The 140,184-nt window shown below is 55.5% G+C and overlaps 2 protein-coding genes and 1 pseudogene across 5 annotated transcripts; 2 read left to right on the top strand and 1 right to left on the bottom strand.

Annotated features, from left to right (window-relative positions):
- Positions 1–15,906: 15,906 nt before the first annotated feature.
- Positions 15,907–16,446, bottom strand: LOC129152049 (60S ribosomal protein L36a-like; annotated as a pseudogene).
- A 29,588-nt stretch (positions 16,447–46,034) lies between these two features.
- OPN4 (opsin 4) lies at positions 46,035–56,210 on the top strand. Its single transcript, XM_028156936.2, has 10 exons — positions 46,035–46,157; positions 47,232–47,377; positions 48,562–48,695; positions 49,005–49,205; positions 49,696–49,867; positions 50,270–50,434; positions 51,241–51,348; positions 52,254–52,434; positions 53,861–54,016; positions 55,677–56,210. Exons 1-10 carry the CDS (start codon positions 46,035–46,037, stop codon positions 55,713–55,715), a joined length of 1,425 nt encoding a protein of 474 aa, XP_028012737.2. The 3' UTR covers positions 55,716–56,210.
- A 2,327-nt stretch (positions 56,211–58,537) lies between these two features.
- On the top strand, positions 58,538–119,931 carry LDB3 (LIM domain binding 3). Of its 4 annotated transcripts, XM_054729015.1 has the most exons (15): positions 58,538–58,605; positions 58,694–58,809; positions 67,222–67,373; positions 67,784–67,859; positions 69,056–69,384; positions 73,723–73,926; positions 75,977–75,991; positions 78,399–78,568; positions 79,003–79,039; positions 93,187–93,329; positions 101,349–101,814; positions 106,102–106,282; positions 106,774–106,894; positions 114,064–114,179; positions 119,842–119,931. In XM_054729015.1, exons 2-15 carry the CDS (start codon positions 58,717–58,719, stop codon positions 119,929–119,931), a joined length of 2,193 nt encoding a protein of 730 aa, XP_054584990.1. In that variant the 5' UTR covers positions 58,538–58,605; positions 58,694–58,716. The 4 variants fall into 4 exon arrangements, with proteins under 4 accessions (XP_054584990.1, XP_028012623.1, XP_054584989.1 ...); XM_054729014.1 differs by lacking the exons at positions 58,538–58,605; positions 69,056–69,384 and adding an exon at positions 72,750–72,772 and having other exon boundaries at positions 58,623–58,809; XM_054729013.1 differs by lacking the exons at positions 58,538–58,605; positions 73,723–73,926; positions 75,977–75,991 and adding an exon at positions 89,714–89,896 and having other exon boundaries at positions 58,623–58,809.
- The last annotated feature ends 20,253 nt before the right edge of the window (positions 119,932–140,184 follow it).

Here is a 140,184-nt window from a genome sequence, read left to right on the forward strand (position 1 = left end):
CAAGTTAGTATTCCTTTGGAAGAGGAAAAAGTATGCTTAGCACCATTCCCCAGATATAATTCACCTATGCACAAAAACATTTACCAGTGCAAATGTTTGCTTTTTTTTTTTTTTTAAAGAATGATGCAGACTAGTGATCAAGACAGATTTCATGGTTTTAGGCTCTGAATCAGACTATTTTTATTAAAACTCTTATTTCTATTAAAGTTCTTTATTCATAGCTTATATGCTTTCAGGTCCAGATCTTAGGGACAAGTCAACAAATAATCTTTAAAATATAGCCCATTTGTTTCTTGAGAAAACATTCTTAAAATTGTTACAGAGAAACAGAATAAATCAAGCAATGCTCAGAGAGTTTGGGGTCACACTTTATTCACCAGTGGGCTCAGAGAAAATTAATTCAAATTCCAAGCAGAGCTACAAGCAGAACTCCCCTTTTTATTAAAGAGCCAGCCCAGTGTGTGCTTAGTGGTTATCTCGCTGCTGGCCTTGAAAACAACACAGTTCTATCCAATTAAAAAATACACCTGAGCCCTAACTGGTCTGGCTCAGTGGATAGAGCGTCAGCCTTCGGACTGAAGGGTCCCAGGTTCGATTCTGGTCGGGGGGCATGTATCTCGGTTCCAGGCACATCCCCATTTGGGGGTGTGTAGGAGGCAGCTGATCGATGTTTCTCTCTCATTGATGTTTCTGGCTCTCTATCCCTCTCTGTAAAAAATCAATAAAATATATTTTAAAAAAAGAAAAAAGAAAAAAAATACACCTGGCATGGCATTGAGATTTTGGGTGTATCTAGTCTCTGGCCTACAAGGTCAGACAGCTAAGTTTATCTTCCTCATTATTCAAGCAGGCTGGAAAGCAAAGTTATTTATTTTTTTTTAAATAAGAGGCTATCTAAAAAATAGCAGAGAATTCCAAAGAGTAGTTTTACAAAATAGGGGTTAGCCTTCTCAAAATGTCATCCACTGACAAAAAAAGGTGAATAACTACAGATAATAGCATGCAATACTATTTTGATAAGGGAAAATTCCAAAAATATACCTTTTAAAAAATATATATTTTATTGATTTTTTTACAGAGAGGAAGGGGAAGGGATAGAGAGCCAGAAACATCGATGAGAGAGAAACATCGACCAGCTGCCTCCTGCACACACCGCCTACTGGGGATGTGCCCAAAACCAGGGTATATGCCCTTGACCTGAATCAAACCCGGAAGACGCTCTATCCACTGAGCCAAACCGGTTAGGGCAATATACCTTTTTAAAAAAAAAACTGATTTCAGAGAGGAAAGGAGGGAGAGAGAGATAGATACATCAATGATGAGAGAGAATCACACATCGGCTGCCTCCTGCATGCCCCACACTGGGGACCAAGCCCACAACCCAGGCATCTGCCCTGACCAGGAATCGAACCTTGACCTCCTGGTTCATAAGTTTATGCTTAACCACTGAGCCATGCCTGCTGGGCCCAAATATAATTTTGCTTAAAAGTAGACAGTCATGGAACTCTATGGGCAAATTGAAGACTTCTACAAAGGCTTGAGTGTGTCAAGATGAGAACATAAGTCAGATGTTTTTCCATTTATTCCCAACAGCTGGGAGACTGGGTGCTGCAGGAAGGCACCTGGTCCATTCAGAGTCCCCTCAGACACTGCCGCTAATTGCCAATGCTCAGATACACTGTGCTGAGCCCTGCGGTGGCCACTGAACACACGTGGCTGCTGAGCAGCCGGGATGTGCTGGTCAGAACTGAGATGTGCTGTCCTGTAAACGGCACCAGTCCTCATTGAGGCACACCGGACCGCAATGATTTAGTACAAAAAAGGTAAAATATCACATGAATAAATGTTTCGTATTGATTACGTGGTGAAATGACAGTATTTCTGATAATAATAAAAGCTATTATTTTAAAAATATCACCTGTGGACGAAAGGGGCCACATGCTGACCTGACAAGCTCAGGGGAGGCCTGCATGGCGGTCTTGCAAACTCAGAGACCTAAAGTCACCACAAAGGATGGTCTGAAATTAAACTTTAACTAAACGCAGTTATGGGGGCAGTTACATCCTAGGCCGGTATCTTCACCGACAAGGTCAACCTTTACCTTAACTGAGCCTATCTGTCTTTTTGCATCTATGATAACATACCCTTGAAGTGTCTGGGTAACTTGTAACTTCCCTTTTTCTGTACCCCCTGGGGCACAACCAAATGTGCTGGACGCCAGGACAGAGACCACAAATTCCTTCATTATCATGTTAATTGTTCCTGCACCCACCTAAGTATGTGCCCATCATTTTACTTTTTATCCAATCTCAGGGGTTCCCTCCTCCCCCCCGCCCACTTTGCTTTCTCCCCCCTCTCTAGTCTATCACCAATGGATTTCATGTAACCCACCTAGGTTCCTCCTTTGATTGCAATGTATAAACACGGATGTAACCTGCCATTCTCCGGAGCATTATCTCAATTCATTGAGGTTCTGCTTCTGGTATATGTTGACAGTTTGGCTCAAATTCACAAAATTCTTTACAGGTTTCAATGTTTTTGTTGTTGTTTTTACGTTAACACACCCTTTTAAGTGTATTTACTAGAAAATTTAAAATTATGTGTCTGGCTCACATCACATTCCTATGGGAAGTGCTGCTCTCTACAAACTATGCAAAATATGACCCAGTCTTGCTTCAATGACTCATGATGATGGACACCAAATATACAATAAAGGAAAAAAATCTTATTCATATCTTGGGTATGTAGTTTAAGATAGTGTCAAGTAAGAATCACATGTTATTAAAACTTATATTACACTTACAATCAACCCAACTGTGTTAATAGAGGAAAGACTCAATTATAAATAGTATTTTTAGGGGTTATTAATGTAAAAACATTCAAACCTATAAAGGATTTTTGTGAGTTTATTTAAGCCAAACTGTGGACAATTGCCAGGAAGCAGAATCTCAATGGATTAGGATAGTGCTCTGGAAAATGGTGGTTTTTCACCTATTTTTATACACAGCAATCAAAGGAGGAGATGTAGGTGGGTTAGATGAAATCCATTGGTGATAGATTGGAGAGGCGGGAGGAAGCAAAGCGGGGAGGACCTCTGGGACTGAATGTAAAATGATAGACACATACCTGGGTGGGTGCAGGATAGTTAACAGTCAACAGTTAACATGACAACAATAACAATGAAGGAATTTATGGTCTCCTGGAGCCCAGAGCATTTGGTTGTGGCCTGAGGGGTCTGGAAAAAAAGGGAAGTTATGAGTTACCCAGACATTTCAAGGATATGTTATCATAAATGCAAAAAGACAGATAGGCTCAGTTAAGGTAAAGGTTGACCTTGTCAGGGAAGATACCAGCCTAGGAGGTGACTACTCACCATAACTGCTTTTTTAAAAAAATATATTTTATTGATTTTTTACAGAGAGGAAGAGAGAGGGATAGAGAGTTAGAAACATCGACTAGAGAGAAACATCGATCAGCTGCCTCCTGCACACCTCCTACTGGGGATGTGCCCGCAACCAAGGTACATGCCCTTGACTGGAATTGAACCTGGGACCCTTGAGTCTGCAGGCCGACGCTCTATCCACTGAGCCAAACCGGTTAGGGCCATAACTGCTTTTTAAAAAAATATATATAATTCTTTATTGATTTCAGAGAGGAAGGGAAAAGGAGAGATAGTGTTGCAGAAGACCAAGAAGACCAAGGACGCTCTGAGGAAGCTGGGGGGACACTGTTTAATACGCCGGCGGACTCAGGGAACAGCCTTCCAATCTGAGTGAAGGAACACGCATGGGGCCCTCCCTAATATCTCCCTCCCTGTGCTCTTTGTCCCACAAGCATGGCTTATGCTTCTGGTCCTTTTCTCAGGCCTTGCAAGAAGGCCCCCAGGTGTTGGGGGTCTCCAGGCCATATCTGGTGGTCTGGCCCGGCGTCAGAGTTAGGAGCCCTCCCTCTGGGCAGTGCACTGTCCACAGTCCAATGGCCTCTGTAACCGGTTCTGCAAGACCAGTGTCTGGGAAAGAGGTAGTGACTTAATTATAGGTTATCAGGAATGTACACTGAGCTTACTGGCCTGGATTCAGATCACTAGCCCCAAATATCAGGGCTACATTGGAATTAGCCCTTTTTGCCTCTTCAATAGAAACATCAATGATGAGAGAGAATCATTGATCAGCTGCCTCCTGCATGCCGCCTACAGGGGATAGAGCCTGAAACCCAGGCATGTGCCCTTGGCTGGAATCGAACCTGGAACCCTTCAGTCCGCAGGCTGACGCTTTATCCACTGAGCCAAGCTGGCTAGGGTTCATAACTGTGTTTAGTTAAAGTTTAATTTCAGACCATCCTTTGTAGTTACTTTAGGTCTCTGAGTTTGCAAGACCGCCATGCAGGCCTTCCCTGAGCCTGGCAGGTTAGCAAGTGGCCCCTTTTGTCTACAGGATCAAGAAGGAAATACAAAGTTAAAGGCCACAAAGAGGGACTAAGAGAAATACCACCTGCTTCTAGAAGGCATTTTAAAACAAAAGCAGGGTGTTTTAAATAGTTAATAGACCAATCTGTTTTTCAAAAGCAGTATTTGATTATTTTGAGTATCATGAAGATATTTCCCAAATGCTAGTTAAGCAAACTTCTTAAAAAAAAAAAAAGGAAAGAAATACATTTTTATTGATTTCAGAGAGGAGAGGGTGAGAGAGATCAATGATGAGACAGAATCATTGATCGGCTGCCTCCTACATGTCCCACATGGGATCAAGCCCGCAACCTAGGCATGTGCCCTGACTGGGAATCCAACCGTGATCTCCTGGTTCATAGGTCAAAGCTCCACCACTGAGCCACACCGGTTGGGATCTAAGCAAACTTTATTAAAAAGGAAACCTGGTAAGGCAGACGAGAAACCAACCATGTGGAATACAGGTAAAATGTCTGAATGTATCATGTGAAAAGTATAAACAAAGGTTTTTTAAATTTTTTATTTTTATTTATTTATTATTATTTTAAATTATATTTTACTAGAGGCCCGGTGCACGAAATTCGTGCACAGAGGGGGGTTGTCCCTCAGCCCAGCCTGTACCCTCTCCAATCTGGGACCCCTCAAGGGATGTCCGACTGCCCGTTTAGGCCCGATCCCACCAACAGGCAGTCTCAAAACCCAGGACTGCTGGCTCCCAACTGCTTGCCTGCCTGCCTTCCTGATTGCCCCTAACCACTTCTGCCTGCCAGCCTGATCACCCCCTCACCACTCTGCTGCCAGCCTGTTTGCCCCCAACTTCCCTCCTCTGATGGCCTGGTCACCCCTAACTGCCCTCTCCTGCAGGGTTGATCACCTCCAACTGCCCTCCCTTGCAGGCTTGGTCCCTCTCAACTGCCCTCCCTTGCAGGCCGGGTTCCTCCCAACTGCCCTTTCCTGCTGTCCATCTTGTGGTGGCCATCTTGTGTCCACATGGGGGCAGGATCTTTGACCACATGGGGGCAGCTATATTGTGTGTTGCAGTGAAGGTCAATCTGCATATTACTCTTTTATTAGATAGGATAGAGGCCTGGTACAGGGGTGGGGGCCAGTTGGTTTGCCCTGAAGGGCGTCCTGGATCAGGGTGGAGGTTCCCTTGGAGTGTGGGGCGGCCTGAGCGAGGGGCCTGTGGTGGTTTTCAGGCCGGTCACGCCCCCTGGCAACGCAAGCGAGGCCCTGGTATCTGGAATTTATTTTCCTTCTACAATTGAAACTTTGTAGCCTGGAGCAGAGCCAAGCCTGGGGCTCCCTCCGAGGAGGCCAGCAGCCATTTGTGTTGGGGTTATAATTGAAACTTTGTTGCCTTAAGGGCCCAGCCAGGGTGTGCGGAAAGCTTTGCTTCCCCTGTTGCCGGGAGCAACCCTGGCCTGCCCTCTCAAGCTCCATTCTGCTGCCATTTGTTTGAATTTGTTTACCTTCTATAATTGAAACTTTGTAGCTTGAGTGGAGGCTTAGGCCTGGCCAGGGCAGGCGGAAAGCTTGGCTTCCTCTGTTACCTAGGAAACCTTGCTCTCTGTGGCTGTAGCCATCTTGGTTTGGGTTAATTTGCATACTTTCTCTGATTGGCTGGTGGGCGTGGCTGGTGGGCGTGGCTTGTGGGTGTGTCGGAGGTATGGTCAATTTGCATATTTGTCTATTATTAGATAGGATTGATTTTTCACAGAGAGGAAGAGAGAGGGACAGAGAGCCAGAAACATCGATCAGCTGCCTCCTGCACATCCCCCACTGGGGATGTCCCCACAACCAAGGTGCATGCCCTTGACCGGAATCGAACCTGGGACCTTTCAGTCCGAAGGCCGACACTCTATCCACTGAGCCAAACCGGTTTCAGCTAAACAAAGGTTTTTTTAAACAGGGTATTTAGAATTAAGCATTATGCAGTGATAAAATCAGTCAAAATTTGTAGAAATTCTTCAATATTACTATAGTATAATACTTCAGTCCACTCTTACAGGTTTAACTAAAACTGCTTTCAAAATTTCAAAACACCATAATGCCTGTCCAAATCCATCCAGTGAGAGTGAGGGAGGAAACCGTTTCTAAGTACCTTATCTTGCAGGGGGTAAAATTAGAAGCCGGCACTTCAGAGCACCTTAACGATAGTAAATATCTGCACGGCATCTGTCTGACAGGCACTTTGGACACATCATTCTGTCCGACTGCAGGGACGGCCCACGGACACGTCCCCACTAAATTCCGGGGGCGGGTGGGGGGAGGCCTTCACTTGTTCAAGGTCACAACGCTAAAAAGTAGCAGAATCAGTACTGGACTCGGAATCCTCTGATGCTCATCCAATTCTCCTTCCCTTAAAGACAAGTCATCCACTGAGGACCGAATGGTTAGAAACAACACGCCAGAGGAGGACCTAAGGGCCAACCAGGTCAAACCTTAAGACGCTGCAAACAGCATGTATAGGAATCTGTTCAAAAATCGGGGAAGAGATTGTCTAAAGAGGAAAGGACTTGGAAGATGGTGTGTGTGTGTGTGTAATCTAAATGTCCTTGGGCACAGCACCACAGAAAACTGGTGTTCGAGTAGAAAATACTCGTGGTTTTCAATGTAGAGGCTGTAGATTAAGAGAATGATTTTGCTGTTATTTTACTATATATGTGTTTGAGCATTTTACTCAATAAACAGGCACTCAGAAAACCAATCCCTCTGGGTACCCCCAGTCCCACATTATTTTCCTACTAGAGGCCCAGTGCACGAAATTTGTGCACTGGCGGGGGCGGGGGGTCCTTCAGCCAAGCCTGCCCCCTCTGACAGACTGGGAGCCCTCAGGAGATGTCCTACTGATGGGGAGCGGGCCTAAGCCGCAGTCTGGCCTTCCCCTGTGGGAGGTGACTGGGCTGATCAGGGGAAGGCACCAGCCCCATCACCCCGCTGCTGCTGCCACTGTCACAGCCGCCAAGGTGTTTTCACCAACACGACTCCAGTCCCTTCACCATGAAAAAATGACAGCTTTCTTTAGGCACTTTTAAGATGTGTCTTTCATAGGATATGACATTTCTTTTCTTTCTTTTTTTTTATCCTCACCTAAGGATATGTTTCCATTGATTTTTACAGAGCTTGGAAGAGAGAGGGAAAGACAGAGAGAAACATCAATGTGAGAGGGACACTTCAATTGGTTGCCTTCTGCATGAGCCCTGACCTGGGCCCTGGCCCCCCGGCCCAGTCAGTGTCTGTCCGCTTGGCATGTCCCAAGTTGCGCTGCGGCGGCTCAGAGCTCACCCCCGGCCCACCGCCCACTTTCTGTCAGCTGGGCTTCTGTCTGCTGGGCCGGGGGCGTGTCCCAAGCTGCGCAGTGGCGGCTCTGAGCAGCCCTGGCTCTGAGTAACCCCCGGCCCAGCGTCTGTCTGTTTGGCGTGTCCCAAGTAAAGCAGCACCAGCTCTGAGCATGCCCCCAGCCCAGCAGCCCAGCGTTCTGTCTGCAGCTCTTCCTCCCTCTGCGGCCTTTGAGTGGGACGCTAGCGTCGTCACCATGGTGCTATGTGGGCCGCCAAGCAGCCCTGGCTCTGAGCAGCCCCTGGCCCAATGGCCCGGTTCTGTCAGCTGGGCTTCCATCTACTGGGTCGGAGGCATGTCCCAAGCCGCGCAGCGCTGGCTCTGAGCAGCCCCCGGCCCAGCAGCCCGGTTCTGTAGCTGGGCTTCTGTCTACTGGGCCGGGGGCGTGTCCCAAGCCGCGCAGCGCCGGGTCTGAGCAGCCCCCGGCCCAGCGTCTGTCCACTTGGCGTGTCCCAAGTCACACTGCGGCGGCTCAGAGCTCACCCCCGGCCCACCGCCCGCTTTCTGTCAGCTGGGCTTCTGTCTGCTGGGCCGGGGGCGTGTCCCAAGCTGCGCAGTGGCGACACTGAGCAGCCCTGGCTCTGAGCAGCCCCCAGCCCAGCGTCTGTCTGTTTGGCGTGTCCCAAGTCGCGCGGTGGCTCAGAGCTCACCCCCGGCCCACTGTCAGCTGGGCTTCTGTCTGCTGGGCCGGGGGCGTGTTCCAAGCTGCGAGGGCGGCGGCTCTGAGCATGCCCCCGGCCCAGCAGCCCAGCGTTCTGTCTGCAGCTCTTCCTCCCTCTGCGGCCTGTGAGTGGGGCGCTAGCGTCGTCACCATGGTGACGACGCTAGCATCCCACCCTGGTGCTATGTGGGCCGCCATCTTTGTAGCGGAGGTACGGTCAATTTGCATATTACTCCTTTATTAGATAGGATGTCAAGACGTTTGCTTCACAAAAAGCTGAGTGGAGCATTGTAACTCAGCACCCATGGCTGTTTACGGAAGGGAAGGGGAGACGTCCGATGGCGGAGGTGGGACGCAGGGTCAGTGCTCCCGCCCAGCAGGATGCTCCGGGGCGGCAGGACCAAGGCGACGCCACCAGGGCGGGGCCTGCTCCGCCTCCACGGGTGTGACAAGGGCCTGGAGCGCACAGCGCAGAGGGCGGTAGACCGGACGGGGTCTCAGGAGGGTGGGTGCAGTTTATTTCTTTTTTTTTTAAATTTCTTTATTGATTAAGGTGTCACATATTTGTCCTCATCCCCCCATTCCCATCCCACACCCCTCCCCACTGATGCCCCAACCCCCTGTTGAACTTAACCATTGGTTAGGCTCATATGCATGCACCTTTGGTTGATCTCTCCCCACTCCCCCCGCCTTCCCCTATCCTCCCTCTGAGGCCCGATAGTCCGATCGATGCCTCCTTGTTTCTGGTTCTGTTCTTGTTCATCAGTCTATGTTGTTCATCATTTCCCTTAGATGAGCGAGATCATGTGTCACTAGAGATATACTTATAAGAACTGAATGTGAGACGAGCAATAATAGTTATGCTGACAGGCAAATGAATCAGTCTGTAGTGAGTTTCTTTCTGGAACAACAGTTCTTTTGAGACCCAATTTCAATGTCCACCAGTTCCTTATGTGTACATGTCGGCACTGACCCCTCAGCTCTGGATGGTGGACAAATGGTGGTAATGCAGGTCCAACTCCCTCTGGTTTGGTCTCGGCCGGACCCAGGGGCACGGCTTCACCCGGACTCAGGGGCACGTGGCCTCACCGGGACCCAGGTGCGCGCGGCCTCACCCGGGCCCGGGACCCAGCCTCACCCGGATCCAGGGGCACACGGCCTCACCCGGACCCGGGATCCAGCTTCACCTGGACCCAGGGGTGCGTGGCCTCACCCGGGTGCAGTTTATTTCACAGGTGTGTTAACTTAGATGCACAGAAACAATGGATAGGGCTTAATTAAGGCACAGATAAGCTTTTTACTGAAAAAAAAAAGCAGCTTTACAGGCCTGGGGCAGGACTGCCCGGCGGAACGGATGGCCCTGAGCGGTGACTTCCCATAGAACCCTTTTCTGTCCACACCTCCGTAACGCAGAAGGTGAGTGCTGGGGAGACGGGAGAGCCGGCTTCTGTATTTTCGGGAAGACAATGTTATGCTTGCTTAGGTGAGAGCACACATCTGAGACCTGGCTTCCCGCGAAGGGACAGCGAGGCCACGGCCCAGCCAGGCCTAGGCGAGAACGGCAGGACGGGGCTGCCCGGCTGCCTTCAGCTGCTGAGCTGGGTGTGGGTTCCCAGACTGAGGGACTAGTGAGTACCTGTAACACATCCCAGATGCTAAGTCTGCAGGCAAGGAGGGAAATCACCTCGCTCTCTTTCTATATTACATACACATGTTTTTATTGAGTTGAGAGGGAGAAACATAGATGAGAGAAACATGGCTGCCTCCCGCACGCCCCTACTGGGGATGGAGCCATGTGCTCTGACCTGGAATTGAACCAGCAACCTCTTGGTGCACGGGACGATGATGCCCAACCACAGAGCCAGACTGGTCAGAGCGGGAGGTCATTTCTGATGAAAGGTGCCAAGATCTTGGGGAAATGGGGGCCACAAAAAAATAATATTAAATAAAACTGTGATTTGTAATACCTTACAGAAAGTAAAGCTAAAAAGGATTTTCTGAGCTGGTGGAGTTATGTACAAGCCAGAATGAGAAAGCCTTGGAGGAGGTGGCCGGAGGCAGGTGGGGCTGGATCAGTCAGTGTCCCACTGAAATGCGTGATTTAGAGGAAACCGACAAGGATGGTGCAGGGTCCGAGGGTGGCAACAGCCAGGCCTGAAAGGGCGAGGCGGTGGAGCCTGGGGAGCCTGTGTCACAGGGCCTCCTCCGGAGAGGGCGCACACCGGCCAGCCTGCCGGCGGGTAGGGGCCTCGGCCTCACCCTCCTCTGGCCCCTGCTCTTGCCCAGGCCTGTAACCGGAAGCAAAGGAACGTGTTGCTATAGTCCCGGGGTCAACAAAACTGTCCTGGGCTCCAGATCCATCCTGCGCCTGCTTGTGTGGAGCCTGTGAGCTGAGAACGGTTTTGACATTCTTTAATTGTTGAAAAAAACAAAAAGAATAATTTTATGACACATGAAAATTATAGGAAATTTAAGTTTCAGTGTTCATAAAGTTTTATTGGAACACAGACACAGCCATTGGTTTACATGTTGTCTGTGACTGCTTTTGTACCACAGTAACAGAGTTGAGTAGTTGCTAAGGAAACCATAAAGCCTGAAAGTTTCTAGCTGGCTTCTTACAGAAAAAGTGGGCTGCAGCTCATCTGCCTCCTAGAGCAGAGTGAACCTAGACGGGCTGGAGCCACTGGTCACAAGGCAAGGCCTCTCTCGGGCAGGGTGGTGCTCTTGCCACATCCTTGCTTTTAGTGCTGTTCTTTCCAAGTCACCAGAATCCCATTTATATGCTGAGGTTTCTCTCTGCTTTTTTACCTCAGAGCTTCCAGTCAGTGGAGAGTCCTCTGGTGAGCTGGTTCTACCAGCTCATGACCTCACACTTGGATAGCTTGTTTTGTCTTCATTGTCTCTCTTCCTTCTCTTCTGCTTCCTGGTGTCATCTCTCCGGTACTTTCTCAGATCCTGATCTACAGGAACCTAAAATAGGGAGGAGTGTTGTTCTATTTGGTTTAAACAACCAGTTGGTTAATTATTTAGATGTGTATTTTTTAACTTCCAACACATGTGGATTTTCTATTTACATATTTGTTATTGAACATTCAATTGTTTTCTGATTAAAGAACTTAGTCTGTGTTATTTCAATCTTTCAAAATCTGTCAAGACTTGTTTTATGGCCCAGCATGTGGTCAAATTTTTAAAATTGATTTCAGAGAGGAAGGGAGAGGGAGAGAGAGATAGAAACTTCAATGATGAGAGAGAATCATTGATCTGATGCTTCCTGCATGCCCCCACTGGGGATCAAGCCTGCAACCCAGGCATGTGCCCTTGACCAGGAATCGAACCAGGACCTCCCAGTTCATCAGAGGTAGATGTTCAACTGCTTAGCCACACTGGCCAGGCATCAATTTTTTTTGTTTGTTTTATTTTCTGGGGTAATTTTTTTTTAACATTTAAAATTTTATTTTATGGTTTAAAGTATTACAAATAGTAGTACATATGTCTCCTTTTTTCCCCCATTGACCTTCCCCGGGCATCAATTTTATAGAAGTTCTTTGTGTCCTTGAATAGAATTTTGCAACTATTGAGTATAATGTCTTATTTATACATTTTTGTGTTATTCAAATCTGTCGTTACTAATTTTTTTGATTATCTATCAATTAGAGAGATATATATATTAAAACCTACCACTGAGTTTGTGAATTTATGTGTGTTTTTCTTTCAGTTCTCTTAATTTTACTTTATACATTTTAAGGCTCTCTTTATTAGGTAAATTTATCTTTTCTGTTTGGGGTATCTATTGTTATATAATAAGGTGACCAGATGTCCCGCTTTTGATGGGACAGTCCCAATTTTTAACAATTTGTCCCACGTCCCGCGGCGTTTTAAAAAAGTCCCGATTTTTGGAAAGAATGCAGGACAAGCTAGGGAGCGGCGGGAGAACGGGAAGGCGGCCATGTGGCTATTTAGCCAGGATATGAGGTTTATATTATTTTTGTTAATTTTATAATGTTAAACTTTAATAATAACAAATAATTGTTGAGAACTGATTATCGAGAACTGCTTATCAAAGTTCGCATTGTTGATCAGTTGTTAGAATTCGACCACCATTGTTTGTACTTAATGAACAATGGCATTTTTGGGGATTGGCAACGACGAAAACATTTTATAACTGTCTCTCAGACAATACACATCGTACTGCGTGCTAGTAAGCTAGTTAAACAAGTGATGTCATTACAAATCAGCTATTCAGATAATTTAGGTAAGTAATTTATTTATTTATTTCATAAATACATAAATGTTCTTGAATTTAGCAGACAGTACTCTTATTATTTATATTTTATAGGGGCGGCAAAAAGTCTAGCACCGGCCTTGAAAGGGACACTTACGACTTAATTACGGCAAATTCATGACCTTTTAAACAATGACAGCAATCTACTAAAAAAAATTCACTCAAATGAGAAATATGCCAAAGAATAAAATAATACTATACATAATTTTTTATTTATTATATTTGTAAATTGTACTTATGTTGAAATTTAAAAAAATATATTACAATACTATTTTTGCGTTCTATGAAAAAAATTTTTGTTGCTCCATATAGACCAAATTTTTAATCAAGAATTCCCGCCCCCCCCCCCCCCCTCCCCGGTCAATGGTGTCCCGCTTTACCAATGTTAAAATCTGGTCACCTTATTATATAAAAAATCACCCCCAATGTTAGTGGTTTATAATAATACTAGAGGCCCGGTGCACGAAATTCGTGCATGGCGGGGAGGGGGGGGGTGGGAGGGTGTTGTCCCTCAGCCCAGCCTGCAGTCTCTCCAATCTGGGACCCCTCAAGGGACCTTCATTTTTTCCTTCAAGAGTGTGGTGGAAAAACCCTAGATTACCTTCTTGGATTCTTATAACCCAAATTACCAAGAACACTGCAATTGGTGGCCTACAGGGAGCTTAGCCAATGAGTTGTCAGAAAAGGTATTTACTCTCAAAATGGTTTGGCTCAGTGGATAGACCGTGGGCCTGCAGACTGAAGGGTCCCAGGTTTGATTCCTGTTAAGGGCATGTACCTTGGTTGGAGGCATAGCCCCAGTGGGGAGTGTGCAGGAGGCAGCTAATGGATGTTTCTCTCTCATTGATATTTCTGACTGTCTATCCCTCTCCCCTCTTCTCTGTAAAAAAAAAAAAAATCAATAAAATTTTTTTAAAAAAAGGTGTATCCTCTGCAGCTCATGCAGCCCCTGGGTTGTGTCCACTGGGCTAGGGGCGTGTCCCTGCCCCCTGGTGGTGGCTGCCAGGGTCTCCGCACACCCCAGAGGCCAGCAGCTATCCCCCTGTGGAGGGCGCTAGGCTGGGGGCGTGGACACAATCTGCCACTTGGTGCTGGAGCTTGGAAAGCCTCTGGGGCGGGGCGGGAACATCCCCGTCTCCAAACGCCCCAAGGCCAGCAGCCAGCCCCACTATGGGCCCCAGGCTCGAGGCTTGCAGGGACCCTGGGCAGCACGCAGCGGTGGCTGCCAGGGTCTCAGCAAACCCAGGAGGCCAGCAGCAGCCCCTGGTACCTGGGCACCTGGCTGGGGGCGTGGCCCCAAACCGCCGCTTTGTGCAGGAGCCTTTGCAAGCGGCTTGGGGAGGCCAGCAGCCAGCCTGACCATGGGCCCCAGGCTCGGGGCTTGCAGGGACCCTGGGCAGCACACAGCAGTGGCCGCCAGGGTCTCGGCACACCCCGGAGGCCAGCAGCAGCCCTCGGTCCTGGGTGCCTGGCTGGGGACGTGGCCCCAAACCGCTTGCAAAGGCTCCTGCACAAAGCGGCGGTTTGGGGCCACGCCCCCAGCCAGGCACTCAGGCTCGGGGATTGCAGGGACCCTGGGCAGCATACAGCAGTGGCCACCAGGGTCTCGGCACACCCCAGAGGCCAGCGGCAGGCCCTGGTCCTGGGTGCCTGGCTGGGGGCGTGGCCCCAAACCGCCGCTTTGTGCAGGAGCCTTTGCAAGCCGCTAGGGGCGTGATGTTCCGCTCGCCAGGTTGCTTGGCGCCTACACCCATAGGCTCTGAGTGGCCAGGGGGCGTTCTGGGACCCCTGCCGCTCAGGACCTAAGCACGGGCCTACAGGCTAGGAGCGGCCTGGGTCCAGAGGATGTTTCCTGGACCCAGGCCGCTCAGCGCCCGCATATGCAAATTAACCGCCATCTTGTTCACTCTGATTGGCTGTGGGCGTAGCGGAGGTGCGGTCAATTTGCATGTTTCTCTATTATAAGGTAGGATGATATGTATTTTGCTCAGAAAACTACAATATGGGCAGGACTCAGTGGGGACAGTTGATCTCAGCTGGGTGACTGAAAGACTGAGGTCTGGAATCATCTGAAAGGTCATTTACTTCAATACTGCGGCGATTCTTCTTGGCATTGACTCCACAAAATGTTGAAAGGTGATGCGAGGAATCTGACACCATGCCTGATGGATAGCACTGTCCAGTTCTGTGAGATTTGATGGTTGTGGAACCAGCTGCCTGATGGCTCTTTTAACTTCGTCCCACAAATGCTCAATTGGATTGAGATCTGGTGATTGTGGGGGCCACCTAAGCAAGGTAAAGTCTCCCTCATGTTCTTGAAACCACTCCTGCACAATACGAGCACTGTGGCATGGCGCATTGTCTTGTTGGAAGAAGCCATCTCCATTGGGATACGCCATCAACATGATAGGATGAACTTGATCAGCAACGATACTTAGGTATGCTGTGCTATTCAGACGTTGTTCCACACGAATTAAAGGGCCCAAATCATGCCAGGAAAACATGCCCAAACCATAACACTGCCCCCACCAGCTTGAAGGGTTGTACTCATGCATGTGGAGTGCGTGCTTTCATGCTGTTTCCGCGAAATTCTCACTCTGCCATCTGCATGATGCAACTGGAAACGTGATTCATCGGACCACATGGCTTTTTTCCAATGCTCGACTGTCCAATCCTTGTGTTCCTGTGTGAATTGGAGACGTTTTATCTTGGTAACTGCAGACAGCAAAGGTGTTCGAACAGGCCTTCGGCTTCCATATCCCATACGATGCAGTGTACGGCTAATTTGCCTACAAACGTCAGGTGGTCATAATAATCTGGCCACTCAGTGTATTTGGGTTTAGCTCTATCATCTAACCACATGATTTCTATTTGTCCTGTCTTCTTAGTATTCCTTTTTAATCTTTTCTTTCCTTCTTTTCGGTTGAGTTCTTTTGCTAAGACATTTAAATTTATCTTAGACATTATAGTATGCATCTTTGACTTACCAGTTTCTAATATTAATTGGAATTTTACTCTTCTCCCAGGAATACAAGGACATCACACCATTTTAACTCCATTCACCACCCACACATATATTTTTGTGCTATTATTATTATGTATTTTAGATCTACATTTTTTTGGGAACATATATATCCTCAAGACTTTATTGTCATATAATAAAACAAAATAGGAAGCTTAGAACTGGATCACTTGACCCTTTCTCTTCTTATCTCCTCCCAGTTCAAAATGCTCGAATTTCTTTTTTTATTTTATTGATTTTTTACAGAGAGGAAGGGAGAGAGATAGAGAGTCAGAAACTTCGATGAGAGAGAAACACCGATCAGCTGCCTCCTGCACACCTCCTACTGGGATTGTGCCCGCAACCAAGGTACATGCCCTTGACCGGAATCGAACCTGGGACCTTTCAGTCCGCAGGCTGACACTCTATCCACTGAGCCAAACCGGTTTCAGCATAATGCTTGCATCTCTTAATAGCCAGCATTCTCTTAGATCTGCAGTTGGGCTCAACACATTCAAGCCTCGGCACAATCTTCTTTGTAGTTTTAGCTTTTTTGCAGAAAATCGGTTTAGTTTGCCCATCATACCGACTCTGCTTCCTGTCATAACGCCGCTTTCCTGCGCACACAGAGAATCCTGGCCCTTCTTGTACTGTGTTACTTTGTGGGGTTGTTGCTTCTTACAGAAAGTCCTGCGGGTTTTAGGAACATTCACCATGTTTGCGAGAGCATGCACTATCGGCAGGGAAAAGCTAGATCTACATATTTTTTTAACTCCACAATATATTATTATTATTGTTGTCTTACACAGTCAATGTTCATTAGAATTATACTGTTAACATAAAAACCATTGAAACCTGTAAAGAATTTTGTGAGTTTATTTGAGCCAAACTGTCGACATATGCTGGGAAGCAGAACCTCAACCAATTGAGATAATGCTCCGGAGAATGGCAGGTTACATCTGTATTTATACATTGCCATCAAAGGAGGGACATAGGTGGGTTACATAAAATTTATTGGTGATAGATTAAGGAGGTGGGATAAAGCAAAGTGGGGAAACCCCTGGGATTGGATAAAAAGTAAAATGATGGACACATACTTAGGTGGGTGCAGGAACAATTAACAAGGAATTTGTGGTCTCTGTCCTGGCGTCCAGCACATTAGGTTGTGTCCCAAGGGGTCTGGAAAAAGGGAAGTTACAAGTTACCTAGACATTTCAAAGGGTATGTTATTATAGATGCAAAAAGACAGATAACAGATAGGCTCAGTTAAGGTAAAGGCTGACCTTGTCGGTGAAGATACCGGCCTAGGAGGTGACCACCCACCATCACTGCGTTTAGTTCAAGTTTAATTTCAGACCATCCTTTGTGGTGACTTTAGGTCTCTGAGTCTTCAAGACCGCCATGCAGGCCGCCCCTGAGCTTGGCAGGTCAGCATGTGGCCCCTTTTGTCCACAATACAAATATTTACCATTTCATTGCTTTTAATCCCTCCCTCATCTCCAGTCTCTTCTGGAATCATTTTTCTTCTATCTGAAGAACTCTGCTTAGCTTTTCCTTTAGTGTGGTCTTCCAAAAGCACGCCTAAATGGGGACTGCTCCGTCAGGCCACTCCTGGAATGAGAAGATACAGGAGTGGGGCCTCCACCACTGAGATGCAATGCAAATGAGAAGTGCATATTATTGTAAAGCACTGAGGTAAGGCACTGTTTGTTACCACAGAAAAGTTGACTAACACGCTATTTCCTCAAAAATGCAATAGCAGCTCTTTTAACTGACTTTCCAGATCGACACTTGTTCTCCTTCCTTCTTTGAGACATTGACGATGAACACTCAAAGCAGGTAGGCCATTTTCCAGCATGACTCACTTCTGCCAGATTAGCTGATTCAAACCAAGAGGGCTGTGACATAAACTAGCTTGAGGTTCTGAGATGGCGGGCTGTAACGCAGAGTCCCATGCTTATTCAGGGAGAAAGCTCTGGAGTGAAGCTGCTGATGACCAAATCCCAACTCGACTGTTTAGTAAGTATGTGACCTCAGTTCAGCTACTGACACAGGCGCAATATTTTATTTATTTTTTTAAATCCTCACCCGAGGATATTTTTTCCATTGATTTTTAGAGAAAGTGGAAGAGAGAGGGAAAGACAGAGAGAAATATCGATGTGAGAAAAACACATTAATTGGTTGCCTCCTGCACGAGCCTGGACCAGGGCCAGGGCCAGGGAGGAGCCTACGTGCCCTTGACCTGAATCCCTTGGCCTGGGACCCTTTGGTCTGCAGGCTGACACTATCCACTGAGCCAGACCAGCTAGGGCACAGACAACCAATATTGAGAGTTATCATTTTCAAAGACTCTTTCAGAAAAGAGGGAATAATAATATAGTCCTTAAAAGTGTCAATTTTATTAACCAACGTCACCCCAATAAAATTCATTTAAAAAGTTTTAAAAGTCTCATATAATAGGATATTAATGTAAATTATCTGAGTTTAAAAAATAAAGTTTTGCAAATACTTTTAAATTAATGTGACATGACACATTTCTTTCAATCTATCAAATCTTTTTTTCTAACCTAAGTAGCACTTTTAGATTCTTTGTCTGTAACTAATCTGTCTTACTTTATTTATTCATTTTTAAATATGTTTTTAGTGATTTGAGAGAGACAGGAAGGGGGAGGGAGAAAGAAAGAGAAACATTGCCCTAACTGGTTTGGCTCAGTAGATAGAGCGTCGGCTTGTGGACTGAAAGGTCCCAGGTTCGATTCTGGTCAAGGGCATGTACCTTGGTTGCGGGCACATCCCCAGTAGGTGTGCAAGAGGCAGCTGATCGATGTTTCTCTCTCATTGATGTTTCTAGCTCTCTATCCCTCTCCCTTTCTCTCTGTAAAAAATCAATAAAATATATTAAAAAAAGAAAAGAAAAGAAAGAGAAACATTGATGTGAGAAACATAGATTGGCTGCCTTCTCCTGCATGACTCCTACTGGGGATTGAGCCCATAACTCAGGCATGTACCCTGACAGCGAATCAAACCAGTGACCTCTTTGTGTATGGAATGGCACTCAACCAAACGAGCCACGCCGGCCAGGGCTGTTTTATTATTTACTCACTAGAGGCCCGGTGCACGAAATTTATGCAAGGGGCTCGGCCTCGGGCCCCACCACCAGGGCTTGGTCCGGAAGGACGCACGTCTAGTCTAATTAGCATATTACGCTTTTATTATGATAGATTTATTTAAATCCTCTTCTCTCTTTTTTTTTTCTTTTCTTCTTCTTCTTCTTCTTCTTTTTTTTTTTGTGTTAATCGTCACCTGAGGATATTTTTTCCATTGACCTTTTGACAGAGTGGAAGAGAGGGGAAGAAACAGAGAGAAACATCCATGTGAGAGAGAGACATCAATTGGTTGCTTCCCACACTCGCCCCAACCAGAGAGCCAGGGATCGAGCCTGCAACCGAGGTACGTGCCCTTGACCAGAATTGAATCTGGGACCCTTCAGTCCATGGGCCAATGCTCTAACCACTGAGCAACAACTAGGGCTGTTTTATTTTTAATATGGAGGAAGTCATACTTAAAAGTAGAGCCCTAGACGGGTTGGCTCAGTGGATAGAGCGTTGGCCTGTGGACTAAAGGGTCCCAGGTTCGATTCCGGCCAAGGGCACATGCCCAGGTTGCAGGCTCAACCCCCAGTAGGGGGCATGCAGAAGGCAGCCAATCAATGATTCTCTCTCATCATTGATGTTTCTATCTGTCTCTCCCTTTCTCTTCTTCTCTGAAATTAATAAATTTAAAAAATAAAAATAAATATAAAAAAGTAGAAAGAATAATATAATCATCTCCCAAGTACACGTCACTCCGCTCGACCAATGGTCACTTTGGCCAGTCTAGTTTCCTCTTTATTTTCCCCTCCAACACACACACTGTCTTCTCCCCAACCCAGTAGGCTGCTGGGTATTTTAAGTAAATTCTAAACACTATGTATCTGTTAGAAAAGGACTCTTTTAACATAAACATCATACCATTATTTTATTTTATTATTTTTTTCAATTAGCCTCGGATAAACCTCATTGGCTACAAAACTACACTCTGCAAAACTACCATGATCTCATTTGAAAAATAAACAATTGTTTTCCCCCTCATGGTTTTGAATCTTTATTTTTGAAAGTATTATGAAATCCCCTCTTTCCCCTACCCCTCTCCCCCATCGACCACCTCCAGGCCACCCCGTCCCCCACCCCAGGCCCTCACCACCCCACTGTCTGTGTCCATGGGCCATGCATATATGCAGACAAGTTCTTTGGTTGATTACCTCCCACCCACCCACCCTCCCCGCCTTCCCTCCGAGATTCTGAACTCTGTTCCATGCTGCCAGGTCTCTGGATCCTCTCTGTTCATCAGTGTATTTTGTTCATTAGATTCCACGTATGAGTGAGACCATGTGGTACTTGTCTTTCTCTGACTGGCTTATTTCACCTAGCATGATACTCCCCTGGTCCCTCCATGCTGTCTCAAAGGGTAAGAGATCCTTCTATTTACTGCTGCATGGTGTTCCATGGTACAAATGTAGATACCTTTTTAATCTACTAATCTACTTGATGGGCACTTGGGCTGTTTCCAGATCTTAGCTATTGTAAATTGTGTTGATATGAACGTAGGGGTGCATACGTTCTTTCTGATTGGTGTTTCACATTTCTTAGGACATATTTCTAGAAGTGGGATCACTGGGTCAAATGGCAATTCCATATTTTTAAAAATATCTTTATTGATTTTAGAGAGGAAGAAAGAGGGAGAGAGAGATAGAAATATCAATGATGAGAGAGAATCATCAAATGGCTGCCTCTTGCACACCCCCCACTGAGGATCGAGCCCGCAACCCGGGCATGTGCCCTTGATTAGAATTGAACCCGGACCCTTCAGTCTGCAGGCTGACGTTCTATCCACTGAGCCCTCAACCCAGTTCCCACCCTTCCCTCTACCCTTACCTCCCCCCCCCCGCTGTCCTCATCCATAGGTGTATGATTTTTGTCTAGTCTCTTCCAGTACCCCCCACACAGACACCCCTTTCTCCTGAGAATTACCAATCCACTTTCATTCTATGCCCCTGATTCTATTATATTCACCAGTTTATTCTGTTCCTCAGATTTTTAATTCACTTGAGTTTTAGATTCACTTGTTGATAGATATGTATTTGTTGTTCATAATTTTTATCTTTACCTTTTTCTTCTTCTTCCTCTTCTTAAAGAATACCTTTCAGCTTTTCATAAAATACTGGTTTGGTGGTGATGAACTCCTTTAGCTTTTTCTTATCTGTGAAGCTCTTCATCTGCCCTTCAATTCTGAACGATAACTTTGCTGGGTAGAGTACTCTTGGTTGTAGATTCTTGCTATTCATCACTTTGAATATTTCTTGCCACTCCCGTCTGGCCTGCATAGTTTCTGTTGAGAAATCAGCTGATAATCGTATGGGTGCTCCCTTGTAGGTAACTAACTGTTTTTCTCTTGCTGCTTGTAAGATTCTCTCTTTGTCTTTGTCCTTGGCATTTTAATTATGATGTGTCTTGGTGTGGTCCTCTTTGGATTCCTTTTGTTTGGGGTTCTGTGTGCTTCCTGGACTTGTAAGTCTATTTCTTTCACCAGGTGGGGGAAGTTTTCGGTCATTATTTCTTCAAATAGGTTTTCAGTGTCTTGCTCTCTCTCTTCTTCTGGCACCCCCATAATTCTGATGTTGGTTCGCTTGAAGTTGTCCCAGAGGCTTCTTACACTGTCTTCAACTTTCTGGATTCTCTTCTCTTCTTGCTTCTCCGGAGGAGTGTCCTTTGCCTCTTTGTATTCCAAATCTTTGACTTGATTCTTGAGTTCCTCTAGTCTGCTGTTGGGTCTCTGTATAATATTTTTCATTTCAGTCAGTGTATGTTTAATTTCTAGTTGGTCCTTTTTCATATCTTCGAGGGTCTCGTTAAATTTATTGGCCTTTTCTAGGAAATTCTTGAAAAACCTTATAACCGTGGTTTTGAACTCTATGTCCAGTCGTTTGTTCTCCATTTCTTTTGTTTGTGATCTGTTTCCTTGTTTCCTCATTTTCGCTGCTTCCCTGAGTTGGTAGGGTAGCTTTGTATGCTAGGTGTCCTATATGGTTCAACGGGTCAGCCTCCCAGTTACCTGAGGTGGACACTCTTGGTGCACCCCTTTGTGGACTGTGTGTACAGCCTTGTTGTAGTTAAGTCTTGATTGTTGTTGGTGTTACTGGGAGGAATTGACCTCCAGGCCAATTGGCTGTGAGGACCCGCTGTGTCTATAACGGAAGAATTGCTGTGCTGGAGACACGTTTATGGGGCAGGACTTGTTCCAGTAGGGCTTTGGTGCTCACTGAGTCTGCCTCTTGAATGTGTCCCTTATGAGAGTAGTTGAAATCTGGTGTCATCTCACACCGACCACTAGATACACTAGTTCTGGATCTCCAATGGAGTGCAGGTCAGCTACTGTCTGAGGCCATCCAGCAGGAGCTACAGCAAGAACTACAGTTTTCTCCTCTTTGCTTGGGATTTGGCGGTTTTGGAGCAGTCTGACTGGAGCTGCAGTTTATTTGGTTAAGCTGCCACAGGGCAGGCCATTTGCATGCAAAAGCCGCTGTGTGGTGCCTGGGTGGGTTTGTAGAATGGGCGGGGCGGGGTCTCAGGGCGGGGCGGGATCTCAGGGCGTCACTAGGCTAGGGCGTGGCAAACAGCGATGGCTGCCAGCCAGCCTTCTCTGCCTTTCCGCGTTTCCAAGTCCCTGTGTTCCGTGCTCCAGCGCAGTAAACACTGATTGCTGGGCACACCTCTGCAAAAAAGTCACCCTCACTTTCCGACCCGATGGCCGAAAGTCCAGCTTCTCCCCATAGGCGTCTGGGACCCCCGCGTGTCCCCAGAAACTGGATTTCAGAGTGATTGGGAGCTTGTCTCCCTTAGGGTTGAAAAAAAGCCGCGCGCCCAGTTGCCCGCCACCAGCCCGATTCACATGCCTCCGTACCTCAGCTTTTCAGCGTTTGTGCTCCTTTCTCTTTCCTTCTAGTTGTAAAAATTCCACTCAGCCAGCTTTCCTGTGGTTCTGGATGGTAGACATTTTGTCTTTTAGTTGTAGTTTTGAAATTGTTGTGCGAGGCGGCAGTTTAGTTGTTTACCTTTGCCGCCATCTTGGTTTCTCAATATTAACCCTTTAACAGATGTATCATTGCTAAATATGTTCTCCCACACAGTGGGCTTTCTTGTTGTTTTGTTGATGGTTATTTTTGCTGGGCAGGAGCTTTTTATTTTGATGTACTCCCATTTGTTTATTTTCTCTGTAGTTTCCTTTGTCCTAGAAGATGTATCCATAAACATACTGCTACAAGAGATGTCTGAGATTTTGCTGCCTATGGTTTCTTCTAGTACATTTATGGTTTCCCAACTTACATTTAGGTCTTTTATTCATTTTGAGTTTATTTGTGTGTATGGTGTCAGTTGGTGGTCTAGTTTCATTTTTTTGCATGTATCTATACTATTTTCCCAACACCATTTATTGAAGAGACTGTCTTGACTTCACTGTATGCTCTTGCCTCCTTTGTCAAATATTAATAAAGCATAATGGCTTGGGTCAATTTCTGGGGTCTCTGTTCTGCCCCATTGATCTATATGTCTGTTCTTGTGCTAGTACCAGGCTGGTTTTTTTTTTTTTTTTTTTTTTATTATGGTGGTTTTGTAGTATAAATTTATCTCTGGTATTGTGATTCCTCCAACTTTGTTCTTCTTTCTCAAGATTGCTGCAGCTATTCTGGGTCTTTTTGGTTCCATATAAATTTTTGGAGTATTTGTTCTAGATCTGTGAAATATGCCGTTGGTATTTTAATAGGGATTGCATTGAATCTGTAGATTGCCTTGGGTAGTATGGACATTTTAATTATGTTAATTCTACCAATCCATGAACACGGCATATTCTTCCCCTTATTTTTATCTTCCTCTATCTCTTTTCTCAACATCCTGTAGTTTTCTGAGAACAAGTCTTTTACCTCCTTTGTTAAGTTTATTCCTAAGGATCTTAATTTTTTTGTTGCAATGGTAAATGGGATTGTTTATTTAGTTTCTCTTTCTGAGAGTTCATTATTGGTGTATAAAAAAAGACATCAATTTTTGGGTGTTAATTTTATATCCTGCTGCATTGCCAAATTCATTTATTAAATCTACTTTTTGGTGGAGTCTTTAGGGTTTTCTATGTACAATATCATATCATCTGTGAATAATGAGAGTTTTACTTCCTCCTTTCCAGTTGATGCCTTTTATTTCTTCTACTTGTCTGATTGCTGTGGTTAAGACTTCCAGTGCTATGTTGAACAGGAGTGGTGAAAGTGGACATCCCTGTCTTGTTCCTGTTCTTAGGGGAAATGGTTTTAGTTTTTGCCTATGATGTTGGCTGTAGGTTTGTCAATTATGACCTTTATCATGTTGAGATATGCTCCCCCTATTCCCAGTTGGTTGAGAGTTTTTATAAAAAATGGGTGTTGGATTTTTGTCGAATGCTTTTTCTGTGTCTATTGATATGTGATCATGTGGTTTTTGTCTTTCAATTTGTTCATATGATGTATCACATTTATTGATTTGTGAATATTGTACCAGCCTTGTATCCCTGGAATAAATCCCACTTGGTCATGGTGTATGATCTTTTCAATGTATTGCTAGATCTGATTTGCTAGTATTTTGTTGAGGATTTTAGCATCTATGTTCATCATGGATATTGGCCTGTAATTCTCTTTGTGGTGTCTTTATCTGATTTTGGAATTAGGGTGATGCTGGCCGAATAAAAAGAGCTTGGAGCGTTCCTTCCTCTTGGATGTTTTGGAACAGTCTGAGGATAGGTGTCAGTTCTTCTTTGAAGGTTTGGTAAAACTCCCTGTGAAGCCATCCGGACCAGGGCTTTTGTTCGCTGGGAGTTTTTTTATTATTGCTTCTATTTCCTCAGTTGTTGTTGGCCTATTCAGGTTGTCTGCTTCTTTTTGATTCAGTTTTGGGAGATTGCATTTATCTAGGAATTTGTCCATTTCATCCACATTGTCCATCTTGTTGGCATATAGTTGTTCATAGTTATTTTCTTACAATCCTTTATATTTCTGTGTTGTCAGTGGTTGCTTCTCCACTTTCGTTTTTTATTTTATTAATTTGGGCCCTCTCTCTTTGTTTCTTGATAAGTCTGGTTAATGGTTCATCAATCTTATTTATCATTTCAAAGAACAATCTTTTTTAAAAAACACAAAACACCTAATATCCAGTCAGGGATAATATTTCCTTGATTGTCTCCAAATGTTGGTTTGAGTCACACATTGCATTCTGTTGACATTTCTTTTAATTTATCAAATCCTTTTCTTTAACCTAAGGAGCGCTTTTAGATTCTTTGTCTGTAACCTAATCTGTTGTGACAATGTCACAAGTCGGTCACCAGTCATTTGCTTTTCCCACCCTTTGGTGGAGTGTACTTTGGGTATTCCCTGGGTGTTACACCAGCCTCACACCTCCACAGAGTGGTCAAGTGGGTCCCATTTCCACCTCCGATAAGTGTACCATCTGAAAACTTATTTCCTTGCGACCTTTTTAATGGTAAGCAGGGAACTGAAATTCTCAAGGCTTTTTAGTTTTTTTTTTGTTCTAAAAAAATGAGTTAAAAAAAACTGTTGGATGACTCAACAGGAAGCTTCAGGGTGATGAAGACACTGGGGTTGTTTCAGAAAATGTGGAATGAAAAAAGAAACATTTGTAGATTGAAATATTGCTTTATAAAATACGCCATTTAACTAAGTAAAGTAGAGGAACCCAGACATAACTATTTCTTTTACATTTCAAAAGTTTTATATGTTCACAATGAACACAAGCTGGAAAAAATGAGACAGTTTGATAAGGCATTGTCATCTGTCGGATTAAATAAAGTGCTTTCCTAGTTCCAGGAGGACAGACTCATTTCCCGAGAAGACTCTGCCTCCCCTGTCCTTCTAGTTTATTTTTAATCAAGTGAGGCTTTTTATTGTTGTTTTTCTTCTTTTTCTTTCTTTCTTTTTTAATTAAGAGCCCCTTCCTGGTCCTGCTTCCCTGAGTGGCCGTGACCAGGTGGGAAGGGGCGGGGAACCAGGCAGCGTGGGGAGGGGTCATCTTCACAGCATTCCATTTCTACACAGAACTAAACAGACACGCACAGGGCCACTATCACGGTTAGAAGTCCAGCACGGGAAAGGGGAGGAACAGGTTGCAAGTAGGGGTGTCATTAAAAAAAATACAGGCCCTCTCCAAAACTGGGGTGCCTGGGGTGGGGGGACTTGGTCTGTTTCAACCCAAGAGGAATCAGAAGATCAGAAGCTGTTTGGGAAGGCCAGAAGGTCAGGGGTGGAGGGAGAAGGAAGCTTCAGGGGGTGGGGGGCTCTTTGGCAACTGGTGAAGGGATTGCCCTCCGCCCACTGGGATCTCCGCAGCCCTCGGGTCTGGCAGAAGGCGGGCAGCCTGCACCCCCCACCCCCACAGGCAGGTGTGGGCTGCCAGATGCCCCAGGCAGGGGGCTGGAGGGGCTCAGGAAGGGAGGACAGCACTGCCCCCAGCTCGGCACAGCTGTTTGCTCTTAAGCGGCGCAGACTCGGCCCGGAGACAAACACAGGTCCCCGCTCTCCTCGGCCTCCGGGCGCGGGCGGTCTGTGCGGAGCGTCCGGGGGCGGCGGGCGGGTGTCCTGTCGGCCCACAGCACCCGTCTCCTCGCCCCTCCCAGAGGATGTCCTGTCTTCTCTGGGCGCTTCCTCACCCCTGGGCCGAGGACTTGCGCACCTTCGTGTCATTGAACACTGGGGGCCGTCAGCAGCCACGCCGGAGGCCCGGATTCGGGGAGCAAGCAGAGCTGGACTGGGGCGCGCGGCCCGCCCGGACCCACCGCTAGATTTTATTATTTTATTTTATTTTTTTTTACTTTGTGCAGTCACTCCTACTTGCCCTTGACCAGGTCGCACTTCCTCCACACAGAGGTGTGCGTGCTCTGGACGTGGTGCCTGCGATCGGCCACCCCGTACCACCAGCTCTGCCCCTTCATCCGGGTCTTGCGCTGGCTGCTCGCCGGCTCGCCTCCTGGCGCGGTGCACCCCTTCGTGCGGGGCGGGAGCATCGCTCCAGTGCAGGCCGGGCCGGCGAGCGGTCCTCCCGGCCTCCAGCCTGGGGCCGGGGCGCGCTTCCTTTCCCCGCTCCCGCGGCCAGGAGGGGCGCCGGGGCTCCCGCGGGCGTTTCCTATTGCGTTCCCACAGCTGAAGCCCTCAGCGGGGCAGTCCCGGGCATGTCGGCCCCGCTCCACCTCTGCACCGAGGCTGGAGACCGCCCCGACGACCGGCTTCCTGGGCATGCTGTTTACGGGGTTAAAGCGTCAGTCATCACCCGATGCTCCCCCCCACCCCATGCTCTTAAGGCCCTGCTTGGTGGACCAAGGTGGGGGTCTGAGTATTAAGAGATTGGTTTTATCTCAGAGCCAGGGCCCATTGTAACAGTGTGGGAGTTCCCTCTTTACCTGGCAGTTCCTGGGCACAGTCGCCGCAGGGACCTGGGTGGAGGCCAGGAGAGATGTGCGGTGCGGGCTTGTGCTGGTCCCGGCCTCTTGCGTCTGGAAAGGGGCTTACAAGGGGCTGCAACTCTAGTCAAGTTGGAGCTCTATCAACCAGACCTAGAATGTATGTGGTTATCTGATTACCTAGTTCGCACGCAGTTGGCTTCTGCTCTGGACCGAGTACTTCCTGCTGCCCACCTGCAGGGCACTGCCTGTTTCCCGACCCCTTGCGGTTAGGTAGACAAGTTCACGACTAGTTCTGGCCAATTAGTCTTGATGTGTGTCACCTCAGGGCCAGGACATCTAATTGCCAATATGTCACTCGCCACAACGCCACCTGTCTTCAGCCACTGAGCCAAGGCAGCTGAGCAGGTTTGTACCTTTGACCACCTCGACTCATTTCTGCCACCTCCCGGCCTCTGCTTTTTAGCGGGTGTTGGTCACGGTTGGCCGCATATGACAAGATACTTCAAGTAACAGAAGTGCTCAGGGGGTAATGGACCAACTTATTACAAGCAGGAATGGGAGGGAATAGAAAGTACAGAAACTCAGGACGTTGCAGGGTTGGAAGTGGCAAACGCTTCTCATCCTCAACAGGTAAGCTATCAAACTGAGAACCCGCTAAGCAAAAAAATGCAGGCAGAACTAAGCCTGTAGGCAAGGGACAATCAAGGGTTTCCTGCCACATCCCTCATGCTAAGATCCACTCTCTTAGCAACTTTCAAATACACAATATAATATTGCTAATTATAGTCATGATTTCCAGAACTTATTAAGCATATAACTGGAAGTTTGTACCTTTTAAAAATATGTATATATTTTTATTGATTGCAGAGAGGAATGGAGAAGGTGAGAGAGATAGAAACATCAATGATGAGAGTCATTGATCAACTGCCTCCTGCACACCCTATACTGGGGATTGAGCCCAAAACCCAGGCATGTGCCCTGGGTCAAACCATGACCTTCTGGTTTATAGGTCGATGCTCAACCACTGAGCCAAGGCAGCTGCGCAAGTTTGTACCTTTTGACCACCTTTACTCATTTTTGCCACCTCCCATCCTCTGCTTTTTTAAAAAAATATATTTTTTATTGAGTTCAGAGAGGAAGGGAGAGGGAAAGAGAGATTGAAACATCAATGATGAAAGAGAATCAACGATCAGCTGCCTCCAGCACCTCCCTTACTGGGGATCGAGCCTGAAATCCGGGCATGTGACCTTGACCGGAATCGAACCTGGGACTCCTCAGTCTGCAGGCCAACGCTCTATCCACTGAGCCAAATGGCTAGGGCCCATCCTCTGCTTTTTAATTTACTTTAGTATTTTTCATTTAGTATAATTTTATATGGCTGAATTTAATTATTTCATCCTGCTATATTTAAAAAAATCCTCACCCAACGATATGTTTTTATTGATTTTTAGAGAGAGAGAGGGAGAGAGAGTGACATCGATGTGAAGGAGAATCATGGATCAGTTGCTTCTTGGACCACCTCTCCACCCACACTCCCAACAGGGCATCAAACTGGAAACCTAGGTATGTGCCCTGACCAGGAATCGAACCCATGACCTTTCGGTGTATGGAACTACGCTCCAACGAGTCGCCTGGCCAGGGCCTCTTTTTTATTTGTCCGGTTTATTTACTTTTTGTATCACCTCTTTTGGTTTCTTTTGGGTCAATTGAGCATCTTTTTTAGTATTGTATTTCATCTCATTTATTGACATTTAACCTAGAGCTTTTTGCACTATAATTTTAGTAGTTTCTCTAAAGATTACAATATGCAACCTTGATTTATTGTTACTGAAATTCTGTTCTTTTTTTTCTGGTCTTTTTTCTCTGTTCTTCAGTTTGATATTTTCATTGACTGTCTTCAAGTTCATCGATCCTTTTTTCTGCTATTCAATGTACTTTTAGGCTCTTTCAATAAATTATTTTATTTGGCCGAAACCGGTTTGGCTCAGTGGATAGAGCGTCGGCCTGCGGACTGAAGGGTCCCAGGTTCGATTCCGGTCAGGGGCATGTACCTTGGTTGTGGGCACATCCCCAGTAGGGGGTGTGCAGGAGGCAGCTGATCGATGTTTCTCTCTCATCGATGTTTCTGACTCTCTATCCCTCTCCCTTCCTCTCTGTAAAAAACTCAATAAAATATATTAAATAAATAAATAAATTATTTTATTTGCCTTTCCCATTTCTGTATCTTTGTCCCCCCTCAGTGCCCCCTGCAGCCTGAGGGCTCCGGTCACTGGCTGCCCCGCCCAGAGTCTCTGCGGTGCTGGTGCCGGGAGAGAAGGAGCAGAACTGATGTCACGGGGAGACGCTGTGACCAAAGTGGGAAGACCGAGCTCTGCCTTTGCCCAGGCTCCTGGGAGGCTGTGTCTGATGCAAACGCTGAGATGCTAACACTCTGGGGGAAGAAGTCCCAGGGAAGCCGGGGTGAGGCAGCGGGGAGACAGGGAGGCCGGGAGGCCGGCTGTAGTAGCCATGTGAGATGTCCTCGGAGGGTCACAGCCATGTGAGATGTCCTCGGAGGGTCACAGCCATGTGAGATGTCCTCGGAGGGTCACAGCCATGTGAGATGTCCTCGGAGGGTCACAGCCATGTGAGATGTCCTCGGAGGGTCGGTGTGAGCGGCAGGTGCCAGGAAGCCTGCCGTGGGGAGGCAGGGGGAGAATGGCCACGAGCCTCAGCCCCATGGCTGTGCGCTGAGCGGCCTCGCTGCCCCCCCTCCCCCCACCCGCATGCACTGGTGTGCGGCACCCCCAGGCCCAGCAGGCACTGGGAGAGCTTAATCCCTTATGCTTAGTTTTAGAATTTGCATTTGGTTTACAGTTTTTTTAATTAATTACTTTTTTAAAATAAGAGAACATTTATTTGGTTAATCACAGAGGTATAAAAAGTAATTCTAGAAGAAATGGGCTTAGGAAACAAGTCATGGGGTAAAGGAAGGGCCCTCGGAGCTTGGGGGTGAGGAAGCTGATGGTGGCTGCTCTGGGGCAGTCGGGGAGGGAGAGGGAACGGGAATGGCAGGCTGCTCCCTCCCGTAGGGGCCGTTTGCAATCCGCTTCTGCGGTTACAGGAACTGCTGGAGCAATTTCTGGCATTTAGTGCGCTCTCCGGAGGAGCTGGGACTGCAGGTTGGGAGTGAGGTTGGGAGCAGAGAGGAGGGCCGGGAGGGCGTGGGTTCAGGCAGCAGAGTCTCTGCGGGCTCCTCACTGCTCAGAGGCACCTGCCTGCCTCGCTGGCCCGCAGCCACAGACTCGAGCTCAGAGCCCTGGAGCGGCCCATGTGGCGGCGTGAGGCCTCCTGCAGGGCTGCCGGACTGCAGGCAGGGAGGGCAGGGGCTGGGCCCCAGAGGATTTCAGGCGCCCTTGCCTGCAGGTGCCCTCCGGGCACTGAGGTGGCATTGGGCTGCCAGTGTCACGTCTGTGCCAAGAGCGTCCGCTGCCCCTCGGCCGCTCAGGAGGGAGGATCCCGCAGGCGGGGCTTCGGGCAGCGTAAGGGCTGTTGGTGCCATGGACTCCAGCCCTGCCAATTGGCACCCGCTTGAAAGGGGCAGGGGCAGGGGCAGGGGCAGGGGCAGGGGCAGGGTGGGTGCGGTCCGCTGAGCCAGGCTCACCGCGCCCAGAGCTGCGGACGCAGAGGTAGGGAAGGAGGAGCTAGGACCACCCGTCTGGAGGGCATTCTGGGAGATGTAAGTCAGGATCCGGTCCCTTGCAGGTGAGCCCATAAGCCTGCCTGGCACCCCATTCAAGAGCCACTTTCCTGGTCTTGGTCTAGGTCCTCCGGGCATAGTCCCTCCAGGCGGAGGCGGGTGAGGAAGTAGGACGCAGACCGCTGGAGAGCGGAGCGCTTGGCCTGCTGCCGGCCTGCTGGGCAGCCTGCGGAGCTGGGGGCGGCAGGAGGCCGTGGGAGGGCCACCGGCTTCTGCCTAGTGGCTAGCTGGCCCCACAGGCAATGGTACAACATCCAAGATGTGCACCATGACCTTGGATTCAGCTCTCCCGGTGCCTGCTGGGCCTGGGGGTGCCGCACACCAGTGCATGCGGGGGGGGGGGGGGGCGGGGGGGCAGCGAGGCCGCTCAGCGCACAGCCATGGGGCTGAGGCTCGTGGCCATTCTCCCCTGCCTCCCCACGGCAGGCTTCCTGGCACCTGCCGCTCACACCGACCCTCCGAGGACATCTCACATGGCTGTGACCCTCCGAGGACATCTCACATGGCTACTACAGCCGGCCTCCCGGCCTCCCTGTCTCCCCGCTGCCTCACCCCGGCTTCCCTGGGACTTCTTCCCCCAGAGTGTTAGCATCTCAGCGTTTGCATCAGACACAGCCTCCCAGGAGCCCGGGCGAAGGCAGAGCTCGGTCTTCCCACTTTGGTCACAGCGTCTCCCCGTGACATCAGTTCTGCTCCTTCTCTCCCGGCACCAGCACCGCAGAGACTCTGGGCGGGGCAGCCAGTGGCCGGAGCCCTCAGGCTGCAGGGACACTGAGGGAGGACAAAGATACAGAAACGGGAAAGGCAAATTCTAGCAGCCTCAGGACTTTACGCCCATTGCTGGCGTGGGGCTGAGGGATAAGAAACGTTCCTTCAAGGTTCTCTCAGCTGGTCTGCTCATCAATAGACATGAGGCAGATTAGGAAGAGAAAGTGACCGCCGTTACTCACACACACAAGTACTGGAACCCCACACGCACCAGAGACTCAGACAGGAAGTGAAGCTGAGGGCTGTGTGCCGTTCCGAGCCAGAGGTGCGGTGGGATGAGGTGAGGCACGCGAGGCTGCAGAAGGCCACGGCAGGGAGAGCACCTCCCCTCACGAGCTGGCCCGCATGCAGCCGGGTGAAGTCATTCCTGGGGATGATTCTTGTCATGTGCCAGACCCTTCATTTAAATTCTTCTAGATGGTTGGGGGGAGGGTGGCAGAAATGTATTTTGAGCCCACAGGGTCTCGGTTGCTTTTCGCTCACTGCATATTGCTGAGGCACATCTTGGGTGGCTCGTTCTGAACCCCTACACTGGTCAATTCTAAAACCTGTGAGCATGGAGAAGGGGCAGTGGCTAGAGTCACTAGAAATTCTTCATACAGGCCATCTCTTTCCCGTAAGTCTCCTGGGGGGGGGGGGGGGCCTGGCGAGCTGAGACTAGGGTCACAGCAGTCATCGGAGGCCCTCTAGCAGCTTGCGGGTCAGCTGGTGGGCCAGACAGGACGGGGGGGGGGGGGGGGGGGGGCGGGGAGCGGGGAGGATGGCTCAGTTGGCTGTTAAACCTTGGCCGAGGAGAGGAGCCTCCTTATCCACAGGGAGGGTGGGGCAGGAGCTGGGAGTCTGCCTATGAGGCCTGTTGGCCTTCCTTCCCATTCTGCAATTCTGTGCCTCGCTGAGCGCCACTCGTCTTTTGGGGAATTTCATTCCAATTACTTGCCAAATGCCCTGGCATTTTGGTGCTCTGCCCAGGTCCTGTGGCACCCGTTCGTCAGGCCTGCGCACCCCTTCTTCTCAGGGCTGTACCCGGAGCTCCTCACCCCTCGGCTCCGGTGACGTGTGTCCCTCCTCCGGGGGCCCGGTAGCCACAGGTCATTGCTAGCGAGGAACGCTCAGCTCCCGCGTTGGGGCGGGATGAACTCCCGCGGGTGACTTACACGCCTCTGCTGGGACTTTGCCTGGATTGTTGCCGGACGGAGTGCGGCCGGAGTGGGTCTGCCTCGGGCCCACCAGTAGCGTGTGGGTTTTTGACCTCGTGCAGGAACGATCTCACAACACGAGTCCAGGTGATTTTGAGAGTAAGGTTATGGGCAGTGAAACAGGAAGGGTTCCAGGCAGAAGCAGCAGCAGGAGAGAGAGAAAGGGGGCCGTGGAGACAGGTGCAGTGTGAGCCTGGGTCGAGCTGCCTCTGCCCACTGCGGCCCTGGTTGCAAGTCTCACGGAGTCCCTTCGAGGTTAGGAGGGAAACAGCAAAGATGCAAGGCTCTTGCGAGGATGTGCCGAGCCTCCTTTGTCCTCTATCTCTTTGGTCGGAGGAATCCTAGGGGAGGACATAGGGGAGGGTCTTAACAGAATATTTATCAGCTTTTCAGGTGTGTCCTTCAATATGTTGATTCATCAAAATGTGCTCATGGAGGGGTCAGGAGCTGTTTTCTGAGCAGTTTCATTTTTAAAGAACATCATCAAGACAGTCCCCGAGGAGGCACCGGACCGTCTGGAACGTGTGAGCCATGTGCTCCTAAGTGTCCTGGTTAGGGAAGCTCAAACGCGGAATTCGTTAGCTGATTGTAAGTTGCTCAAACCATTTGGCCTCGTGTAGTTATTTTGTCTGTTTCCCTTATTCCACTTGGAAGGATTTCCCAGGCTTCTTACTGTCAGGCCCCCTGCTGTCCCTTTGGCTGCCTTCCTCCTCCTGCTCTGCTCTCCCCACCCGGGTCTGGCTGGCCCTTCCCGCCCTGACCCTTCAGAGTTCTTAAAATTGAAGTCCCAGGAATTCTGAATCCAAAGTGGCAGGAGTGCTATCCGGGTGGGCCCTCGAGGCCGGCGGAGAGTGCCCCCACCCCAGGGTGCTCTGCAGGTGGGCGGAGGCAGGACCTAGTGGCTGGCAGGGGGGTGAGGCCTATGCAGCACCAGCTCTGCCCGCCCCCCCCCCCCCCGAGGAAGCTGCAGGGCAGCCTTTCCTGGGCCTCGCCCTGGTCAGCCCCACCCATGCAGCGCCCCTGAGAGCGCTGGTCAGCCAGCTCTGGGCACAGGACAGGCAGAGGGGGAGGCAGAGGGTGGGGAGTGGGCGGCTCCTCCGTGGGACCAGTTCTTCTTGTGTGGCCCTAGGAGGCACCCACGGTTCCCATGAGCACCCACCCTCCTCAGGGGGCCTGGCCTGGCTCTGAGGAGAGGCTCTGTCATTCCTGACCCTTCCGGCTCTGACCCGTCAGAGGAGGCCAGCTTCCTCTTTCCAGCCTGGCCTGGCGCGGCTCCTGCAGATGTCTGTCTCTGTCCCCAGCAGGTGCTGGGTCCCGGTGCTCACAGCCAGGCCCCCGAGGCCAGCCTCTCCGGCTGGTTGAAATAGCCAGGGACCCCGGCCTGGCTTCTTTCTCCTGGGAAACATCACTTCCGTGTAAGGAGGAAAGATCAGAAACCCGAATCCAGGGAACCCCAGTGCAGGGCTGGCTGCTGGGAGAGGGCTGGGGTCTGGGGACAGGGTGAAGGTGAGATGCTAAACACTTTAAGGTTTTTAGGCTCAGGATTCTGTAAAATCAAATAATGTTTTTGTTTAAGTCCCCACATGAAGGCAGTTTGTTCTAACTTGGGCTTTTCTGTTCAGGCAGCCCAGAGGCTGCCTCCCACAGGGGCTGTGCTGTGAACCCCCACATGGAGGAGGAGGAGCCCACACAGACCCACTCCAGTCCCCCGTCAGGCACTTGGGGTAAATAAGCCTCAAGAAGGACGAGGGCCATGGATTCCAACAGCCAATCAAACCTCTGGGCAGACACTCGCCCCTAGCCAACAAAGCGAGCTGAAAGCAAACCCTAAAACCCAGCGTACTGACACTAAGTAACCATTTTCTTTTTTATTATTTTTTTATTTTTAATTTTTTTATTGATTAAGGTGTCACATATTTGTCCTCATCCCCCCATTCACATCCCCCACCCCTCCCCGCGGATGCCCCAACCCCCTGTTGAACTTAACCATTGGTTAGGCTCATATGCATGCACACAAGTCCTTTGGTTGATCTCTCCCCCTTTACCCCCACCCTCTCCTCCCCTCCCTCTGAGGCCCGACAGTCCGATCGATGCCTCCTTGTTTCTGGGTCTGTTCTTGTTCATCAGTCTATGTTGTTCATCATTTCCCCTAGATGAGTGAGATCATGTGTCACTAGAGATATAAGAACTGAATGTGAGACGAGCAATAATACTAACTAACCATTTTCAGAGGAGAGCAGAGCACAGAGGCCTAACAAAGACGGCAGTGCCTCCCCCAGCTCATGCCTTCCCGTCCCGCCCGCCCGCAGCCCACGGGCGGGTCAGAGACTCGCAGCCCCACGCCTGTCTCAGAGCAAGGCCCACGGGGGCTCCTGGGGAAAGACGGCGCGGGACACCTGCGTCTCATTTTGCTCTCTCCAAGACTTCCATGAACGTCACGGCGAATGGAAATCATAAAGGCACAACGACGGGGAGAACAGCACAGGAATCAACAAAAATCTGGACTCTAGAAGCAGGTGGGTGCGTGGAAACCGACTCAGGAGGCCCAAAAAGTCAAATCCTTAACCATCGTGGAGCCACCAAGACCCCCCCCTGGACCGCAGGGCCTCCCGCAGCACAGACAGGACCTGGGGCCGGAGGCTGAGGGGGTGCAGATGCTGCTCTCCCCCATCTGCCCGCTTCTCCTCTCAGCCCTCTTGTGGGGAAAACTGATTCAGGGGACCCCCGAGAAAGGCCTGTGAAGAAGGGGTGGGGTTCCCCTAGCCTCCAGCTTCATGGGAGGGGAAACGCAGTGCCCGTCCCAACCGCGGGGGCGGAGGGGGGGCCCGGGCTCCCTGACGTTCTTTCTAGAATGTGGGCGGGGCCTCGACTTCTGCTGTGGGTTTTTTTTTTTCCTGTGGGGTTTTAAGCAGCAACAGGACAAGTCTCTTTCCACATCTTCCTGACAAGATTCCGTGGTGCGGGCCTTTACTTACAACGGTGCAGAGAGCAGGAGAAAGACTGGAGTCGAAAACTGATTCCAGGAAGTGAAACTGGGAGAAGGAATGGACAGGCACTGCTTTCTATAGTAAACTTTTTGGTATAACTTCATTTTTAAAGGATGTGCTGGTATCAGTTAGATCACACCCATAAAACCACAAAACAATCCGGGGATCCCCTTGCCTGGGCCCGCCCTCAGGACCTGCGGGCGGGGAGCCCACTCTTCAGTCCGTCCTGGGTCCCGTCCTGGTCCTCCCCGGGGTGCCCGCTGCCGGACTGCTCCCACGCGGCTGTGAAATGGTGGCTCCCGGTCCTCAGCCCGGGGGAGAAGCTGTGAGGGTTCTGCGCTCAGAAGTGGGGTCCGAGAACTTTACATGGAAATGGGAAGGCCGGGCTCCTGGCGCACACACCGCCTCTCAGGGAAAAGCGCAGAGGGCCGGCCGGAGGCCCGTGTGTGGGCACGAGGCGGTCCCCGTGCCCTTCGTTGCCAGTGGCAGGGGCGGGGAGCCCAGGAGCTGCCAGCCCCGGGCCTGGCCCCCACGGCCGGTCTGCCCAGCTCTCCCAGGACGCAGCTGCCCCGGGCCTGGCCCCCACGGCCGGTCTGCCCAGCTCTCCCAGGACGGGCCTGGCCCCCACGGCCGGTCTGCCCAGCTCTCCCAGGACGCAGCTGCCCCGGGCCTGGCCCCCACGGCTGGTCTGCCCAGCTCTCCCAGGACGGGCCTGGCCCCCACGGCCGGTCTGCCCAGCTCTCCCAGGACGGGCCTGGCCCCCACGGCCGGTCTGCCCAGCTCTCCCAGGACGCAGCTGCCCCGGGCCTGGCCCCCACGGCCGGTCTGCCCAGCTCTCCCAGGACGCAGCTGCCCCGGGCCTGGCCCCCACGGCCGGTCTGCCCAGCTCTCCCAGGACGCAGCTGCCCCGGGCCTGGCCCCCACGGCCGGTCTGCCCAGCTCTCCCAGGACGGGCCTGGCCCCCACGGCCGGTCTGCCCAGCTCTCCCAGGACGGGCCTGGCCCCCACGGCCGGTCTGCCCAGCTCTCCCAGGACGGGCCTGGCCCCCACGGCCGGTCTGCCCAGCTCTCCCAGGATGGGCCTGGCCCCCACGGCCGGTCTGCCCAGCTCTCCCAGGACGGGCCTGGCCCCATCGGCCGGTCTGCCCAGCTCTCCCAGGACGGGCCTGGCCCCCAAGGCCGGTCTGCCCAGCTCTCCCAGGACGCAGCAACCCCGGGCCTGGCCCCCACGGCTGGTCTGCCCAGCTCTCCCAGGACGCAGTTGCCCTTGGCCTGGCCCCACGGCCTGGTCTGCCCAGCTCTCCCAGGACGGGCCTGGCCCCATCGGCCGGTCTGCCCAGCTCTCCCAGGACGGGCCTGGCCCCCAAGGCCGGTCTGCCCAGCTCTCCCAGGACGGGCCTGGCCCCCACGGCTGGTCTGCCCAGCTCTCCCAGGACGGGCCTGGCCCCCACGGCCGGTCTGCCCAGCTCTCCCAGGACGCAGCAGCCCCGGGCCTGGCCCTGTCTAGCCGGGCGGCTGCCCCAGCGGAGGGAGCCGGAAAGCCTGGTTCCCCGAGGCCTCGGCGACCAGGCGAAGGAGGAGGCTGACGCCGAAGGCCGGTGCTCAGACGCCGCGGGTGATGCTTGCCTCTTGTCAGGTGAAAGCCTTGCCTCCAACGAGGTTGGCACTGCTCTCCACTTCGCAGATAAGGAAGGAGGGGGCTCCGGGCCAGAGGGAGCGGCCGAGCTCGCGCAGCCCTGCCCGCTGGCTCGGTTGGCTGACGGTCCGGGCTGGCGCGGCTGGCGGGTCGGGTCGGGCCAGGACTCCCTCCCGCACGGTCCCTGTGCCTGCCGAGGGGCGGGGCCCGCGTCCTGCAGCGAGGAGCCGTCGCAGGGATGCATGGCTTGCCACTGCCCAGACTGGCGGCAGGTGGGGCAAAGCTGGGGCGCAGCCGAGGTCCTGGACCGGCGAGGCTCCCGGGAGGGAATATGCAATGTTCACGGTTCTGGGGTTCCGCCCGCAAAGCTGACGTGTCTACAGTCGCCTCCAAGGACAGAGCCAATTCAGGAAGCACCAGGGCCACTCCCGCAAAGCCAGGTAAGTGAGGGTTGCGGGTGGTCGGAGGGCGACCCTGCACGTTACATGCCAGCAGCACGCTGCACTGAGAGCATGTCTGTGTTCATGGAGGTTCCCTCCTCCCCAGGCGTCTCCCACACCCGTCCTCTCCGTGGCCAGACATTGCTCTGGCCTGTCATGAACCAAAGCAGGACCCGCTCCCTCCCCGCTCCATGGGCAAACGCTCCGCTGGGTCGGGAATGCTCAGGAACGTGCCTGACGTCAACCACAGCACTTTGAGGAAGAAAATTCTCCCCTGCCCTCCCAGCACGCCACCAACAGGCGCAGGAGCGTGTGTCCCTCCCGGGCTGCGTCCCAATTACAGGGCTCCCTGTGCCCGCTGGGAAATGTCAAAGGCCTAAGGAATATAGTTTGTGTGTTTTTTAAAATTGGGATATAGGCCCTGGCCGGGTAGCTCAGTTGGTTGGAGCATCATCCTGTACACCAAGAAGTGGTGAGTTCGATTCCTGGTCAGGACACCAGCCTGGGGCGAGGAAACCGATCCCCTGCTGGGCCGGCTGGAGGGCAGAGTCGTGCCCAGACCCGGGGCTCCAGCCGGGAATGCAGAACTGAGGGCCAGGCCTCGGCCTGCACATCGCGTTTCTCACGGGCTCTCAGGCCGCACCGGGGACAGGGCTCTGGGCTCGGACAGCGGGCCGTCCGCGGGGCCGGGGCCGTGCTCGGACGCAGCCAGCGGGCCAGGCGCCAAGGCCGTGCTGACAACTCGGGCTTCGTCCGACACAAACACCCCACTCCCCGCGCAGACACCCCGGCCCCGGCGCCACCGCAGGGAGCTCAGGCCTTGCCCTGGCACCCCGAGGGGGAGGCCTGGAAGGCTTTTCCCACCTCCAGCCGCCAGCGAGGCGTGAGGAGAGGCGGCGGTCAGTGCAGGGCGAGCGCGGGGCCAGGCCACAGAGCACCGCGCCGGATCCCGCGGTGCCGGGTGGTGGTGGAGCAGTGACCTCCGCAGGCTGAGCAGAAGGACGGCTCAGGCTGGCCCCCGGGAACCTCGGAGCTGGCCCGGCCGCCCTGCCAGGGCTCAGCCATCCCCCTGAGCAGCCCCTGCGGATAGGAAATCGGGGGAACTGGGAGGGCTACCCTGTGGCCCAGGAGGGGGACCCACGGGCTACGGTGCAGGTGGGGGCGGGTGGAGGGTGACGGTTCTACTCCATCACCCTGTCCCACCCGCTCTCCGTCCCAGGCACCCCGTCTCGCAGGCCCGCCTCCGGCTGCCAGGTCGGGTGGCCATTGGGAGGCACCTGCAGGAGACAGGAGCCCAGAGAGAGGAGCGGGGACTCACCTACGTTCGCTCCCACGCACCCCTGCCGGCAGTCACGTCCCCTCCGAAGCGCCAGCGCCCACGGCAGCGCCGGCCCTCCGGCACCGGCTGGCAGCCCAGCCCCCGGCCCGCAGCCCCTCCTGTCTTCTGCCCACTGGGCGTGGCAGTGCGTCCTCCCGTGGCTCATCTCTGGTGCCTGTGTCCCACCACCTGTTCCCTGTCCCCAACCCTCTGCAGAGCCTCGGCCAGCACCTGCCACTGCGGGGGGGATGGTCACCCGGTGCAGTCGGTGGGGCACCTGTAACAAGCTCCAGGGGGCGCTAATGCGGCTGTCCTGCCGCCACACACTGGGAAGCAGGGACCAGGGGATTTTTATCTCCCCGAAACGATGGGTCACAGAGGTCAGGCAAATTGCCCTGTTTACAGAGGGAGACAGACCGACCGGAGACAGCTGCTGTCAATGGCCCCGCTGGTGAAGGCCGAGAGGGTGCGCAGGGCACCGGACGGCTGGCTCTGGGGACAGCTTCTTCGCAGCCTGTCTGGGTGGTATTTGACCTGAGGCCCAGAGAAGGGGCTGGGGCACAGGGACAGTGTGGACTCTGGTCTGAGAGGAGGCCAGCCGGGCTAGAGCGCAGGGAGGGCTCCTGGGATTGGGCTTCTCCGAAGCTCAGGTCCCAGGCTCCAAGCTGGCTCCTGCACTCCAGCAAGAGGGCCTGCACCTGAACTTGATCCCTGGGATCAGGCCGCCCTCCCCAGGGCAGGACTAGGCTTCCAGTTAGCTCTCCGGACGCGGGGCTGGAGCCGCACACACCTCTCTGCCTGCCAACAGCCACTCCCGGAGGCCTGGCCTGGAGGCCTCGCATGGGAGAGGGCGGGAGCAGGGGCCGCCCTGCAGGACAGCAGGGGCCAGGCACACATCACGGAGCGGCAGGCCTCTACTGCTGACCATAGTGTTTCAGTTTCCCCAGCAAACCCCCTTCCCAACCCCATATACCAGGGGCACTGCAGTATCCCCTTCCCAACCCCATATACCAGGGAGACTGCAGTATCCCCTTCCCAACCCCATATACCAGGGACACTGCAGTATCCCCTTCCCAACCCCATATACCAGGGGCACTGCAGTATCCCCTTCCCAACCCCATATACCAGGGGCACTGCAGTATCCCTTCCCAACCCCATATACCAGGCACACTGCAGTATCCCTTCCCAACCCCATATACCAGGGACACTGCAGTATCCCCTTCCCAACCCCATATACCAGGGGCACTGCAGTATTCCCTTCCCAACCCCATATACCAGGGGCACTGCAGTATTCCCTTCCCAACCCCATATACCAGGCACACTGCAGTATCCCCTTCCCAACCCCATATACCAGGGACACTGCAGTATCCCCTTCCCAACCCCATATACCAGGGGCACTGCAGTATTCCCTTCCCAACCCCATATACCAGGGGCACTGCAGTATTCCCTTCCCAACCCCATATACCAGGGGCACTGCAGTATTCCCTTCCCAACCCCATATACCAGGGGCACTGCAGTATCCCCTTCCCAGCCCCATATACCAGGCACACTGCAGTATCCCTTCCCAACCCCATATACCAGGGGCACTGCAGTATCCCCTTCCCAGCCCCATATACCAGGCACACTGCAGTATCCCCTTCCCAACCCCATATACCAGGCACACTGCAGTATCCCCTTCCCAGCGCCATATACCAGGCACACTGCAGTATCCCTTCCCAACCCCATATACCAGGCACACTGCAGTATCCCTTCCCAGCCCCATATGCCAGGCACACTGCAGTATTCCCTTCCCAACCCCATATACCAGGGACACTGCAGTATCCCCTTCCCAACCCCATATACCAGGGGCACTGCAGTATCCCTTCCCAGCCCCATATACCAGGGACACTGCAGTATCCCTTCCCAACCCCATATACCAGGGGCACTGCAGTATTCCCTTCCCAACCCCATATACCAGGGACACTGCAGTATCCCTTCCCAACCCCATATACCAGGGACACTGCAGTATCCCTTCCCAACCCCATATACCAGGGGCACTGCAGTATCCCTTCCCAACCCCATATACCAGGGACACTGCAGTATCCCCTTCCCAACCCCATATACCAGGCACACTGCAGTATTCCCTTCCCAACCCCATATACCAGGCACACTGCAGTATCCCCTTCCCAACCCCATATACCAGGGACACTGCAGTATCCCTTCCCAACCCCATATACCAGGCACACTGCAGTATCCCCTTCCCAACCCCTTATACCAGGCACACTGCAGTATCCCTTCCCAACCCCATATACCAGGGGCACTGCAGTATCCCCTTCCCAACCCCATATACCAGGGGCACTGCAGTATTCCCTTCCCAGCCCCATATACCAGGGGCACTGCAGTATCCCCTCCCAACCCCATATACCAGGGACACTGCAGTATTCCCTTCCCAGCCCCATATACCAGGGGCACTGCAGTATTCCCTTCCCAACCCCATATACCAGGCGCACTGCAGTATCCCTTCCCAACCCCATATACCAGGCACACTGCAGTATCCCTTCCCAACCCCATATACCAGGGGCACTGCAGTATCCCTTCCCAACCCCATATACCAGGGGCACTGCAGTATCCCCTTCCCAGCGCCATATACCAGGGGCACTGCAGTATCCCCTTCCCAGCCCCATATACCAGGCACACTGCAGTATCCCCTTCCCAGCGCCATATGCCAGGCACACTGCAGTATCCCCTTCCCAACCCCATATACCAGGGACACTGCAGTATCCCCTTCCCAACCCCATATACCAGGGGCACTGCAGTATCCCCTTCCCAACCCCATATACCAGGGGCACTGCAGTATCCCCTTCCCAACCCCATATACCAGGCACACTGCAGTATCCCCTTCCCAGCCCCATATACCAGGCACACTGCAGTATCCCCTTCCCAGCCCCATATACCAGGGAGACTGCAGTATCCCTTCCCAACCCCATATACCAGGGGCACTGCAGTATCCCTTCCCAGCCCCATATACCAGGGAGACTGCAGTATCCCTTCCCAGCCCCATATACCAGGGACACTGCAGTATCCCCTTCCCAACCCCATATACCAGGCACACTGCAGTATTCCCTTCCCAACCCCATATACCAGGGGCACTGCAGTATCCCCTTCCCAACCCCATATACCAGGGGCACTGCAGTATTCCCTTCCCAGCCCCATATACCAGGGGCACTGCAGTATCTCCTTCCCAACCCCATATACCAGGCACACTGCAGTATTCCCTTCCCAACCCCATATACCAGGGGCACTGCAGTATCCCCTTCCCAACCCCATATACCAGGGACACTGCAGTATCCCTTCCCAACCCCATATACCAGGGGCACTGCAGTATCCCCTTCCCAGCCCCATATACCAGGGGCACTGCAGTATCCCCTTCCCAACCCCATATACCAGGGACACTGCAGTATCCCTTCCCAACCCCATATACCAGGGACACTGCAGTATCCCTTCCCAACCCCATATACCAGGCACACTGCAGTATCCCCTTCCCAGCCCCATATACCAGGGACACTGCAGCCCCATATACCAGGGACACTGCAGTATCCCTTCCCAACCCCATATACCAGGGGCACTGCAGTATCCCTGGTTCATGGGGTTTATTTGAGCCAAACTGACAACATAATGAAAGGCAGGGTCTCCAGTGCTTGTCTCAAGGGGCGGAGGGACAGGGGGGCGGACCTGCAGCCCGGGAGAGGCTGGGAGGAAGCCCGAGGAACGCCAGCATCGCTGCCGCGAGGGCAGTGCGCGCGGACGCTGTGACGCGGGGACAGGGCTGCAGGCCCGGCTGGGTGCAGCTCTCTGAGCCCTTAGCCGCTTGAGGCCTGTGGCGCTCCGGGCACGTGCCCTCCTGGCGACCCTGAGGAACGCCTGGCCCGGCCGCTCCTCCTGCCTTCTCCCTGTGCCGGCTCCCTCCACGCTGGCCATTCACTTCCGTGGGGCAGGACTTCAGGCCGGGGGCTCCAAGGCCTCTGCCAACTTCCCGTCCGTTTTACAGCGGTACTTCAGCAGAGAAACTTACTGACAAACAGCAAGCACACGTGCGCCATGGCCCGGTCTCCCCGTGCCCCATCTCTTCATACAGCTGCGGGCCCCTCGCAGCCCCTTCATGCGAATGCTGGCCAGCCTGGTTCCTCCCAGGAGGGTGACGATGTGGTGGCTCCTGTGGGCTGGGTGCGAGGCTGGGGCACCCTGGGCACAGCTGGAGGCTGGTTCACTTGCCCACTGGACAGCACTAGGGTTTGGGGTGGAGGCTATTTTTTTAAAAATATTTTTTATTGAGTTTTTACAGAGAGGAAGGGAGAGGGATAGAGAGTTAGAAACATCGATCAGCTGTCTCCTGCACACTCCCCACTGGGCATGTGCCCGCAACCAAGGTACATGCCCCTGACCAGAATTGACCCTGGGACCCTTCAGTCCGCAGGCCGACGCTCTATCCACTGAGCCACACCGGTTAGGGCGGCGTGGAGGCTATTGATGAGCTCCAGGAAGAAAGGGAATGGTCAGAGGGGAGGACAAAGCCTCCTGCCCAGTGTCCAGAGCCTAAGCCTGGGAATCCCCTGAAACACACATTCACACTGACACACAGCCTCATACACCCTCATACACACGCACATTCACACTGACACACAGCCTCATACACCCTCATACACACGCACATTCACACTGACACACATAGTCATACACACACACATATTCACACTGACACACAGCCTCATACACCCTCATACACACGCACATTCACACTGACACACACAGTCATACACCCTCATACACACGCACATTCACACTGACACACACATTCATACACACACACACATATTCACACTGACACACAGCCTCATACACCCTCATACACACGCACATTCACACTGACACACAACCTCATACACCCTCATACACATGCACATTCACACTGACACACACAATCATACACACACACATTCACACTGACACACGCACATTCACACTGACACACTCAGTCATACACACACACACATATTCACACTGACACACAGCCTCATACACCTTCATACACACGCACATTCACACTGACACACAACCTCATACACCCTCATACACACGCACATTCACACTGACACACACAGTCATACACACACACACATATTCACACTGACACACAGCCTCATACACCCTCATACACATGCACATTCACACTGACACACACAATCATACACACACACACATTCACACTGACACACAGGCTCATACACCCTCATCCACACGCACATTCACACTGACACACAGCCTCATACACCCTCATACACACACATTCACACTGACACACAGCCTCATACACCCCCATACACACGCACATTCACACTGACACACACAATCACACACACACACATTCACACTGACATACAATCTCATACACTCTCATATATACTCACACATTCACACTGACACACAACCTCATACACTCACATACACACACATTCACACCAACACACAACCTCATACACCCTCATACACATGCACATTCACACTGACACACACAATCTCACACACACACACATTCACACTGACACACAATCTCATACACTCTCATATACACTCACACATTCACACTGACACACAACCTCATATACTCACATACACACTCACACACAACCTCATACACTCACATACACACTCACACATTCACACTGACACACATCCTCATACACGCACATATACACACATTCACACTGACACACAGCCTCATACAACCTCATACACATGTACACATTCAAACTGACACACAACCTCATACATGCACACACACGCACACACATTCACACGGACACACACCCTCGCACATACACATGATACAATCATGCTAACACATACCCTCATACACGCACATACATGCAAACATCCACACTGACACACATTCTCATGTACCCACACACCCTCACACATTCACACTGAGACACACTCTCATACACACACACCCCACATACATTCATACTAACACACACCCTCATACACACACACACGCACACCTTCACACCTTCACACACACAACCTCATACACACACACACCTTCACGCATTCACACTGACACACACCCTCATACACACACACACCCCTTCACACAGTCACACTAACACACACCTCATTCACGCACTTACACTCACACACATTCAGTGACACACACCCTCAACATGCACACATTCACACTGACACACACCTTCATACATGCACACACATTCACACTGACAGACACCCTTATACACACACTCACACCGACACACACCTTCATAGATGCACACATTCACACCGACACACACCTTCATACACACACACTAACACACACCTTCATACATGCACACACACATTCACACTGACACACCCTCATACACACACACACACTCACACATGCTGTCAGCAGGGACCTGTGATGAGGGCGGTCTCACGGAGCAAGTGCGCGTGTGCACTGCCAGCCCCGCTGCTTAAAGGTGGGGACAGACCCTGGAGCTGAGTCTCCAGACGGTGACACTCCTGTGTGCTTCACTGCACACACAGCGCTGCCAGCCCCACTGGTTGCAGAAGCGGGCACCTGGCAGACTGGCAGGAAGGAGCTGGGGAACGGTCGGGAGCCCGGGCACCCGTGCTTTTGACTTTGCTGTGGGCTCAAGAAAAGACCACCTCAGCTCAGGATGAACCCTCCTTCAGGACCAAGAGTCCCCCTGGACCCAGCCCGGGAGCCTGGCTGCGTGGCCACCCCGGTCTCACCCAGCAGCACCTCCAGCACGGACCTCCCTCTGCCCACCAGCCCCACGGTAAGCTGGGCGAGCGCCTGTGGGCACACGGCCTTCCCTCCTCCGTTCTGACCCCTCCTGGGGACGCAGGGGTGAAGGTAGGAGATCGGAGAGGCCTGTGCCTTACTGTGAGTCATGGGCGTGCCACTGGGCATCTCCGAGCCTGCCCGGCAGAGAGGCCTCTGGACGAGAGTGGGCACCAGCTTCCCTGGAGGAGAGCACGGAGAGGAGAAAGCCCACCCTGAAGGAAGGGGCTGGGAGGCCACACTGCCCCTGGCGGCCCCACTGCCTGAGGAGGGCTGGCTGCCCACGGACCTTCCGCAGAAGCAGGCTCTCTGGGCGACTGGGTTTGTCCAGCTGAGGGAGGCGTTAGGGGTGCTCTGCTGCCCCCCTCATTCTAGCCAGAGGCCAGGCCACACCCACAACTGGGGAGGGCGAGGGTACCCTCCGGACCTGGGATGCGGCCTCGGGCCGGGGCAGGAGGGGATGGCTCCTGTAGCTACAGAGCCCAGGGCAGGATGGAGACGGGACCAGCTCGCGGAAAGGAGCTGGGGGAGGCGTCTTCAAATCTCTGTACCGGCCTCCCTGCAGAGACCCTACACCTCCATCTGTGCCCTCCTACCCAGTTATACTCGGGGGAGGGGCAAGCTCTTCTCGGAGGCACTGGAAAGGGGCTCCACCGGCTCCACCCCAGAGTCGAGGGCCTGGAATGCCATTGCTCTCCGCCTTGCGCCCTCGGGGCAGCCTCGTGTAGCTGAGAGGGACCGCCGCAGAGTTGGCTCTGCCTCTCCCCGCGGAAAGGAAGAGGCGTCCTAGCCATGTCCTGTTGCCAGGCGTGTGCCAGGCTGTCTTTCCAGCCTCACAGGTGACGGGAGCCCTCCCAGAACCCTTATGCCCTGTGCCGTGCATAGGAGTTTGGGCTCGGCTTTAGGGAGCCCTGCGTTTCCATTCCAGCCAGCCCCTTGCCAGCCGGGTGGGGAGGCCCTGCACGGTGAGCCTGAGCTCCCGCCCCGCCCTCTGGGAGCCCTGACCTTTCCTCAGGCAGTTTGAAGAGGACAGGATAACGTGATGCCGGGTTTCTCTGACTTCCTACAGGCAGCCGGGGCTCAGGCTGCGGCCTGGGTCTCCTTCCCCACCGTCGACGTTCCGGACCACGCCCACTACACCCTGGGCACAGTGATCCTGCTGGTGGGCCTCACCGGGATGCTGGGCAATCTGACCGTCATCTATACCTTCTGCAGGTGCCTGGCGGGAGAGGTTGGGGCCTGGCCACTGAGGGCAGCCAGCCACGCAGAGAAGGCAGCACACGGCAGCATTGCCGGTGCCGACTGCCAGGGCACGGTTGAGCTCGGGCAGTGAGGCCAAGGCTAGACCCTCCATCTTTAAGCTCAGGAAAGGGGCTCAAAAGTAGTCCAGGCAGCTCAAGTGTCACGTGCCAGGTGGGCCCGGGCACGCCCTCTGCGTAGGGTGACTGCCCCTAGGACACTCAGTTCCTGCCTATTCTGCCTGCTGTCCGCTCACCTCCACCATCACGTGCCCCAGTGGGCATCCTCCTTCTGCCTCAAAGAGCAGCCCTTACACCAGGGCCCCGAACCCTCAAGCCCCTCGGCAACCCCCCTTCCTTTCACACCGGCCCTATTCACAGGCCGAACGGCCAAGGCAGGCAGAGCAGCGGAGCCCTAGCTCCAGGGCTCTTAGCTGCAGTGACTGTGGGCCAGGCATCCGTGTGAGCCACACGTCCTGCCTGCAAAGCAGGGCTGCGCTGTCCCGCACGGAGTCTGTGCCATGGTGAAGGGCCTGGGCAGCGCCCAGCAGGGCTGTGTGGAGCCTGCCGTGCCGCTTGCTGAGTGTGGTGATCTGGGGCCATAGCACCGGTGGGGCCTTGGTGTTCTCATCTGGAAAATGGGGTGGGAGGCGAGGGCCTGCGTGTGGGGCACAGCGCAGCTCCGTAGCCCTGGCCACCGGCCACCGCTGAGGGGAGGAATGCGGGCACGGCTGTGCCGAGCAGGGCCCAGCCCTGAGAGCGGACGGAGGGGATGAGGAGGGTGCCTGAGGAAGAAGGGTGCCCCGTCGGGCACGCGGGAAGAGAGAACTTGGCCTGGAGGGGCTAGGGAAGTGAGGGTGTCCGGGGAGAGTGTGGGGTCAGGCACAGGGAGTGCGGAGGGTGAGAGGTGGACACCACGGCCCGCTCCCGAGGCTGAGCAGCCGCTCGGGGCCTGCTCTCTGCTTCCCCGCATGAGCCGCCCTCGGAGACAAGGCCCTCACTTCGCCTGCACTCCGGCACCACAGCTGCTTGCTAGGCAGCCAGATGGCCCGACGGCTTGTCTGTATCGTGCACACGTGTGCGTGTGTGCATGTGCGTGTGTGCACCCGTCGTGGAGGGGAGCTCCCGGCAGAAGCGCCCCTGACGATGTCGCCCCCACAGGAGCAGAGGTCTCAGGACGCCTGCCAACATGTTCATCATCAACCTCGCGGTCAGCGACTTCCTCATGTGCTTCACGCAGGCCCCCGTGGTCTTCGCCAGCAGCCTCTACAAGCGCTGGCTCTTCGGGGAGGCAGGTAGGCCGTCGGGCTCCCCTGCTGGAGGGGAAGGCTGTGGCCGGGGCTCCCGGTGTGCCGGGTGCCCGGTGAGGAGGTGACTTCCTCTTTCTCGGCAGAGAGTGAGTAGCTGCCCCCAGTTAGCAACAGGGCAGGCTCAGGCCCGTGCTGGCCTCCGCCAGCCTCCGCCAGTGCTGCGGGGAGGCGGGGGAGCGGGCTCAGCCTGCACTGCTGGGGAGTGAGGACAGGAGCCAAGCACCTCTGCCCAGACCTCACTCCCCTGGTTCTGCTGGGCTCCCTGCCCAGGCTAAGCCGGAGCTGTGTCCACAGGCTGTGAGTTCTATGCCTTCTGTGGGGCTCTCTTCGGCATCACCTCCATGATCACCCTCACGGCCATTGCCCTGGACCGCTACCTGGTGATCACGCGCCCACTGGCCATCGGCGTGGTGTCCAAAAGGCGGGCGGCGCTGGTCCTGCTGGGCGTCTGGCTCTACGCCCTGGCCTGGAGTCTTCCGCCTTTCTTCGGCTGGAGTGAGTGGGCGGTGGAACCAGGGTGTGGGGGGAGGTAGTCTGGGAGGGGCACGTCCAAGGGCAGGTCGGTAGAGTTGGGTTGGCCGGCTGGCAGAAAGGGTCCAGGCGGCTGCCTGAGCCTCAAGGCAGATGAGCCTCAGGGGCCTGACTAACAGCAGGGGAAACTGAGGCAGCATCATCAGCTATCAGCAGATGACCTGGGCTCCCATCCCTCAGTACAGAGGGGAAGCCCATGCGGGTCCTGGGTGCTGGAAGGGGTGCGGAGTTTGCAGTGAGTCAGACAGGCTATGAGGCCTCAGCAGCAGGAGGGTTAGGCCACTGGCAAGGATGGGCAGCCGTGGGCTTTGCCAGCTGGCTCCCCACTGCACTGGGCCGGCTGGGCTGCGGCCAGTGTCCCGGGCCCCCAGGCCCCACATCCAAAGCCCCTGCTTGGTGGGGAGCCTGCGGCGGCACTGCCCAGACCCCGAGAGCTGCCTGCCCTGCCTCCCAGGTGCCTACGTGCCCGAGGGCCTGCTGACCTCCTGCTCCTGGGACTACATGAGCTTCACGCCAGCGGTCCGCGCCTACACCATGCTGCTCTTCTGCTTCGTGTTCTTCCTCCCGCTGCTGGTCATCATCTACTGCTACGTCTTCATCTTCAGGGCCATTCGGGAGACAGGCCAGTAAGAGCTGGGCTTGGAGGAGGGGCTGGGGGGGAGGGGGCCGTGCTCCTTCACTAGAGGCTCCCATCTGCACCCACCCCTGGGGCACCCCGCTCCAGGTGGGCAAAGACAAGCTGAGCGCCGGTGCTGGTGGGGCAGGTGCCTAGAGACCGGCCCAGCCCGGTGCCCAGAGACGTCTCAGGAGATGGGGTCTTCTGAGGGGGCTTTTAGGCATGTCAGGAGGTCTTGGCAGGGTGGGGGGGGGGAGGAGGCAGAGACGACATCACAGGTGGAACCCAATGAGGCAGCTTAGCAGGATGCAATGGAGAACTTTCGGGGTGTTAGGGCTGCCGGCACAGGCCAGGACCCTGGCACCCACTGCAACCCAAGTGGGGTCAGACCCGGACTCCGCACCCTTCCCAGGGCTCTCCAGACGTTCGGAGCCTGCGAGGGCCGCAGTGAACTGCCCCGACAGCGGCAGGGGCTGCAGAGTGAGTGGAAAATGGCCAAGATTGTGCTGCTGGTCATTCTTCTCTTTGTGCTCTCCTGGGCCCCCTACTCCACCGTGGCCCTGATGGCCTTTGCTGGGTGAGCAATAGTGAAGGGCTGCGGGGGGTGAAGGGGTGAGGGGATGGAGGGGCTCTGGGGCAGGCTCTCCCTCCCTAGCCCCCGCGCAAGCCAGCTGTGCTTACCCGGGAAGTCTGGCCTCCAGCCTTCTCCCCCTGCTGTGAGATGCTCCCCTGCTGGGCCCACCTGGGTCCTGGAGGCGCTGGGACACGCTGTGAGGGCTGCAGGTCCTGCCGGAGCCCTGGGATCCATGGCTCTCCCCGGGGCTCTGGGTCCCTCTCCACCTGGGGATCCTGCTCCTCTCCTGCCCTTATGGCGAGGGTCGGGGACTCTGACGTTTGCGCAGCGTGGATGCAGGCCAGATTTCAGAAGCACTTGTGAGGCAGGGAGAGCTCTGAACCGTGGAGGTGGTGGGTGTGCGACCGCCTTGTACGTGGCCCTCCTGCGAAGTCACTCTCGGGCCAGGGCAGCTGCGGCGTCAGGGCTGGGGTGCGGTGTGGGAAGAGCTGAGCGGGACCAGCGTCACTGGGGGTGAAGCAGGTTTATTGCTGCAGCACATGCTCCAAGGGACAGTGAACCCCCACTGGGCACATCCTCCTCCTAGACCCCCTCTCACCTGCTCTCCGGGGGCCCCTCACCTCAGATCAGAGCTCTCCCTGGCACTGCAGTCCCGCCCCTGGGGCTGACTTGGCCCAGCTGGTTTGGGCCGGGCTGGGCTGTGCCCGTGGCAGGGCCTGGCCTACAGGAAGAAGAGGCCTGAGAGGCGGGTGGGCGGGGAATCTCCAGGGAGGAGCAGTGGCAGGGAGACCCCAGCTTCTCTGTCCTAGGTACGCTCATGTCCTGACGCCCTACATGAACTCAGTGCCAGCCATCATCGCCAAGGCCTCTGCCATCCACAACCCCATCATTTACGCCATCACCCACCCCAAGTACAGGTGCAGCCCCAGGTCCCCAGGCCCACCCTCATGGGCATGGAGGCCTGCGAATGGGGCGTCTTTCCTGTCTCTTGTGTATGCATTGGGGGGGGGGGGGGCGGCTCCCGCGGCTGGGACCAGCCAGTGAAGTGGGAGGGCCTGGGACCTGGGGCCGGAGTGACCTGCTGCGGCTCCACCTCCCGGCGGCTCAGCTCGGCGGGTATCCGGGCTCCCTGGGCAATGTCTAACCCGAACGGGGATTTTTGGAGCCGAGGCCAAAAGGCGGCCAGAATGGCTGATCAGCAGTGCTGCCCCTACAAGGAAAGCCCCCAGACCGCAACACCTGGAGAGACCCCAGCAGGGGAGCTCGGCTTGGAGGGCCCTGGCGGGCGGGCATGGTGCTGGCCCAGAGTGCCCTCCGCCGAGGAGTCCCAGCGCACTGGCCTCTCCCGCAAGAGGGCCTCAGTGCTTCCCTTTGCCCGCGGGCGCCCGAAACTCCCCACCTGCGGGCCGCAGCAGGCCTCAGCCTGTTCGACCCGAGGTCCCCATTGGCAGAGACGTGGCTGGAGCCAGCCATGTGAGGGCTGGAACTGAGCACCCGGCTGAACCTGCTACTCTAAGGCTCTCCCTCCATGCCCATGGCCCCAGCATCTGTCTGTCTGTCCCTAGTCCTGTGAGTCTGTCGGTATCCTTCACCTCAGCATCTGTCTGTCCTTCGTCATCACTTTTCATGACTCCCAGTTTCTTTCTGTCCATCCCCAAGACCTCATCATTTGCGCTCATGACCCCAATGTCTGAACTCCCCATTTCCCCAGTGGTTCTCTTCCCCCTCCCCTTAGCCTTGTATCTCCTGTCTCCCATCCCTGTCTGCTTGTGTCTGTCTCTCTGTCCATACCCTCTGCCTTAACCAGATTGCCTCCCTGCAGAATGGCCATAGCCCAGCACCTGCCCTGCCTGGGCCTGCTGCTGCGTGTGTCGGGGCAGCGCGCCGGCCCGTACGCCAGCTACCGCTCCACCCACCGCTCCACGCTAAGCAGCCAGGCCTCGGACCTCAGCTGGGTCTCCAGACGGAGACGCCAGGCGTCCCTGGGCTCTGAAAGTGAGACGGTAAGAATGCCGGGCCCTCGATGGCTGCCCATCCCTTCCTCAACCAGGCCAGCCTCAGGCCTCTGGGCGGAGCTGCCGCCGGAACTCAAGAACCCCCAGGACACGGGGACACTGGCAGAAGAGCCCCTCCCAGCCCCCTCCCGTCCAGCTTTTTCAGGCATCATCCTCCCTGATAGGGGCCAGAGAGGCAGCAGGCTGGCCCGAGGGCACCCAGCAGCAAGGCCAGCGCTGAGCAGGGGTCTCCCCACTCCAGGCGGTGTCTGCTCCAGGCTGGCACTACCCCTTAGGGCAGTGGTTCTCAGCCTTCCTGATGCCGCGACCCTCTAATACAGTTCCTCATGTTGTGGTGACCCCCAACCATCAAATTATTTTCGTTGCTACTTCATAACTGTAATTTTGCTACTGTTAATGAATCGTAATGTAAATATCTGTGTTTTCCGATGGTCTTAGGCTCTACAGCAGCAGGTTTCTACAGCAGCTGTTCTTAACCTGTGGGTCACGACCCACAGGTTGAACCGCTAGCAGGGTCGCCTAAGACCATCGGAAAACACAGATATTTACATTACGATTCATAACATTAGCAAAATTACAGTTATGAAGTAGCAACGAAAATAATTTTATGGTTGGGGGTCACCACAACATGAGGAACTGTATTAGAGGGTCGCGGCATCAGAAAGGTTGAGAACCACTGCTTAGAGCCACAGATGGAAAAGACTAGCATCTCTGGGCCAGATGAGCCTCCAGAGAGACAGATAGGAACTAGCTCAGGGCCCTGTTCTCAGCATGGAGCCCGTCCTCCTGGGAGCCCGGGGAGCCACAGGTGCAGAGGAAGGAGCGCAGCCTGGTGCAAGCCTCAGCTCCATCGCGTGCTGACCGGGAGCCTGGCTCACCCTCTCTGACCCCCTGTGTCCTTCCCTGAAATAGTCGCCTCTATCCTCTATGTCCACGACTGGCTGGGGTGCCATGGGTGGATACAGACCCCAGAGCCTGCTGCCCTCCTCAGGGTCTGGAGCTGTGATGCTCCCTGAGGTCCCCAGGAGAGTTCCCTGACTGTCTCCAGCCACACCTGGGCCCCTCGGCACTGTGCCTGCAGGTTCCCTCCGCCCCTCCTCCCACTGCCCCTCCGGGGGTCTCAGCTGGGGGCTGAGGGAGGAGCTGTCAGGGTCCCTTCCCTGAACCTCTGCAGTGGGAGACATCGAGGAGGGAAGCTTATCTGTTAACAGAGGTTCAGACCCTCCTGAAGACACGCCCATCACACTTGTGTTAGAAGGCGCGCGCACACCCCTGGCACGCACACACTGTAGGGATTTGGCGACCAGCAGCCCTGCCAACAGTGTATGGGCCTCACCCAGGTCCATACTGTGGGGAGGATGGAGCAAGGCCTGGGGGAGGGGCAGGAGCAGACTGTCTCCCTCTCACTTCACAGGGCTGGACAGACACGGAGGCGGCAGCGATGTGGGGGGCTTCCCAGCAAGTGAGCGGCCCGCCCCCCTGCAGTCAGGGCCTGGAGGACATGGAAACCAAGGCCCCTGCCAAGTCCCCCGCCAAGTCCCAGGGACATGAAGCAGAGGATCCCAGGAAGGTGACTGGAGACAAGGGGCAAGGAGCCCAGGGGGTGGCCAGGAAAGCGGGGCTGTCCTCTGTCCCCCAGCTTTCCCTTGCCCGCCTGGTGGGCCTGGGAGTCTAAGACTGCAGGATGCTCTGAGCAGGCCTGGGAGCGTCTGTGACTGTGACTGACACTCTAGGCAGCGTGGTGGGGCCTCTGTGCTGGGACACATGCACACGTGAGTGCTCGTGTGTGACCTGTGCCCGCACATGCCGTCCCTGCGTCACACAGGGGTGGAGCGCTCCCTCATGCTTCTCTCTAAGCTCTGCGTGTCACCACGTGCGGGTGGTGCGTACCTGGGTGGGGGTGCTGCACGCCGTGTGTGTGCTCGCTGTCAGTGCCCGGCGACCAGGGTGTCGCCCAGAACACTGTGGCTATTAAAAGAAAGCCAGCTGTCACCCAAGTGCCTATGGAACGGAATGCCGATGGCGATTAGAGAAGGCCATATTCTGGAACATGGAAATGCCACGCGCACAGGCCCCGAGGCTGCCCTCCCCCACCCCTGCCCTCACTCCCTCCCACACATTACCCCCAGCTTCTGGGCTTTCTTGAGCTTCCCCAGCAAGGCCAAGACACAGGCCTTTCTGCCTTCCTCCTCCAAGGCTGCCCCCCGCACGTCCCAGAGAGGGGAGCCCTGGGCTGCCCCTCCGGTTGGAGCCTCTGCCTCCTCCAGCTTCAGTGTCTCAGGGAGCACCGCTCCCCAATGCTCAGCCCCAGGAGGACTCACTCCCCAGCCCTGAGCCCCCCGCATTGTGCCAGGACAGAGGCATGGCTGCGCCCCGGCTGGGGGGGGGGGGATGACAAAAGGCACCATGCCTGGCCTGGGGCACACTGGGCTGGGCAGAGGGTGGCTCATCGGCAGGCTCCTAACAGGTGCCAAGCACTGCCGTTGAGGACCAGCACCCAGGGTGTGGAAGCAGAGGCCGGTCCCCAAGCGCCCCCAGGGGAGGCGGAGGTGCAGGGGGATTGTCAGGCAGAGTGGGGGAGCGAGGGTCCAGGCTGAGGGAACAGCCAGTGCGAACGAGGGGGCCAGGGTCACTCAGTGTCCTGGGACAAAATGTTGCCCTGTGACCTCAGAAGCAGCCAAAGGGCCCTGGGAGCTGGGGTGGGCGGGGCGGGGGGGCGGGGGAGGGCAGGAGGTGGTAGGAGGCTTGGGGAGCCTCTCACGTGCTGGCCCGAGGGCTCTCCGGGCAGGGCGCTGCGGGAGGAGCCCGGGAGGGTGCTGCCATGGCCGGGCCCGCTGAGTGGCCCGCAAGGACAGGCTGGATGAGTGAGGGCAGCGGAGCTCAGAGGACGCGGTGCTGTGGGCAGCAGGACTGAGGTGTGGAGGAGCAGAGGGAGGAGGTGCCGCAGCACAGGAGAGAAATGAGGGGAGTGGCGGAATGGACAGCGGGGTGGGGGGACCTCAGTCCAGACCCAGGAGCCCGGGGGCCTGGGGGGCCCCTGCAGGCAGCCTAGACACTCCTGGCTCATCTCTCAGGCCACGTGGCCGAGTCTCAGAGTAGGCCCACCCCGACCCGGACAGCCTGCGCTCAGGCACTCTCCCTCACTCAGAGGGCCCCCGGAGGCTGCTCCCACGGGCGGGGGTGGGGGGGGGCAGTCCTGGGCTAACAGATGGGTGCTGCTTGTTTTTCAGACCAAGGGGCTGCTCCCTAGCCCGGACCCCAGGACGTAGGGCCCTTGGCTCTCCTTTTCTTCTGGGACACGCCCAGCCCCTGAGGCCCCTCGCACAGACCCAGGATCACCATGAACTGTGGGCTCTGGAGCGGCCCTGCCACCGGGGTGTGCTGGACTCACATCCTAAAACCAAAGCTTCTGCCCCTTCTCCTCTGGGCAGCCGGCTCCCCAGGCTCAGCCTGAGGAGGGGCCAGGCCTCCTGCTTCCGGGCAGCTGCTCCCCGCAAGTGCCGTGTGTGTGACTGCCCGGGTGGGCGACGGCCGTGGCGCTGCCCTGCCGGCGGGGCGTGCCCCCCTGCGCTGCAGCGGGAGCCCGTTCCTCGCCTTGGCTTCTCCCGCAGCGCTGCCCACCGTGCCCACGCTCACACACGCTCCCTCCGGCCCACATCCGCAGGCACTGAGCACGTGTGCGCACACTCCCTGTGATTTCTTTCACTCATGAAGCGGTGGCCTGGTCCCGGGCTGTGCCGCTCCGACAGGGGCTGGGAAAATAAAAGCGGCGGCCTCCACAGACTTGGTCTCTATCTGTTGATGCCAAATGGGAGAGAAAGTGCAGGCCTGAGAGTGTGGGCCCACAGCAGTGTCTCTTCCTCCCTCCCCTCTTCTCCCCCGTGACTCTCCCATCTCAAACTGGGGGGGGGGGAGGCAGGGGGGGCAGAGTGGAGAAGGGACAAAGATCAGGCTTGCCCTCACCCACTACCCAGTGAGCTGCTGTTACCAGAAGCGGCTCCCCCCAGCCTGTGGGGACCAGCTGCTCAATGGCTGTCTTGGGCGTCTCAGGGGAGGCAGATGGGGGTTGGGAGGGGGGCTGGCCTTTACCTTTAAGAGCATTCTTTCTACTAGCCCTCCCTTTCCCACGGCAGCATCAGGCAGGTGCCCAAGTCCAGAGAAGAGCCTGCATCTCCAGGTCCAGCCTAGCCGTGGCCCCCCCCCCTCCTCTCCTCCCTCCTCACCCCACACTGCTCATGCTGCTGGTCCTCTCCGGCCGGAAGGACAGACCTCCCTAGGAGAGGGGACAGGGCTGGAGTCAGGATAGAGGGATGGGGCCTGGGAGAAGGGCAGGGGCTGGTATGAGGGAGGGAAGGGGCGCTCCGAGCTGCTGGCCTCCCGCCAGTGCAGCAGGGAGGACCGGCTGGGCTACATGACACAGGGCAGAGGAGGTGGTAACGTGAGGAAGGAACAGTCCCTCCTCGGCTTCTTTCAGGTGACCGTGCTGTGATCTTGGGCCAGCTACCAGAATGCTCCGTGATGTGGGGACTCCTTGCACCGGCACGCTGTCTGTCCAGGCCCAAGGCCTGAGGCGGGGTGCTGGCAACGGGGAAATTACTCGCTCACACCCAGGCCTGCACTCAGTGCTTGGGGCCCAGCCCAGGCCAGAGCCCTGCGGGAAGGCCAGAGCACAGCTAACCCAGTTGCCTTCCCTGAGCCTCAGTTTCCCCAGCCAGGAGCCAGGGTGAGCTTTGATCCGTCTCCAGACAATCCAGGGCCTGAGGTCTCTGCTGGGTAAGGCTTCTGAAGGCATCCTGGCCCGAAGGCCGCGCTGGCAGGAGTCCCGAGGGTCCGAGGCCCTCCCAGAACATGCTGTCTCGGGCTTATGGGCTGAGCACACTGAACACGCTGCCCTCCCTGCCGCCCTGGCGCCATGTCCCAGCAGCTGAGCAAATGGCATCTCCTCCCCTCCTCCCTGCCCCCTGCCATTCCAGCGCAAAGGGCACAGGGCCTGGCGTGCCCGCTGGCAGCTGGAGCTTTCCATACCGCTGTCAGGTTTTCCAGCGCCAGTGAGCCAGGAGGGCCAGGAATAACCCCTGGCCGAGGGTCTGGAGGGCGTGAGCCTGCCCGGGGCCTGCTTCAGGCCCTGTGCCAAGGGGTGCAGGCAGGACCCCCCGAGTCTGGGCATTGGGAGGCACCTGTGGCCACGGGGAGCCCGTTTCTGGAACGAGTCCCGTGGGAATTAGCCCAGGCTCCAGTGCGGCCCGCGTCCTCTCCCTGCGTGACCTTGGGAAAGGCCCTTCACCTCTCGGAGCCGGGCTGGGCGGAGGCACCGCCTCTGGGGTCTGAGGGGATGAGTGTGCGAAGGCCTGGAGCGGAGCTCCCCGTGCCCACAGCCGCTGCCGAGAGGATGAGCTTCTGTTGTTAATCCTCACCCACTGCTTTTTCAGAGCGAGTAGAAGGGGAGGGGGGGAAAGAGAAACATCAGTGGTCTATCTCCCACTTGTGCCCTGACCAACTGGGGCCAGTGGTTGAACCTATAACCCAGACACGTGCCCTGGACCAGGATCAAACCTGCAATCCTTCGGTGCGCGGGCGACCCTGAAGCACTGAGCCACGCGGGCCGGGGCGCGATGGTCGCTGCTGTGGCGGCACCACCTCGGGCCAGTGACTGGTCTCCTGAGCAGAGGCTCTGTGCAGGCCAGCTGGAGGCTCACCTGGTCCCAAGCACCACCAGGCTCCATGCCAGACAAGGTACAGCCTCTCACCAGAGAGCACAGGGCAGCACAGCCAGAGTCCCAAAGCCCCTGCCCAAGGGGCTCAGCTATGGTCTCTGGGCAAGGGGAGGTGCAGCTGGGGAGAGAGCCTGCGTCCTGCTCTCCCGGTTCGAGGGAGCGAGGAGGGGCGAGCAGGGAGGCGAGAGCATTATCACTGACCTGGCCAGTCCCCGTCCTGCCCCCGGGGTGCTGGGTGCTGGACTCCCCTCCCCAGGGGCTATATTAGCCGTATGAGTCACGGTGGATCGCTTCGGAGGCCCGACGGGCGGGCACAGTGTAGGGTTACAGTCCATTTATGGGCGCAGCAGAGGGCAGATATCAGTGTCGATGGCATTTGTTCCCAGCTATTCTTAGGAGCCTCTCAGGAGCGCCACAGCCCAGCCGACAGCCAGGGACAGAGCAGGCACGGCTGGGGTCGGGGTTGGGGACAGGGGCAGAGGCCTGGGCTGGGGAGGGTGCGCAGGGCCTCACCCCACTCCTCCTGTCCACAGAGGCTGCCGCTGTCCGCACCAGCATGTCTTACAGCGTGACCCTGGCCGGGCCTGGGCCCTGGGGCTTCCGTCTGCAAGGGGGCAAGGACTTCAACATGCCGCTCACCATCTCCCGGGTGAGTGTGCCCTGCCCACGGCCTGGTGCCGCAGGGGTTGGCATGTTCAGAGAACGGTGTGTCTGTCCATCTGTCCGTCTTCCTCAAGGCTCTTGAAAATCAGAGCACACCCCACCCGCAGCTGGGAGCTGGGATTGGCGCCAGCTGAATGTTGCCGGCCACAGACCCCTGGTCTCTGCCACAGCTGTTTCCTGCCGAACTGGCCGGCCTGCAAAATGTGGAATGTAATGGGCAAGCCGAGGGTGCTTTGAGCCAAGAAGGGCTGGCAGGCAAGGGAAGGGAGGATAGCCCTTCCTCGCAGGGTGGGCTCAGGGTGCCCCCAGGCCTGGAGCGTCTCCCTGGAACTGGGCTTTGGGGAGAGAGCACCCGCAGGGTGGAGCGGGCAGGTAACAGGGGGCGGATAGGTAGATGGGCCGACTGCCCCCTCGGCTGTCAGGGCTCCGGGCTGGATTCGGCCGGTCACTGGGCTCCAGCACCCACGCTGTCTCAGACCCAAGACTACAGTCCCCTCCCGCCTCCCTGGCCTGCCAGGGACCTTGCACTGGCTGCCCATTCACCAGGGCTGCTTACCGGCCGGTCTCACATCTTATTCCCACGCTCGCCCGCCCGCCCGCCCGCCCGCCCGGGAAAATGACCCTGTCCTGCCGGGTCTGGGGTCTGCCCGCGATCAGGAACAGCACTGGCCGAGGGCATGTCAGAGACTGCTGACTGCTGGGGATGCTGAACCCCAGCGAGAGGAGCAGCTAGATCTGCTGAGAGAACCTTGTCTTAACCACTGCCGGGTCCCCGGAGCCCACACCAGGGCCAGAGCATAGCAGGTGCTCCGGCACCATTTGTCAAGCAAAGGGGCTCTCCGAGTCTGGCGGAGCTGGGGCTGAGGGCCCGGGCCCGGGGCGGACTGTGAGGTGTGTGAGGCATAGATCAGCCCCAGCAGTGCTGGTGTGGGCACGAGGCGGCAGGCGGAGGCCCGGGCTGTCACTGGAGGGTGGTGGGTGGGCAGGGGTGTCTGGTTGCTGCCCACCTGGAAGGTAGCTTTTTCTCGGGACAGGGAAGTACCGGGGTGGGCAGCTGGGGAAGGCCGGAAAGCTGCTTGGCAGAGGTGGCAGGAAGCCAATACCCCCATTGCAGGAGGAGTCCTGGACGTGGGCCCTTGGAGGGACCCCAAGGAAAGCCCCTCAGGGTGCTAGGGAGGCTGCATTTCTCGGGGGTGGGGTGCTGGCCCGGGAAACGACCTTAGCCTCCCTCGTCCTGGAGAGCTGGCTCATTCCAACCTGAGCCCGCACCCTCCAGACTACGGGCCGGGAGCAGGGGGTCACACTCAAAGGACAGCCAAGGCTCGCACACCTGCCTTGGGGTGTGGTGACACGGGCCTCTGAGCCCAGGACACCCTGCACGCTGCTACCCCAAGGCTGCAGTCTCCTCCCTGTCCACTCTCACTTTCATAGGTCCCCTGGCCACTCCGCCTGGGACTGAGCCCAACCCTGCCCCAGCCCCAGCCCAGCCCCAGCCCCACCATCCTCAAGGCCTCCTTCCGGTGCTCCCTGCCCCATCCCTGGGGTGGAGATCAGCCTCCTGGCTCAGGGACCCCAGGACGGCCATTACCTCACCCAGGGGCTGTGTGCCGCCTGGCCTGGCCAGCGGGGCTTAATGCAGCACAGAGGCCGGGAGCTGGGCAGCAGGAGTGTCCTCGCTGTAGGCACCGTGTGTATTGAGATGGGCTGGAGCCATGACTAGGGGGACTTGAAAAATAGAACCCGCAGCCCAGACAAGGCATCAGGGCACGCACAATGGCCTCCCTGCTTCCTACAGGGGCACACCCCAAGTTACCAAAGCCATGGAGCAGCTGGCTGGGCACTGGGCCCCCCCGGGGCTTGGAGTCTCCTGGTAAGCTGCTCTGGTGGGCCGCTGATCCCCGGACTGGGGCGCCCCGGGCTCCGTGTTACAGGCTGCCCGAGCCCGCAGCCCTGGCCTCCCCCCAGCGCCGTGGTTTTGCCTGCGGGGCTTCCCCAGGCCCTTCCGCACCAGGAGCTTCTCCCCACGGGGGTGCAGGGCCAGAAACCCCACTCCCACTCCAGCTGCAGTTCACTTCCCACAGGGACCAGTGGGTGCTCGGGGACTGGAGGCATGTTGCAGAGGGGGTTCCCGGAGGCAGGGCCTGCCCCTTCTCAGCAGGGGCTCCGTCACGACCCCCTGCACTGCAATCCAGAGGGGTGGTCACCCAGGTAGGGTCAGAGCCAGGCAAACAGACTTGCATTTGCACAGGAGCTCCTGTGGCGATCCCTGCCCCCACGCCTGCCCCTTCCCCGCTCCGGCTGGGGCTGGTAGAGGAGCACTGAGTGGGGCCAGGCACCGGTCAGCTGCAGCCCCTCCTGTGGAAAGGCTGCCGCCGGCCACCTGCAGGCTGCTGGGAGCTCGGCCCCACCCATCCTGCCCACAGGCCCCTCAGCACCTCCCCTGGGACAGCAGCAGCCCGTCCGGCCTCCTTTCTGTGGGTCTCAGCCTGGGGACCCATAGAGAAGGGGGTTCAGAGAGGAGACTCGGAGGGTGGAGGGGAAGGGCCTTATTTATCTGGGACAGGTGCTGGGCCTGCAACCGGAGCTGCCCTCTCCCCACCTTCCCCACCCCAGCCAGTTCTCCAGGAAGTGGGGAGGGGTGGGAGTGGCAACAAAGGCCCGCCCCACCCCGTGCCAGCCCGTGCCAGCCCGTGCCGGCCGCTAGGCCAGAGTCTGGGCCTGCTCTGGGCCTTGCCCCTGGGTGCATGCTCGGTCCTCCGCTTTATGGGAGAGCTGTGTGCTTTTGTCCGGCTCTGCTCTTCCCAGCCGCCACCTTGGAAAGGTGGGTTCCCGCTGTAAAATGAAGACAGCACCTTGGGGAGATGCTGTGGAACGAACGGGCACTTGTGGAGTCCTTGGCACCTGCTGTCCCTGGGCACTAGTTGTGAGAATGGCGGGGAGGGGGCCTCAGCCTCGGCGGGGCAGGCCAGGCCAGGGGACGGGCCCTGTGGACCAGCTCCCTGGCAGTTTTCAGCTCCAGTATGTGTCAGACTCTGCCAACGGGGACCCAGCGGACAGAGGGTCCCCAGGGAGGGGAAGGCCAAGACTATTCTGGGGCAGCTGTGCCGGCAATTCCTGGAATCCAGAGCTGCTGGAGCTGCTTCTTGGGCAGCGCCTCCAAGTGCTGACAGGCCGAGCTGTTTATAGCCTCTAAGGTCAGGCGAGCCTCCGAGGTGCCCCCACCCGGGAGCAAACTGGAGAGAGCCACAGGCCCACAGCCGGAATGCGTCCTAGCGGTCCCCCAGCGAGGCCCTCCCTGGCAGGCCTCCCTCCCCCGTGTTCAGAGCTGTCCCTGGCCCTGTGACGCCCGAAGGAAGTGGGCATGAGGCCGCCTGGGGGTCCTAGAGACCAGAACCTCCAAGGCCCTGGGCCAACTTCATGGACCGCCCCCAGGCTCCAGGGGGGCGGCAACAAGTGTGAGGAGACCCCTGGGCCTTGCTGGGCGGCCCTCCGGGCTGGGAGAGCTCTCCCCAGTCCCGGAGTCTCTGTCCCTCTCTACACAGTCCCCTCCCGTCCAGGGCAGAGTCTATCATTGCAAAGGCCCCTAGGACCACGCCCCACCTCTCCCCAGGAGCCATCTTAAGAGGCTTGGAGGGACTTTGCCGTGTCCAGTGCTCTCCGGCCGCCCACAGGGGTGTGCCCCGGGAGCATTCTGCAGGTGACCTCCCGGACACAGACGGGGCTGTGGGCCTGGACAAGAGGAAGGGAGTTCTCGCGAGACCCTCGGAGGGCCAGGGAAGGGGATGGTGTGGTCAGCTGGAGAGGACACAGTGACCCTGGCTTTGGGCTCAGGGAGGTCCCTGTCCTGTGTGGAGGGTAGAGGCCAGAGCCAGACGGCCAGTGTGGGCGGCTGGGAGGTGGCGAGGTGGGCCTGTCACCTCTTGAGGAAGCTGAAGAGGAGGGGGGACGTGGCCAGAGGCGCTGGAGCAGGGCAGGCAACAGGGGAGAGACTTTATTTTTAGACTATTTTCTTAGAGCAGTTTTAGGTTCACAGCAACATTGAGGGGAAGGTACAGAGATTTTCCCCCTCCCCCGTTCCCCCCTCCCCCGCCCCTGCGTATGCACAGAGTGTGCCGTTGTTACAGCTGATGAACCGACATGGACACTCATTATCAACCAAGTTCATCAGGGTTCACTCTTGTTATACCTTCTGTGGTTTTGGACACATGTATGATGACATGCATTTGCCATCCAGTGTACAGTGTTTGCCCTGCCCTAGACCCCCCTGTGCAAGGAGGCTCTTGTTAAGCTTAGGTAAGGCTCTGCCTTGCTTATTGGCCAGGTTGGGGTTGGAAGTGGGGCCACGGGGAGACAGAAGTTTCCAGTAGGAGGGTGGGGGATGGAGCAAGGCCCCAGGGGAGTCCAGATGGGACTCTAAGAGCGTGGCCGGCAGTAATTCAATCGCACAATGCTAGAGGCACTTAGGGCTCCACGGGAAATCCCCCGGGATGGGCCTCCAGGAAGGGTGGGGAGGAGGTGCTGGAAACAACACCATCCCCAGCATCCACCAGCTGCCCTTGCTCCCATCCTCCCCCGACCCCGTCACCCCGACAGGGACCAATCTGGAGGGGGAGGCAGGCAGGGCCTGTCTGGTTTTGAGGAGAGATGGCTGGGGACTTCCTCGGGGAGCCCAGCTGCCCTCCGGCTGCCAGCTGCCTGGGAACTGGGGAGTCAGGAGCCAGTCGCATGGGTGCCCCTGAGCCCTACCGGCGCCTTGCTTCCCCGGGGGCCTGGACAGAGCATCTCACCCCGCTGGTGCGAGGCCCTCCAGGGCAGCGTGTGGCTGAGGGCTGCTCAGCCAGGGAAGCCCAGTGCACCCCACTCTGCCGGCTCTGGCTCTTCCTGAGCCAGGGAAGCCCTGTGCACCCCGCTCTGCCGGCTCTGGCTCTTCCTGAGCCAGGGGAGCAGCCTCCCGGCCCAGGCCCGCTGGCTCCTCCAGGGGGAGGAGCTGGGGCAGCACCTGGGCTCCTCAGCCGGGAGCTTCCTTGAAATCCCCTCGGCTGGGCCCTCCGCACACAATTCCCTGTTGAACGGTGCAACATGCGCCCCCGTGGGACAGGGTGTCGTTTCTCTCCGCACGCACAGGGCACGGGCTGGCACTGCAACCGCAGGTCTGGCTCAGACCAAAGTCCACGCTCGTCCCTTCACTTCCTCCCCACGGGCTCCTGCAGGTGGCGGGGCCACAGCTGCTCGCTGGCATCGTTAGCCCTGTGCCCCTCTGGGGCCCCTTAAGCCCCGGCTCAGCAAGGTGGAAGGACTCCTGGTGGCAGCGCTGGCCCCAAGCACTCAGCCCATCTGAGGGACTGTGAGCCGAGCCGCAGGCCTGGAGCTCTGCCCGTCCTGGTTTCCCAGCGGGAGAGGCTGAAAATGCGTGCGATGAAGCAACGATTACAAAGAGCCCTCCAAATGCTCAAGAGGAGAAACACTAAGGAAAAGAACCCCCCAGGATTGAGCTGCTCTGGGTCCTTCCTGGGTGAGGAAAGCAGAGAGGGACAGAGTCCGACAAGAGACCCGTGTGGGTTATGCCTGGACCGCACCCTTCCCAGCGCTGGGCTCTGGGCCAGAGTGCAAGGGAGCCCCCCTTCTGTGGGGCGGGATCTGGTGACCCTGGGGCCCAGCTGGAGGTCCCAGCCTCCACTCCCGCCCCCCACCCCCGCCTCTCCGTGGAAAGCTGGCAGAACTGAAGAGCACTCCCTGCAGGAGGGTGGCAGCCAGGATCCTGGATCTGCTCGGGTGGCCAGAGGCCAGGAGCTGAGCCAGGATGGGCAGACACAGGTGGAGGGAGAGAGGCGCCAGGGGCAGAGGGGTCTGGTCCTGACCAGGCCTCAGGGAGGCCGAGCTCTACCCTGGGAGCAAGGACCACCAGTGGGTACCTGAGGATGCCGGGAGCAGGCGGGCCGGCAGGGGAAGTTTGGTGTGAGCTAGTCCCTGCCCAGAGGGGCTCCAAACGCAGGACATTCCGGATCCCCCACCCCCACCCCCTCCCCGAGCGGATCCGGCCCAGCCTCTCTTGGATGTCATTCTGGTGTCCTTGCTCACACTGGCACCACCGTATTCTGGACCGGCTCTGGGCTGTCTGGCAGTCATCACTCTGTAGGCAGCGGCCTGCCCTGCTGTCTGGGGTCTGTGTAGACAGCGCCCCCACCTGGGAGCGCCCTGCCGCAGGGTGATGGGCCTTCCCTGTGGTTCATTAGAAGCATCGGGGAGCCCTGGTGTGGGGGAGTCGGCTGGGGGTGCCCTGTGGGCAGTCCACAGAGGGCAGCGGCCTGCTCACCCATCCCAATGGGAGCCGGGGCTGGGCTTCCTCTGAAGCGCTCCAGGCGGAGCGGGGCTGGTGGGCGGAGAGAGGGCCCGGCACGTGGAGCAGCAGTGGAGTGACATGTCTGTCGGTTAGAACCGTGGTGGGTATCTGGGTGCTCAGCGTGAAACCTGTTCCGCTTTGTAGACAGTGTCTGTGTAAGATGCTGGGAGAGCACAGGCCGGGAGAAGCCGGGAGGAGGCGGGCTCCTGCCCTCAGGGGTCCCTTCTCAGCCTACAGCGTTTTGTTTTCCCTTGCGGTTGCTTTCGGCCTGCTTAATGCCTGTGTGGTGGAGGCTCCTGGGCCTGGGTCGGGAGGAGGTGGTGTGCAGTGTGAGAGGCCGGCGGGTGGTGGCTCGGAAGGCCCTGGGGAGCAGGCTGGGCTGCAGGCCCACGCCGACCCCATCCCAGGATTCGTTTCCCTCCGGTCCCGTCCTCCTGGTCTCAGCAGACCCAGGGCGGGCAGGCTGCTCTGGGCAGCGGTGGCGGGTGCAAGCAGGTAGCACTCTTCTGTGGTCACGAGGTCATCGCTCGGTTCCGGGCCGCTCTGCTGAGCACACCTGGGCACAGGCTGGCGGGCAGTGGCCGCAGGGCTCTGGCTTAGGGGAGAGTCCCGTCCGGGCCAAAGCCCTGTCAGACTTGACACCAAGGATGGGCGACGGTCCCCGGGTCCCCTCTGGCTCCTTCTAAGCTGGTCCCGAGACCTTGGCCAGAGAAGAGCGTCTGCCAGCGTCAGGAGCCGGCCTTGTCCCTGGGCCTGGCCAGGACGGTGGGCCCTGTGCCCAGAGGAGACAGGAAGGCTGGCTGGTGGGCAGTGGGAGGCAAAGCCCGGCTCCTCTTCCCGCGTCTCTGGGCGGGGCCTGCCCGGCCGGCCACGCGTCTCGGTCATCCCAGCGCCGCACAGCGCCACCTGGCGTCTCGGGGGGGGGGGGGGTAGGCGGGCAGTCTCAGGCGTGCGGAGGCGTCTTTAGAGGCGGGGCTTCATCACATTCCCAGACTGTCCCCGCAGCGGCCACCAAACTATTTCAGGGGGTGTCCCGAGGCCTCCAGCATCTCCTGTGACATCCCTGCGGGCGCGGTCCCCACGGCCCAGGGCGTGGCCGGAGCCAGGCGTGCAGAGCCAGGTACTGCCCGATGTCAGTGGGTCGGAGCCAGAGTCCCACATAATGTTCCCGGGGTGTGGCCTTCCTCTTCCTGGCGTTGTGTGGGGTGCTCCAGGTGGCGCAGGCCTGGCATTCTGTGATCACGGCGGGGGCGGGGGGCAGACTCTGACATTCTGTGTTGTCATTAGGGTGCAGGGTTAGGGAACTGGCCCCCCAGGCACACCTCCCCTTCGGGCAGGATGAAGCCAGCTCAGAGCACCGAACCTGCCCCGTGTGCCAGCCTGCTCACCCGGCAGGGTTGACAGCGCCCAGCCTGCTGGGCCCCCTGGCCTGGCAGCTCTAGGCACTCACATGAGGATGCTCTGTGAGGGGCATTCGTCCCGCCTGTGGCCGGCAGCCTCTCTGCGGTGGTGCTGAGCCTCCGCTCCTGCCTGTCCCCTCCCCCTGGAGCCTGGCAGGTGCTTTGTGGGTTCTCAGGCGCAGGTGGTACAGGAGCAACCGGCGTAGCAAGAGCCCGCGTAGCCCAATGGCGCGCAGTGGGAGTTCATTTCTCACTCATGCAGCGTCCGATGCAGTGCTCGGTGGTCATTCTCCTCCAAGTACGGCCCCGGGGCTCAGGTCTCTTCTGCTAGGAGCTCAGCTGTCCTCTGGGTCCTCTGCATGCAGTCAGCCGGCGAGAAGAGTGAGTGCAGGGTGCAGGGTGCGAGACCGACTGCTGGGGACAGGCTGCGAGGGCGTGCACCGCCTCCCTCGCGTGCCACCAGCCACACGCAGACGCCGGCACTAGGAGACGTGGCGGCTGTGTGCCAGCAGGAGGGACCGACTGGGGGTCCGCGGTGCCAGCCACCATGTAAAAGACAAGACGGCAGGCCTCCACCCACGACCCCAGGCGACCTCCCCGAGGCCGGGCCCAGCCTCAGGCCCACCCTCCTGATGCTCCCCTGTCTGCACCCTCTCAGATCACACCGGGCAGCAAGGCAGCCCAGTCACAGCTCAGCCAGGGGGACCTCGTGGTCGCCATCGACGGCGTGAACACAGACACCATGACCCACCTGGAGGCCCAGAACAAGATCAAGTCGGCCAGCTACAACCTGAGCCTCACCCTGCAGAAGTAGGTGGAGCCCTCCAGACGGGGAGGCTGGGGATGGGCCCCGCCCTGTGCCCAAGGCCAGAGGAGGACCAGGCCCAAGTCATCGTCCAGCACCTGCCCCGTCTGTGCTTCACTGAACAGACGGGGCTGGGGGGGGGGGGGCGGTGGTCTGGTGCTGCCAGGTGTGGGCCATCAGGCCCAGGAGCCAGGCCTCCGCTGCTCTCTCTCCTCAGGCAGAGGCCCGTGGCTGCCCAGTGCCAAGGCCATGCTTTTCCATCCTGGTTAGACGAGCAACTTCCTGGAGCCACCCGCCTGCGCGGTGGGCAGTGGGTCTCGGGCTCTCTGCCCGGCTGCCCGCCTGCACGGCTCTCCGCGGAGCTCCTGGCCCAGGCGTGACTGTCCTCACGTGGCCTCATTTCTGGTTTCTCCAGGTCGAAGCGACCCATTCCCATCTCCACGGCAGCGCCCCCGATCCAGTCTCCTCTGCCAGTGATCCCCCACCAGAAGGTAGGTGCTGGTGGACTCCACTCCCAGACGCGGCTCCTGGGTGCAGTCCCATGGCCAGGGGTCGGTCCTGCGCCACCACTGCCGCTGTAGCTGACCCTGGGAAGGGGCCGGCCCCGGGAGAGGAGTGCCTGCCTGGGTGCCACCTGCCAGGGCCTCCTGGCTAGGCCCACATGCCAGCGGCTTAGGCCGTGTCCTCACAGCAGGGGGCACAGAGTCCAGGGCCCTGACCCTCCCCTTCCTGAGGCCGGGGACAGGGGACTGTGGCAGGGGAGCTGGAGGCCCAGCTTCAGCGGGCATCCTGGAGGAGCTCGTGGGTGTGGAGGGGCCTGCTGGCTCCTGGGTTTCTCCTCCGATCCCGGCTTTCTTCCTCTGATTTCCGTTCCTCCTCCCAGCTGCATAGCCACAGAGCCCAGCCCCAAAGCTGGTGGTGACACAGGCAGGAGAGAGGTGGAGCCCTGGCCACAGACCTCGCCCTGTGCCCCAGGCTCCTGCCCAGCTTCCTCTAAGCAACTCAGCCCTGTGGGCCCAAGGCCTGGGAGGCCCGCCCCACCACCCCTCCCTGCATGACCTTATACTGACCCCTGTTTCTCCAGTGAGGCAGAGTGGGCACGGGACAGAATGAGGGGAGAAGAGGCTGGCGGGGCGTGGAGGGTGGCAGATGGGGAATAGGCAGAGGCTGCTTGGGGGAATTGCAGAGGTGAACCGAAGGGGCCAAATGGCAGCCCCTACTTCCTCAGTTTCTCCTCCTGCACCTCCACTCTGCCTGTCCACTGCCAGCTGGGCCCCTCACTGGCCATGTGGGGGCATCACAGTCTGGGGTCAGAAGAGCAGGAGGCTGGGCTGTGCCCACCAGGGGCCCTTACTCAGAGAAGGAGAAGCAGACATGGAGTGGAGGTGGGTGCCCCCACCCACCCACAGTCCCTTGCTCCAGCCTCCTCTCGCCCTGCAGGCAGGCAGGCTTGGCTTGGCTTGGCTTTCTGTCCGGGGGGTGCCAGCCCTGGGCCAGGAGCTTTGTGCCCCAGCTCTTCCTGACAAACCGCTCTTCCAGGAGCCTGTCTGCCCCCTGAGCCCGGAGCAGCAGCTGGGCCGCGGGCCCGCACTAACCCTCTGTTTCAGGTCCACGCAGAAGCACTGGATGCGTGTGGCCTCTCACTGCTCTCTTCTCTCTCCCCTGCATGGCGGCTACCCTGTGCCAGGACCCTGCTCTGGACACCAACCCCGAGGTGCTGGCCGGCCCGGGCACGGAGGTCAGGCAGACCTTTAGCGCCTCCTTCTCCCAGACCTCCGCCTTCTCCTCCCACGTGGAGGCCTCTGACCCTGGTCCTCCTCGGGGCAGCCCGGGGGCCAAGACCAGCCCGGAGGGAGCCCTGCCCTCGCTCAGCCCGAAAGCGCCCCAGGGCCCGAGCCAGCCCCGGCAGTATAACAACCCCATTGGCCTGTACTCGGCAGAGACGCTGAGGGAGATGGCTCAGCTGTATCAGATGAGCCTCCGAGGAAAGGCCTCAGGTGCTGGACTCCCAGGCGGGTAGGTAATGGGCACAGCTCTGCAAGGTGGTCTGGGGCCACCTGGGTCCTCAGTGCTCAGTAGAGCCTGGTCAGGTGATCAGAGTGAGGAGCTGGCCTCCATCGCCAGCCCCAACCCCAGGAGGGCCCGCAGGCTGAGAGCTGGGAGCAAGTGCTGCTGGCGTTGGCGTGGGCCGGGCTCCTTGCTTTGCACAGCCACCTGGGGGACGGCTGGATGTGCAGAGGGAAAACAGACTGGGAGAGGGTTACGTGGAAGTCCAGCTGTCCAGCAACTAAGTGGCCTAGCTGGGCCTGAATGCAAGAGACTCTGACACCCAAAACTGTCACCCCCCACCCCCAGGACAGGACAGAGCCTGCGGGGCAGGGGGACAGGCTCATCCTCACCCTCCCAGGAACCTGGAGGCAGGGGTGAGGAGGAATTAGCGAGGTGGGAGGGCAGTTCTCTAAGGCTGACGTGGTCTGGGAAGGCTGCCTGGAGGGGGAAGTATCTCTGCTGGGTTCAGAGAGACTTGGCAGTGTGAAGGGGGTGGGCTTACAGGGCTGACCCTGCTGGGTGGGGCCGCAAGGAAGCAGGACCCCAAGGAGACAGGGGCTGTGCATAATGGTAGCCACCCTGCCTGCTGAGGTCTGGCTGGTAGGACCCTGTGAGCACTGGAGTTAAAAACCCAGAGCCGGCAGGGGGCATGGGTGGAGGGGGGGCGGGGGGCGGAAGGAGCCTCAGCAGAGCCTGCGGTAGTCCCGGAGTGCTTTCTGCTTGTTATCTCATTCTCATTCTCATGGCCCCGTGCAGTCGATCTAGTTCTCCCTGATAACTGTGTCCTCGAAGCAGAGCAGGCTGAGTGGAGGCGTGTGGTCCAGTGGTTAGGAGGGCAGCTGGGAGGACTGAGGGCAACAGCCCACACAGCACTGAGCTCTGTTCTGGGGGCTCGGTACATACTGCCCTCCGTTACCTGGGGGCGCACAGCTAGTACACCAAGAGCCAGATCAGTCTGACCCAAGCCCATGCCCTTCTTTCGCCACAGAAGGTACCGGGTGCCCCACAGTTCACTGCTCCCGGAAAACCCCCTCCCCCAGGTCCCCAGGTCTCCCAGATCCTAGTGAGGCTGGCCTCGCACTTCCCGGGTGGAAGGTGGCAGAGCCATACACCCCGGCCCTTCCCCAGCAGCTTCTGCCAGGAAGCTCCAGGAACGGCAGCATAGAAACGGCCCCTCCTCTGCCTGGGTGGGCTGCTCACTCTTCTTGGTCCCCTTGGGACTGGCTGCTGTGAGGCCCACCTTACTGAGCCCTCAGTCTGGTCTGGGCCCCTTCTCACAGCCATGTGCTTCAACGAACACATCTCTCTCAGCAGCTTCAGAGGCGCATCATTCCCCCCCATTGTACGGCTGGGAAAGAGAATCCCAGAGGCAGTGAGGAATACGCCCGAGGTCACACCGCTAATGCGTGGCAGATAGGACTGGCACCTGGGTCGACTTGACTCCTCCCTGCATGGCGACAGGGACCCACCTACCTGTCCCGGGAAGTCAAGGCCAGCCCCACCCCCACTTCCCATGGCTTCCAAGGTGCCCTCCTCTGGGCACAGGGACTTCTGGGAAGCTGACAAGTACTACAGTATAACTTGACACTCAGAGCACCGGGCCGGCGTGTCCTCCCAGGGAAGCCGGCTGGGGAGGGAGCGCTTCCTCCAGAGGGAGGCCGGGGCTGCGCCGGGCAGGGCCACGGGCAGGGCGGGGCCTGCGAGCTGCGCCAGCCCGGCAGCCTCTGCTGGGCCGAGGCGCTGCCTTCACCAAGTGTCCAGATGCTCCGAGTCCGTCCACTGGACACGGGGCCCACCCGAGGCTCTCCTCCAGTGTCTGTTCAGTCCCTTTCACGGACGAGGAGGCTGAGACAGGCGACTTGCCCAGTCACGGTGCCAGGAAGAGGCAGGGTCAAGATTTGGACTCTGTCCAGTCTGGCTTTAAAAGGAAGTTCCTTCCCCAGCTCTCTCTCTCTGAGCAGTTTGCGGTGTGGTTTCTTGGCAGCGTCTCTCCTGGGAGGCATGGAGAAGACGAACGGGGTGCAGGGACAGTGGGCCTGAGCATGCCTGCAGTCTCTGGGGCTGGACTGGAGGCCGCGTCTGCAGGCCACCCTGCAGTGAGGGCCCCGGGCAGGTCCCACAGCTCTGGGGCCTCTGAGTTATGCTGCTTCAGGCCTTCCAGCCCCCGGGCCGCAGACGGAGCTAAGCGGGGGGCAGGAATCAAAGCCAGAGAAGGAGCTGCCTGCCCAGGCGGGGCAGGGGCAGCCCCAGAGGCCAACGCTGCCCTTTGCCGGGGGCACGGCTGGCCAGGGCAAGAGCTGGCCCTGCAGCTGTCAGCACTGGCCAAAGATGGAGAAGGGCTGGAGCTCTGTGCTGGCCCTCTCCTAATATAGCTCCACTGGCAGCTATTTTGAGACTGGGGGACAGAGGACATTTTATCAGCTCTGACACACGGGCTTGGGGCTGAGCAGGGCCCTGGCGAGGCTGCTCAGGGGCCCTGGCTCTGGCCTGGATCCCCGGGGTCTCGGCCAAAGGATGGGCAGAGCCAGGCCAGCTGGGCCCAGGCTCCCCTGTCAGAGCCCACCGTGGTCGGATCTGAGACGCTGGCAGAGTTTGGGGCAAGGACGCTACATGCACCCCTCCAGGCCTCAGATACCGGCAGGATCTGCTGGGGCAAGGAGTTTGTGCTCAAGGGATTAATGCAGGCGATGCCTCTCCAAGGAGAGGGTGCTCCAGAGGCTCCCTCAGAGGAGAGGCCGAGGGGCCTCTGTGGTACCCAAGACGGGCTGCCTGCCTGAGGCTTTCCTGCCATCAGCCTTGGACCCAGACTTCCGAGCCTCCTTGCTCCTCACCCTGCCTTGTTGCCCGTCCAGGGTCTTTAGGAGCCGTCACTGGAGCCCGCACAGACCCCCACCCCTGTGCCCAGGAGGACTGGCCACCGCTGCCTGCCCCTCCCCTGAGAGGGAGGGCAGGTCCCTGGGGCTGTGGGTAACCCCACCTCACACACACCCTAGCCCCATGCAACTCCTGCCCAGGGAGCAGAACGCCCAGAGCCCCCACTGAACAAGGGCACGTCCAGAGCTGCTGTCTGGCCCGGAGGTGCCTGGGCCTTGGCAGTGGCAGCCAAGGGTCTCTGCCAGGCTGTGTGGGGGATGCGTGTACACGTGCCCTTAAAGATGGACCAGAGCCCTTCTTCCTGGCAAAGCTTCGGGCGCTTAGGGACCCGCCGAGGAAACGCCGCTGTGGGACTCAGCTCGTCGCCCCTCTCGGCACTCTGGCTGGCTCTGCCCCGCCGCGGGCCCTGGCCCTGCCTCCCTGACGGCCCTCCTCTCTGCTCTTTCTCTCCTCCCCAGGTGGTAGCCAACTCTCCAGCCAAGTTAGTATCGAAGGAAAGCATGTGTGTGCTCTTGCGTGCATATCCCAGCATGCGTCGGGCTGGACCCGTGTGCCTGTGCCAGCATGTGTCCGTGTGTGTGCATGCGTGAGAGGGGGTGCATTTGTCTCGAGTGCGCCTGCATGTGTGAAGCCGCGAGTGTGGAGGGAAGCGCAGGGCGGGGTGCTAGGGCTCGGCCTGACCCCCCTGCGTGCAGTTCTCCATCTCGGGCAGCTGCCCAAGGCCAGCAGGCGGCTCTGGGGCTGGGGGGGCGGGGCGGGGGAGCGCCGCCTGACCTGGGTTCTTCGTGAGCCTGAAGATCTCTGTCCTGCGGGACCCTCAGCGGGCTGCCCCTGACCTTGTCTTTGCCTGGGGAGCACCTGCCTGTCGAGGGGAGAGCCCTGATGGGTAGACTGGCGGGCCACACAGCAGCCGGGACATGTGGGGCCTGAGCCGAGCCCTGCTCTGAGGAAGAAGCTCGCCCGAAGCATCTGGAGGAGCAGAACGCTGGCCACCAGGGGGCGCTGGCAGGGTGAGGCCTCAGCAGAGGAACAAGGCCACCTTCTCCGTGGCCGCCCAGCGGGGCTGCTTTCGCCTTGGCCGTGCGGGACTCTGCTTGGGCTGCTGCTGCCTGGCCCGCGGCCCAGCGCCTGTGCCACACTCCCAAGCCCTCTCCCACCCACTGTCTCTGCTTCCCGGCTGGTGCGGAGAGAGCTTCCAACGCTGGCGCCCTGCTGGCCTGGGCCGGAGCGGGCCCAGGGATGGGGAAGCCCAGGTGGGCACGAACAGCCCTCAGAGGGCTTGGGGGAGTGCGAGGATTTCCGGCCCGACCGGGATCAGACTTTGGGAGGTCTCTCCTGACACTCCACAGCCCTCCCTGGATGGCCCAGGTAACACCACCTGTCGCCCTTCTCTCCTCCCCCTGCTCCCCCTGCTCCCCCTGCTCCCCCTAGTGCGGACTACCAGGAGCGCTTCAACCCCAACGCCCTGAAGGACTCGGCCCTGTCCACCCACAAGCCCATCGAGGTGAAGGGGCTGGGCGGCAAGGCCACCATCATCCACGCGCAGTACAACACGCCCATCAGCATGTACTCCCAGGACGCCATCATGGACGCCATTGCCGGGCAGGCCCAGGCCCAGGGCAGTGACTTCAGTGGGTAAGCGTCCTCCCTCCGCAGTGGCTCCCGCTCACCACCTCAGCGCTGGCTGGGCCTCCTCCCCGCGAGGCTGAGGTGCAGGCCGCGCACCAGCAGAGACTTAGGCATCGAGACCAGCTTTCCTCCTTGGCCTTGCCTTCCGGGGCCCAGCCCAGGGCCCAGAACATGGCGTCCTCTCTTCAGAATTAATCTCTGGGCCAGCTGAGGAGAAGGGGAGAACCGCAGATATGGCACTCCTCCACGTGCTGTCACGGCCTCTGCCTTTCCGGCCCGGCGGGCTGGGTTAGCTTCTGGAACCTTGTTAACCAATCACGCTCTCACTCTGGATCGCCCAGTCTCCCCTAACGGAGCCGTTCTCTGGAGGGAAGCTGCTGCATCCTTCCAAAGATGGGCGATTCGAAATGGCTTCCCGGCTCCTGCTCCTCCTGGCTGCCCCAGGCAGCCTGGCCCCGGGGCCGGGGGACTGAGGGCATCGGGTCCCTGAAATTAGCCTGTTCTCCACCTGAGGGCGAAATAGGGATTTTCCCGGTGTCTGAAAATCATTTGTGGGTGAAACTGCTAATAGTGCAAACATTAATGAGGACCTCTTCCTCTTTTAAAAAATAATGTATTTTTATGATTTCAGAGAGGAAGGGAGAGGGGGAGAGAGAGACATTAATGATGAGAAAGAATCATTGATCAGCTGCCTCCTGCACACCCCTACTGGGGATCGAGCCTGCAACCCCAGCATGTGCCCTTGACTGGGAATTGAACCATGACCTCCTGGTTCACAGGTCGAGGCCCAACCACTGTGCCACACTGTCTGGGTGGGACCTCTTCCTCCTTTTGTCTTTCTCTCCGTCTCCCTTAGTTTCTCTCTCTCTCTCTCTCTCTCTCTCTCTCTCTCTCTCTCTCTCTGTGCTTCTGCCTCTTTCACTCTCTATTCTCTGCCTCTCTCTTTCTCTTGTCACACACACACACACACACACACACACACACACACACACACACAGAGTCTCTGACAGTTTTCTGCTTGGGAATAACATGAGTGTTGATTTTCAGAACTGACAGATTATCTCTTCGGCCAACATCTTATCCCTGACTCAGTATCCTCAGCAACTCAAGGCAAAAAAAAAAAAAAATCTTAAAATGATGTACTTTTTTTCTAAATCTAAGAAAAACAAATGTTGTAAGAGGGATAAAGGGGTTAAAAAGTCCCAGAAAACTCCAATAGTGTTTGACCTTTGCAGAACGCAGCCATGCTGTGAGTGCAGGCTGGTGGGGGAGGGTGTGTGTGTGGGGGGGTGCCTGGCTACGGAGGCGGTGCTTCCTGGGGCCACCAGGGGGCGGAAGCTGCTCGCTCTAGAGCTGTGGGTCTCAAACTGGCCTGGCTCAGGCAGAACTCTAGACAGTATTGATTTAATTCCATGGCTCGAAGCAGAAACTATGACAATGCAATTTTAAAAACACAACCTGTGTCTCATGTGTACCCAGAAAAACAAAACTGCCTGGCTAAGCCGAAGAGATGACAGGGATTTCCTGCTAACACTTGTTTGCCCCACATGTGGCAGGCGTGTCCTTGGTGTGCTCCTAAGGGCGGCCACAGGCCAAGGGAAGCTCAGTGGCAGATGATGGAGGAACTGCTCTGCGGGAGAACTTGATTTTCTGCGCTGGGAAAAGCACGCTGTTGTTTGGTCTGTCTCACATGAGGCACCGTTGGCCTATCGAGTCTTCCGGAAGGACTGTTCCCAGCGCCCTGCTGCCTCCCGCCCCGCCTGCCCTTCCGTGGGCCTGGGGAGCTCCATGCGCTCCCCTCCTCCTAGCGCAGCCCTGCGGGGCTGGCCGTGTAAGAGCTGCCCTCGGGGCGGGGCCAGCAGGCGCTCCGTCTCCGTCTCTGCTGTGGATTTCCACGATGCCTTCCTCACTGACGGTTTTCTTTTTGTCTCTCTTCCTCCTTTATTCATCCCACCCCTAACTCATTTCTGACCCCAACCCTGCTCCCCCGTGTGCGCCGCCCCTGCCATCCCCCGATGGACACACACGCACTGCTGGGCTTCCCTCTGCTTGGCAGGGCGTCGCCGCTGGCGTAAGTAGACCCCCGGTGTCTGTTCCGTCGTCCGTCCGTCTGTCTGGCTGTGGCCGGTGTGGGTTTGGGGCGTGTGTCTGCGGACAGTGCCTCTGTCTGTTTCTCCTCAGCCTCCTCGCAGCCACACGACATGCCCTGCGGCCGGCCCAGGCTGGTCTTTGGGGGTTTGCCCAAATAATGCCCCTGTGGACACGGTGAGGGTGAAAGCACGCGTGCCGCCCCCGGCCGGGGTCTCTGTGTCCTCGCCATGCTCTGCGGGGCTCACCGGCCTTTTCTGTCGGCACTGGGACGTTGTAGACCTGACGTTCAGCATCCACACTGGCCATTACTCAGGGCAGAGGTGATAAGGGGGTGATTAGAGGCCCCTCTCCAGACCCCAGAACCTGGACCTGAAGGAGCCAGGGCTTGCCAAGGCCACCCAAGGGGGGCCAACGAGGGGTCGGGCTTGAGGGCAGTGTGAGCGGTAAATGCCCCAGGGTGACCTTAACTTGCGCTGACTCTGGAGTGCTTTGGGGGCAAGAAGGCTGTGCTGGGAGGGGCTCCAGAGAGCAGCCTCAGACCCAGGGTCCCAGGACGCGGGGCCGTTCCACTCTCGGCGCCTATTCTTCTGGGCTCAGGAAGGGGCCGATGACAGAAGCCCCGGCGACACATTCCCAGCAGCCCGGAGCCCTGGGAGCCCTGGGAGGACTGGGGGGACCTCAGGGCACATTCTGGGGAGACCGCAGCAAAGGCCTCTGGCTGCTTCCTGGCACAGATTTCGGTGTGGGCAGGCTTACAGGCGAGGCCTGGCCTGGGTCTGCACCCCTGGCCCACGGCACAGTCCACACTTCCTCCTGGCAGAACAGGGCGCCCTGATTGCGCCTTCCCATCGCCCGCCTCACCAAGACAGTAGGCACAGCCTCTGCTTTGAGACCCTTGGGAAATGGCACCCCCAGCGAGACCCCACCCTCCTCTGCTCCTGGTCCGACGGGCTCCTCCCTGCCTGGACCCCGAGGGATCCGCTGGTCTTCCCCATGGACCCCAACCGCAGGCGGCTACCTGTAGCTCCCTGGCCAGGGCACAGCCTTCAGGCAGGGAGGCAGCTCCACCCGGCTCTGCCTCTGTTGTCACTGTCTGCACCTGCTGCTGTAGCCCACCCTGACCCAGACACAGGTGCCAATCCCAAGAGGCTCCTCCTGGGAGACCAGACCAGTGCTGGAGGGCGCCTTGGTCAGAGGGTAGAACATGTGGGAACTGAGGGGCCCCTCCCAGCCAGCTGCCCCTGGGGGTGCAGGGAGAGGCAGCCTGAGAGGCAGGCAGGGGATGCTGACAGGGCCGGCCATGGGCTGGGCCGTTCCTAGGCACAGAGTGTCGGGTGTCCGAGGCCCAGCGCGCAGAAGGGGCCTTCTGAGCCCTGTCACTGTGCGGTGTGATGGAAAGAACGCTGGGCTGGGAGCCGGGAAGCCTGGCTCTGACCCTGTGGGGCCCTCCACGCTGTAACCGGGAGTTAGCCTTCTGTTCTCGCTGGATCTGTTTCAGCATCAGCACGTGCTTGGGCTGGCCGCTGGCTGGGGAGGCAGGCGTCAGTGCTGTGAGCTCCACCTGAGTCACGGCAGGCTGGGCTGGGCAGCCTGCATCCTAGCCCTCTGGCCAGGGGGAGTGGGCACCCAGAAAGCTTTTGATCTGTCCTGCCCTGCAGTCTGGTCCAGGCTGGGAGGCACTGGCTCTGATACGGGATTAATTTATTCAACTACATTGTGAGCACCTACTGTGTGCCAGATCCTGGGAGTCTCAGGCAGGGAAGGCCACCAGGTCCCCCTCCACAGGCTGGGCAGAGACGAGGAAACCTCCTGCAGCTCCACTCCCAGCTCCCCCAGGGCGGAGCCCCTATCTGCAGGTGATACCCCCCACATGGCCTCGTTGCTGTGTTTCTCACCCCCACCCCACCCCACCCTATTGTGCCTGCCTGTGTGTAGCCAAGCCACAGCCTTCAGCCCTCTCCTAAGGCAGTCACGGCATTGTGGGGGGGGGTCCCCAAATGGCCTGTCCTCACTTAGCCCCAAACTCAGGGCCTGCTCAGGGCGCTGGAAATTACTTCTGATGTCTCCTCCTGCCTCCTAGCTCCTTAAAGGAGATGCGGCCTGAGGCGGGGATGTCCTCAGGTCTGTGCTGCAGCTGCCTGGGGAGGGGGCTGGTGGAGGGGCCTGCGCTCCTGACCCTCTGTGAGAGGAAGCACTGTCCACCTGTGACCACCCTGAGCACTGAGCACCCAGCTGACCCCACCCCGGCTCTCAGATGGCAGTGGGGAAAGGGCATGGTGGGTTCAGACAAGTAGGGGCCACCGTGGGGGTGCCAGGGAGTCTATGTGGGGGAGGGGAGGGGGGCCAGGCTCTGCCCAGCCCTCGCCCACTGTCACTCTGCATTGCAGGAGCCTTCCCATTAAAGACCTGGCTGTGGACAGCGCCTCTCCCGTGTACCAGGCTGTGATTAAGAACCAGAACAAGCCGGAAGACGAGGCTGACGAGTGGGCCCGCCGCTCCTCCAACCTTCAGTCTCGCTCCTTCCGCATCCTGGCCCAGATGACAGGGACCGAGTACAGTGAGTGGGGCTGGGGGGCGGCAGGAAGGGGAGGTGCCACGAGGGTCCTGGGTCCCACTCCGCAGTCCACAGAAGCCAGGGAGTCGAGCCCCTGACCCCCGAAGCTGAGCTGGCCCTGAGATAAACAGTGGCCTGTGGAGCCCTTCTGGGCTCTGGGGCAGGCGAGTGACAGGAGCCTTCTGCTCAGCGCCTGACCAAACAACGGGCAGCGGGCTTGTATGGTGTTTCCCGGCAAAATGACTGCCCAGAGCTGGCCACGTCTCTGACCACTCGCACCCAGCACCCTCTGCCCAGCACACAGCCTTTCCCTTCCTAGTTTATAGGCTGGGAGAGGTCACGTCCAGTCATGGGTGGGGACTCTGTCCACCCAGCTCTGGTAGCTTTCTCTCTTATGCTCCCGATTTTCCTCCTGACCAGCAACTTTCTACCCACAGTGCAAGACCCTGATGAAGAAGCTTTGCGAAGGTCAAGGTAAGTGCCTGGACTCAGGCTCTGTGGCCTTGCCCCTCCTAATCCCATCCCTCCCCGGGCAGCCCCCAGGTCACATGACTTATGGAAGGCACCTCCCAAGTTCATGAATTTGGAAACTCTGGCCCCTAAGGGGCTTCAGCAGATGCAGGGGCCTTTGTCCAGGTCGGTGAGGTGGGTGCCTGGAGCTGAGTCTCTATCCCCTGGGCCCAGGCGTGAGGACGTGGGCTCCCCTGGTCTGTCCAGGGCCGGGGGCAGGGCTGCTTTGGCCGTTACTAGGCTGTTGAGAACGAGGGCATCTCTCCCTGTGAGGGCACCGAGCCAGCTGCCTTGCCTGCACACCCTGTGAGTCTGGAGGCTAGGCGCCAGGAGGCACCAGCAGGGCTGTGCTGGGCATGGGCATGGGCGCCTGAGCCCCGACTCACTTGTCCAGACAGTGAGGTATCAGTTCCATAAATTGCTCAAAATACAACAGCTGCTGCAAGGAAGGACCGGCCCTGGGCATGAGGCGGGGCCTGTGCAGGACGAGGTGTCTCAGGGTCAGAGAGGGTTTCTGAAGCACTGCAGGTCTGAGGCCACGGCACTCACCTGCCACCTGTGGCCTGTCAGGTGCTCACGGACCATGCATGAGGGGCACGCTGCCCAGGCACCCACTGGAACCCACTAGGGTCCTCCATGATGTGGCATCGAGCCCAGTGTGACTGTGTGGTACTGTACTTTGGGTGCAGATGTCACCTGCATGTTCTTCCTGAGAGCATCTGCCCTGGAAGTGCACCCTGCGTGGCTTCTGTGGGAGGCTGGGGCTCAGAGCCGCCCTTCTACTCTGGGCCAAGCTTTCTGTCCTTGCTAACCCGCGTGGCGTGGCCACAGGATGGTGCGGGAGTGGAACTCGGGCCGCTGGAGTTGGTGTGGACTTGCTTTCTGACCCTGTTGCTGCGGATCCAAAGCGCTCCCACTCTTGGGCTGGGGCTTCCAAGCCTAAAGGTCCCTCTGGGCCTGCTGACAGCGCCTGCAGGTCCCGCGGCAGTTCCTGCCTGTCAGTGCCTGCGACGTGCCATCTGCGCCTGGAATGAGACGATGTCTGATTTGGCTCGAGAGTCAGTATCTAGCTATATTTTTTAACTTTTTATTTATTGGGTTGAGAGGGGGGGATGTTGTTCTACTTTCTTAAATGCATTCATCTCTTGATTCTTGTATGTGCCCTGACTGGGGATTGAGCCCACACCTTGGCACATGGGGATGCTGCCCAAACCAACGGGGCTCCCCGGCCAGGCCCAGCACCCTGCCCTGCGTCCCGCTGTCCCTGTGTGCTGTTTCCGTGTTTGTCCCACCTCCCCTTCGAAGCCACCCACGGGCGCTTAGCCTGACCTGAGATTTGATAAGCGCTTCACAGCACCCACGCCCCCGCCCCCCAAACAAACAGCTTTAAAGTCGCCAGGTTCCTTCAACAAGAAGCCAGCAGGGGGCCTGCTCTCCCTCCCATGAGGCAGCCCTGCCTCTGGCCCTGCTCCCTCTGGTGTACTTCGGGCCACTCTCCGCTAGTACCGAGGCGGCAGATTGCAGGAACTCCCGTCTCTGTTTTTCCCTGGGATATTTTTAGGCGCTGAGCAGTTATTGGGTGAGGAGACACAAAAGGCGGTATTTAGGGGGCCCCCGGCCTCCTCGTTGGCCCGTCCTGGCTCTCGGAAGCACCTCCTGCAGCCAGTCCTGCCGAAGCCATGAGCCTGCTCAGCCCCCAACAGGAGGCAGGGCACCTCCCTGTGGGCGGGCAGTGCCGGGCGCCCAGCCGCCCCTGGGGTAGCAGCACAAACGGGGCTGCGCACGAAGCTGAGCCTCTAATCTCAGAGAAGTTGCCAGCCTCCCTGGGACGGTGGGAAGGCCAGGTCCATGCGAGGCAGCCCTGATGGGGCTTCGTCCCAGGCAGGGCCGGAATTTGTGAGGAATTGGGATCCCTCTGGCGTAACCATCTCAGAGGACCCCAATGTGCAGAGATCCCTGGGCCCCACCTGGTGGCACCACTATCTCCAAGTGCAGTCTCTTGCTCACCTAACGCTCCCGTAAGGGCCTTCCACTCCAGGCCCCAGGTGGAGGAATAAGGCTGATGGCAGTGATGAGCTCACAGGAGGTGAAGGGGTTACCTTGAACACCCCTCCACAAGCAACATGACCCCCCAATCCCTTTTCCAAGCCCATCGGGGTTCCCTTTCCTCTCCTCACCTGGCCCTCCCAACAGCCCAGGACCCCGAAGTGTCCTCCCTCCCTGGGAACACTCAGCTCCGTCCCTGCACCTGGACCACTCCGGAGCCACCCGGCTCAGGGCCCTCCCTCAAAGGGAGCCCTCGTGAGGAGCAGTGGGCAGCCATCGGCAACGAAATTACCTGCATTTTGTGGACATGTTGTCCTTGGTGTTCTGCCAGCCTAGCGAGTTTGAAAGCCGCAGCTGGAGAGACCGGGACAGCCTAGATGTCCCCTGAGCGGCCCTTATGGGAGTCCGGGACCTCTCCCTTTCTTCCTCCCGCCCCTCTCCTTTTCCTTCTCTCCCCACTCCTCTCTGGCTGGCTGTGGATTTTCAAACAGCCCCAAGCAGAGCAGGCTCCCTAGACTCAGGCGCTCCGGCGCTCCCTGCGCTGTCCCGGAGCCGATGCAGCGGCTGCAGGCCTGGCTGGGCAGGGCGCTGGCTGCGCTGCGGCTGCGGCCTGGGTGGCTCTCTGGGGTGGTCTCTGGTGCTGTTGGCAGGGCTGTGTGGCCTGGCTGCGGGGCCTCTGTCCACGCTGTCTTACCCCTCCTCTTGGCCTGAGAAGCTGGCATGTGGAGGGTGGTTCTGATGCTGAGTCTCCAGGTGGCTTAGGCCATTCACGATGCCTCTGGGCCTAGGCTTCCTCTTGGCATTAGGATGGTTTCCAATATGTTAGCAGTGGCCCCTCTGTCCAACAGAATCTTACAGAGACCAAATATGCAGGGCTCAGGTGTGGGAGCCCACAGGTAACGCCGATAGGGGCGGGAGCCAAGTGTAAATGTGGGGACACGGAGACGTGTAAGACGAGCGTCCTCTGATTTTTAAAGACCTGAAACTGATCTTCCTGATTTTTACATGCGGCAATTCACTTATTGAACCATTTATTTTGAGATAATTGCAGATTGACATGCGGTTGTAGGAAATAATACGGAGAGCACCCTTTACCCCAGTGGTGACGGCACAGCTGGGGCCACTGGCAGTCCCGTGCACAGCCCTTCCGCCCCAAGCCTTCCCCGCTGTTGCCTTTTTATAGCGACACCACCTCCTACCACACCCCGCCCCACCCTGTGGCACGTCGACGGCTAAACGGTGATCTTTTCTCCATTTCTATAATTTTGTCATTTCGAGAATGTTGTATAAGTAGGATCATAAAAGCCTTCGGCCTGTGGGACTGGATTCTTCCGTCGGCCTAATTCACTCCCTCTCCTCATACACATCTCTTCTCCCACCCTCCACCCCCGAACCCTCTGGATTCCGGACTCTCCCCAGCCCCTGGCCAGTGTCTCTCCCAGAGAAGCACCCGCTCTCATTCTTCACTCGCGGGTTCCTCTGCTTCTTGGCAGCTAAGACCTGCCCTCAAACCGAGACGGTCGCCCTCTGAAAGCCCTCCCCCAACTGCCTCTCCACCGGCCGCGGCTCCTCATACCCTCCTCGCGTTTCCCCGTGCCGATTGAGCATCCGTGGTTCGCGCGTGTCTTTTTGCTGCTGAGTGGTAGTCCATGGTCTGGGTGTAGCAGTTCCGTGTGGCGGGCTGGGACCCTGGGCCGCCGTGCGCCTCTGGCCTGAAGGCGTGAGAGGCCCGGGCAGCCGGGCAGGGTCAGGACTCCGGCATCCATGTCAGTGGCCTTTCCCAGCCTCCTCCCTCCATTTCTGTTCTGGCTCTTCCTTCCCTGCTTTTCTTGTGCCCTCGCCGAGAGGCTGTGGGTTGAGCCCCAGAGACCCGCTGGTGGGACGGAGAGGAAGTCCTGGCCCTGTATGTGTGCCGGCAGTCTTGGGAGTACGTGTGCACGTGTGTGCTGGCGTGCTCAGGCCCGGAAGGGCCGGGCCAGGCATGGCGTCGGAAGGCTTCTCTCTGGGGACAGACAAGGGTTGGCAGAGAGTGGGCAGCACAGCGAGGTGACAGGCCTCTCGCCCAGCCTCATCACAGGGACAGGTGTTTCTCCTTCCTCATGCCCAGCGAGGCCTCTGGGCCCCGGAGGGGCCCCTGCCCATGTGGTTCAGCCTGAGAGCCACAGCCAAAGCAGCCCTGCCCAGCCCTCACCACGAGCCGGGGGAGCCAGCGGCCGCCCTCGCCACTCTGTCCTCAGCCCGGCTTCACGCCGCCCTCACTCGGGTCCGGGCTTCAGGCCCTCCGAACTGGTCCTTGGGACTCTGGTCTTGACCCAAACCAGGCCTGACCATCTAGAAAGTTCCCACGGAAGGCAAAGCCTCTCCAAGCCAAACCCCCGCTCCCATGACCTCTGCCCCCTCCCTCAGACACGAGGCCGGCGGACACATCCCCTAACCCCATTCTTTCCCTTCTCTCTGTTTCTCTGTCTCTGGGTCTGTGTCTGTCTGCCCCTTTCTCTCTGTCTCTCTCTCTGCCACAGGGAAAGGTTTGAAACGGAACGTAACAGCCCACGTTTTGCCAAATTGCGCAACTGGCACCATGGCCTTTCAGCCCAAATCCTTAACGTTAAAAGCTAAAAGACTGTCTGGAGCCCCTGCCTGCCACTCCCCCCACAGCTCTGGCGTGTGAGCCCCACGGCGATGCTTGACTATGTAGAGCTGTGCTGGCCCCTTCGTAGTCAGGGCGGCACTGCACCCACGCACCTCCCCAGTGCCACCCTCACCGCCCCAGGCAGCCCGTGCCTCCACTCCCCGCCCAGGGCCGTAGCCTAGTTCAGAGAGGATGTGATGGGGTTTGCTGGCCTAACACCCCAGAACCAAGGGAAACAGCTCGCCCTGGTGGATTCCCTGCCCCACTCCGCTGCTGGGAGCGGCAGCCCTGCCCAGTCTGTCTGGGAGGAGTCGCCCATAGAGCAGGGTCCTGGGAGGAGGCCGACTCCCTGCCCCATTCCCTCCCTTGCTGCCCTCTGAGCTGGAGCCCGGAGGAGAGGAGCCCAGGGTAGATGCGGCAGGCCCTCCGCCTGTGGTGAGGCTGGCATGTGCTCTCCCTCTGTGCCGTGTGCTAGCTGCCCAACCCTCTCTCCGGTACAGATAAGCATGCTCATTCTGAAATAAAGCGGATCTGAAAGAACAAACCAGCCTCAGTCCTGCTGTGCTGTGTGCATCATCCAGAGGCGCAGGTCTGAGCCAGGGAGGGACAGGCACCCCAGGGGCTCTGCCCTCCGCCAGTTTCCCCCGCAAGGGCCCTGTCTGGGCTGTGAGCTCAGGCCAGAGAATGCACATGGGAATCTGTGCTGCGCCAGGTGGGCAGCCCTGGGGTCCCACGGGGCAGTGATTATTGGTGGGTGCACAGGGGCCCCTGCCTCTGCTGCCACCCCCAGCCGCGGCCAGGAAGGCACTGCCCCTGCTCGGCCCTGTGCTGGGGGCCGAGGGGCTCAGGAGGGCATGCCTGCACGGAGGGGCAGGCACAGGGGAGAGGAGGCGGAAGAGGTGCCCGGTGGAGTCTTGCTGGGTCAGGAAGGCACAGGGGACCTCCAGCTGGTCTTGCTGGCCCCGCCCGCCCACCTGGGGCCTGTCCTGGTCCAGAGCGTTTGGGAAGCAGCTCACCTCCTCCCACCTTCTGTCAATCCTTCAGCCTGGCTCCTGAAAGCAAAGCCCACTGGCTGAGACAGGACACCACTGCCCTTAGCGAACAGCCGATGCCACACCCCGCAGACGCCCTTGCCGCCCCAGGATTGGCCAGAGCCTTGCTCCGCTCCTGCTGCCTGGGCACAGGCTTCCTCTCTGCCTCCAAGAACCTTGGCAAGCCCATCCGGAAGGGCTGGCCAGGGAGGATGCTCTATCCTGCCCACATCCCCGATGCTCTCCAAACCCCTGCCAGCCGGCTCCCTTTGGGCCTCCTATCTCTTCCCGTTTCTAGCGTCCGCCCTGGGCCAGGCAGGCCAGCGTGCTGAGGGATCAGCCGGGAGACGGAGCGTGCTCCTGCCTGCACCGAGGCCTCCTGAGCGCACGCACCATGTTTAGCTGAGACCCCTGGGTGGGTTGTGGGGCTGGGGCTGCCAGAGAGAGGCCCCCGGCAGTGAGTGTCCCGGGGCTGACAGCGGACCTGGGCCAGTCAGTCAGAACCGGGGTCTCGCAGTTCCCTGTCCCGACCCTGGGGTGTGCAAGCCCTCCTGGCGCTCTGGAAGGTTCCCAGGGTCGCCCACCGGCCCCTGCAGGCCGCCCTCTGTGCAGGGCTGTCCTCACACAGCAGCCCGTGTACGCCTGGCTGCTGAGGGTGCCAAAGAAATGAGAAAGCGCTGGCGTGGCCGTGGCTGACCCTGCGGCAAGGTTGCTCGCGTGAGGTCTAGAGCAGGGCGTGCCCCGCGACCGGGTACCAGAGCAGGCTTCCTGGACGAAGGGCCTGGGCTCTGGCCCTCAAGCGCAGTTAGGGCCGCTGTGCAGGGAGGCAAGGCTGACAGGGAGGAGAAGGGGTGTCCCGGAACCCCGAGTTAGCCACTGTGGCTGGGGTGGAGGCAGTGCAGAGGGCGTTTGGCCAGGAGTGGTCGGAGCTGGAGTGCGGGCTGTGGGGTTTTGACCGTGGCTGGAGCTAGTGAAGGTTGCCGGGCACTGTGGCCTGTGGGGAGTGCGGGCCTGATCCTGAGGGTGTCATTTCACAGACTGCAGTGTCCACGGGCCCTGGCGGTGACCATGCGGAGTGTCGTGGTCATGGCACCCTGAGCCACAGCCAGTCTTCAGGCTGCAAGATGAAACGCTGACCAGGCGGATGGCAGCATGAACACTTTAAAGACCAACCGACTGGGCTCTGTAATCGAGTCAGTGGAGATGTTCATGTTCCATTCTCTGAACTAATACAATAAGCACTGTCACCCCAATAATAGCACCCCCAGCACCATCAACCACAACACCTCCACCGTCACCAACAGGTCAGCCTGAACCCAATAACCACAGAGCCCAAGCCCAGCGCCTCTCCAGTCCGTCCATAATGTCCTTTCCGCACCCAGTACCACTGGCATCAGTAAGAGCATCAACCAAAGGCCAGCACAACAAGCAGGGCACAGGGTTGGCAGGCTCCACCTTGATGCCAACTGGGCGGAGGGACGAGATGGCCCGCAAGGGGGACCGGAGCCAGCCTGTTTCTCCTCTCGCCACACCCGCTCCTGAAGCCTTGAGTAGTTGAATGCAGTTGGTTTGGTTTGGTTCTTGTTAGATATTTAAAGTGAATTATGACCAAGGCAAGAGGCAGCTGTAGACGCCTGAGCCCGGCGGGGGCGATTTCGTGGGCCCTGGCTTTGCGCGCAGCTGGGGCCAAGTAAGTGCTCTGCTTGCTCACCGGACACCTTCCTTGGGGCTTGGGGGCTAATGAAACTCCAGGCAGGAAACAGCCCGGACAAGACCCTGGGCACGTGCTGCCCACTCTCCCGGGGCCTGCAGCTTGGTGTCTGCAGACAGTGCTGCTAGCTAGGATGCCACGCGTTAGGCCCCAGCGGCGGCTCGCGCGCCTGCCCCCTGTGCTGGCCCTGCGGACGATCGTGAGCGCCCCTGGGGCCCACCGCGCCCCTGGAGCCAGGGTTCACTTGGAGCTGTGCCTGGGAGACCAGGTAAGCTGGTCTGGCTAGAATTGGAGCAAAGAGGACACAGTCAACGTTCGGTTTGTCTGTGCAGCACGGTCCCCGCCCAGACACCGTCATCCCTCCTGTCCTGAGCAGCGGCCTTGGCTCCCAGAAGCCCCTGGCGCCTGGCCAGCGTCAGGGAGAAGCAGACAGGGAGGCTGGGTGCTCTCTGCGGCCGGCGTCCCCAGGCCTCGCGGCCGGCTGGGCAGAATGGCTCCGGGAACTGCAGCCGCCTCCCAGAGAAGCTGCCGGCAGCGGGTTCCTCCCTGAGGGCCGGTGAGCGGCTTCCTGGGAGGGCGGGCCGGCGTGCCCGGGGCCTCCTTTCTGAACCAAAGCTGGGGAGGGGCTGGTCAGGACATGGCCACTGCCCTGGTCCTCAGGGGTGCTCCCCACTGTGGGAGGCATTCTCCAGCCCGCTCCCCAGCCTCTCCAGGGCTCCGTGGCTCCCTCCGCCGTACACCTCACTGGAGGAGGAGAGCAGTTCAGTGATGCCTGGTAAACAGCTCGTGGCCTCTGCATTCCTGCCTGGGACTGACTGGGCAGCGCCTGGCTACTCCCGGGGCGGTCCTCGGACCAGCGTCATCTGGGGCCCCACTCAACCTCCCGAATCAAAAGCTGCATTTGAGCAGGATCCCCAGGCCTCCACCTCTCTTAGGCCTGGGAAGGCTGCAGGAGGCCTCCCCCTGATCTCAGGCCTGGGAAGGCTGCAGGAGGCCTCCCCCTGATCTCAGGCCTGGGAAGGCTGCAGGAAGCCTCCCCCTGATCTCAGGCCTGGGAAGGCTGCAGGAAGCCTCCCCCTGATCTCAGGCCTGGGAAGGCTGCGGGAGGCCTCCCCCTGATCTCAGGCCTGGGAAGGCTGCGGGAGGCCTCCCCCTGATCTCAGGCCTGGGAAGGCTGCAGGAAGCCTCCCCCTGATCTCAGGCCTGGGAAGGCTGCAGGAAGCCTCCCCCTGATCTCAGGCCTGGGAAGGCTGCAGGAAGCCTCCCCCTGATCTCAGGCCTGGGAAGGCTGCGGGAGGCCTCCCCCTGATCTCAGGCCTGGGAAGGCTGCAGGAGGCCTCCCCTGCTGTCAGGCCTGGGAAGGCTGCAGGAGGCCTCCCCTGCTGTCAGGCCTGGGAAGGCTGCAGGAGGCCTCCCCCTGCTGTCAGGCCTGGGAAGGCTGCGGGAGGCAGCGGGCAGCAGTGAGAGTTCAGCAGTGTTGCTGGCCCTCTGGAATCAGGCTCCGCTCCTGGAAAATGAGGGTCTTGATACCAATGGCCCGCAGGTGGAGGGGATCAGAGGAGTGATGCTCACCCCTGTCAGCACAGCTGGGCATGGCAGGCCCGCTCTCACCATCCTTTCCAACAGGAGAGTGCCTTTTGTTGGGGGAAGACCCTACTTGCCCGACTGGACCAAGCTTCTTCCTTCCTCCCTGAGGGCCACTTGGGGTTTCCAATCCAAGCGTCCCTCCGCCAGATCCCGCCGTCACTACCTGTTCCAGGAGCTTGAACTCTGTCTCCGTCCCTTTCTATGGAATAGGGTGGCTAATATCCATGTCAGAGGGCGGCGGTGAGGACTGCAGACACATGCCAGGCACACGGGGCCAGGTCAACAATAAACTCCGCGCAGGGCCACCCCGCGGCGGGAGCCGCAGCTCCTGCTCTGTGGCAGCCAGTACCCGTCTCAGAGCTGAGGCCGGGGAGCAGAGAATGCATTTCTTTGCTCTCCTGTAACTTGGTTTGTTTCTCTGCCCAGTTTCCAGGGGGCAGAAATCCAGCCCATCAGCCCAGGCTCTGGGGCTCCCTCTTCCTTGGAGAGGTTTGGGGAAGAGATGCTCACTGAACAGCAAAGCAGGCAGGGTGGGCCCCTGGCACCTGGCCCTGGTCCGTCCACCGGTGCTGGCACTTGCCGGGATATCCCTGCCCACCTGGTCACACTGGTCACACTGGTCACACTGGTCACACTGGCACTGCAGTCCCTCCCTTGTTCCCAGCCACAGGTCTCTCCGGTGTGCAGGCACTCAGGGCCACGGCACGTCACTCTTGGGCATGTGAGAAACCCTCTGGCCGCCAGGGCACACGAGGGCCTGGGTATCTTTGGATGGTCTCAGATCTGCCTGCTCCTTCACCATGGGCATGGGAGACCCTGAGATCCCGCCACCTCTCTAGGTTTACCCAGGAAAGGGGCACAGGTGCCTCTGTTCTGGAATCCCCCACGCCACGTCAACCCTTTCTGGTCCAGATGACCTTGATCAGCCTGGCATGGCAGCTTTCATCCGTCTTCCGAATGTGCTGTCAGTGCCCGAGTCTCCCACAGCCTAAGAGCCCAGGCTCTCGCCACTCTAGACCCTAAGCCCTTGACCCTCAAATATCTGCCTCTGCTTTTCTCAAAGGCCACGTGTGCCTCTGACTGAATGAGAAGGGAGGAAAGCAGGATGGGGGTTGATAATTCAATCTACTTTTCCGCCACACTGTATTTGTAATACGAAAATTCAGGAAGCAAAAAATGGGGGTTCTTGCCCTGCCAGCATCAACCTGTGAACCAGGAGGTCATAGTTCGATTCCAAGTCAGGGCACACGCCCAGGTTTCAGGCTCGATCCCCAGAGTGGGGCATACAGGATCTCTCTCATCATTGATGCTTCTCTCTCTCCCTCTCCCTTCCTCTCTGAAATCAATAACATATATATATATATATATATATATATATATATATATATATATATAAATGGGGGTTCTTACCAGGCTTGAGAATAATTTTGATGTTGCTGTGATCCTCCTTGTGGTCTGAGCCCTTCCTTCTTGGGGTCCTGAGGGACTCTTTCTCTGAGCTGGGAACAGGCTTCTGGGAGAGCCTACTCTGCAGTATGAACGGTGCCTTCCGCCCAGCGTGCCTCTGCTGCAGCCACCACCGCCATGCAGAGGGCCCCCTTGACCTGTTGTCTTTCTTGGTCCCACCTCATCAGCACCCCTATTGAGCATGCTCCGGTGTGCACCAGCCAGGCCGCCACCCCGCTGCTGCCCGCTTCTGCCCGGCCGCCTATTGTTGCCTCTCCCAGCGCAGCCTCGCCACCCCCGGCTGCAGCCGCTGCCCATGCTGCCGCTGCCTCTGCCTCGGCCTCTGCTTCAAGCCCTGCGGACAGTCCAAGGTAACTGCCCCACAGGTGCCCCCGGCTGTGGGGAAGGGAGGCAGGAGTGGCCTCACCCTGGCTCCACGTGTGGGCAGCTGTGTCTCACCTCAGAGAGGCCCGCCCAGGTGGTTAGGCCCAGGCCCAGGAGGCCAAGGCCAGCGCCGCCTGCTGCGGGAGTGCAGGGGGATGTGAGTGTGGCGGAAGGAGCAGGGGATTGGGCCCCTGCCCTCTCCTTGGGCGAGAGAGGGACCCGCCCCTCTCTGTCACACACGCGCACACATGCACGCACGCACGCACACACGCACAAGCACAGTAAGATAGCAAAGGGAGGCTGCGAAGTCTGTTTCCGGAACTGGGATCAGGGGAATGGACGTTGTCGCCTGGGCTGGGGAAGCCGAGGAGAGCTCCGTGGAGGAGGAGCATTGACCTGGTCACAGGCGACCGACCAGATATTTAGCAACGGACTTGCCCTGGGCCTTAGCCTCTGCGCTCTGGGCGGAGAGGCACTGGCGCAGTGCGGCTTCCACCTCCCCGCCGCCACTTCCTGCCCGGAATCTCCAGAAAGTCACTGAACTCCGAACGTCAGCGTCCTCGTCTGCTAAGACGTTCAATGCAACGTTGATTTTGTAGGGTTGGGACAGAAAAAGTGTACCTACGCCACCAGGCACACAAAGTGGTCTCCAGCTCTCCACCCGCCCTCCTGGGCCCCCAGCAACGGGCTGGGGTGGAGAGCGCCCGGCAGGTGGTCTGGCCTCCAGACCCAGCTCTCTACGGGCTGCATGGAGCGTCCACCTGGTGTTAGGGTCGGAGCCAGCTCTCAGTCTCCTGCCCCCCACCCCCGTCCCCCCGCTGCCATCCCGGGTTTTGTGGAAAGGACATGCCTCTCTGAGTTGGGTGCACAAGTCCCTGGTGCAGCCTGAGGAGGATGGAGGGGGCAGATTAGCCACAGGCCTGTGGGCTGTACCCCTACCCCGGGGGCTGTACCCCTACCCCGGGGGCTGTGCCCCTACCCCGGGGGCTGTACCCCTACCCCGGGGGCTGTGCCCCTACCCCGGGGGCTGTACCCCTATCCCTGGGGCTGTACCCCTATAATGGGGCTGTACCCCTACCCCGGGGGCTGTACCCCTATCCCTGGGGCTGTACCCCTATAATGGGGCTGTACCCCTACCCCGGGGGCTGTGCCCCTACCCCGGGGGCTGTACCCTACCCCGGGGGCTGTGCCCCTACCCCGGGGGCTGTGCCCCTACCCCGGGGGCTGTACCCCTACCCCGGGGGCTGTACCCCTACCCCGGGGGCTGTGCCCCTATCCCTGGGGCTGTGCCCCTACCCCAGGGGCTGTGCCCTTACCCCGGGGGCTGTACCCCTACCCCTGGGGCTGTACCCCTATCCCGGGGGCTATACCCCTACCCCGGGGGCTGTACCCCTACCCCGGGGGCTGCACAGTGACCCCCAGGCGGTGCGGAGCCCAGCCTTTTCCCAGCCCAACTCGAGCCTCAAGGGTGAGCCCACCCGGCCTCCAGGTTTTCTGTCCCAGCTTCCAGAGGGCCCTCAGCCAGTGCTTCCCTCTGCACACCAGAATGGCTCCGGGTGCGAGCACAGAGACAGAGAGGAGGGTGGAGATGTCCCTGTGGCTGAGTGGAAAGGTGCCCCCCTCCCCCCCAGTTTGGATTGGGGAGCGGTAGACGTGGGCCCTGCTCAGGCTCAGGCCTCTATCCTGGCCTCAGGGCTCCTTCTACAGGGCAAACCCTCCCCTCACTTTGTCTTGCAAGAGAGTGATGCCTGGGTGGAGGCTGGCGGGAGCCCGGAGCGCCCTCCCTTCTCACACAGGCTGGGACGGAAGGAGAGGGAGCAAGTGGGAGGCAAATGGCCACCCAAACTGCCCCTGGAGCCTGGCCTCGGAGTTTTGCTGGATATCGTGAGCCTCGGCCTCCTCCTCCTCCAGCCCTGACACAGGACCGCAGCCCCTGGGGCCGGGAAGGCCCTCCGCTGGGGAGGGAGTCCGGCTGACGCCCACTACGTGGAAGCAGGCACCCCGTGGACACTGCCTCCTCTTCCAGCGAGGGCCCTGCTCCTCGGGTCTCAACAGGTCGGCCAGAGAAGGGCAGGCCCAGGGAGGGGAGACGGCATGGCAGTGTGGCGGGCAAGCTGCACTCCCCCCGCCAGGGCGCCGGGCTGAGGCTCGGCCTCCTCCGCACTGTCTGAGGCAGCTGCGGGGTTCTTAGTTCAGGGCCCCCTCCAGGGCAGGAGACAAGGCAGGCCCTGCTCCGTGGCTCTGCCCGGCGTGATGCGCAGCCCTGGGCCCGTTCAGGACGGGCGGAAGGAAGGCCGGAGCCGTGGGCGGGAGGACGGCCCATCTCCAGGGGCTCACGTCTCTAGTAGCCATTTCCACTGGATGTGGTCACGTGGTCCCTGTTGGGCTCTGGAAAATGTAGGGAGAGACAAGAGCATGCTCTGTAAGGTATTCTTTAGTTTTAAATGAGAAAAGAAAGGGGGGCAGGGTTCACAGACAAATGAAATTGGCGAACACTGGATCAGCCAAAGTAAAACAAGCTGCTTAACCAGGAATTCTTGGAGCTTTCGGCTCCCTGAGAAGACAGGCCACGCACAGCTTTCCTGAGGGCAACGAACTGGGACACTTTCTCCTTCTCTTTGGTCCATGACACCTGGGTCACAAGTAGAAAAAGGCTGCTCTCCGCCCCGTGAGGGCTAACCCAGTGGGAGAGGGCAAGAATTCCACATGGAAGAGAACCGTGTTTGGGGGTGAGGGTCTCCCTGGGGAGCACTCTTGCCCAGAAACCCGAGACTTTATTGCTCCCTCCAGCAACAGTAGGAAGGGGGAGAGGGAGGGAGGAGGCCAGGGGCTAAGGCTGTGAAGTGCCCCCAAGGTCAGAAGGTGGAGGGAGGGGGCAGCTCTGACTACCTCCATCTCCTCCCTCCAGCCTCTGTCCCTCCAGCCCCAGACTCTCCCCGGCAGCCTCTCCCCAGGGGGTGGAGAATCTCCCATGCACCCTCCTGTCCAGCTGGCGGCTTGGCCTCCTCCCTCTCTGCAAGGCGGTGACAGCAGCAATGGGCTCTATTTCTTGAGGTGTCTTTGCTGCTTTAACGAAACTCACCAAAGCTCCTCACCAAGGAGCAGCTTCCGCCCCTCCACAGCCTCTTGGTCTTTCCTGCAGCCTCGGGCAGCTCCGGACCACCTGTCAGAGGTCCTCTCCACAGAGGCTCCCGAGGATGGGGAAGCGACCTGCCAGGCTGCCAGCACCAAGGCCTGGCTGTCCTTCTGGCTGCTAACTCTTCCCCCTTGGTTCCAGGCCCCAGGCCTCTGCTCAGGGCACGGCCAAGGCGACCGCTCCAGCACCTGCCGCCCATCCATACCCCGAAGCCCCAGCTGCTGCTGCGCCCAAGCCTCGGGTTGTCACCACTGCCAGCATTCGGCCTTCTGTCTACCAGCCAGGTGAGAGTGGGCGGGGACTGTCAGGCTGGGTGTGGGCTGCAGGGCTCAGCTCCCAGAAGGATGGTGGTCCATGAGGTCCTGCTACTGAGGTTCAGTGTGGGCCAGATTCCTATGGAGCCTGCCTCTGGCGCTGGAGAGACAGGTGGGCAGTGCCAGGCAGGGATGAGCTCCCAGCTAGGAGGGAGAGGACACTCCTGGCTGGGGATTTTCAGGCTCAAGGTGAGGGGAGAGGGTTTAGCGGGGAGCTGGTTCCTCCAGGAGTCTGGTTCTGGCTCAAGCCAGAGGATGGGCAGCTATACCAACGCCTGGGCTTTGGACAGCCCTGCCGCCTCGCAGCGACCCTGGGCACGCTGCTCAGCCTGTCTGGTCTTTGGTTTCCTCTGCTGAGGCAGAGCTGGAGGTATGGGAAGCCAGGTGAGGGGGCAGAGTGCCCAGCACAGGCCTGGCAGTGGCTGAGCACACGGGCTCTCTCTTCCATCACACTGGCCCCCATTCTTTTCACTGCCTAGGACCCCCTTACAGGAATGAGGGCTCAGCCCATGACCCCCTCTTTCCTAGCCAAAACTGGGCCTGCTCCCCAGAGCCCAGGGCAGCTCTCAGGCTGGCCTGTTCCTGCTCAGAAGCTGAGGGCTCTAGCAGGTGCCTCCCCTGCTGGGGAAGGCCCCTGGCGCCCTGGTCTGCAGGGTGTGCCCACAGGAGGGCTCCTGGCATCTCGGCCCTGAGTGCTGACAGCACTGCTTGGCCCCTCCATCCCTCGGGCCTGGGACTGGGAACTCCAGGAGGGCAGGGCTAGGACAGGCTGCCTCCACAGCAGCACCAGAGGCTCAGCTCTGGCCCAGAGGAGCTACTCAGCAAAGGAAGTGACCAGGAACGAATGAACGAATGAACGCTGGTGGGAATTGTGTGTCCCCCACTGGCAGTGGCGAGTGGGGCGTGGGGAGAGAAGAGGCTGTGAGCTGCATGGTCTGGTGGCCGAACACCAGGGATAATGGATGACAAGGGCTCCCAGAGGGATAGCTGGGCCAGATAGGGTATTAGGCAGGCAGACACTTTTTATTCAAAGCATTATGCTTTTTAAAACATTTTTTGTTGTTGATTTTTAGATAGAGCAAGGGAGAGAGCAATAGCAACAGCAATAGGCTGCCTCCTGCACGACCCCTACTGGGCATCGAGCCTGGACATGTGCTCTGACCAGAACTGAACCAGGGACCTTTTGGTCCATGGGATCAGGCTCAATCCACTGAGCCACACCGGCTGGGCTTAAAGCATTCTACTTTCAACATATTTATTCTTATGGCCATCTTGAATTTACGGAGAAAGTATTAACCATTTTCCACTTGCAGAGTAATACAAACTGTTCTTCACCCCCCCCCCCCCGCCCCCTAAATTATTGCACACATACCATTTTCCCATGTGGTAAAGCTGACATGTGGTAGAAAGTGAGGAGGTCCCTGTCTTGTTTGGGAAAGAATGAAGCAGCGGGTTCTGAGGGGCAGGGAGGAGGCTGCTGGGTGCCCGGCAGGAGGAGAGCAGGGGAGCAGTGGGGGGAGAGAGGAAGAGAGATGTCTGGGCTCGGGGTATGTCTGGTTAAGTTTTCTCACTGTGGCCCAGGAGCAGGGGAGACAGAGATATTGAGCCTCACAAGAGTGCCAGCCCTTTATGTGGGCTTCCCTGCAGGGCCTGGTCCTCAGAGGGCTCCCTGCAGGGCCTGGTCCTCAGAGGGCTCCCTGCAGGGCCGGGTCCTCAGAGGGCTCCCTGCAGGGCCTGGTCCTCAGAGGGCTCCCTGCAGGGCCTGGTGCTCAGGGGGCTCCCTGTAGGGCCTGGTCCTCAGAGGGCTCCCTGCAGGGCCTGGTGCTCAGGCGGCTCCCTGCAGGGCCTGGTCCTCAGATGGCTCCCTGCAGGGCCTGGTCCTCAGAGGGCTCCCTGCAGGGCCTGGTCCTCAGGGGGCTCCCTGCAGGCCTGTGCTCAGGGGGCTCCCTGCAGGGCCTGGTGCTCAGGGGGCTCCCTGCAGGGCCTGGTGCTCAGGGGGCTCCCTGCAGGGCCTGGTCCTCAGAGGGCTCCCTGCAGGGCCTGGTGCTCAGGGGGCTCCCTGCAGGGCCTGGTGCTCAGGCGGCTCCCTGCAGGGCCTGGTCCTCAGAGGGCTCCCTGCAGGGCCTGGTCCTCAGAGGGCTCCCTGCAGGGCCTGGTCCTCAGGGGGCTCCCTGCAGGGCCTGGTGCTCAGGGGGCTCCCTGCAGGGCCTGGTGCTCAGAGGGCTCCCTGCAGGGCCTGGTGCTCAGGGGGCTCCCTGCAGGGCCTGTGCTCAGGGGGCTCCCTGCAGGGCCTGGTGCTCAGGGGGCTCCCTGCAGGGCCTGTGCTCAGAGGGCTCCCTGCAGGGCCTGGTCCTCAGGCGGCTCCCTGCAGGGCCTGGTCCTCAGAGGGCTCCCTGCAGGGCCTGGTGCTCAGGGGGCTCCCTGCAGGGCCTGGTGCTCAGGGGGCTCCCTGCAGGGCCTGGTCCTCAGAGGGCTCCCTGCAGGGCCTGGTCCTCAGAGGGCTCCCTGCAGGGCCTGGTCCTCAGGCGGCTCCCTGCAGGGCCTGGTCCTCAGAGGGCTCCCTGCAGGGCCTGGTGCTCAGAGGGCTCCCTGCAGGGCCTGTGCTCAGGGGGCTCCCTGCAGGGCCTGGTCCTCAGAGGGCTCCCTGCAGGGCCTGGTCCTCAGGGGGCTCCCTGCAGGGCCTGGTCCTCAGAGGGCTCCCTGCAGGGCCTGGTCCTCAGAGGGCTCCCTGCAGGGCCTGGTGCTCAGGGGGCTCCCTGCAGGGCCTGTGCTCAGGGGGCTCCCTGCAGGGCCTGGTCCTCAGAGGGCTCCCTGCAGGGCCTGGTCCTCAGGGGGCTCCCTGCAGGCCTGTGCTCAGGGGACTCCCTGCAGGGCCTGGTCCTCAGAGGGCTCCCTGCAGGGCCTGTGCTCAGAGGGCTCCCTGCCAAGGCCGAGCTGCCATCCATGGAAAAATACCTCATCGCCTGGGTGTGGTCTCCTTTGAAAACGGTCCTGAGACTGGGCACTGCCCGTGTTCTGGCTGAAGGGAGGCCCCTCCCGCAGCGCTGGGCACACAGGCGGTGCCCTCTGTGCCCTGAGAGGCAGGGACACAGGGTTCAGAGTTAAAAATCCAGTTCCAAGCGGCTGCCCCGTGACAAGTGTCAGGTGGCGGTGGGCACGGGCACTGGGAGGGGGAGGGGTTGGGGCAGCAGGCGCAGCGAGGTCCTCCCAGGCGCCAGGAAGGCAGACCTGGGCGGGCTCTCTGGGCGGGGCTTGCAGGGCACCTTCCAGGGCAGCCCCGGCCTGGCTCCCCTCGCCTCGGCCCAGACGTTAACTCACTCCCTGGGAGCGGGGCTGGTCTGGGGAGAGGCGGACCCCGCGAGCTCCTCCCTCCCGGCTCCTCCTGGCGGGGCCGCGGGGTGGCAGAGGGGGTGTGTGTGGCCGGGATGGCTGGGGGTACGGGGGTGACCGGGGTAGCTGGGGTGGCTGGGGTGGTCGGGTTGAGGTGGTGGGGGGTGTGGCCGGGGGTGGGTGGGAGGTGACGGGGTGGCCTCGCAGCCCCTCGGAAGGCCGGCGGGGCGGGGCGGGGCTGGGGGCGGGAGGGCGGAGCGCGGGGCGGCGAGAGCGCGCTGCTAGGGGCCCAGTCCCGCCTTTGAACTTGCCAAGGAAAGACGAAATGTCACCTTCGAACTGGGACGGACAGCCCGCCCGGTGGGTGCCAGGTCCTCCCGGCACTGGGGGAGGCGCGGGGAGCCGGCGGGGGCGGGGGCGGGGGCGGGGGCGGGGGTCCCCCGAGCCGGCCAAGGACGCGGTCTCGGTGCGGGCCTTGGGCTTTGACAGCGGGTTGGCGGAAGGGGCGGGAGACGGGGCGGGAGAGCCTTCGCGGAGGGAGTGGTGCGGCCGGAGGGGCCGGAGGGGCCGGCGTGGGACGGGGCTGGCGGTGCGGTGCCGCTGAGAACGCCCATGGGTGGGTGGGTGGGGGGGGGGGGGGTCACGGGCTAATCGGCTCCGGGGCAGCTGTGGACGCCAGTGTAGTCACACTCTCACCTCAGTGTACAACCAATATAAAGAATGGTGAATAAGAAACGTTACCTGCTTTCCTTCCTCTAACTCTTCAGAACCTGGTACTACAGCACTTCTCTATTCAGACGAGCCGTATTTCAGCTCTCAGCAGCCACACAGGACGGCACAGCCTTGGGGCTTTTGTTTCATTCCCTTTTAGCAGAGATTCCCCCACTTTACCCCCCGCCCCCGCCCCCAAAAGGAACATAATCTTGCCTAGAACCCATCACATACACAGAGAGGAGCGAAGCGGCTCTGCTGCCCCAGACAATAGTGGGGTGAAGGCCTGGGTAGGGGTGGGAATGGGGAGGAGTGAGGGGAAAGAGGAACATCTATAATAGTTTCAATAATAACGATAAATTTTCCTATATAATAAAGAGGTAATATGCAAATTAACCCTCACACCCTCATAAAAGATGGCCACCCCCATGTAGTCAAAGATGGCCACCACAAATGGGGAGGGCAGTTGGCGGCCATCTTTGTCTGTCTCCACACCTGCCCTGGAGACACCCGCGCACCTTTGCCCCCGCATTCTGAGACTCTGCTCTGCACTTGGGAGACATGCAGGGGCGCTAGGAAGGGTGACTTCACGTCACAGGGCCGGTCCCCCCCGTGAGGCAGGCCGGTGTCATAAATCCCACCATGGGGAGCACTCGGTCTGAGGGTTCTGACCTCAGGGTGTCAGTGTCCCACTCCAGCCCTCCACACCCTGCAGTCTGTGTGGGCTGGGCTCCCTCAGGAGACCAGGCTATGAGACAAGCTGACAGTCATGCTGAGCCCAGGAGTCACTAATTTAGTGACACACACAACTGTGCCAGCTACTTAACCTCATCACAACACTGTAAAGCTCTAGGAATCATATTGCCATTCTTAGACAAGGAAATTCAGGCCCAGAGATGTTAAGGAATCTGCCCAAGGACACACAGCCTGGACCTAGTAGAGCTGTGCTCCCGAGGCTGTGCTGCATGCCGAGGAGGGGGCCTCCTCCCTGCTGATAGTTGCTCCTCATTCACATAGTACACCAAGATTTTATGGAAATTGGACTTGGATTCTTCTTATTTTTTACTAGAGGCCTGGTGCATGAAATTTGTGCACTGGGGGGGGGGGGGGGTGTCCCTCAGCCCAGCCTGCACCCTCTCCAATCTGGGACCCCTCGAGGGATGTCTTACTGCTGGTTTAGGCCCGATCCCACAGGGGGACATCCCCCTCACAATCCAGGACTGCTGGCTCCCAACCGCTCGCCTTGCCTGCCAGCCTGATCACCCCATAACCACTCCCCTGCCAGCCTGATCGACACCTGACTGCTCCCCTGCCAGCCCAATCACCCTCAACTGCCCTCCCCTGCAGTCCTGGTTCCCCCCGCCCGCAACTGCCCTCCCCTGTCAGCCTGATCACCCTCAACTGCCCTCCCCTGCTGTCCTGGTTCCCCCCCCCCCCCCTGCAACTGCCCTCCCCTGCTGGCCTGGTCACCCCCAACAGCCCTCCCCATTTGTGGCGGCCATCTTTGACTACATGGGGGTGGCCATCTTTTATGAGGGTGTGAGGGTTAATTTGCATATTACCTCTTTATTATATAGGAAAATTTATCTTTATTATTGAAACTATTATAGATGTTCCTCTTTCCCCCCACCCCTACCCAGGCCTTCACCCCACTATTGTCTGTGTCCATGGGTTATGCATATCTATTTATATGAAAAGCTGGCAACGAGAACCCTGTAATGACCGACTGAATGACCGGTCGCTATGACGCTCACTGCGGCCAGCGAACTGGCCCAATTTGGGGTGGGGCCGGCCAGCCAACCTCCCGCGGCCTCTCCCCCAACTGGCCCTGCTCCCAATTGACCACTCCCACCCTGATCAAGGAGGGGTGGCTGGCCAACCCCTGCACGGCCCCTCCCCCTGGCCACCCACACCCCAATCGCCCCCTACCCTAATAGGGGGTGGGACCGGCCAGCCAACTGCTTGTGGCCCCGCCCCCTGACCAGCCCTGCCCCTGATAGGCCCCCAATCCCATTGGCTCACGGCCCCTCCCCCTGGCTGGCCCTGCCTCCAATCAGCCCTCCCACACACCAGTTGGGGGCAGGGCCGGCCAGAGAACCACCCACAGCCCCTCCCCACAGCTGGACCCACCCCCAATCAGCCCCCACCACCCCGATGATCAGCCCACGGTCCCTCCCCTCAGCCAGCTCCGCCCCAGATCGCCCCCGCCAACTATGATGAGGGGCAAGGCCAGCAGCTACCGCCCGCAGCCCCTCTCCTGACCATCCTCCCCCCCCCCCCCACCAATCGGGGGCAGGGCCTGCTGGCCAATTGCCCACAGCTCCTCCCCTCCGGCTGGCACGGCCCTGATTGGGCCCCGATTGGGGCAGGCCGGCCAGCCAGCCTCCCACCGTCTCCTCCTCCCAACAGGCCCATCCCCAATCCGCCCAGATCAGGGCTGGGCCGGCCGGACCCCATCCATGCACAGATTCATGCACTGGGCCTCTAGTATGCATATAAATTCTTTGGTTAATCTCTTCCCGCCCCATCCTTCTCTCTGAGAATTCTGTCTGTTGCATGCTTCCATGTCTCTGGGTATATTTCTTTCCTTTAAGAAAAATATTTTTATTGATTTCAGAGAGGAAGGGAGGGGGATAGAGACATAGAAACATCAGTGATGAGAGAGAATCATTGATCAGCTGCCTTCTGCATGCCCCACACTGGAGATTGAGCCTGCAACCCAGGCATGTGCCCTCACTGGGAATCGAACCATGACCTCTGGGTTCATAGGTCTACACTCAGCCGCTGAGCCATGCCGGCCGGGCATACCACAGCTTTTTTATCCACTCACCTACACGGGCACTTGGGCTGTTCCCAAATCTTAGCTATTGTATGGACTGGTGTTCTTTCAGAGGCAGCGTGGGGTGATAGAGTAGTTTTGGAGACTTGCTTCTCATTTACTGGCTCTGTCTGAGCCTCGGTGACCTCAGCTGTAAACAGGACTAACCAGGATGATCTGTATGTGCCGGCTGCCTCCTCAGTAAGTGGGAAGAAGATTCCTTGTGGATGAAGCCAGCGTAGCTCCCAGGATGGCTCCGGGGCAGGGCAGTGGAGGGTTTACCCCGCAGCTCTCCATAACACGGGGCTTCCCCGTGCCCAGTGCAGGGTTTCCACGATGCCCAGCCCCAAAGAGCCAGTCATCTGGGAGCAGAAGGCACGGAGTTGGACAGCAGACCACAGGCCCCCGCGGTGGCCAGGGGAACCAGGGGGGAGAGTCCGAGGCCAGGTCAGGGCCTTTAGCCTTGAGAAAAGCCTTACTTTCTGGGCTGGACCCTGGTGGACGGGAGGGGAGGGTGCAGAGCCCCTCAGCACAGGCCACAGGCCAGGCTCGGGAATGGGGAGGAGGCGGCCCTGACTGGCTTCCCAGGGCGGGGAGAAGGAGGCCTCTTTCCGTAAGAGCAGACTGAGTTGACGGAAGGCATCTGGAACCTTCCTCACTGGGAGAGGATGCTGGCTGGCTGGATGGTGTGCAGGACACAGCTGGGTCTGCCCAGCGGGCCACAGTGGAGGCACAGAGCGCTGAGACCTGGGTTTTGAAAGCCCAGGCCTCAGAGAGCTCTGGGCAAGTAACTGCAATGCTCCTTGGTGCTGTCACCCCAAAAGGTTTTAGCTTTCAGTGGACCGGAGGGGGTCCCGAGGTGCGGCTGTGCATTCGCACACTGCCTCCGGGGACCTCTCCGGTCCCTGGCACCCACTCTTTCTACCAAGGCCCTGCTCCGAAGGCTCCCCATCTGCCTTAGTTCCCGCTGCACATTCAAACCTGGGCCCCCAGAAGCCCAGGCCTGTGCCCGGTAAAGATGGAATTAATTGTCCTGCTCCGATAGCCAAGCCCCTTCCCTGGAGGGTGGGGCAGGAAGCTGGGGGGAAGGAATTCCTGACACATTTTCTTTGGATCTTTTTGGCTTGCAGTGCCTGCAAATACCTACAGCCCATCTCCGGGGGCCAATTACAGTCCAACTCCCTACACGCCTTCGCCTGCCCCCGCCTACACCCCCTCGCCTGCCCCCGCCTACACTCCTTCCCCTGCCCCTGCCAACACCCCCTCGCCTGCCCCCACCTACTCCCCCTCCCCAGCACCAGCCTACACCCCGTCGCCGGCCCCGAGCTATGAGCCTGCACCCTCGGTGGCCCACAGCAGGGGTCCTGCTGAGCCTGCCAGCCGCCCCCCTTGGGCCACAGACGACAGCTTCTCTCAGAAGTTTGCTCCTGGCAAGAGCACCACTTCCCTCAGCAAGCAGCCCCTGCCCGGAGGGACCTCTGCCTACACCCCAGGTTCCCAGGTGTCCCCCCGCACCAGGGGCACCTTCCAGAGGGCCGAGCGCTTCCCAGCCAGCAGCCGGACTCCACTCTGTGGCCACTGCAACAACGTCATCCGGTAGGACCGGCTGTGGCCCTGTGCTGGGGTGCTGGAGGGGTGCAGCTGCTGGCCTCCACCTGAGCCCTGTGGTGGGCGGGGGAACGGGAGGGCAGGCAGAGGGAGACGCCACACGCGGGGCAGCCTCGGGTCCCTCTGGGTCAGCATCAGGTCTGACCTCTGAGCTGTGGCTTCCATCCCCGGTGACACCCACTTCCCTGAGGAGCTGGAGGGTTCAGTGAGGTAAGTGGGTGGAGCCTCCAGTGTGGTATCTGTGCCAGGACCGCCCCCTCAGGCAGTCCTTGCAGCAGCCATTGTGGTGTGGTAGGTGTGGTAGGTGTGGTAGGTGTGGGTAGGTGTGTGAAGTGTGGTAGGTATGGGTAGGTGTGGTAGGTGTGGGTAGGTGTGGTAGGTGTGGGTGGGTGTGGTAGGTGTGGGTGGGTGTGGTAGGTGTGGTAGGTGTGGGTAGGTGTGGGTAGGTATGGTAGGTGTGGTAGGTGTGGGTAGATGTGGGTAGGTGTGGTAGGTGTGGTAGGTGTGGGTAGGTGTGGTAGGTGTGGTAGGTGTGGGTGGGTGTGGTAGGTGTGGGTGGGTGTGGTAGGTGTGGGTGGGTGTGGGTAGGTGTGGTAGGTGTGGGTGGGTGTGGTAGGTGTGGTAGGTTTGGGTAGATGTGAGTAGGTGTGGTAGGTGTGGTAGGTGTGGGTAGGTGTGGTAGGTGTGGTAGGTGTGGTAGGTGTGGTAGGTGTGGGTGGGTGTGGTAGGTGTGGGTAGGTGTGGTAGGTGTGGTAGGTGTGGTAGGTGTGGGTAGGTGTGTGAAGTGTGGTAGGTATGGGTAGGTGTGGTAGGTGTGGGGAGGTGTGGTAGGTGTGGGTGGGTGTGGTAGGTGTGGGGAGGTGTGGTAGGTGTGGTAGGTGTGGGTGGGTGTGGGTAGGTGTGATAGGTGTGGTAGGTTTGGGTAGATGTGAGTAGGTGTGGTAGGTGTGGTAGGTGTGGTAGGTGTGGGTGGGTGTGGGTAGGTGTGGGTGGGTGTTGGTGGGTGTGGGTGGGTGTGGTAGGTGTGGGTGGGTGTGGTAGGTGTGGTAGGTGTGGGTAGGTGTGGGTAGCTGTGGGTAGGTGTGGTAGGTGTGGTAGGTGTGGGTAGGTGTGGTAGGTGTGGTAGGTGTGGGTAGATGTGGTAGGTGTGGGTAGGTGTGGTAGGTGTGGTAGGTGTGGGTAGGTGTGGTAGATGTGGGTAGGTGTGGGTAGGTGTGGTAGGTGTGGGTAGATGTGGGTAGGTGTGGTAGGTGTGGGTAGGTATGGTAGGTGTGGGTAGATGTGGGTAGGTGTGGTAGGTGTGGGTGGGTGTGGTAGGTGTGGGTGGGTGTGGTAGGTGCGGGTGGGTGTGGTAGATGTGGTAGGTGTAGGTAGGTGTGGGTAGGTGTGGTAGGTGTGGTAGGTGTGGTAGGTGTGGTAGGTGTGGGTGGGTGTGGTAGGTGTGGGTGGGTGTGGTAGGTGTGGTAGGTGTGGGTGGGTGTGGGTAGGTGTGATAGGTGTGGTAGGTTTGGGTAGATGTGAGTAGGTGTGGTAGGTGTGGTAGGTGTGGTAGGTGTGGGTGGGTGTGGGTAGGTGTGGTAGGTGTGGGTGGGTGTGGGTGGGTGTGGGTGGGTGTGGTAGGTGTGGGTGGGTGTGGGTAGGTGTGGTAGGTGTGGGTGGGTGAGGGTGGGTGTGGTAGGTGTGGGTGGGTGAGGGTGGGTGTGGTAGGTGTGGTAGGTGCGGGTGGGTGTGGGTGGGTGTGGGTAGGTGTGATAGATGTGTTAGGTGTGGTAGGTGTGGGTGGGTGAGGGTGGGTGTGGTAGGTGTGGTAGGTGTTGGTGGGTGTGGGTGGGTGTGGTAGGTGTGGGTGGGTGTGGGTAGGTGTGGTAGGTGTGGGTGGGTGAGGGTGGGTGTGGTAGGTGTGGGGAGGTGTGATAGGTGTGGTAGGTGTGGTAGGTGCGGGTGGGTGTGGGTGGGTAGGTGTGATAGATGTGTTAGGTATGGTAGGTGTGGGTGGGTGAGGGTGGGTGTGGTAGGTGTGGGTGGGTGGGTGGGTTGGTGGGTGTGGGTAGGTGTAAGTAGGTTTGGGTAGGTGCGGGTGGGTGTGGGTGGGTGTGGGTAGGTGTGATAGATGTGTTAGGTGTGGTAGGTGTGGGTAGGTGTGGTAGGTGTGGGTGGAGGTGGGGAGGTATAGGTGGGTGTGGTGGGTGTGGGTGGGTGTGGGGAGGTGTGGGGAGGCGCGGGGATGTGTGGGTAGGTGTGGTAGGTGTAGGTAGGTGTGGTAGGTGTGGGTGGGTGTGGGTGGGTGTGGGTGGGTGTGGGAGGTGTGGGGAGGTGCGGGGAGGTGTGGTAGGTGTGGTAGGTGTGGGTGGGTGTGGGTAGGTGTAGGTAGGTGTGGTAGGTGTGGTAGGTGTGGGGCCTGTTTGCTGCAGGCTTGCTGGCAGTGCAGGTTTGGAGCCAGCTTTCCTTTGGGAGCTCTGGGCCATCCACGAACAGGCCTATGTGCTCAGGTGTCAGGGGCACATGCCACTATACTGAGACAAGTCATTTCAAGCCTAGAAGCCAGGATGACAGGTGGTGCTTGTTTGAATATAGTATGTTTACAGTATTTGTGTGTGTTGTTTGGCGGGGTGCTGGGGGGTGGGGGTGGGGAGGTGTACTTACATATATATGAAAAATACACTTTTATTTAAAAGTGAAGTACACATCCTCAGAGGAGAATTAGAAAATTCAGAATGAAAATGTATAACATTTCCTCATCGTCCCACTCTTATAACTGATAAAGGGGAACTAGACCCCCAGGTTCGTGTCCTGGGTCCACCATACCAGCCCCTGGCCTTGAGCAGCGTCAGCTCTCCATGCCTCAGGGTCCTTACCCAAAAGCAGGTCTGATAGCAGAACCTACTTGATAGGATTGCTGGGGGATCCTATCTAATAAAAGAGTAATATGCAAATTAACCATTACTCTGCTACACCCACCAGCCATGCCCACCAGCCACGCCCACCATCCAATCAGAAGCAAATATGCAAATAAACCCAACCAAGATGGCTGCAGCCACAGAGAGAGCAGGAGGGAGGCTTGGGTTTCCCTGGCAATGGAGGAAGCCAAGCTTTCCACACACGCTGACCGGACCAGGCCTCCGCTTAAGGCTACAAAGTTTCAATTATAGAAGTTACATAAATTCCAACAGAAATGGCTGCCGCCACAGAGCGAGCAGGAGGCTTGGCTCTGCTCCAGACTACAAAGTCTCAATTGTAGAAGATAAATAAATTCCAGATACCAGGGCCTCTGCTTGGGTCGCCGGGGGGCATGGCCGGCCTGCAAACCACCACAGGCCCCTCGCCCAGGCCACCCCACGCCCCAAGGGAACCCCCACCCTGATCCGGGACACCCTTCAGGGCAAACCAGCTGGCCCCCACCCCTGTACCAGGCCTCTATCCTATCTAATAAAAGAGTAATATGCAGATTGACCATCACTCCAACACACAAGATGGCTGCCCCCATGTGGTCAAAGATCCTGCCCTCATGTGGACACAAGATGGCCACCACAAGATGGCCAGCAGGGGAGGGCAGTTGGGAGGGACCAGGCCTGCAAGGGAAGGCATTTGGGGGCGATCAAGCCTGCAGTGAAGGGCAGTTAGGGGTGACCAGGCCAGCAGAGGAGGGAAGTTGGGGGCAAACAGGCTGGCAGGGGAGCAGTTAGACATCAATCAGGCTGGCAGGGGAGTGGTGAGGGGGTGATCAGGCTGGCAGACAGAAGCGGTTAGGGGCAATCAGGAAGGCAGGCAGGCGAATGGTTGGGAGCCAGCAGTCCTGGATTGTGAGAGGGATGTCTGACTGCCCGTTCGTGGGATCGGGCCTAAACGGGCAGTCAGACATCCCTCTAGGGGTCCCAGATTGGAGAGGGTGCAGGCTGGGCTGAGGGACACCCCCCCTCCCGTGCACCAGGCCTCTAGTTGAGTTAATAAATACAAATTTCTTCCTGACTAGCGCCTGGCAGAGAGGAAGCCCTTGGTAAACGTTAGCCGTCAGCACTCATTGCTCTTATTGTAATCATGGCAGCCAGAGGCACGGCTGTCCCAGGCGTCAGCCCGCCCCGTCCCTGCTGTAGGTGTTGGAGTAGCTTCCCAGTTCTCTGTGGAAGGGAAGCAACATGAACATCTTTCAAGGAGCTTTATTTGAATTTTCCATTACTTCCTCAGAACAGTCACAAGTCAGGGTTATTGGGGGGTCGCAAATGACCTGGTCTCAAGCTTTTGGGGCGTCCTTAGTAGGTGCTGTTCTCTGCTTCCCAGGGGCCCCTTCCTGGTAGCCATGGGCCGCTCCTGGCACCCAGAGGAGTTCAACTGCGCCTACTGCAAGTCCTCCCTGGCAGACGTGTGCTTCGTGGAGGAGCAGGGCGCCGTGTACTGTGAGCGGTGTTACGAGCAGTTCTTTGCCCCAATCTGTGCCAAGTGCAACACCAAGATCATGGGGGTAAGTGGGGGATCCTTCCCCTGGCCCTTGTCTTTTCCCCAACCGACCTCCTCCCTCCTCCCTCCTCCGAGAAAGCCGAGAGGTGGCTCTCACAGCCAGGGCAGCTCCACTCCTGTTCTGGAAGGAAGTTGGTTTGCCACCAACGAGCTAGGGAGCCAGTGAACTTGAAGCGAGAGAGGATCACCTCCCTGGGCCACAGCTCCCAGTGGCGGTGGAGCTTCTGCAAAGCAAGTTATGTCTTCACACCCGGCCTTCCCTGCACGCACACGTGGCCACACCCTGGTCCCCTCTGGGACAGCTGCCACAGCCGCACCTCCTGAGTTAAGCCTCACAGCGACGTGAGCACACGCACAACCGCCCCAGCAAGCGCCGCGGGAGAGGAACCCCCTCTGCAGGCCTTTCCGTGGAGCGGGGCCTGCCTCAGGGGAGGCTTCCCCCCCCCCGCCCCCCGACATCGGGCGGCCTGGCCTGAACGGAGCTGCTCCCCTCAGGAGGTGATGCACGCCCTCAGGCAGACGTGGCACACCGGCTGCTTCATCTGCGCCGCCTGCAAGAAGCCCTTCGGGAACAGCCTCTTCCACATGGAAGACGGGGAGCCCTACTGTGAGAAAGGTAGGCTGTGCTGGCCCCCACCTCGCCCTCCCTCCCCCTCCCTCCCCTCCCTCCCCCTCCCTCCCCCTATCCGGGAGAAAGGGGCAGCACCGGACGCCTGCAGAGGTCCAGTGGCGTGGAAACATAGGGGGCTCCAGGGGGCAGCCTCGTGCGGCTACTACACAGAGGCCGCGGGCTACACTGCTCCCCTGCCCCTGGGTTGCAGCTTTCCTTGGGTGGGGCGAGGGGTGGGGGCTGCGGGGGCAAGGTCGGGGCTTGTTGTATACACGTTCAGCCTCCGCTCCCTTCCTGCACCCATTATGTGGGTCACCAGTTGGCATCTGGGAGCAGCGTGGGAAACCCTTCAGGTGGTGTTGATTGGAGACCGGAAAGTCTAGTCTGAAAAGGCCTTGGCTCTGGACTTTATGCTGGGTTCTGTTCCTCAGGCTGACTGTACAACCCTGAGTGAGTACTGAACTCCTCAGAGCCTCACTTTTCCCCATCTGTAAAATGGGGGAACCAAATCCTGCCTCACAGAGTGCGTGAGGATTAAACCAGAGAAAGTGTGTAAAGCAAGTCCGTGAGAGTCGTCTCCCTGCTCCTAGTGTTCCTTCAGGTCCTGTAACCTCCCTGTCTGAACTCAGTTTCTCTGCTTCCCCAAGTGCAGGATGTTATCTTAGAACTCGGAGTGGCTTATCGTAAGTTCTGAAGACAAAGCACTCCATTAGAGAGGAGGGTGTCGGGCTAACTAGCCATTTACTCATTCACTCACTCACTCACTCATTTATTCACAGCCTGCCTCTTTCAGAAAAGGGTTTGGGGCAGGTTCCAACAAAGGCAACGTAAACATGAATAAGACACTAGAAACAGAAAGTCAGTCCTAAGTGGAAGAGGGAAGAGCAAGCGGGAACAGAGCAGTGGCTGAGTGGCACATTCGAGGGAAAAGCAGAAATACAGTAAGTTAGTTTATGTTATTTTTTAAAATATTTTTATTGATTTCAGAGAGGAAAGGAGAGGGAGAGAGAGATAGAAACATCAATGATGAGAGAGAATCATTGATCACCTGCCTCCCCCAACCGCGGGGATCGAACCCGCAACACGGGCATGTGCTCTGACTGGGAATTGAACCGTGACCTCCTGGTTCACAGGTCCACACTGAACCACTGAGCCATGGCAAGTCAGTTTACTTTACAGTGAGAAAAGGAAAACATTCCAGTCCCGCATGGGGAAAAGCAAAACAAAATGAAACTTCCCCACTGTCAATAAATGATAAAATAATTTTTTGGATTCATATATACTGGAAAATTCTCTTTCCAGCTCCAAAGTTAATTGAATGATTCAGTTACTTAATAACTCTGTGCCTCATTTTCCATATCTGTAAACGGGAGAAGATAACATGCGTTTTCCCATCTTATGAACATATGGTGATTACTGGTAATTAAGTATTATTGTTCCAAATGCGTGTTGCTATGATTAATCAACTAAAAGCACTGTGACTTTAAGAATTTGTGATAAATCATACTTTGTGTCTCAGGTTTTCGAAAAGAATGATAGGTTTCCACCCTCACCACCGCCCCTCCATAGGAAGCGCCTCAGAAAGACTGATGGACACTGGGTTGCTATCACTGTTTGACTCTGGTGAACAGAGCTGCTGTGAGCACAGGCGTGCAAATGGCCCCCAGGACGCTGCTTTCAGTCCTGTTGGGTCTGCGCCCAGAATTGCTGGCTCGTGTGGTAGTCCTATTTTTTACTTTTTGAGGAACCTTCATCCTGTTTCCCATAGTAGTGGCTCCATTTTATCTCCCACCAATAGCGCACAGGGTTATAACTTCTCTACATTTTTGCCCACAGTTATTTTCTGATTTTTAAAAGATTTTTGCTGGCCACCATCCTAATGAGTGTGATGTGATATCTCGTTGTGGTACTTTGTCATAGTTTTTATTAACAACTTGGAAGAAGGTACAGAATGATAGGATCCAGACGCAGAAAGATCTCAGTTGGCTGAAACAATGAGCTCACACTTTTCTGTGCGACAGCTTGCACATAAGTGAGACAGGTGTGAGGTCAGGCCCCCCAGGCTGGCCTGCACCTGAGCACTGCCCAGGCCTGGCAGGGCTTAGTCACCTGGGGACCTTTAAAGAGATAGAGAAAATGAATTTCCAAACCTCCAGAAGCCGAATTTCATGGGGTCCCCTCCCACAACCAGGTGATTTTTATATGCAGTTAGGTCTGAGAATCCAGGTGTAGTACCACCAGCAACTTGAACATCACCTGGAACCTTTCAGAAACGTGGGTTCCAGCCCCACCTCAGATCTGTGGGATCGGAAGCTCTGAGGGGTGGAGCCGGCAATCTGTGCAGGTCACTTGCCTCCTGGATTAAGTTTATTCCCAGGTATCTTAACTGTGTTGTTGCAGTGGTAAATGGGATTATTTTTTAGTTTCTCTTTCTGTGAGTTCACTATTGGTGTATAAAAATGCCTTGATTTCTGGGTGTTAATTTTTTATCCTGCTATGTTGCCAAATTGATTTATTAAATCTAATAGTTTTTTTGGTGGTCCTTAGGGTTTTCTGTGTACAATATCGTGTTATCTGCAAATAATGAGTTTTACATCCTCCTTTCCAATTTGGATGCCTTTTCTTTCTTTCTTTCTTTCTTTTTTTTTTTTTTTTTGTCTGATCGCTATGGCTAGGACTTCCAGTGCTATGTTGAATAGGAGTGGAAATGCTTTTAGTTTTTGCCCATTGAATATGATGTTGGTTGTAGGTTTGTCATATATGACCTTTATTATGTTGAGGTATTATCCCTCTATTCCAAGTTTGCTGAGAGTTTTTATCAAAAATGGCTGTTGGATTTTGTCAAATGCTTTTTCTGTGTCTATTGATATAATTGTGTGATTTTTGTCTTTCAATTTGTTTATGTGATATATCACGTTTTTTGATTTGCAAATATTGTACCAGCCTTGCATCCCCAGAATAAATCCCACTTGGTCATGGTGTATGATCTTTTTAATATATTGCTGAAAGCAATTTGCTAGTATTTTGTTGAGGATTTTAGCATCTATGTTCATCAGGGATGTTGGCTGAGTTCTCTTTCTTTGTAGTGTCTTTGCCTGGCTTTGGGATTAGGACAAAGAGAGCTTGGAAATGTTCCTTGCTCTTGAATTTTTTGTAATAGTTTGAGGAGTACTGGTGTTAGTTCTCCTTTAAATGTTTGGTAAAACTCCCCTGTGAAGCCGTCTGGACCTGGGCTTTTGTTCACTGGGAGTTTTTTGAATGCTGCTTTAATTTCATTAGTAGTTATCAGCCTATTCAAGTTTTCTGATTCTTCCTGAGTCAGTTTTACAAGATTGTATTTTTCTAGAAGTTTGTCCTTTTCATCCACATTGTCCATCTCATTGTCATACAGTTGTTCATAGTATTTTCTTACAATCCTTGGCAATCTGTGTTTTAATGAACCGCCCAGATGACTCTGATGTGTGAGAACCATCCTATATAATAAAAGCCCAGCGACCAAAACAGTGGAACGACCAGAGACCAGAACACTATGGCCCCTTGCCCTGGCTTGCCCCTCGCCAGGGAGCAGTTAGGGGCAATCAGGCAGGCAGACAGAGTGGTTAGGGGTGATCAGGCAGGCAGGAGAGTGGTTAGGGGTGATCAGGCAGGCAGGCAGAGGTGGTTAGGGGAGATCAGGCAGGCAGGTGAGTGGTTAGGGATGATCAGGCAGGCAGGTGAGTGGTTAGGGGCAATCAGGCAGGCAGGCAGAGTGGTTAGGGGCAATGAGGCAGGAAGTCAGAGGTGGTTAGGGGAGATCAGGCAGGCAGGCAGAGGTGGTTAGGAACAATCAGGCAGGCAGGCAAGCAGTTAGGAGCCAGTGGTCCCGGATTGCAAGAGGGATGTCTGACTGCTGGTTTAGGCCTTATCCCACAGTTGGACATCCCCCGAAAGGTCCTGGATTGCGAGAGGGTGCAGGCCAGGCTGAGGGACCCGCCCCCCGCCCCCCCCCCCCTGCACAAATTTCGTGCACTGAGCCTCTAGTTGTCTGATAAAGGACTAAGCCATTTTTCAACACAGAGCATGTGATTTGATGGATGGAAATCCTTTTACAATAGCAATAAACCCATTAAATACAGGGTATGAATTCAGCTTGGGGCAGATGAGAGTTAGTCAAAGAACATTGTAAATGAGGAACTAGATTATGCTTCTAGGGCAGTGATGGCGAACCTATGACACGCGTGTCAGCACTGACACGCGTAGCCATTTCTGATGACACGCGGCTGCTGAGGCGGCCACATGCCGAGGATGAAACATTTGCTGCTCCTGAGGATGAAACATTTGCGAAATAATGTTTTTTCCTCAAAGTGACACACTACCCAAGTTATGCTCAGTTTTTTGGCGAAGTTTGACACACCAAGCTCAAAAGGTTGCCCATCACTGTTCTAGGGGAAAGGCCCATGTACAAGCTAATTCCATATGGATTATGTTCTCCTTTTGTAGTGTAAATGAGGAAAATATCAGCTTTTTAAATGTATTAGGTCAAATCTGTGCTACCAATTTTTTAGAAAATATGTTTTTATTGATATTTTTTGGGAGAGAGAGAGGAAAGGAGAGGGGGAGAGATAGAAACATTGATGAGAGTGAAACATCATCGATCAGCTGCCTCCTGCATACCCCTTACAGGGGATTGAGCCCGCAACCCGGGCATGTGCCCTGACCTGGAATCGAACTGGTGACCTCTTGGTTCCTGGGTTGATGCTCAACCCCTGAGCTACACCGGCCAGGCAAGTGCTACCAAATTTTAAAGCAAATTGGCAGTTCTCCAGGTCATACAGAATTAAGTTTAAAACAGAAAAATCAATCAATAGTATAGACTAAACCCCCAAAATAAAATCAAGCCATTTTAAGAGCTTAATCTATGAAAAACCATTGGCTTCACAAAAGAAGGAATTACTACTTAATAAGGTTTTTTGAACCATTTATCCATCAAATGTGTGCCAGTTCCTGTGCAAGATGCTGAGCGTGGTGTGTGTGTGTGTGGTTCCCCTCAAACACCTCAAGTAGACCCATCATCTATGAGATGCCAACACATCAGTGGACAGTTAAGAGATGAATGAATGAATGAGGGAGTGAGTGAGGGAGTGAGGGAGGGAGTGAATAGGAAGGGAAGCCCAAGAGGAGCCTCCAGAAGGCCATCTCAGATTTCTTGGTGGGTTTGGGGATGACGACTCCCCAGAAGGAAGGCATGGCCCAAAGGATTTCAGAGGTTCAGGCAGACAAAGTGAGGTGGGTGTTCCAAGCCTGGTCCATGCAGAGGCGTGGAGGTGGAGGACAGGGCCCAGGGCATCTGGAGACCAACGGGGAGTAAGGAGAGAGAAGTCAGGAGTGGGTGCAGGGTTTGGAGATGGTGGCCTATAGCCCTGTTTCTCATCCCACGTTGATAACTTCCTACAGAGCGGAGAGGGAACCATAACCTGCTGTGTTCCCGAAGGAAGTAGAATAATGATTTCCTCGTTCTGTGTGGTGATAGATTTCTGCCTACTGAACAAGTTAAATGTTTGGTCAGAAACAAGGTTCGCAGACTGCAATATGTGAAAAAGCATTTGCATGTTCAACTAAATTAAACCCCAAAAGGGAAACTATGCATTGAAAAATATGCAGGAGATGGAACCTACCAAAGCTCAGTGGCAAGTAGGTCACTGGAGACAGCCTGAAGTCATGGAATGGGGTCAGCTCATCGCGCCCCTCCACTGTGTGATGGAGCCTCTGCAGCCAGACTCCTGGTCTTTAAAACGGGAATCCTCCTTGTTCTCAGAGCCGCTGTGATCAAACAAGACACCAGAGAAGCACTAGTAGCGGCCGGGCACACGGCACTGGGACCACTTCCCTCCCCGCCTCTCATCATTCACGAAGACGCTCAAAATAAGAGCCAACATTCTGAGGATTTGTGCCAAGTCCTTCACATACATGATCTTACTTATTCTGTATAACAACGCCACGAGTTAGGTGCTGTAGTTAATCCCATTATATAGATGAGAAAGTAGAGGCACCGAAAAGTCAGGCAACTTGCCTCAGGTTTGAACAATTCCTTAAGAAAGCTGGGATTTGAACCCGGCTCTTTCTTTCTTCAGAACCCAAGGTCATAACCCCCAGGCTACTGTCCAGAAAGCCGCCGTAAGGAAAAGCCGCTGGGCAGCGCTGTGGAGACAAGCACAGCTCTGGGGAAACGAAGGCTTCGTAGAAGTCGTCAGGGTTTTCTGGAGAACCTGGGAGAGTGCCCCAGTGCACAGTGGGATTGCTGCCCCGGGGCCCTGAGCGGCTCCTGTGGCCGAGATGCACAGGGCCTGGCCCTGGTGTCTCAGCAGTGGCCTCTGGCGAGGCCCTTTCCTCTTTGATCCCGTTTCTTCAGCCACAAAGTCAAACCAAACCAAACAGAAAAACAATGATAGTTCAGTCTTCAAGGGATTTCACAAAGGTTAATTTCACTCATTGATTTATTGATTCATTGGTTCATCCATTCACTCATTCATTCACACATATGTGCGCCAGGCACTGAGCTGGGAGTACAAAGACCTTGACACTGAGATACCAGTAAATAGTATCATCTATGTGAGAATGCTCGGTAAACTATAGAGCATTATACAAATAATATTTGTTTTTATTATCTCCTTGGCGGCGGGGGGTAAGGGTGGGGCCCGGTGGGGGGAGGGGAAGGGTATGTGTCCCAACAAAGTAGCTCAATTATTATTTCCAGGATTGAAAATTTGCTATTAAAACAAATGCCCAATAACAGAAGACGGACCAAGCAAAGAACATTCTATAGCTATCACAAATGTTAAGGGCTCTCATTCTTCCGAAATCAGCAGCGTTGCTGAGAAATGTTTTCCTTTTCCTCTGACTGTCTGTCTGGCTGTAAGAGGGAACAGACGGAGGAGACGCTCAGCTGCAGGAAGTGAAGGAGTTTGAGAAAGTGCTTGCCAGTCAAACAGGCAGAGGGTGCTGACTGAGCCTCAGCCTGCACGATTCCAGTTCTTCATGGAAAAGGGAAATAAATCTTGTCACTGGGTGTTTTGTCTGCAAGATGAGAAGTAACCAGCTGTCTCCCGCACGGCCCTGGCCTGGCCGGGGGTTGGCTGGCACTGGCCGGGATGCTCCTCCTCGCTGGACGCCGGTCCTCACTCTGCCTTTCCTTTCAGACTACATCACTCTGTTCAGCACCAAGTGCCACGGCTGCGACTTCCCCGTGGAGGCCGGTGACAAGTTCATCGAAGCCCTGGGCCACACCTGGCACGACACCTGCTTCATCTGCGCGGTATGTTCTCACTGGGGCTCTGGCGTTCTGAGGGGCAGGCGGGACCCAGAGGGCCAGACCCACACTCTACTCCTTCCAACTCTGGCATTCTGATTGTTTATAAAAGCTGGCAAATACCATGATGCCTTGATATGTTGCAGTTGAACCAAGTTTTATTAACCAGTATGGCTTTGCTACTCTCCATTTCATTAAGGACACCAGAGAGCCCAGGATCGGCCTCACCAGCATCATTCTCAGTCGGTGAGAGCAGTGAATTGCGCTGAGATTTAAAGAGAGGCAGATGCTTCCTATGGTTATAAGTTGTTTCAGATATGATGAAGTGATTCAAGAGTTTCCCCCTAAATTTTCATCAGGATCGCTAGATTGGAGCTTATTGACTAGTCCTATAAAAAGCTGAGATAAAGTTTCTTTTGATACAACCTTCAGAAAGTAGGATTGAATGTCATTCCATTTTCCTAAATGGTCTTCTTCTTGATGTGTAGTTGCCAGGAGATAAGCCCTAGAGTAACTATTGACCATGTGTGATGTATTTCTGCTGAACAGCCGGTCATTTTTACCAGGGAGATTGGCATTTTCCTTCCAAGGGCTTTGGGTTGGGGAGGAGACACAGCAATGAGCCTGCTCACATTTAGCTTCTGCATTAGAGTTAGGGAATAGCCAGCTTACTTTGGGAAAATTAATGTGCTACTACTATCTTTTCCTTTTTATCAGAGCTGATCAAGGTAAATTTGGGGGATGTGTGAAAGATCTGTATAGTTTAAACTTGAAGCGTCTTTATAAACTTATGACATAGGACAACCCAAGTCATAAAGTTTACTGCTATACACTTCAGGTTTTACAATTCATGTCTATGCTGCCCCCTCAAATTGGTGGGGTGCACTGTACTCACTGTGTAGCAGTCTGCTAGGCCATAACCAAGCACCGTGAACTAACGGCTCTGCCAGCAGAAACGTGTCCTCGCACAGTCCGGGGCCAGAGGTCCGTGTTCAAGGTGTCAGCAGGGCGGTGCTCTCTCCTCGAGCTCCTGGGCTCTGCCCGCAGTCCTCGCTGTTGCTTGGCTTCTAACTGCATGACTGTAGCCTCCAACTCCATCATCACATGGCTGTTTGCCTCCGTGTGTCTGTGTCTTCGCATGGCAGTCTCCTCTGTGTGTGTCTGTCTCTGTGTGCTGCTCCTCTTAAAAGGACACTGGTTGTATTGGATTAAGGCCCCACCTCATTCCAGCATGACCTCTTCTTAACTTACATCTTCATCACACCTGCAAAGACCCTATTTCCAAATGAGATCACTGCTGGTCCCTACGCTGGGTGAGCTGGGGCTGGGACTTCAACCAATGAAATGGCGGGACTGCTTTTCCAGATCTTCGCACAGATTCTCTAGTTGCCTTTTGTAGTCTTTTAAACACATCAGGGCCTGCACTCCAAAGAGGGACAATGACACAAATCAGCTGACTTTGGGGTTGTCCCCAGTTCCGCAAGGCACAGAATATGGCTCTCTGACCCTTACACTCCAGCTATGGCTTGTCTGACCCTAAGATGCTGCCTACAAGTCTGATTACCCACCTTCGGCAAGAACCCGGGAGACTCGGAGAAGGTCCCGGGGAGACAGTGGCACAGAGGCCTCTTCTCTAGGCAGGCTGATGAGGTCTGTGTCGCATGGAGAGGGAGCCATGGCCAAAGGGGGTGTGGGTCTGCTCCCTTGAGCCCACTGTGTTTGGCTGAGAGGCATGATAGCAAGCACAGTCCCAGAGGGAGAACCAAGGAAGCAGAAAAGCTTAGGGCTGTTCAGACTGAGATTACAAATAAGTTCTAGTCAAGTGTGAGAGACCCAGCGCTCTGCCCCAAGGACCGCCCAGAGAAACCAGGCAGACCCATCCTTTGGAGAATCACCATGGAGATCATTATGTCCCCCCGACTAGCCCTGGGTGGCACGCACTGTCCTGTCAGGATGTATCAAAGTGGAACATGGCTTGAATTTTTGGAAAACAATCTTTTAGTTGGAAAACTTTGAGGGTTTTCCTTGGTTCTCTTTCCAAATCACTTTTAATAAGAATATATTTTTCTTTTAATTTAAAAAAAAACACACAGTAAGAAAGGAAGATCAGGACTAGCTCCCCCAGCTCGTAACATGATGGTGTTTCCCGCAGTTATATCTCAGGAGAGCACATCCTTTAGACTAATTCCAATGACCAAGTTTGGGAGCACAAGAATATTCCAGAACTTCCCCGTGAAGGAATTTAGAATCTTGAAAGGAAAGCAAAGCTAGCACATACCAGCACATCAACAGCAGCCAAGACAGCGTTTCTGAAGTCCCAAGCACCTGAAATGAAGGCTTAGAGAAGGCAGTGTGGGTCAGGGTGAGGGCTCAGCTCCTGTCTGCCTTTGGCACGTGAGTCCCAGGGAAAGGATTTGGGTCCTGCCTTGCTGGGGGAAGGATGTCTCCCTGGCCCCTCGTTTCCTCCAAGTTTAGTTGGCTTCTGGCCCTTCCTCACCAGCGTGGGTAACAGGAGGGGACGCTGGTGGCCTAACTTCTGTGGTCGGTGCTCAGGCTGCTGCACCGGCCTATTTCATTGCCTTCCACTGTAGCCGGCACTGTTCATGGCCACCACTCCTTCCCAGCCAGGCCCTGATGCTCTAGACCCCGAAGCTGGGGAGGCGGGCCATCCCTGCTGTGCCTGGTGCTGACTAGGCTGGGACCCCTCCACCATGAAGCCACCATGCATCCTGCCTGCAGCCTCCTGGCCCAAGACACTCATCTCGTAAGGGAGCCACCTCTGAGGTTCTGGCCCTGCCTCATCTTTGGTCTTCATGCCCCCAACTCCCTGTCCAGCCTGACTCACCCGAGTTCTCACCAGCAGCCAGCACTCTCGCAGACCAGGCAGGGTTGGCAGGCATCTCCTGGCCAACTCACTCCCGAGCTGTCCTGTCTCCATGACACCTATCTCCAGTTGGAGCTTGAGTGCCACCTTCTTGGGCTTGGCTCCAAACGGTCATCAGCAGCTTGAGGCCACCACAGGAGCCTGGTTCCACTCCACATGACGGCATCGCCTGGGATGTTTCAGACACTTTCAGGTCATTGTCTTCCAGAGCCACTGGCAGGGCTGCGGGACCCTAAGTGTGACATCAGAGCTTTGCACACGGGGCCACCATGATGCCACTTTTCTTTCCAGCTCCCTTGGCGGACACACGCTCACGAACCCAGTGCATCTCAGAGGGTGACTGCTCCCTCCTTGTGCCTCCCCATCGGCGGGAGCTCCGCCGGCATTTCCTCACCCAACGCTAGTGTCCTGGAGGCGGCCCCAGTTCTACTCCCCGTTAGGGACCCTCATCGCCCTCTCAGGCTGGGCCAACCCCAGCCAATGTGGCGTCCCAGCTGACTGACTCTGACTCGCCGGCAGTACTGCCCGCCCGGGGCCAGCCTGAAGCTTGGAGGGCTGGAAGCATTTTACTAAATCTGTTGAGATCTTGCTTCCAGATGTATCTTCTGTTTGGCTCAAATAAATTTTATAAAGCTTCTCTACAGGTTTGGACATTCTTACCTCTACAACCGAGGCAGGCACTTTGCTAAACAATGTACATAAATCTCTGTCATCAGACCTTCATGGTAATGCACACAGAACCCGACCTCAGTGCCATTCCCTTTCCCTTCCTTCTAATCTTTCTTTTCTCGGTGCACCTTCCTCCTTGAGGCAGCAGCAGGCATCTTTGCTCAGTGGCTGATGAAGTTTCCTTATGGAAAACATTATCATTATTTTCTATTTTCTATGTAAAAGACAGGCTCAGAAAGGCTAAGTAACTTGCCAAAGGTCACACAGTAAGTGACGAAGCTTTAATGCTATTTTAGGTAATCTGACTTCCCAGGCCACATGTTTAACCAGTTACACCACACTAAGGATGAGTAACAGTTCCTTACACCTCCGGAACACATGGGCTAGCAGCAATGGTAGAAATAAACACATTAAAAATAAAAAAACTTGGAAGGCTACCTCTACACAAGTTTGTAAACCCAGAATCATTTCAAGTAAACATAACCCTTCTCTGCTGTGGCCTGTGGGGGAAATGAGCTTAGAACTAGAGTCATGCAGACCTGGACATGGGCTCCCAGCTCTGTGCTTACTAGGTCTGCGGCTTAACCAAGACACTCGGGCTCTCTGAGCCTCAGCTCTTCAGTGTGAAATGGGGAAAAGCCATCCCCATGCCTGGCTTCTGTGAAGATGAAATGAGATCATGCACATAGATGCTGCCATCCTGCTTGGCCCTCAGTACCTCAGCAGGTCTTACCTCGCACCCCTCTTTCAGGGACATCTCCATCTTCAAACTGTGCTCATGTCGCCATTGTGGGAAATATTTTGCCTTTTTTTTCTTATAATATTCCCCTGCGTTCACTTTCCATATCTGATGTATCTTTTTCATGGTGGCATTCCATTGGGAAAATGTAGCATAAAACTCTTTAGTTGAGCACAGGTTGCTTTCTTGTCTGTGCACTAGTTTCTGCCAAATCAAGTTCTGCAGGGCGGGGCCTCGGGGGTGCAGGGCTGGCTCCTCCTCTGTACTAGCCACCCCAGCTGCTCACGCCCAGGCAGTGCACGGAGGCCACGGAGGCCACGCCGAGGCCGGATCCCGGTGGGCAGTGCCCTTTGTTTGTTTGTATTGTTTTTGTTTTTTGTTAATCCTCGCCCGAGGATATTTTTCCTTTGATTTTTAGGGAGAGTGGAAGAGAGAAGGAAAGACGGAGAGAAACACCGATGTGAGAGAAACACATGGATTGGTTGCCTCCTGCATGAGCCCTGACCAGGTACATGCCCTTGACCGGAATCGAACCCGGCACCTTTTGGTCTGCAGGCCGACGCTCTATCCACTGAATCAAACTGGCCAGGGCGGCAGTGCGGACTTTTAATTACTTTTTTTCACTCTTTGGCTAGAGGTATATAAGGTTAAAGGTGACAAGCTATTGAGGGATTTTTGTTTTGGTTTGGTTTTTTATTTTACTAAAGTAAGAGTTCTCTAGTGGTATTTGTGGAGCTTTTCTTTTTCCTTTAATTGTGAGTGAGGATAATTTTCCGACGTGTTTGCTAGTTTACTGACGGTCCTCTTTTAGATGTTAACCATCTCTGTGGATATTGACTTATGAACTAGTATTGGTTCCTTGTTAATTTTTGGATAGTGCCAATCGGTCTTCAGCATGTATATTTCTCTATTCCATTAATTTAATTTAATTTGAGTTTTATTCCATGTTCCTCTTTGGAAGTCTTCAGTTTATATAGTTTAACCCAGTGATGGCGAACCTATGACACGCGTGTCAGCCCTGACACGCGTAACCATTTCTGATGACATGCAGCCACATGCCGAGGATGAAACATTTGCTGATCCTGAGGATGAAACATTTGCGAAATAATGTTTTTTCCTCAAAGTGACACACTACCCGAGTTATGCTCAGTTTTTTGGCGAAGTTTGACACACCAAGCTCAAAAGGTTGCCCATCACTGGTTTAACCCATCGAGTCTGCTTCCGTAGTTAAGACTTCGTAGTGCGAGAAAGGGCTGCTGCCTCCCTATCTGCCCGGGACAGGTCTTTCCCTAAAGGGGTGACAAACCTTTTGCGGGTGCTCCCCGCCTCCTGGCCTGCAGGTGGCCTGCGTCACGCCCGTCTGTTTTCTGTCCCAGGTCTGCCATGTGAATCTGGAGGGGCAGCCGTTCTACTCCAAGAAGGACAAACCCCTGTGCAAGAAGCACGCGCACGCCATCAACGTGTAGGGAGCCCGGGCCCACGGGACAGGCCCGGAGGAGGCTGCTGCTGCTGGAGGGACGGCCGGGCGGACGGCCGGGCGGACGGAGCAGCCAGCTCCTGCGGCCGCTTAGTCCCCTGCGCAGAGTGTGTTGCATCGTCCGCCCGGCAGGCGGCGGGACTCCGGACCCACGCAGTGCTCAGCCCCAGACTGGATTGTGCCCCGGGCGGGCGTTCGGGACAATTCTGAGAGCCCCAAAGCGAAAAACAAAGCAACCCTAACCCTCCCCACGTGCGGCCCTTCCTGCGGCCACCACAGCCAGGGAGCGGGAGGCTCCGGGCAGGCAGCGCCACGTGCCCGCCGGGCGGTGTCCGTCCTCACCGGGCGGGTGTCTGTCTGTCCTCACCGGGCGGGTGTCTGTCTGTCCTCACCGGGCGGGTGTCCGTCCTCACCGGGCGGGTGTCCGTCTCACCGGGCGGGTGTCCGTCCTCACCGGGCGGGTGTCTGTCTGTCCTCACCGGGCGGGTGTCCGTCCTCGCCGGGCGGGTGTCCGTCCTCGCCGGGCGGTGTCCGTCCTCGCCGGGCGGTGTCCGTCTCACCAGGCGGGCGCCCTCCGGGGAGGAGGAGGCGTCCTCGCTAGTGCGGCTCAGACCTCGGGCCGGAGGAGCGCCGTCAGGGCCGGGGGAGCCCCGCCTCGCAGGGCGGGTCCTCTGGGGCCCTGCCCCTCCCCGCCCGCGGCCGGAGGCGGCTCCCCGGCTCCCCGCTCAGTCGGAGGCCCGCGGCGCCCCGCAGGCTTGGCTCCCCTTGGCCTTGGCCGGGGAGGGGACACTGGGTTTCCCGGCCTCGCTTTCCGGGCGCGAGAGAGGGAACACCGGCCGGTCCTGTGCGGCCTTGGTGTGCCTGTGCGGCGGGCAGCCCGCGGCCCCCCGCCCCCCCCCCCGCCCGCCCCCCCCCCGCCCCCCCCCCCGCGGCCCCCCGTGTCCCCCCCGCCCCCCCCGCCCCCTCCCCCGCCCGCCCCCCCCGCGCCCCCCCTGCCCCCCCCCCCGCCCGCCCCCCCCTGCGGCCCCGCGCCCCCCCCCCCGCCCCTTCCCCCGCCCCCCCCCGCGGCCCCGCCCCCCCTCCCCCCCCCCCCCCCCCCCCCGCAGCCCCGCGGCCCGGCCGGGGAAAGGAGGGCGGTGGCGTCCGGAACAGGGCGGCGGGTGGGCTGGGGCAGGCCCACACTCGGGGGGCGAGAGGCCCCCGCGCTGCCAGCTGCGGTCGGAAGGCGGGCTGGGCAGGCCTCCCAGGCGGTCCTGGAAACCCCGGCCGCGCGGTGCTGAGGGAAGAGGGACTGACGCTCGTGGCCCTTTTGGCCAATGCTTTGAAAACGTGTGGGCTGGGCTGGTCAAGCAATTGTTTGTAAATAGTCACTAAAACAGACAGGCCTTCGTGATGGTTAGCGCGGGCGGCACCTTGGAGCTGCTGGGACAGAGAGAGGCTGGTGCGGAGCTGGAACCCGCACCGCTCCGCCCGGCGGGGACGCTGGCCGAGGCCTCCCGCGTGGGCACCACACTGAGCGCTCCCCCCTCCGGTCCTCGCCGCTGTGGGCCTCTGCACCCCGGAAACCTTTCCTGAGGATGCGTCAGCACACTCCCGAGCCCTGAGCTCCCAGGGACCTGCTACCGAATCTGCCCCTTCTTCCCGAGAGAGGGGCGGCTAGATGTGTCCCTCGAGGGAAGCTGTTTGGTTCCCAGGTAAACCCCAGCCCACCCCTCCCCCCCTCCCCCCCGCCCCCAACCGGGAGCACCAGGAGGGACACAAATGAGCTCCTGCCAGGCCCTTACTCGGCGAGGCCGCGGGGAGAGAGAAAGCCCAGGCACAGGAGTGCCTGCAGGTTTTGCAGGAGCTGCAAACAAGTACCTTGGAGCATTCTGTTATCTTTGGAAAGGTCAAAGGCACAGGGACAAGGAGGTTGCAGACTATACAGAAAGGCTCTAGGCAGCTTTCTCTAAAACAAAGCAAAATAAAACAAATTATCAGGGACTGATCATGAGGAAAGGAAAAAGTTCCCTAGAATTGTTTCCAAATATATCTTTTAAAGTCACACACACACACACACACACACACACAGCACATGTGATGATTAAAAAGTGTGTGATCATTGAAAAGTGAAATATCTCAAAGGAGAACTTCGTGGTCCTTTATTGAATCAGTGTTTCTTCATCTCAGAGCTAGTGTAGATTCTGAGGAACTCTCTTATTTATCAGAACACAAAACAAAAAGTTTTTTAGGGCAGCAGGGAAAGGAGTCGTTTTGAACTCGCTTTCTTGGTGTTTCTAAGTTTGGTATAGCCTCAGTGTGAAGGCTGTATCTATTTCAGTTAACACCATGGATGGCCACAACACCAAAACAATTTTTAATAGTCATGGTGTGGAGTACACTTTGGGTCTGCAGTTTCTGTCGTGGTATTGTTCACGTTTATTTAACATTTATAAACATTGACTCTGTGACAGAGTGACTTGGGCTTGCAGTGTTTGGGTTAGGAACCTAGCTTTTCTAATGTTAACTTTTCAACACACATACTTTTTTTTTGCTTTGGGATTTCTTTTTTAATTTTAGGATTTCAGAAGTGGAATGTAGTGTGTTAGAAGTGTGCACAAAACTATTTGGCATGGTTTTTGTTTTGGTTTTTCTTGCCATGTTAATTCTACTTTTTAGCAAAATAAAACTTCCCAAAGACTGCAAAAACAGTTTTCTGTGTGAAGTGTTTCATGAGACACCAAAAGCAGGGTTTTCTATGTGGCCACAGAAGCAGGGTTTTCTATGTGGCCACAGAAGCAGGGTTTTCTATGTGGCCACAGAAGCAGGGTTTTCTATGTGGCCACAGAAGCAGGGTTTTCTATGTGCCACAGAAGCAGGGTTTTCTATGTGGCCACAGAAGCAGGGTTTTCTATGTGGCCACAGAAGCAGGGTTTTCTATGTGCCACAGAAGCAGGGTTTTCTATGTGGCCACAGAAGCAGGGTTTTCTATGTGGCCACAGAAGCAGGGTTTTCTATGTGGCCACAGAAGCAGTCCGGGAGGATGTGAAAGGCCCTGGAGGAGCAGCCCACGGCGCTGTGCTGGCCCAAGGCCCCAGGAGCACACACGGCTCACAAAGCGAAGTTTCCAGGTAAATGAAGCCCAGCCTTGGCCTTTCTCTGGGAAAGCTTTATTTATTTAGCTACTTGGTGGTTAAATATTTCATATTTATTTTTATTCTGCTCTACATGGCTTCATATCTAAAAAAGTTGCTATATTTTCTTCCATATCTTTAGTTTTGAAATAAGCTCAGAGAAAAATCCTCTCCTGGCATTAAGAACAAAAAGACCTTTCTGAGGGTCTTGTGCTTAACAAAACCTACTCTTTTCCAAGGTACTCCGTTTCTAGGCATTACTTGAAAAGAAAGGGCATTTTCGTAATTTACTTTTGAGTATCTAAATTATATTTTGAAAGAGCTATGCAATTACAAGTAGAAAGAAAATCTCATTATTTTAGTACGTTTTAAAGCTATAGCCGTTTCTAAAATCAGTGAGGGAGGAATTGAAATTTGGGAGGATCTCAGAGATCACCTGGACATCCTCCAGATCCGGGGGAGGAGGGGCTGAGGCCCAGAAGGGAATGGCTTCCCAGGATACACCAGCCAGGGATGCAGTGGGAGCAAGAGAAGAAACATGGACCTGCACATGGTAAACCAGGCTTATAGCAAGGCTGATCTAATCCTACCTACGTGACGCTGGGACAGTCTCTCCAAGCCTGCCTCTTTACCTGAAAATGAGGCATTAATACCTGCCTCACAGTGACAGTTTGAGAACCACATGCAATAACTTTTGGAAGAAAAATGCAATACAAATGTTCGTTATTATTATCACCGATAAAGTGGGGTCAGAACCCAAGCCTTCACTCCTGCTTCATTTTCTTAACTCCTCCAACTTCTCCATCCAGAAAGAAATCCATTGGGGAAATCAGCAGTGAGAATAAATATGACACAAATAGCCCAGAAGTATGAACCACATAGATCAGAATTTGGTTTCCAGTAGTTTCCCTTATCCATGGGGGACACCTTCCAAGACCCCCATGGATGCCTGTATATACTGAACCCTATACATACTTGGTTTTTTCTATGTATACATATTTGTGATAAAGCTTACTTTATAAATTAACAATAATAAAATGGAGCAGTTATAACAATATGCTGTGATAACAGTTATGTGAACGTGGTCTGTCTCTCTCACAGTCTTATTGTACTGCACCTATAGTACAGATATGCTGACCAAACGGGGATTCACAGCTCAGACGAGATTCCATCATGTAACTTATGCAATTTAAAACTTATGAGTTGTTTATTTCTGGAATTTTCCATTTCATATTTTCAGACCACAGCTGACTGTGGGTAACTGAAACCACGGGCAGTGAAACCATGGATAAAGGGGGCTACTGCACCTTGTACCACCATTTCTGTCCTCGTCACTGAGGACTTATGAACAGAATAAAAATTATGTGTTCGTTTCCTCACTTACTTGTTCTTGTAACAAATATTTATTGAGCATTTACTATGTGTCAAGCACTGCTCTGGACACTGGGAACATGATAGTGAATAAAAGACAAAATACACTCTTTTCATGGAACTTAGATTCTAGTAGTTTGGAACCAGCCAACCAAGATAAATAACTAAGTTATGCTGGATTATTTCTGAGGAGAAAATTTTTCACAATTTAAAGCTTCTCTCCAGGGTAACACCGGCACTGAGCTGGACTTGGACTCCTTAATAATAAAGGCATGGTGTGAAGGATGGGCTTTGGATCCAATGCCAGGAAACAGCTACAGCGCAGGCAGGTGAGCTGGAGGAGCACTAGGTCCCTCAACCAAGAACGTGCTTAACTTATCTGTGCACAGAACACGGAACTCCAGTTTGGAAGACACTGCCTAGCGTTTGAGTTCAGTCTTTCCTGAGCTCCATCTTTCCCAGAACAATCCCAATATCAAATCATCTTTCTTGATGTTCCACTTACACGTTTGAACCGTTTCTACAACTTGGGCTTTATTTTTAGAGCCACTTTAAGTTCACAGTGTAATTGAGCAGCAGGCACACAGATTTCCCATGTGCCCTTTGACCCCACTCATGTATAACCTCTCGCATTATCAGCATCCCCACCAGATCAGTGCATTTATTACAATCAATAAACCTACATTGACGCCTCATTATCACCCAGAGCCCATGGTTCACATTAGGGTTCACTCTTGGTGTTGCACGGTCTATAGGTTTGAAAAACATATTATGACATGTGTCCATCATTATAACATCATACAGAGTTGGCCTAAGAATCCTCTGTTCCACTCACTCATCCCCATCCCTCTCTTAACCCTGGCAACCACTGATCTTTTTACTGTCTCCAGAGTTTGGCCTTTTCCAAGATGTCAGATAGCAGGAATCACACAGTGTATGGCCTTTTCAGATTGGCTTCTGTCACTTATAATATGCACTTAACTTTTCTGTTTTTTTTTCTTTAATAAATCTTTATTGTTCAGATTATTACAGTTGTTGCTCTCTTTTCCCCCCATAGGTCCCCTCCACCTGGTTCCTACCCACCCTCTGCCCTTACCCCCCCACACTGTCCTCGTCCATAGGTGTACGATTTTTGTCCAGTCTCTTCCTGCACCCTCCAAACCCCCTTCCCCCTGAGAATTGTCAGTCCACTCCCTTTCTATGCCCCTGATTCTATTATATTTACCAATTTATTCTGTTCATCAGATTTTTTATTCACTTGATTTTTAGATTCACTTGTTAATAGATATGTATTTGTTGTCACTTTGTTGTTCATAATTTTTATCTTTACCTTTTTCTTCTTCTTCCTCTTCTTAAAGAATACCCTTCAGCATTTCATATAATACTGGTTTGGCAGTGATGAACTCCTTTAGCTTTTTCTTATCTGTGAAGCTCTTTATCTGACCCTCAATTCTGAATGATAGCTTTGCTGGGTAGAGTAATCTTGGTTGTAGGTTCTTGCTATTTATTTATTTTTATTTTATTTTATTTTTAAATACATATTTTATTGATTTTTTACAGAGAGGAAGGGAGAAGGATAGAGAGTTAGAAACATCAATGAGAGAGAAACATCGATCAGCTGCCTCCTGCACACCTCCTACTGGGGATGTGCCCGCAACCAAGGTACATGCCCTTGACCGGAATCGAACCTGGAACCTTTCAGTCCGCAGGCCGACGCTCTATCCACTGAGCCAAACCAGTTAGGGCGGTTTTTGCTATTTATCACTTTGAATATTTCTTGCCACTCCTTTCTGGCCTGCATAGTTTCTGTTGAGAAATCAGCTGACAGTCGTATGGGTGCTCCCTTGTAGGTAACTAACTGTTTTTCTCTTGCTGCTTTTAATATTCTCTCTTTGTCTTTTGCCCTTGGCATTTTAATTATGATGTGTCTTGGTGTGGTCCTCTTTGGATTCCTTTTGTTTGGGGTTCTCTGCGCTTCCTGGACTTGTAAGTCTATTTCTTTCACCAGGTAGGGGAAGTTTTCTGGCATTATTTCTTCAAATAGGTTTTCAATATCTTGCTCTCTCTCTTCTTCTGGCACCCCTATAATTCGGAGGCTCCTTGCACTATCTTCATATTTTTGGATTATTTTTTCTTTTTGCTTTTCCAGTTGGGTGTTTTTTGCTTCTTTGTATTTCAAATCTTTGATTTGATTCTTGGGATCCTCTAGTCTGCTTTTGGATCTCTGTATATTATTCTTTATTTCAGTCAGTTTATGCTTAATTTCTAATTGGTCCTTTTTCATATTCTTGAAGGTCTCACTATATTTCTCGGAGGTTTTTAGAAGATTCTTGAAAAGCCTTATAACCATGGTTTTGAACTCTATATCCAATAGTTTGCTTTCCTCCATTTCTTTCATTTGTGACCTGTTTCTTTGTCTCCGCATTTTGGCTGCTTCCCTGTCTTGATAGAGTGGCTTTGTGTGCTAGATGTCCTATAGGGCCCAGTGGCTCAGCCTCCCCAGTTACCTGAGGTGGACGCTCTTGGTCCACCCCTTTGTGGGCTGTGTGCACAGTCTTGTTGTAGTTAAGCCTTGATTGCTGTTGGTGTCACTGGGAGGAATTGACCTCCAGGCCAATTGGCTGTGAGGATCAGTTGTGTCTACAGTGGGAGAGCTTCTGTGATGGAGACACCCTTATGGGGCAAGACTTGCTTCAGTGGGGCTTTGGTGCTCACCGAGTCTGCCCCCTGAGTGTGTCTCTTATAGATGTGAAGAGTTGTAATCTGGATGGTCTCACTCTGACCACTGGGTACACTGGCTCTTGGTTCTCCAAGCAGGTGCTAATTTAGCCTCTGCCTTAGGCCACCCAGTAGGAGCTACAGAGAGATCTGCAGATTCCTCCTCTTTGTTTGGGGTTTGGAGGTGCTCAGATGAGGCCCAGCTGTGAAGCAATGCAAGCTGCTGTTGAGCCTTGAGCCTTCTTTTGGAGGCTCTGGGGCTCTCAAATCCAGCTGCAGTTTGTTAGGTTTTAGATTGCAAAAGGCTAGGCCATTCATATGCAAAAGCTGCAGCGCATAGCTTGGGTGGGGTGGTAATTGGGTGGGGCGGGGTCTCAGGGAATCACCAGGGCGGAGCAAACAGCAATGGCTGCCCATCAGCCCTGCCCTGAAGAGGTCCCCGGGTCTCTGTGTCTCGCGGCACCGTGCAGGAACAATGATTGCTGTGAGCACCTCTGAGAGAAAGCCGCCCTCGTGTTCTGGCCTGATGTCAGACAGTCCAGTTTCTCCCATATGAGTCTGGGTCCCCAGAGTCTCACCCAGAACTAGAGTTCAGAGCAGTCGGGAGCTTGTATCTCCCTCCAGGTTGAAAAAGACAACAGCGTACCCAGTTGCCAGTCCTTTTCTGTGCGCACCTCCGTACCTCCGCACTTCGCCTCCGTACCTCCACACCTCCTACCAGTCTCAGTGTGCTTTTCTTTCCTTCTAGTTGTATAAATTCCACTCAGCCAGCCTTCCCGTGGTTCTGGATGATACCCGTTTTGTCTTTTAGTTGTAGTTTTGAAGTGATTGTGCGAGGCAGCAAGTTCAGGTGTTTACCTAAGCCACCAGGTTCCTCCTCTCCCTGTTTTTTCATGGTGTGAGAGTTAATTTCTTTTTAGCGCTGGGCAATATTCCAGTGCGGTGGCCGACCCTTTCTTCTCTGACATCCGAGGGTTAGGCTTTGTCACAGGGACGGAGGATGATGGTGCAGAACAGCCTCTGCTCCCACGAAGCTCACACTTTAAAGGGACGAGATGAGCAATAAACATGCAATACATAATCAATCGGAGATAGTGAGTGCTATGGAGAAATGAGCAGGGTGATGTGTTGAGGGCTGGAGTAGCTACTTTTGGGTGGGTGGTCAGGGAAGAACTTGCTGGGGAGGGGAAATTTGGGCTGAGGTGAATGATAAGAAGAATGTAGAGTGCCCCAGACAGGGGAGCTAAGTGGGAAGGCTTTAGGGACACTTTGGCATGCGGAAGGCACGGGCCTGAGAGCAGAGGGAAGGAGAGGGCAGCAGCAGGAGGGTGGCAAGCACAGAGGGCCTAGCCAGCCTTGGTGAGACATGCAGGTAATGACCTCAAATGCCTGCCAATGCAGAGAGAGAATATTTGACTATAAGAACCTCATTTTTTGTTGTTGTTGTTAATCCTCACCCAAGGATATTTTCCCCATTGATTTTCAGACAGAGTGGAAGGGAGGGGGAGAGACAGAGAGAGAAACATCGATGTGAGAGAGACACATTGATTGGTTGCCTCCCACATGTGCCCAGAATGGGCTGAGATTGAATCTGCAACCAAGATACGTGCCCTTGACCAGAATCAGACCAGGACTCTTCAGTCTGAAGTTGGACACTCCAGCCACTGAGCCACAGCGGCTAGGAGCAAGAGCCTCACGTCTGATAGGAGAGTGGAGTTTATGTTTCCTATGAGACTTTCACTTGAAAAAAATGTCTGAGTTGTTTATCAAGTAGTTCTGGATGAATATGGCAAAACCGTCCAAGTTGTTAAAGTCAGAAAGTCCAGTTCTGTGTGGGCACGGCACACACCTGTTTTCCTACCTCTGGGACACACGGACCTATGCTGAATACACACTGCACAAATGCTGTGCACAGCTGTGCACACACTATTTACTTCATTAGAATCACACTGTACATACTATTTGGAGATTTGCTGTCTTTTAAAAACAGTTTATTTGGGGGGATCGCTTTGTAAGTTATATAAATGTCTGTTATAGCCAGTTAGACAGACATGAGCAGAGCAAGGACGATGGGCCAGGTACAGACACTCACCAGGGCAGAAAGCCCCCAGTGCCTAGCAAGGGGCAAAACCGGGAAAACAAGAGCCTCACCGCCAGGGCAACCTGTCCTCCCCTAGCACATCGCTGGTCACGCGGTTTGGACCCCCTGACCTTTTCCTCCCTAAAGATAACATCTAGGCCTCAGTTGTATTGCAGCTCCAAAAGCAGCAAAACCAGACAAGTGACACTGTGGCTGCCTCAGGACCACCTGCATTGACTAATGACCCCCTGCCCCAGTGCCACTAATCAGTGCAGACCATGACCCTGAAAGAGCACCCCTGGAAGCTGATGAATATTCTATTGAGACCCTTCCCTGAGAGCTCCCCAAAGATTTCCACCTGCCAGGGAGAGAGAAATATGCATAGGAAAAAGGACCCAGCTCATGCTCTCCCCAGGGAGCACACCCACACCATTCCCTTCCCCACTTCTTCCATCCAAGGGACCCCAGGAGACTTGCAACCAGGGGAGCAGTGAGCAGGGGCCTGTCAGGCCCCCTTTTCTCTGACTGCTCAGTGAGCAAAGCAGCCCAGCCCAGGCTCTCCTGTTGCTTCTTCTAATCTAAGCCCTTCCTTGTATCACTGTCCTGAGAGTGTTTTGCTGCAGCCAATAAATTCTTGCTTGCTTGGCTGCACTTTGTCTCTTGATTGAAATTTTCCTTCAAGAGGACAAGAACCAAGGTCTCATCATCACGCTGGTAATAGTACCACTGTGCTGTACATCTGAAACTAATAAAATATTGAATGTTAATTGTAATTGAAAATATTTTAAATTCATTTTTAAATATATTTTTATTGTTGATAGTATTACAGATATCTCCCATTCCCCCCACTTTCCCCTCCTCCTCCCAGCCCCTACTCACCCACCCAGGTCTCCACTACCCTACTGCCTGTGTCCATGGGCTATGCATATCCTATATAATAAAAGCCTAATACAGTAGGTCCTCAGGTTACGTCGGAGATCCATTCCTATGGTGTGACATAATGTGATTTTCGCCGTAAGTCGGAACCCACCTACACAAGCACCTACATCACTCACATGGAGCATAGACACAGCAGTAATGAAGTGACACAGTAAAAAAATTTAAAAGAAAGATAACAATTCCTGACCTTTACTTGTGGTAAATAAATAATAAAAAACATAAAGCACATATGTACATACGTTGAAATGATGGAACTTTTTTTTTATAAATAAATGGGAGATGGCGATGTAACCACCAGTCTGACATAACCTGAGGACTGCCTGTATGTAAATTGTCCCCTCAACCAAGAGTTCCACTGCTCGTTAGGACATATGCTAACCACCATGGGGTGGAGCAGAACATGGCAGGTGTCGGCGACGAGTTGCTGGCAGCAGGTGGCAGTGGAGGCACTGCTGGCTCTGATGGGCCCCAACGAGAGCGGGACCGCAGCGGGATGGTGGAGCAGGTGAGCGGGCAGTGTCAGGCCAAAATGGGTGTGAGCAGGGCCCAATTACCCCGCCGATTACCCTGCAGATGGTGACCAGCGGCGTTGCAGGGGTTGGGGCTGCTGCCTGGCTCCCAGGCACTGAGGGGCTGGACGGGGGCCCGATGACTCAGGTGGAGGGCGGCACATGGGAGCCTGGAGGCCTAGGTGCTGCCCAGGGCCCAGAGGGCAACTGGGACCTGCCCTTCCATGCCAGAGGCTCGTGCTTCGATCACTGGCCAGGCCTAGGGACCTCACCCATGCGCAAATTTTGTGCACCAGGCCTCTAGTCCTATCTAATGAAGATGGGATATGCAAATTGACCATAACTCCATGACAAAAGATGGCGGTGCCCACAGCCAATAAGGAGGGAATATGCAAATTGACATGACAAGGGGAGAGGCAGAAGGCAGCTCCAGCTGGAGCGAAGGCAGTGCCGGCAGCCAGGGGAAGGAAGGCCTATTCTTGCACGAATCTTCGTGCATCGTGTTTCTAGTAAGTATACAAGTTCTTTGGTTTATCTCTCTCATCCCTCCAAAGTCCACATAGAGGTATACCAGTCTGTTCCATGCCTCCCTGCTTCAGGTCTTATTTTGTTGGTTAATTCATTTTGTTCATTAGATTCCACAAATAAGTGCAATCATGTGATATTTGTCTATCTCAGTTTGGCTTATTTCACTTAGCATAATATTTTCCAGGTCCATCCATGCTGTCCCAAAGGGCAAGAGATCCCTCTTTTTTATAGCTGCATAGTATTCCATAGTGTAAATGTCCCACAGCCTGGCACTGGGATGGGGGGCACAGCCTGAGGTCTCCCGGCCCAGTGACAGGGCAAGGGGTGTGGCCTGAGGTCCCTGTCAAGCCCCTTCAGGCAAGGGGCATGGCCTGAGGTCCTCGTCAAGCCCCGTGGGACTGGGGGCGCAGCCTGAGGTCCTCTGTCAAGTCCCGTAGGGCAGGGGGTGTGGCCTGAGGTCCCTCACCCCAGCCAGGTGCCATGCAGCCTCAGGTCCCTGCTGTTCGGTCGTGACATTATGGCGTCCTGGCTAATTTGCATATTCCTCTATTATATAGATAGGTTGTAAATAACACTGCTATGAGCATAGGGGTGCATATGTTCTTTCTGATTGGTCTTTGGGGTTTTGGGGATATATTCCCAGAAGTGGGATTACTGGGTCAAATGGAAGTTCCATTTTTAATTTTTTGAGGAAGCTCCATACTGTTTTCCACAGTGGCTGCACCAGTCTGCATTCCCTCCAGCAGTGCACCAGCACTTGTTGTTTGTTGACTTGTTGATGGTAGCCATTCTGACAGGTGTGAGGTGATATCTCATTGTGGTTTTAATTAGCATTTCTCTGATGATTAGTGACTTTGAGCATTTCGTCATGTGTCTTGGCCATTTGTATTTCCTCTTTGGAGAAGTGTCTATTCAGGTTTTTGGCCCATTTTTTAATTGAATTGTTTGTCTTCCTTTTGTTAAGTTGTATGAGTACTTCATATATTTTGGATATTAACCCCTTATCAAATGTATCATTGACAAATATGTTTTCCCATGCAGTAGGTTCACTTTTCAGTTTGATGGTGGTTTCTTTTGCTGTGCAAAAGCTTTTTATTTTTATGTAGTCCCATTTGTTTATTTTCTCCTTAGTTTTCTTTGCCCTAAGAGATGTATCCGTAAACATATTACTATGTGAGATGTCTGAGATTTTACTGCCAATGTTCTCCTCTAAGATTTTTATGGTTTTACTAGAGGCCTGGTGCACAGATTCATGCACATTGAAAGGAAATTTATTAGAAGGTGGCTAACAGGGTGGGACTGGGTGAGACGGGCCAGACACGCCCTGGAGCCAACCTCCTGTGGTCCCTCCCTGGCTGGCCACACCGGGGGCAGCATTGTGGCTCAAAGGGCATCTGTGTAGTGAGCGGGGTCCTTCTAGCAGGTGGGGGTCCCTCGGCCTGGCCTGGGGTATCGGGCCAAAACTGGCAGTCCGACATCCCCCGAGGGGCCCCAGAGTGCAAGAGGGCACTCTGCAAAATTGATGTTGCTTGGCAGCTCCTGCGTTGAGCGTCTGTCTCCTGATGGTCAATGCACATTGGCCAGTAGACTGGCCGGCCGGTTGCTTAGCCTTTTATATATATAGACTAGAGGCCTGGTGCACGAAATTCGTGCATGGAGGGGGGTTGTCCCTCAGCCCAGCCTGTACCCTCTCCAATCTGGGACCCCTCAAGGGATGTTTGACTGCCCGTTTAGGCCCGATCTCACTGGGATCGGGCCTAAACGGGCAGTCGGACATCCCTCTCACAATCCAGGACTGCTGGCTCCCAACTGCTTGCCTGCCTGCCTTCCTGATTGCCCCTAACCACTTCTACCTGCCAGCCTGATCACCCCTAACCACTCCGCTGCCAGCCTGTTTGCCCCCAACTTCCCTCCTCTGCTGGCCTGGTCACTCCTAACTGCTCTCTCCTGCAGGGTTGATCACCTCCAACTGCCCTCCCTTGCAGGCTTGGTCCCTCTCAACTGCCCTCCCTTGCAGACCTGGTACTTCTCAACTGCTCTCCCTTGCAGGCCGGGTGCCTCCCAACTGCCCTCTCCTGCTGGCCATCTGTGGTGGCCATCTTGTGTCCACATGGGGGCAGGATCTTTGACCACATGGGGGCAGCTATATTGTATGTTGCAGTGATGATCAATCTGCATATTACTCTTTTATTAGATAGGATAGAGGCCTGGTACAGGGGTGGGGGCCAGCTGGTTTGCCCTGAAGGGCATCCCGGATCAGGTGGGGGTTCCCTTGGGGTGTGGGGTAGCCTGAGTGAGGGGCCTGTGGTGGTTTGCAGGCCGGCCATGCCCCCTGGCAACCCAAGCGGAGGCCCTGGTATCTGGAATTTATTTTCCTTTTACAATTGAAACTTTGTAGCCTGGAGCGGAGCCAAGCCTGGGGCTCCTTCCGAGGCCGGCAGCCATTTCTGTTGGGGTTATAATTGAAACTTTGTTGCCTTAAGCAGGTGAGCCCGGCCAGGGTGTGCAGAAAGCTTTGCTTCCCGTTGCCAGCGGCAACCCTGGCCTGCTCTCTCAAGCTCCATTCTGCTGCCATTTGTTTGAATTTGTTTACCTTCTATAATTGAAACTGTAGCTTGAGTGGAGGCTTAGGCCTGGCAAGGGCAGGCAGAAAGCTTGGCTTCCTCTGTTACCTAGGAAACCTTGCTCTCTGTGGCTGTAGCCATCTTGGTTTGGGTTAATTTGCATACTCGCTCTGATTGGATGGTGGGCGTGGCTTATGGGTGTGTCAGAGGTATGGTCAATTTGCATATTTGTCTATTATTAGATAGGATGCCTTATATTTAAGTCTTTTATCCACCTTGAGTTTATTCTTGTGCATGGTGTAAGTTGGTGGTCTAGTTTCATCTTTTTGCATGAGTCTGTCCAGTTTTCCCAGCACCATTTGTTGAAGAGACTGTCTTTACTCCATTGTATGTTCTTGTGTCCTTTGTCAAATATTAGTTGACCATAATGGTGTGGGTCAATTTCTGGGGTCTTTGTTCTGATCCATTGGTCTATATGCCTGTTCTTGTGCCAGTACCAGGCTGTTCTGGTTATAATGGCTTTGTAGTATAGTTTGATATCTGGTATTGTGATCCCTTTTAGTTAATTCTACTTTCTCTAGATTGCTGCAGCTATTTGGGGTCTTTTATGGCTCCATATAAATTTTTGGAGTATTTGTTCTAGTTCTGTGATATTTTCCATTTGTATTTTAATAGGAATTGCATTGAATATGTAGATTACTTTGGGTAGTATAGACATTTTAATGATGTTAATTCTTCCAATCCATGAACATGATATATGCTTCCATTTGTTTGTATCTTCCTCTATTTCTTTTTTCAATGTCCTATAATTTTCCAAGTACAGGTCTTTTACCTCTTTGGTTAAGTTTATTCCTAGATATCTTTTTGTTGTTGTTGCAATGGGATTGTGTTTTTTTGTTTCTTTTTCTGAGAATTCATTATTGGTATATAAAAATGCCATAGATTTGTGGATGTTGATTTTTGTATCCTGCTACCTTCCTGAATTAATTTATTAAGCCTAGTAGTTTCCTGGTAGAGCCTTTAGGGTTTTCTATGTACAATATCATGTCATCTGTGAATAATGACAGTTTTACTTCCTCCTTTCCAATTTGGATGCCCCACTATGACTGTATTGCTGTCAATCTCCCCCTTAAAGTCTATCAAGAGTTTTTTAATGTACTTGGGTGCTCCTATATTGGGTGCATATATGTTTACAAGTGTTATATTTTCTTGTTGAATCATTCCCTTTAGTATTATGAAGTGGCCTTCCTTGTTATGGCCTTTTTTTGAAGTCTATTTTGTTTGATATGAATATTGCTACTTCATTTTTTTCCCCTTTTCATTTCCATGTATTATATTTTTCCATTTCTTCACTCTCAGTCATGTATATCTTTTGTTCTGAGGAATGTCTCTTATAGACAGTATACACACACACACACACACACACACACACACACACACACACCATGTTTTCTTATCCATTCAGTCACCCTATGTCTTTGGAGCATTTAATCCATTTATGTTTAAGGTTATTACTGATAGGTATTTATTTATTGCCATTTTTATTTTCTTTATGCCTATGATCCTTTCTCTGATTTTTTTTTTCCTGAAAGCAGTCCCCTTAACATTTCTTGCATTGCTGGTTTAGTGGTAATGTACTTCTTTAACCTTTTGTCTGGAAAGCTTTTTATTTCCCCTTCAATTTTAAATGATAGCTTAGCTGAATACAGTAGTCTTGGATTTAGGCTCTTGCTTTTCATTACTTTGAGTATTTCATGCCACTCCCTCTGGCCTGAAGTGTTTCTGTTTCTCTTGAGAAGTCAGTTGACATTTTAATGGGAACTCCTTTGTAGCTAATTTTCTGTCTCTGTCTTGCTGCCTTTAAAATTATTTCTGTCTTTAACGTTTGCCATTTTAATTGTAATGTGTCTAGATGTGAGTCTCTTTGGGGTCCTCTTGATTGGGATTCTCTGTGCTTCCTGAACTTGTGTGACATTTTCCTTCACCAGGTTGGAGAAGTTTTGTGTCATTATTTCTTTAAACAGGTCCTCTGTTCCTTGTTCATCTGTTCCTTCCCCTTCTGGTATTCCTATAATGCAGATGTTGCTATGTTTCATGTTGTCCCAGAGCTCCCTTAAGCTATCTTCCTGCTTTTTAATTCTTTTTTCTATTTGTTGCTCTAATTTGGTATTTATTTCTATCTTGTCTTCCAAATCACTTGCTGGAAGCTGATTCCAGCAGGTCATAAATACAAAAAGTTCATCGAAAGGTTGATGAACCTTAAGGCTTCAACAGGGCTGAATCATATTACCTGCTGCTGAAATAGTTGAAAGCATTTCCCCAAACCTGAAAATCTGCATATATTATTGCTTGCTGCCAGACAGCTGAGGGCAGTTCCCCCAACCTGACCAAACCTTACCTTTGATATGTATATCTGCTTTGCTATAGGGAAAAATCTATACTAATAAAAGGGTAATATGCTAATTAGACCAGGAGACCAGACATCTTCCTACAGTCTGACTTCCTTCCAGACAAAGCCACAGTGTGGGGGCTGAAGCAGAGTTGGTTAGGGGTGATCAGGCCAGCAAGGGAGGGCAGTTATGGGCCATGAGGCCGGCCAGGGAGGGCAGTTGGGGGCCACCAGGCTGGCCAGGGAGCAGTTAGGTGGCAATCAAGCCAGTAGGCAGGCAAGTGGTTAGGAGCCAGTGGTCCCGGATTGCAAGAGGGATGTCCGACACCTGCCGATGGGTCCCGGAATGAAGAGGGTGCAGGCCGAGCTGAGGGACCCCCTCCCATGCACGGATTTTGTGCACCAGGCCTCTAGTGTGTGAATAAAAAGCCCTGGGTTTGGAGACTCAGAGAACTCAGCTACTAAAGCTAAGCCTTCCCTGGTCCCCCTGAAAAATGCCTTCCAAATTCATATTTCATGTCTAGTCTCTTTATTAATTTACTCGCAGCCCCTTCTCTAGATTCCTGAACCCTTCTAGATGCAGATAACACCCCGGCAATCACTGATTCGGTCCTTTGCTCCATCTAATCTACTTTTAATATCTTCCAGTTGTTCTTCATGTCAGATATATCATTCTTTATTTCTGTCTGGTTTTTCTCAATGGCCTCTACTTCCTTTTTCATGCTCTTGTAATTTGCACTAAGTTCCTTATGCACCTTTATAATCATTGCTTTGAACTCTATGTCTGATAGGTTGCTTGCCTCCATCTCATTTAGTTCTTTTTCTGGAGATTCCTTCTTTTCTCTCATTTGTGGGTTCTTTGTCTCCCCATGTTGGCTGCCTCTTTGTGTTTGTTTCTATGTTTTGGGTCAATCTGCTATGGCTCACACACTGCCTGTGGCTTGCGCTGGTCAACCCGTTTGGAGCTACCAGCGACTCAGTTTGTGGCTGCCTCTGCTGGGCCTGGATGCACTCAGGAAGGAGTAAGCTGCTCACCAAGGCCAGCTTTCAACAGCACAGGGCGCAGGAGCAGGTCAGCAATAGCACCAAAGCACCCCGAGATCTGCCTCTACCTGAGTCCATCCGCCAGTTGCTTGTTAGGCTCAGTCACTGGAAGACCCTCTGGCTGTACTCCTCAGCTGGGCATAAGCTCCACAGGGTGAGGTGAAAAGGAGTCTAGAGGGTGGAGCTACTGCTTTCCCCAGGGTAATGCCACACAGAGGGGAGTGCTCCACCTAAGAAAGATGATGACTGCGGTTTTGGAGAATGACTCAGCAGAGGGATCCTGATGGGTGGCCCTCAAGCTCTCTCTCTTAAGAGCCACAAACCCCAGACTCTCCTCATGGGATTCTAGTCTGCTCTCCCTCCCTCCACTGGAGCCCAGGGTGAGTGACTGTGATAAAAATTTTGTGCTTTGGCCTTTTAAGAGGGTGCCTGTGTCTCTAGCCATCTTTCTCTGGAGGTCAGAACCCCACTGCTTTTCAAAGCCAGATGTTATATGGGCAACTCTTCCCAGCGTTGGTACTCTGGACAGGGGAGCCTGTCTTGGGGTTTATTTTTATTTTATTGTTTTTTTTAAATAATTGCTTCAGTTTTCTTTTAAAAAAAATATGTTTTATTGATTTTTAGAGAGAAAGGAAAGGAGAGGGCAAGAGAGATAGAAATATCGATGAGAGAGAAACATCAAAATTGATCAGCTGCCTCCTGCAAGCCCCCTGCTGGGGATCAAGCCTGCAACCCAGGCATATGCCCTGACTGGGGATGGAACTGGTGACCTCTTGGTACATGGGTCGACGCTCAACCACTGAGCCAGGCCAACCAGGCTGCCTTGGGATTTAGACCCCACACTTCCCAGGGGGAACCTTAGCAGATATCCCTCCAGAACCTGAGCCACAGCCTTTGGGAGCAGGGTCTGCCCTTTTCAAATCTTTGCCCTTCCTCCCGGTCTCAATATGGCTCCGTCAGTAAGTCCTTGGTTATAAGACTTCTCTTCAGCTAGTCTCCAGGTGGTTCTTCAGGTGGTTGTTCTATAATTCAGGTGTAATTCCAGTTTGGTTCTAGAACAGGATGAGTGTAGCTTCCACCTATCCCGTTGCCATCTTGGATCTTAGCCCATTATTCATTTGCTTTAGAAATTAACAGGATCTCCTTCTATTCTTTACAAATGCCATCTTTCATTGAAAAATTAGTCCAAACTGTATGAATATTAAAAGTTTCATACATAGAATCATCTGATCATTAATTTAAAACAATGGGAAGTAATTTGAAAAACTATTTGATAAGATTACAGCAAAAACAAAATATTTCTAATTCTACTCTATTACAAATAGTAATCATAGAATTCTGCCCACACCCCAATACTACTGGATTTTCTTTTTCTTTTGCCCTAATTTATTCCTAGTTATAAAACTACCTCATTCTTTTAAATAGCTGCACCATATCCCACAGTATGAAGTCTCACAACCTTTTACATATTGAGGGACATTTAAGTTACTTACTTTTATTTGTCTTTTTATATTATAAACAATACAACAAACAGTAAGGGGGTGGGATGGAATGAGGTGGAAAATGAAGTGATAACAGAAACCTGGAGAAAGTTAGGGTTAGAGAAAAAAATACAACATGATTGTAAAAATAATTCCTAATATATCAATTATAACAAATATAGACAATAAAAAATTTCCTAAAAAGAAAAGAACTTTCTGAGCACTTACTATGTGCTAGGTTTTCAGGGCACAGAAATAAACAAGACAAAGTCTTCTAGAGCTACATTCTTGGGAGAATATTGATAAATATTTCTGTTAATAAATTACATGATTCAGTGAAAAAAAGGAGAAATATCTTATATTTCTCCCTCTTTATTTTTTAAATATAATTTTTAATTGATTTCAGAGATGACAGTAGAGGGAGAGAGATGTAGAAACATCAATGATGAGAGAGAATCATTACTTGGCTGCCTCCTGCACATCTCCTACTGGGGATGGAGCCTGCAACCCGAGCATGTGCCCTGACCAGGAATCGAATCATGACCTCCTGATTCATGGGTCAATGCTCAACCACTGAGCCACACCAGCTCGGCCCTCCTTCTTTAAAAGTAAGTTTATCTTCATTAGTACCTCCATAAGCAAATAATGTTCTACAATATTCCATAGCTAAAAAATGTATAAATAATGTAATTTATATAAATTAATTCTTTCAATAAATACTTATTATGAGGTCTTATTTTGTGCAAAGAAATGTAGTAGGAGCTATTAAAATGAATTTAACAATTTCTGACAATACTATATGTTGAATTAAATAACAATTTCATTAATCATTTATTTAAATAGTTATTAAGTGCCTACTATGTTCTAGGCTCAGTTCTAACTGTGGGGGAGGGAGGGTTGGGAAATCGATGAACAAAGCATATTAAAATCCTTAACCTCGATAAAAATCCTTAATATCTGGCAGGATTTAATACTCTGATCAAGTAGTACAGTGTTCAAAAATGTCTTAAACAAATCAGAGTAGCATGTTTCATTCCTACTCTGAAAATTTTATTCAAAAACTTACCTTTTGCGTTCTGGGTCCTCGTGACTGTGTGCTCAGGGCTGTGACAGAGAAGGATGGCACCACTATTTTAAGTTGGAATAGAGACAATAGTGTTGAACAGACTGCATTTGAGTTCCGCAGCTTTCCCTGTGGCACTCAGAGCCAGGCTGGCAATGCCACTGAAAACTCTGCCTGAGAAAGATCTAAATCTCAGAAGGGACTTAAATGATAGCTCAGAACTTCTAACTTTTAAGACTCCCTAGTTTAAGGATAATAAATACTTTGATACCCATAATACAGTACTCTAATTTTAGAACCTCTACAATAAATAATAATAGCATTTAAAAACTTACTATGGACTAATCCTGAGTAAGCACTTCACATAGATTGTAACTTCATCTGCAGAACACTGTGTAAAGCAGGCACTATCATTTACTCCTTTATAGATTAGGAATCAGTCA

The sequence above is a fragment of the Eptesicus fuscus genome, chromosome 17 (genome assembly GCF_027574615.1).
Source record: "Eptesicus fuscus isolate TK198812 chromosome 17, DD_ASM_mEF_20220401, whole genome shotgun sequence".
NCBI lineage: Eukaryota > Metazoa > Chordata > Mammalia > Chiroptera > Vespertilionidae > Eptesicus > Eptesicus fuscus.

What these genes read in the sequence shown, in the direction of transcription:
- LDB3 (XM_054729015.1), top strand. Translation starts at nt 58,717, where the DNA reads ATGTCTTACAGCGTGACCCTGGCCGGGCCTGGGCCCTGGGGCTTCCGT. An exon ending in GGTGCTGGACTCCCAGGCGG is followed by an intron (nt 69,385 to 73,722) that starts GTAGGTAATGGG and finishes TGCTCCCCCTAG; the next exon opens with TGCGGACTACCAGGAGCGCT. An exon ending in ACACCTGCTTCATCTGCGCG is followed by an intron (nt 114,180 to 119,841) that starts GTATGTTCTCAC and finishes TTTCTGTCCCAG; the next exon opens with GTCTGCCATGTGAATCTGGA.
- OPN4 (XM_028156936.2), top strand. Translation starts at nt 46,035, where the DNA reads ATGAACCCTCCTTCAGGACCAAGAGTCCCCCTGGACCCAGCCCGGGAG. An exon ending in CTCTGCCCACCAGCCCCACG is followed by an intron (nt 46,158 to 47,231) that starts GTAAGCTGGGCG and finishes GACTTCCTACAG; the next exon opens with GCAGCCGGGGCTCAGGCTGC. An exon ending in ATCACCCACCCCAAGTACAG is followed by an intron (nt 51,349 to 52,253) that starts GTGCAGCCCCAG and finishes GCCTCCCTGCAG; the next exon opens with AATGGCCATAGCCCAGCACC.